The sequence below is a fragment of the Macrotis lagotis genome, chromosome 3, assembly GCF_037893015.1.
Source record: "Macrotis lagotis isolate mMagLag1 chromosome 3, bilby.v1.9.chrom.fasta, whole genome shotgun sequence".
NCBI classification, from domain to species: Eukaryota; Metazoa; Chordata; class Mammalia; order Peramelemorphia; family Peramelidae; genus Macrotis; species Macrotis lagotis.
Genome location: NC_133660.1, coordinates 6,468,925 through 6,613,103, shown reverse-complemented (window position 1 = coordinate 6,613,103; position 144,179 = coordinate 6,468,925). Strand labels below are relative to the sequence as shown.

Below are 144,179 nucleotides of genomic sequence, written 5' to 3'. Positions count from 1 at the left end.
TGGTTATCTATTTTTATTCATGTTGGTCCTCAGTTTTCTTGATATATATTTCTGCTCTCAAATGGATATGTTGAATCTTCCTGGTCTAATTTCTCTGTTAATGTGGTTAATGATAAGGACTTGTTGGTTGGAGACAAGAAAAAGGGAGAAAGAAGCTCTCTCTTTCACTCACAGCCCTAATCTCATCCTGAAGGATAATTCCTCTAGAGGAGTTGGCTCCAACTTTCAACCTGTAATCATCTGAACCATTCCATTCTACAACTGGAATTATTCACCATTTCATCAACATGCTCCTGAAATTACTTAAGCTATTTAAAGCTTCCAGAGGTCTTTTTTCCTTCCTTCCTTAACTTGTTTGGTTAGACAAGCATCTGGTCCTTGGTTCAAAGAAGCACACACATAGAAAGGCAATAGATTACATACATACATTATCTCTCTCTCTCTCTCTCTCTCTCTCTCTCTCTCTCTCTCTCTCATTTGTGTGTATTTGTATGTATATATCCATTTTGATTATTCACAAAACTTACCATTTCCATGCACTAATTAATATGCAGTGTAAAACTTTTATCCCTTACACTAGAAAATTTGGGGACCATCTCAGTAGTGAAAGTTGATATGTTTGACTTGAATGCAGATTCAGAGCCTTTCTTTTTAACTTTGAAGCTCACCTAATGTGTTTATCTCTTTATCTGTTCAGCCTATAAACCCAAATCATTTTTAGGTAGGAGTTCCACAGTAAAGACTCATTTTGCCTTCTCTATTACTGTTACTATGTAAAGATATGGTATCTTCTGATTCTATGCAGGGGTCTCCTTTTGAAGGATGGGTTAGACCAAGAAAGAATTCAGATCATCTTCTTCCCTTATCCTTGCCCTCTTAAGGTTTATGGGTACTTCTTTAGGATAGACATTTCAATATTTTCAATTTTACTAATGTAGCCCCTGTCAGAGCAATTAGGAGGGAGAATGGATAGAGTGCTGGGCCTTGAGTCAAGAAGACTCATCTTCCTGAGTTCAAATCTGTCCTCAGACACTTATTAGCTGAGTGACCTTGGGCAAGTACTTTAACCCTGTTTAAACTAGTTTGAACTAGAATCTTTACCAAGAAAATCTCAATTGGGAACATGAAGAGTCAGACATGATTGAACAACCACAAGAAAATCTCTGTCAATCTTATCTTTTTATATGTTACCTGATAACCTGAAAGATTTCATGCAAATGCCTTAAAAACCTGAAGTAGTAGGAAGACTCATGTTTATGAGTTCAAATCAAGTGTCAAATATCAGTTGTGTGCTCTGGGGAAGTTACTTAACCCTGTTTGCCTCAGTTTCCTTATCTATAAAATTAACTGGAGAAGGGAATGTCAAGCCATTCCAGCATTTCTGCCAAGAAAACCCCCAAACATGAAACAACTGAATGCTCTCAAGACATAAATGTAAAATAAAAGCAGTACAAAAATGAATGCTTTGTAGCAAAATTTGATCTGACTTATGAGCTGACTGTTGCTTTAGCATATTCCAAGAGTCAAAAGTTGCAACCTACTATTCCTACTATTCCCTTTATATTTAATCACAAAGAGAAAACCATGCTACAAATTTAATGACAAATTACAAAGATGGAATATGCATACACTTATTATTACAATCCAATAAAATATGCCCCCAATAGAGTCATATTTAATACTTTGCATAGTTGTTACACACTGAGCACCTGCTTCTAATTAGGATACCTTGTTTTTTTTGTTATAATCAAGCCAAATATTTACAATTCTCTGCCATTGATCCCTCCTCCACTTAAGATTATCTTTTCCTCTGGACTTTTTCTCTGACTGGCCCCTGGATGTCCTGGCTTCTTCCCTGACTTCCTTCAAGTCTCAGTACATTTTACAAGAAACCTTTTCCAATCACTCTTAATTCTAGTGCTTCCCCTCTGTTAATAATTCCACATTTATCCTGTATATGCTTTGTACACATGTGTTTGCTCTTTCATTCCCCCCCATTCAATTACAGGTTCCCTTAGGCTGTGGTTGTCTTTTGCCTTTTTTTTTTTTTGTATCTTTGCATTTAACTCAGAACCTGGAATGTAGTAGACACTTAATAAATGTTAATTAACTGACTTATTTACAGGGGGAACCTGGCAACCTCCAATATTTAAGTAGGACCAGACTATAAAGTCAAAGTAATATTATGGTAAGATGCTAAAATTTATTAAGTTATTAAAATAACTTTAGAAATGGCTTGTATTTAGTAATTAGAGAAAAAGGTTTAAAGGCATATTGACAGTCATTCATACTTAAGTATAAATTATTCAGAAAGGTAAAAGGAGAAAACAGAATTTTAAGAAATAAAATAGTTAAATGAAGCCAAAAGGAGTGAAATTGAGAAGGCAAATGAGTGCCAAAAAGGATCCTGGGAGCAGGAAAGATAAATTTGTTTAACTAAAATTGCTTTTTATCCTAAATGTTTTTTTTCTATTTCAATTTTTTTTTAATTACAGTTATGAAACCAGGTTCCCTTCAAATGATCTTGCTTCTCTGGTCACTACCCCAGTTCCTCTAAATCACTGGTGGCAGAGCTTGAGTAGAAATATTCTCTGTTTTCCATTGCCTTTTCCACACTATTCCATCATTATTCAAAAACCTCATATCCTTAAGGTTAACTCATATTAAATTTCTTACCAAATCAAGTTTCTGGTAATCGGTTATTTACTGACTTCCAGGACATTCTCCCTCCATTCTCAATGACTTTAGTGACTGGGTCACCATCTTTGTCTCCTCCCTTCTTTCTTTTCTAATACTAAGGGATTTCATTATGATTATTGATTATCCCTCAAATAGCCTAAATTCTCAATCTTCTCAGCTCCCATGACCTTCATTGCACTCAGAAATGAGTCATAATGAACTTTATAGCTAAATGCAGAGAAAGACAAAATCTTAATCTTACATCAACTACAACAATTTCATTTTCATGTCCATGAATTCTAAAATTCATTTATTTGATTCTATTAATATCACTTATGTTTTTATCTTTTCCTAATCATGCCCTAATCAATTTTGTCCTCTATACCTTGACTATCTTTTCTTCTCATCCTTTCATCCTCTTCAGCTGCAACCTCCTCCCTTTCTTACTTTGACTACTTGGTCAACCAGTTCCAATAGCCATGAAGGTGGCTGAAGCAGGTGTTGTGGAGTGTTTCAAGTTTGGTTAGAAATTGAAGACACCAAGGTCATACACTGAATCCCAGGTTTTATTCAATAATCTTAAATGATCCTTTGTCTTGCCATGCAGGAAGAGCGAGACTCTCTTTGTGCAATACTAGCTCACTTAAATCCAATTCGTGTTCAATTTAAGACTTTAAAGCATCCTTGATTCCTCACTCACACTCATCCAAGATATCAACTCCATTGACAAATATTTTCATTTTTAACTTCACAATGATTTTCATATATACTCTCATCTCTCCATTCATAGAATACCTATGTACCTTGGTACAGACACTCAATACAATAGCTTTAGTAGCACTTCCACCAGTCTAAGCTCACTCCAGTCCATCCTCCACTCAATTATTAAAGTGATCTTCCATGCTTTTAATAATTACTCCCAAATGCCTCAGGATCAAGAATAAAATCCTTTGTTTGGCATTTATAGCTCTTTCTCTGATCCAATTTTATTACATGGACTCCCCTCCAGCTATTCCACTCAGTGACCTTTTTTGCCTTTCATCAAAGAACAACACAACTAAACTCTTCATTCTGAGCTTTTTAAATTGCTCTCTGCCTTTCCTGCTCTCCTCAACTCCCTGCCCTGATCTCATTCACCAGTAAGCTCCATTCCTATTTTCTGTAGGAGACTTTTCCAGCTCCTCTCCCCATCTCTTCCTGAATTTCCCTTCCAGGTACACAGTATTTATTGCACAAGTATATAGTTTTTGGCAATTGTCTCCTCTGTTATAATGAGAGCTCTTCGAAGACCTTGATTTTACCTTTCTTATCCTCAATACACTTAACAAATATTTATTGATTGATTGACCATGATTTTCATATCTGCTGGAACTGATCAGGTGTGTCTTTTCCCTTGAAGGTAACCATAGGTACAATTTTAAGAATATTCATCACAACAGAAAACTTAGAAGAAAACACAAACCAAATGACAACTAATTTTGAATTTTAAAATTACATTTTCTGCCATGCATATTTTCACTTGAGTATAGAATAATGAAAGGCTAGATTATATTTCTTTGTATAACCACATCTCAGAAAATCTTAGAGAAAATGGACTTTGAAAATGCAGTAAGTGATTAAATAAATTTACTGTATGGATACAATAATTGCTTACAATTTAAATGTCACCAAAACAAAGAAGTTGGTGATTTGATTTTTTAAATTCATTCTTATTGCATAAATCTAATATCTAGAGTTGTAGAAGACATTGAAAACTTTAAATGAATATTTGTATGCTATCTCCCCTCTTGACACTGAGCTCCTTGAAAGCAGGGCCTTTGTTTGTATACTTAACCCTCAGCACAATGCCTGAGAAATAACAACTAAATGCTATGTGATTGAATGATTGACTAAAGTGACTAAATTAGAATCATTGAAGGTTATTGTGTTAATCATAGTTCTGACACCTTTCAAAGTACTTAATTTTTATAGTGTTTTTATTGTATAAATTCTTTTTCTAATTCTTTTCATTTTGTTCATCAGTTTGCAAAAGTAAGCCTTTAAAATTTCATTTTATAATGTTATAGTATGAATTCTTCCTCTCTTTCTTATTTTTTTATCTCTTTTAAATACTCTATTTCCTAATTTCTTACAGTACAATGGCATTCTTTCACACTCATCTTTACTTACTTATTCAGTCATTGCTCAGAAAATTTAGTTTCTCATTTTCTTTCTACCACAAAAATAATTGCAATAAATAATTTATACATATAGGATCTTTTCCATTTCTTTAATCTCTTTTGAGTACCAGTGCCAAAGAAGGGTCAAAAGGCATGAACTACTAAGTAATGTTTTGTGGATAATTCCACATTATTTCTGAGAAATAACTTCTCACATTTACTTCATCCAAAGACAGAGACAGAGAGACAGAGAGACAGGGAGAAACAGAGATTGTAGCCATTCACACTGCATCAACAATTCTTTTTTCTATATCCTTTTCCTGTATTTACTATCTTTGCCAATCCAATGTAAGATATGTCTGGCAAATTTGAGTCCCCTTGTTTAAAAACCTTAGATATGTGAATAAATTCAATTAGAATAGTTCACCCCTTTCCACAAGAGAAAAATATTCCGAAATATTTTTTAAAAAAACCAATAAAATGATCCACTCCTTCCCATTCTAGATTACCAAAACTTTTTTTTTTTTGGAGGGGGGGGCAAGATACAAAGTAAGGCAAATTCCAGAGTTCAATAAACAATAAGTGGAGTTGTTCAGATTTTCAACTTCCCTCAGGCCAGCTCAGTGCCTACACGGGCAATCTGGAACAAATGATGATTCCTATAACCACTTCTACCTGCTCTGCTCAACACATCCTCTTTGGTAGGTGGTGTCTGATGGATAATGTGTTCCTCACTTCCATTATCTCCATCCCATACTCTCATTCTCATCTTATTTTTTTTTTAATTTTCATGACCCTAGATGAATTCTTTCTCCCAATAGTCATGATGAACAGTAAGAATATTTGACCTTGGGCAAAGCGATATACACTAGCTTTATCTATATGTTGATTCAGTCATTTTGGATTAGTGTAAAAATCTGAGGATTTTATATACATAGAAACACATACATAGACCTATTCTAACAGCGTAAAGATCAACCCTTAAGTTTTCTATTTTAGTACCCATTATTTGGAAAGGAAGAATATATGTAGTTATATATTTTGTTTGGCTTTTTTATTTATCCAGCATTTTTCTCTCTCCCACTTTCTCCCACCAAATGGTTTTCAAAATTCTACATAATCTGTCTCCTTCCTACCTTTCTTGTTTTCTTAAACCTTCCTCCCTCCCTCTCTTATATGAGTCCCCAGCAATCTAGCTTTCTCTCCTCCTTATATAGAAGACACTCCATTTCCCAGTTGTACATTTTCATTGGCTGTCCAGCACATATACAATTCTCCCCTTTCTCATCTCCTTCTCCTGACTTCTCTGAATTCCTTCAAACCCAGTTCAGATCCTTCCTTCTCCAATTTTCCATGATGCTGGTACCTTCCTTCTGATAATTACCTCCCTCATTAGACAGTGAACTCCTTGAAAATAAAGAATGTTTATTTTATTCTGTTGAATTCTTCAGCACTTAGGAAAATATTAATAATTGATTGTAGATTTATTGATGCTGAACAAGTCTCTAAGACAACTGTAGGTTGCAGAAAAAAAGTTATTCCTTGGCTTGGGAATATTTTTTTTTGTTTCTTACAATACCTATTCTGTGTTTTGTCATAGTAGGTACATACTCAATAATTATTTGGCTTTTAATTGATAATGTACCTATTCTCTGTCTCTAGCTAGCTTATGTGATTTTCAAGTATTAAGACTTATGTTTTATTTTTCTTAGGAGAATTATTTTATCACAACTAAACCAGTAAGAAAATGTTATTTTCAGAGCTGTTTGGATACTCTAATTATACACTCCAATCCACCTAGTAGATCAAAAGAATCGATTTACCTTTAGGATTATTATTCTGCTTGCTTATTAGCTAATGGACTTAAATTGTTAATATAGCTATTACCAAAAGCCTAAAATTAAGATATATAATAGGATTATGTGCAATAATCTGTCTTAATGCTTACATAGAATGATTATCTAGTGCACAGTATAAGAGTACTATATGATTCTCCTCAGACTATTTAGAACAGAACTAATTATTACCCCCTCCTCCCTTCACCGGTTTCCATATTGTTCATGCTCACTGTTGGTTGAATCAGTCTGCCTAACACTCTTGCAAGAGTTGCTATCAATTAGCTTCTGTTCCTCAGTTCAGTGAAGGGGAAAATATTTTATCACTATCTTATTTTGGGGATTAACAAGTTTGAACATTTAGTTTTGCTTTTTTACTGGTACATTTTCTTTCTGGTTTTGTTTCTCCCCATTTCAAGTTTCCTTTGTTAATGAAATTACACATTTTGTTGCTATCCTTAACCCTCTTCCTCCCCATTTCTCTACTATCCTTATCCTTAATCTTAATTCTATCAAATTAAATAATTAGTATTATCATATTAGTTTGAAAAGCAAGTTAAGTCAATAAGCATTTAAATGATAGAAGTGGACTAAAGGCTGGGTTAAGAAGAGTTTTCACCATAATGAATGGTTATCATAGATACAGAGTGATTCATCGCCAATGGAGGTTTAGGATAAAAATACACTCAAATGTTATCAGAGAATAAAGGGGGAAAAATTCACAATCATGGAGCTCCCTGAAGACCACTGGCAGATTTTCAAGACATTCCTCAAATAAACAATTGAAGTGACAATGTCAGCTGACAAAATACAGTTTTGAGAAATATATCTCTGTTAAGCAGCTTCTGTCGAGTCTATTGTCATCATACACCTAATCCCCTTCTAGCTGTGGCCTGTCTTCTTTACCTTGCTCTGTAAACTTTGAAAACAAATTACCTGAGAGATGAGGCCTTGCACTCAAATATGATATAATGCCAGTACTGTTCCATTTAGAGGTCCCTTGGAACAATTAGAGGTTGAAAAATGCCTCTTGGAGGACATGGTGCTTCTTCATGTGCTTCCCTTGTCTTGAATCCTCGGGCCAGTCAGATAGATATTCATTTGTCTTGCTTGTTGGAAGCATTAATTGTTGTCTGGTATTCTGATTGAAAACCTCAAAAAAATAACAAGCCTTTCTCTGGCAGAATAAATGGGAGAAAGAGAGAGAGAGAGAGAAAGATTTTGGAATGTTTGCTCCAATAGTCCCTCCTCATGTGAGAGTGTAGTGAAGCTTCAAAGAGAGAAAAATATAATGATATAACCAAGCCCCCTGGAATGAACAATGCACCTTTTTTTCCTGCAGTCTCCTGAGTCTGGCAATATGTATGTAACAGAACCTCAATATAAAGACTTTGACATCCTGGTACACATTATCAATGGGGGTTGAAGAATATCCTCGGGAAACTTAAGAAAAGAATAGACAAAAGGTTAGACCACAATCTGTCTGTGCCAGGAGATAGGAGGGTGAATTGAATAACCTTTCAAAATCCCCAATTGTGTGAACTACACCACTTGTCTCTAGGGTGCATCATTGTGAACATTTTCTCTGGGATTAGGGAAAAGTGATTGTTATGAGAAACTCAGCTACCGATTAGTTGACTCCTAAGGTTTTTCTGCTTGTTGAACTTCCTTTTTTCCTCCATTTCAACCTGAGGGATGATTCTTGTTTGAGATCCCCAAGGGAAGTTAGGAGTGGTAGCAGAATACCTTGAGGAAGGCAGCTGGCAGAATGACAACAGGTGACTCTTGCCCAGCTGTGCATCTGTGTCTCATAATGCTTATCCAATAACATATCTGAGGTCAAGGGACCAGGGTTCCACTCCAAGCTCTGATGGTGAATGAGCATTGACAAGGGGTTCAATCTATCTCAAATTGAGCTGACCATATTAACTTCGTTTTATTAGTGTGAGGAAGGTACCTTGCAAACCTTAGACTGCAACATAAGTAGGATTGAATTCTTATTTATTTGTGGACCAGACATGTGTTTTCATTATTAATGGATATTTCCAGTTAGGAAGCTCCCTTTATCAATATGGATTCTGAAGTTTTTGATTTCAGGGTATGCCAGGGGTTCTTGTAGGTGACGAGACTTGGTCAGGACCCCTTAGTCAGCATGAAGGAGAAGCATCACTCAGTCCTTATGGACCTTGTGATCAGCTCTCAGGTCACATTGCCTTTTTCTTCTTTCCATTACTCCAAATTGTCTCAACCCTGATTATGATTCTAATGCAACTAATTCAAGATGCACCAGGAGCAATAGACTTTCTGACATCATTTAGAAATCCTTCAGCTAATTTGGTTTTCACTCTTTGCAGGCTTCCTGTTTCTCTGTATTTAAAAACACATTTAAACCCCCCCAAATGTCCTGGATATGTCAGAGACAGGCCACAATTTCACCTGGATTGAGCTGGAACTTGCCATCAAAAGTAAAGGGTAGGATTTCAACTTGCCTTTCCCATAACCAAAATAATCCCATCTTTCATAAATGATTAGTGTCACTGACTTCAATTTACATCTCAATATAAATGTCACTTTCCTGCTTGCTACTGAATCTTTAGGTTCAGTCCCAGAAAAGACTCTGTCTGTTCGAGTTATTACAAGCTAGATTCCTGACAGCTCTTACATTAATGATACTAGATTTGTTTGCCTTGGTGGCTTCCTTCTTGGCTTTTCTCTGTCATTTCCTTACCCCTCCTCCTTCTGAACTGTTAAACAGAAACAGGTTCTAATGAGATTTAGAGAAATCCTGTTGTTCCAGGTCTGGGAGAGAATGACCTTTATTGCTTTTAGGTTACTGTCTTCCCCCCACCCCCAATTCACTTCAAGAATGATTACCCTATGGCTTCTGTGGAGTTGGTAGGCAGTTGGAAAGTTTTATTTCCCAAACTATGCGTATATATTGAAAGGTAGAGTGAAAAATATTCCACAGGGGACTAAAGCAAAAGCCCTTGGGAGGGATGATTTTCTATTTCCCTCTGGGGAACAACCAACCTGCAGAATGCTTTAAAATTCAAATAAATTCAGCAGGATGATTTCTTACACTTCATTATTACTCCTATTGTTGCTCTAACCAGCCTATTATGAACTCTATTTTTGTGCTAGGCAGCTATTAGGAAGTTGGTAGATAGATCTCAGATTCTGCAGCAATATGTTGATGATGTTCCAAGAGTACCATGCGGATAGCTGAAGAGACATTGAAATTTCTGAAGTTGAGAAGTGGTGGTGTCATCTGAATGGCTTTAATCATCCTGAAAGAATTATACTTTTTGGAAAGGCTATTGTTACTCACCAGAGATAGCATTGAGTAGCTCTTTATTTGTAAGGAGAAAGAGAGAGAAGCAAAAATGATGCCAATTTGTGAAAGAAAAATTAGAAGGATAACAATGAAAAGAGGCATGTTCTAGGAGAAAACTGATTTTAAACCTGCCACTCAATAACTAAAGACATGTTGTAAGAACAAAATGAGATAATACATGTGAAAACGTTTTGAATTCTGAGGGGAAAAAAGAAGTGGATATATCCAAGTCATTATTATATTATTACTATTATTAGGGAAAAGAAGCCCAGTTTTTGCTCTGAAGCTCAAATTGCTATTTTGGCACCTATAATAAGATGGTGGTGAGATAACTTGTGATTATATGAAGAGTAAAAGAAAGGGGAATATGACCACACAGCCTCTTTCCTGTCCTAAATCTATCAAAAAGAAGACCTCATATGACAGAAGCACTCTCCTTGGAACTTGGTTTGATAGTTTCTAAGCACTTTGATGCATCAAAACCCTACAATTTTTAAGGCAAACATACAAATTCTCTCAACTGACTGAGAGCATAGGTATGGCTGATGTCAAAGTGTTGGATGGGTCTCAGAGTGGTTAATTGACTTGTTTTGGCCACTAGTTAGTATGATGTACTGAAACTTAGGTCTCTCCTGACTCCAAATCCAGAACACTACTTGTTAATATTACCTCACTAAGTAAGGAAGCAATCTTCAAGTTATCAGTGCAAATACAACATCAGCAAAATGGATATTATCACTGTTTTTTTTAAAAAAAAGATGAAAATGAAACTCCAAATTAGATATGGGCCTTACCAGATCATAGTATTTTAAGACAAAATGATTCTCTACTGTTGGGAGCCAGGGTCTCTAAGCTGTTTGACACAGTCACGGCAAGAAGACTCAGGGAAGTCACACTGCCTGATGGAACAACATTTCCTTCTTCAATATATATAGGGATTCCATGTATACCCATATTTATAGGTCTATTATTGATTGCAAAACTTACTCATCCTAATAGTGGAATGACTATAAAGGAAGGATTTCAGAGAAATTCCTTGAATAAAACAGATTGTGAACTCTGTCCAAATTTAACAGGACTGCCTCTCCCTGAGACATACAAAAGGCTTCAACATTATGAAATCTTTGGAAGACACAGCACTGGGAGTTCCAGGGAGATGTCAGACTATATATATAGGGAAATCAGATACAAGATGGGTCAGATAGAATTCCAGGGAAATTAACAATTTTGCCCCCTTTATCATACACAGGAATATATGATAAAGATGGTGAGAGAATAGTTAGTATAGGTAACCAATATGTGAACTCTAACAGCCTTAGTTTATTGGCAAAGAATAAAAAGTCATAGAAACCATAGCGTCTACCAACAAGGGCTGAAAGGAAAATTAGTTATTGAAGGAGTCAACGGACAGGTGGACAAACATAACTACCCTCACTATAGGTTGTCAAGGATGCATATCGAAAACATTACATATGCGATACAAAAACATAGAAGCATTCCATTAAACAAATTATATCAAAGATTATTCTAAGGAATGTTCTGTTTAATCAATAACTTTACTATGCAGCAGCAAACTAGGCAACAGGCAGGCTGAGGTCATCACGGTCTGAGCAGGGACAAGAAAATTAACTACATGATTGATAATCACACTTGTGAACACTACATGATCAAACTTGTAACCATATGAACTATGTGATTAATGATGAAAATTGTATACTTTTGTAACCAAGGAAATGATTTTAGTTTGCTTGTTTCATATGATTCTAAGACTATAAAAATCAATCTAAGCAGCTGAAAGTCAATCAACCTGCTCCTGCCTATACCCACTTGTTGACTCAACTCATTTCACCGACTCTATCCCTCCTGTCAAGTTCCAAGGACCCCGTGGAGGCAGGACCCCTGCACTCTACACTACCAATCTCACTACTGATATTCCAAAATGGTAACTAGAATCAAGAATAAAGGGAATATAAAAGTTATCAAAAGTTGACTAGAAAATTTATGCTGCTTCCCTAGAAGTCGTACTAAGATATATGGAGTGATTGACAGAGACATAACACCCATTAAGCAGTAGGTCCAGTGGGAATACTGTGATATCCTCAAAAGAAGAATTTGGTCACCCTACAGCAGCAGAGGGGTGAGTTGTTCACTCAAGGATGTAAGCTCATAAGTGTGATCCTTGAAAATGATTCTTCTGTGTGATCATTGACCCTACATTTTATTTCTTTGAAAACATGCTCCCCATGTTTATTTGGGAAGTTTGAGTGCTCTATGATGAATTTTCTTTTAGTGTAAATATTTTGCTTAGAACTCATTGTGTCTTCCAGTTGTGAAGGAAATATTAATACAAAAATAAGAGCTCAGCGGCTGAGGTTTTTTGAGTGGATATAGACCCACAGAATACACTGAACTATATATTTACCTAGTATCTTGGAAATCTAATCATAAGGGCTGTGACAAGCCTGTCACCCACATGTAGCATGGGAAATTGTTCTGTGGCTCAAGGCTGTTTCCTCTCTTCCTTCCCCTCCCAAGGGGATTTTATTTCTTGCAAGAAATGTGGAGGTTAAAGCTTGGCCACTCCGGCATACCGGGCTAGATGTTCATTTATTTGCTAGACAAGATATTTAGTTATATGTGATATCTAGGCTTCTCTCTTCTCCTTTAAATATTTTTGGTCTAGGAAAAATGATTTTCAGTTTCAAGTTAGACTTCTCCTTATTGTCATTAATGGGGAAAGGTGGACCCGATCTTTATTTACAAGATTTGTCTCTATTCCTACCAAATATTAGCTTCACAATAAACATATATAGTAAATAACCAAAACATCCATTTATCCAAGTCTGCAGCAAAGCCAACCAGAGAAAGTATACATAGGAAAAATGTAGTAACAATACTGAATGACAGGGCTCTCCAATTGGAAATGCGGTAACTCAATCAAAGAGAATCCCATATTTCACCCAAGAGGAAATTCCCTACTATAATTCTCTACTCTCTTCCCTACTGAAGAGAGGAACATGAAGGAAACTACTTGCTTTTTTGTTTTAGCTCCTTCTAAAAATCTTATTTTCCTTTCAGTCACCTTAAAAGAAATTAAAGGGATAGTAGAATAAAAGGGATAGTGCCCACCTTCTCTCTCAAAATTAGCTATCTAAAGTTCTCAAAGAGATTCAATCTAAAGAGACTGAAGAGATTCCAAGAACTTCAGAATCTTCCATAAGAGCTCTCTCTCACACACTATCATGTTGGTATGGGTCATTGGCCATCAAGGAGGAGAGAATCCCATAACAATGAGATTTTGGACTTCAGGTACAGGCTTTAAAATAAAAAGAATGAGCTAATATTACCATATATGTATATTCACCAAAATAGATATAAAGATTAGCTAAAATAAAATTACTTATTCAGTACTTTGAATAGGTTGGAAATGGTGTTGATCAAATTGAAACTCCAGAGATATTTCCTGGACTGGACAAACTAGAGTCATAGTGTAAAACCTTTCTGATACCATCTATAGGGATCTCCAAGCTGATTCTATCATAATATATACATGGATAGTTTTTTTATTCTGTTCTTATTCTTTATATAGACTGCAGATATATATGCTGCAAGTAGATGCTGTCTATTGTCAGTTGGGAAACCTGACCATATTGGAACCTGTGCATATCATTGTCATTGTTACTTAGGGACATTTGATTCCAAGTACAAAGAATCCCAGAAAGATTAGAAGGTGAAGAATTAACTTTTGGGAGTCTCCATCTCCAACCTTAGCTCTTTTGCTTGCTTATTTACTTTGTCTTCCAACTCATAGCCACTAGTACTAATTTTTATTTGGAATGTATGTAGAAACCTCGTTTGCCCATTTCACCTTCAGATATAGTAGAATAAATCTTGGTCTCTCTGACTAAATTCATCTAACACTGCTTTTTTAATGTATTGCATCAGCCTCTAAATCCAAGCTTCCTTGATCTCCAAAGTTACATGTATTGCTTTGAATTCCAAATAGAGAATTTTTTTTAATTTGACCCTGGAGCTGATGAAGAGTAGAGGAATGATTTGGCTAGACTTGAATTTTAGGGAGAGATAAGGCAAACAGACTTGCCAACAGGCTATTGCAATAATCTAAGCATGATATGGTATCAGCACCAAGTGGTAGCATCATCAGAGGAGAGAAGCAGGTATAGTAAGAAGAAGGTGTATAATATAAGGTGAAATTTACTGTCAATGGAAACAGAATGGTTATGGGAGGTGAGACATAATGAAGGGTCAGGAATGCCATATCCAGGTGGCAAATCTGGGGGAATGGGAAGATGGTGAGATGAAGCCCTTGACAGTAATTGGGAAGACAGAAGGAGGGGAGATTTAGGAGGAAATATTACAGGTTCAATTTTAGACATTGTTAGTTTAAGATGTCTACTATACAACTAATTTGAGATGTTTGAAAGGCAGTTAGAGATATGAGACTGGAGATCAGCAGAGAAGTGTAGAGAATCATCAGCATAGAAATGATAATCAAATTGGACAATCATCAGCATAGAGATGATAATTAAATTTAAGAATCATCAGGGAAGAGATGATAATTAAATGGGAATTTATGAGGTCATACAGAAAAATATAGAAAAAGATAAGAGGAAATGGGACAGATGCCTTTGTTTTTCTCAAAGAAAAGCAACCTATCAACCATAACTTTAAAAATACTTCAAATATTCCTCTTAAGAAATGCAAAGAAAACATCTCTAAAGTTATATTTCATAGCCATGTTATTGACAAAGATGACAAAAATGGTGAATAGTTGTAGGGGATGCATGACATCAAGAACCTTAATGTACTATGGGTTCATTCAGTCTTCTGAAAAGAATTTTAGAATTATATTCCCAAAGTAATTAAATTATACAAGCATAACCTTTGATCTAATGTTATAAATTGGAAAATACAGGTTGGTAGCTAACCCAAAATGGTCTGGTAGTTCACATTTGAGAACAGAATGAAATCAAACACTGGTATATGACATGGCAGGATAGCTAGGTTACTCAGTGGGCAGAGTGAGTTCAAAGTGAGTTCAGATCTGATCTCAGACACTCACCAGCTAAGTGACTCCGGGCAAATCACTTAAAAAGATTTTCCTCAGTTTCCTCATACGTAAAATGATCTGAAGAAGAAAAGGGCAGATGATTCCAGTGTCTTGTCAAAAAAAAAAACCCTAAATGAGGTCACAGAGAATCAGATGCAACAGAAATGATTAAACAGCAACAACAGATGAGTTAACTCTTAATGAATTCCAAAAGAACAAAAAAAAACAGGGGGTGACTAAACAATGCAAGGGTTAAAAAGAAGGCTGTATTGGGAGAACAAGAAGGGAGAGGAATAATGAGAAAAAATTTTTCATGTGAAAGAAGTGTGCCAAAAAGACTTTACACAGTAGATGGGATGTGGGACACCGCTTGAAACCCACTTGTCAAAATTGGAGCAGGGAGGGAAAAGTACATACACACACACTCACAAACATACACACAAACATTCACAAACATACATGCACACTCAAAAACACACGCACAAACAGAGTTGGGTATAGAAATCTATCTTACTAAAAAGGAAAATAGGACAGAAAGGGGACAAGAAATAAGGGGATGGATGGGATGATAAAAGGAAGGGCAAATTAAGGAAAGTGGCAAATTAAGTAAACTACAAAACACACTGCTGAGGAGAGACAGAAGAAAGAGACTCAGAGAGACAGAAACAGAGACAGAGATAGAGAGAGGGAGGGAGAGAGAGACAGAGAGAGAGACAGAGAGAGACAAAGAGAGACAGAGAGAGACAGAGAGAGACAGAGAGAGACAGAGACAGAGAGAGAGAGAGAGAGAGAGGCAGAGAGAGACAAAGAGACAGAGAGACAGAGAAAGAGAGAGACAGAAAGACAGACGGGGGGAAGAGGATGGAGGGAAATACACAGTTAACAAGTATAATTGAAATTAGAATATTTTAGAATGGGATGCTTTTATCCATAAAACAGAAGCAGATAGTGAATGGACTAGAATAAAGACTCCAAAAATATTGTGTTTACAAGAGACACACTTGAACCTGAGTTAAAATGAAGGGCTGAAGCAGATTCTATTTTGCTTCACTGAAGTAAAAGAGGCAGAGGTAAGTAATCATGATCCCAGGCAAAGGAAAACTGAAAATAGACCTAATTAAAAGTAATAATCAATGAAACTAAATTTTGCTAAAGTATGCCATAGATAATGAAGTAATTTAAAAAAACAGTAAGATTCTCTGATAAAGGTCTTCTTTCTCAAATATGTAGGAAACTGAGTCAGATTTTATAAGAAACCATTCCCAAATTTAAAAAAAGGTCAACAGATATGAACAGGCAATTTTCAGAAGAAGAAATCAAAGCTATCTTCATATGAAAAATACTCTAGATTATTAATGATTAGAGAACTACAAATTAAATCAAATGTGACATGCTGGAAGGTGTGACTAAAATAGGTACACTAATAAATTGTTGGTGGAGTTGTGACTTGGTCCAGTCATTCAAGCATCAATTTGGAAGTGTGCCCAAATTTGGAGAAATCTGTACATCCCCTTTGACCAAGCAATGCCACTATTAGGTCTGTACATCAAAGAGATCACAGAAAAGGAAAATGACCTCTCTGTATAAAAATATTTAGAGCAGGTATTTTTGTGGTGGCAAAGAATTAGAAACTGAGGACATGCTCATCAACAAGGAATGGATAAAGAAGTAGTGTGATACGATTTTGATGGAGCATTATTGTTTTATATGCAATGATGATTGGGATGGTTTCAGAAAACAAAGCAACGTGGCATTGACTATATGAGCTGATGCAAAGGAAGTAAGAAGAACAAGAAAATCATTGTTCACAGTAATATAAATGTTGTAAGAATGATCACTATGAAACTCTTGACTAGTTTGATCAATATGATGATCCAAGACAGGGCCAAAGAAGTCATGATTAAAAAAATGCTATCCATCTTCAGGGAGAAAATTGAAGAACTCAAGTTTAATATGAATTATAATGCTTGCAATTTTTTTCATTTTTTGTGATAAGATTAATATGGAAATTTGTTTTGCAGTATTTTACATGTATAACTGACATCATTTTGCTTGCTTTCTCAGTCCTTGGCAGAACGTTTGGAGGGAGAGAATTTATTTTTTTTTGTAAGGCAATGGGGTTAAGTGGCTTGCCCAAGGCCACACAGCTAGGTCATTATTAAGTGTCTGGGACCAAATTTTAACCCAGGTACTCCTGACTCCAGGGCCAGTGCTTTATCCACTGTGCCATCTAGCTGCCCCAAGGGAGAGAATTTAGAACTCAAAATGTAAAAAGAAAATATTTTTAAAATAATAAAATTTTAAAAATCTTATGAAATGGAGAATTTATTTAGGCATCATGTGAAAAATTTATTCATCAAGCCTGCAGAATTGATTCAGTTGGGAACGACTTTGCTGACCCCCTAAAATCAGACCAGCATGACAACATCATTTCCATTTGCTTGTTGGTAAGAACCAAATTTAGTGCAGAATCTCTTCTTACTTTCTTCATCTTTTCAAAGTTGAAGTTATTAGGAAGCTGTTAGGAGATTATTTGCCGGGAGAGAGAGAGAGAGAGAGAGAGAGAGAGAGAGAGAGAGAGAGAGAGAGAGAGAGAGAGATTCAATAGATATTTACATTATTGAAATCCCCCAACACTACTATGTCATGCCTCTATACTTGGCTTTTGATGTTTCCCAAATTCCTTATCTATTTCCTTTGTCCAGATGGTCTATATTACAGGCTATAATATTCTCTGATGAAGAAATAACTTCTGTTTCTCCCTCCATTAATCCTCACCCAAATAGTCTCTAAAACGTTTCCCCCCTTTGATTCCTGGATTTTCTAACATTTGCCTATTAAAATGTCTACTTTTATCTATCCATTTCCTTTTCTTGTTTTTTCTTTTTTTTTGTAAGATATACCCATAGTCAATGGTTTTATCCCATCATGTCCCATTAGAACTCATGAGATATTTAGTTCTTTTTTTTTTTTTACTTATAGATTAAATTCAGAGCTATGGGCTGTTCTACTCGATTCTTTCTTGGATTTTGCTGCCATGAATTTTGGGTATATTAAATATTATTAAATATATCTTAAATATTATTTATTATAACTACTCTTTCTGATATCTAGCTTGTTGGATATATTTAAATATTTTTCTCCTTCCTTTCCTCCACTCTTTTTAAAAAATTACTCTAAAGTCCTTTGACTAGGTTAGTTAAGACTCCAGGAAATCATATTGATATCAGCCTTTATATGGTGTACTCTACTGATGTTCAAAAGGCTGTCATAGCTGTATTTAGAGCCATGGTCCAGAAGAACAAATCCTGTTCTCTGACTCAATTTTCTTAGGTAGATATTTACTTCCTAAATTGATTCATTCTGTTTCAATGAATAGCTGTGAGGAAAACATGACCTGTGCCCTAATAGTCTATAGTTTCTCTCCCAGGACTTTTTAATCTTTGACAATGCTTCTTGAGTTTCTTCTGTCATTAACATTTGAGTCCAAGTGAATCAGGAGAAGCAGCAGGTAGTCATCTGTCTGAATCAGTCCTGGGAGGCTCTCCGGTATGTCTTGGATGCATGCCCAAGGATGACAGTGACTGCTCTATTTTTGTTATTAGGTTGACAAATAGCTATCTTAGTACCCTTGAGCAGAGAAATCATCAACCACAACTGTTCTTTGCTTCTTCCCCTGACCCTTACTGGATAAACTCTCACTATCAAGACCCAAGTTTCTCTGGGTCTAGTAAATATTCCAATCCTTAGAGGACATGAAGCTGCTTCTTGGTCAGAGCACCTAGATCCCTCTTCTTCAGCATGGTCCACCAAACTATTTTTTAAAAGGCTAAGTCTACACTGGTCCTTTCCCTTCCCTTCCTCCCCAGTATCACACTCTTCTATTCGCTCACGACCTCACAAACTCCCCTTGCATCTCAGATCTGTTTTTAACCACATTAGTCTCTTATGAAAAAATTACAATGTAAAAACCTGAAACTTATTCCTGGAATATATTGTAAATTATATTAATACACACACACACATACACACACACACACACACACATATTGCTTATTATATTTTATGCAATGTGTTTGTACATTTTTATATCCATATTTAGTCAAATTGTTCCTGATTGTCTCTAGAATTGAATAAAAACCCTTCAGACCTCCATGATCTATTATGATTTCTTTCATTGTTTATTTCTTTCTTCCCCTGTTTCTTCTTCCTTCCTTCATTCCTCTCTCTCTCTCTCTCTCTCTCTCTCTCTCTCTCTCTCAATGTGAGTACCAAATTAGCATTATCACCTTTACATTTCTGAATTCCCAATCTCAACTTGCCCATTTTCAGAAATTACATGTCTGAACCATCAAGCTGACTACCATCTATTTTTCTAATATTATTCTAGAAGGCAATCACTTTTCCTTTTCTCTTAGATTGTGTTGCTACCTAAAAGCCCAGTTCAATTCACTTTGTATTATACAAAGGTTTTTCTGATCATTCCAGTTAGTTACTAATGCCATTTGTCCTCTAGAAACTACCTTGTATGTTTTTTTGTAAAAACATCATTTATTTTCTTCTGTACATATTTAAGCTTTTTATACTTTTTTATACTCCTTGGACAATACTTTGGACTTTGTAAATCCTTAATAATTTTTTCATGTTTTTTCAAATTGAACTGAGCCATAATCAAAATCTGTATTCTGAATCTGGGAAATCTCAAGGTTTGTCTAGGCTCTGGTTGGAGCAGCTAGAAGGAGGTCAGGTTATACTAATAATCACTACAAACAAATATTGAGATAAATATGAGATTATTCCAACAGCTGTCTTTTAAGTTGACAATGATTCTGAAATGCATGGATAGGTTTGGGGCTTGTTTAATAAATGATTGTTTGTTTTAAACATTCCACCTTGTTTTATTTCAAAATTTTTAATGTCTCATATTTCAAATTCCATTTCCCTCTTCATCTGTATCAAGTAATTGAAGTAATTCTTTCCAGAATCCATGATCATAATCTCGAAATTGGCTTTTAAAATGTGATGAACTAAAATAATAATAAAACAAATAATAAATACCAAAAATAATAATGTCTCACAGGGAAAAGGTAATTATTTTTCCATATCATTTTCCATGTTTTTTAACCTTTTGAATTTTTAGCAGTGCCCACTGTATACATTTTATTTTAAGATATTGATTCATGTAATTCTCTCTAGATATTTTTTTTTAGTTTTTTTTGCAAGCCAAATGGGATTAAGTGGCTTGCCCAAGGCCACACAGCTAGGTAATTATTAAGTGTCTGAGACTGGATTTGAACCCAGGTACTCCTGACTCCAAGGCTGGTGCTTTTTCCACTATGCCACCTAGCCGCCCCCTCTAGATATTTTTAATAGGATGGTTTGGGGAGTAGAAAAGAGATTCTATTAGGTTTCTTTTTCACTTTCAATTTCTAGAAAGTTAGACCCTTATTTCTTCTGCTATCTTCAGAAGTCTTTCCTAGCTGATATTTGTTGCTGCTCTGACACTATCTGTCCATCTCATCTTTTGCCATCCCCTTCTCATTTGGCTTCAATCTCTCCAAGTATTAGAATCTTTTCCAGTGATTCCACACTTCTCCTCATGTGGCCAAAATATTAAACTCTTAATGCTACACATATCCCATTATTTGTGACCCAACCCTACTTGTGACTAGCACATTGTGGTGAACACGTGTATATGAAATAAATTTAACCTGGAGGCAATAAAATTATAGAAGGATGTAATTATGTAGGGGGAAAACATCAGTTCTTTTGCTGAAGGCATTTCATCTTGATAGAATAATGGAATTTGGAAAGGGCAGAAGAGAGAGGTCAACAACTCCCAATTTAATAAATATATAGAAGATAAATATGTATATGTAAATTCATGTAATAGCTCACGTCTCAAGAAATTTCTGAACATAGATCCAGGAGGAATGATCAGAAGCACAAAGTTCAATACCCTCACTTTTCAGTTGAGAAGGTCAAGGTTCAGAGAATTTGAGTTTTTACTTGAATTCACATTGCTAAGCTAGTAGGTATCAGTCATGATTGAAATTCAAGGCATCTGTCTCTAAACTCAACAGTTTCCACAACACAATATTCTCTTTTTTTTTCTCAGTATTCTACTCTGTCTTGCTGTAGCATCAACATTCTTAATCCGAAATCTGAATCATAAATCCATTTTCTCTTTGTCTTCAATTAGATATGAGCATGAAAGATATATTGATCATTAAGAGCTACTTTGCTATCTCTACATATGTAACTGTTCTTTCCCTAATGGTCAATACCAGTGTTTGTTGTCACCTTAAAGTTATAAACTCTTTAACAAGGAGGGTGCATCTTTTGTTTAAATTTGTTTTTAGAGTAACTAGCACAGTATGGTGAACATGTGTATATGAAATGAATTCAACCTGGAGGCAATAAAATTATAGAAGGCTAGAATTATGTAGGGGGAAAAAATCAGCTCTTTTGGTGAAGGCATTTCACCTTGGTAGAATAATGGAATTTGAAAAGGGTAAAAGAGAGAGGTCAACAACTCCCAAATTAATAAATATATAGAAGATAAATATGTATATGTAAATTCATGTAATAGCTCACCGAAATCAAACTAACAAAATGCAATTTTCCACTTGCCTAGCTTTTCAATTTGGCCAAGTCCCTGCTTGAACTTCTCCCTTCCCCGGCTGCTTCTGATCTAATTACACCAAGGTAACTACGGAAAGATTTGGAGGAAAGTGATCCCTGCACTTCCAACTTTGCTGCCAGTGTCAACAATAGCAAAAACGTCAGTGAGTTTCTGAGAAGCATATGTCCATCACAATAGACTGATGTTCAAGATGGTGTGATGGAAGGTTAATTCAGAAAGATGGACAAAACCAGTCATCTCTGCTGACATCTGGATTTTTTAACTAGGGGAAAATTAAAAAAGACACTTAAAGGTGCTCAGCATGGTCGTGCAATTCTTTGTAAGAAAGTGTTAAAGTTTATACCAGTATATTCATAGTGAATTCAAAGGTCAACTATCTTTCTCTAGCTTATATTAATTTTAACCTGAATATTATATTAGAGTAACATGCTCAGACAAGGTTTCTGCACAGTAGAGATTAGGTATTGTCTGAGTTGGCCACTTCTACCCCCTCCCCCCATTTATTTTTAGAACATAGCTAGACATAACAGAAATACGATATAGTGGGGGTTGGTTTGGAGTATATCTTTAGGGAAAATACAAAGGACAGGCTTATACAAGTTCATTCTATGCATGCCCTTATTAGAGATATGTTAATAATCTGAACCAGTACTAGGTCCAAAGGAACTGAGGCCAGCTCCTTTTCCATTTAGAGGGTCTTCTCACTAGAGCCAAACACAAGGCTCACATATAATTAAAAGAATTTAGAATTCCCTTTCTCATGATCCTTACTTTGTGAACATCAACCCCCAATCCCTGGTGATGATTTATTTAAAATTTGAATTTTATATCTAATCTATAGGTTTTCTAAAGAGATAATAGAAAGGCAATTTACATCAGTTTCAGAACAACTATTCATTTCCTACTTTCCAGCTCTACTTCTGATTACTATCTTTTTTCCCTCTCCTCCCTCCCTATCTAGTGTATTGTATTTTATCAGCAGTGCAAAACCCAGTGATTGATATTTATTGACTATTGACTGACTAACAAGACTCAGTGAGGCAGCTAAATGTCGCAGTAAGAATGCTATGTGTAGTCAAAAAGAATTGAGTTCAAATCCAACCTCAGTGATTTTGAGCAAGTCACTTTAGCTCTACCTACCTGCCTCAGATTCCTCATCTGCAAAATGTCAATGATATAGCACCTGCAACATTTGTGCAGTTTTGCAAAACTTCATGATATATACATTTTATTTATGATTACTATCATTGTTACTGTTATTATTAAATATACTATAAGAAAAAAGAGTAAAAGTAAGTTAAACAATACTACTTACTGTCATATTTTGCTGGGAAGTAAATATTAAAAATCATCTGACCACAAACTAGGTACTATAGACCTTTTACATTTCACACTGGTTTTACACTATCTCCTTGAAAAGTCAAGTCTTTCTGGACAAGAGTCTAATTCCTTTTCCTCCCAATGGTATCTTTTCAAATCAGGAGGTTCCTCTTTACCTATCAGTCTCACTCAATGAAACTAGGACCTACTGTGAGCTCTCAATGTGGCCTCTAAGCTTGGATATATCCTCCTTTGGATTGATATCCATCCACCTTCTATAAGATTATGCAAAAACAGTCTTAAAAGAAGCAGCCCCAAACTTAGGCACAGGCTCACCTAGGCAGAAGATGTATGTTAGCCACCATGTACTCATTCTTGGAGAAGTACTAGCCCTACCCAACTCCTCCAAATAAGTGGCAGTTATATGATGTCATCTGGAAGGTGAAAGATGAAGACCCATGGGGGGAATCACTAGCTTCTTAAGGTTCCATTGAACTACTGACTTTTACTGCTAAGGAACCATATATCCAGCACAGGGTTTTAATGAAGTCTTTGCTATCTCTGTTTTAGCCACCCATGTGATGTGGGACCGGTTGAAACCCTGGGATTTGCTGCATCGTCCGAAATAGATTACTCTTTCAAGCGTGAGCACATTTTCTTCAACTCAGAGCAACTCTGTCAAAACTCCATGAGACAGTTTCTTTACACCATTCCACATATGTTCCCTGGGGTTTTATCCCAACTCAACCTCTTGTTCTTTCTGAAATCTTTTTTTTTAATCTTTGAAGTTCATTTTAAGTTCAAAACCTAAGAGAATTCCAATATCCTTTTTTGGATTCTGACTGAGATTTTGGAACTAAGGTCCTGATAAAATTATCTTCTGTGGAAAGACCTGTATTGAACATTGGGGAAATCATTACATTATTGCTATGATGTTCCCAGTATACTGGCGCATTGGGAGAATCAGTACATTTTGAACTTTCCCTGTTGTTTGTGCTCTAGTGTAATTAAATTATCTCCAGCTATGGAAAGGAAAAGGCCCAACAATGGCACTGTCACAATGTCAGAATAGATGTCTTTATAATAGCATAATAGCATAATATCTATATTATAACATAATAGTATATAGATTAATATGATATAGTAGTATATAGGGATAGCATTAAAGGGAACTCAAGTTCTCAATGCCTTGGCCAATCTGGCAATGCATGGTGTATAGACTACTAGACTAGATTGAGTTTTTAGATTGTTCTGATTATTAGTCAGAAAAGTTGGGAGAGAATCCACTGTGACTTGGAATAAGATACTAATGGTTCCTCATCCTCAAATTTCTTATCCATAAGTAGGAAAAAAAATGAAGTGTCGTGTGGCTAGGTGGTGTAGTGGATAAAGCACCGGCCCTGGAGCCAGGAGTACCTGGGTTCAAATCTGATCTCAGACACTTAATAATTACCTAGCTGTGTGGCCTTGTGCAAGCCACTTAACCCCATTTACCTTGCAAAAACCTAAAAAAACAGAAGAAGTATCCCAAAAGTTTTAGTGCATTTTAAAATTTATTACAGAAATCTTCACTAAATTTTGGGAATACCTTGTGCTATTATATTATATAAAGAGTTAAATTTATATTGTTTCATATTACATATAAACTTAACATTTTTTGTAGTATCCTCCAAATGACCTGTGATGACAATGGTTGTGATAATGAGATGATTTCTTTTCTTAATATAGAACATCCTATACAGAGACATTCCCTGGGAATTTCTCTGGGGAAATTCTGTCTTGATTGAAATCAAGAGAACTTGATTTCAAATTCTATTTGTGACACTAGCAGTTGTGTCATTTTATTTTTTAAAAGATGACTGAATGACAGTGAAAAGGCAAAGGAAGTGTGTATTATTCTGATGAGGGAAATATATAAAAGAATAAAACCAAGGAGAGAGAGAGAGAGAGAGAGAGAGAGAGAGAGAGAGAGAGAGAGAGAGAATATCCCCAACATCTTAACATATTAGTGTAGTTTTAAGCCTTTTTAGCTAGAGAGTTGCAGTGACTTTTAGAATCTGCATTATAGAGGAATTCTGCTTGGAAGAGGAATGAGATGAAAGATGACCTTCAAATAATGACTTGTTTGTGCTTAAAATATGAAGATTTCAGTTCCTCTTTTGCATCTGAGGTGTTAAAAGAATGAGGATAGAATACTGGATGGGGGGGGGAATCAGGAGTGGAATTTGAGGTGACCATATATGTAGAACAAATGAGCAGCATTGTGAAGATAAACTCTAAGAGGTAAGTGGGAGTATAAGAAGGTACTAGGAACAAATCATTTTTGAGGTGGACAACAGCATGTACAATAGAAGGTGCTGACTCTCACTCTAGTGAGAGAAATGGTTAGATATCTGAGGAAGCGTAACTTAGAATAAGGGCTCATGTATTCAAGGAAGAATAAATTGACAAAGAACAAAACAAGATGGGAGAAGCCAAAGAAAAGGATCAACCATCTCACCACATCCCATGTTCTTATATAGCTGGAACAAACTAAGAGAAAGAGAACACTTTCCACTCTATTCCACTGGGCCCATCTAACCTTCTAGGATTGATAGTCTTGATAAGAAATTCTAGAGAATTTTCAAAAGGGTAAAGAATAAGAATGGGAAACATTTTTTGGTAAAAGGACATTTCAAATTCATTTCCTTGGGAAAGAATAAAAGAGATGACAGTTGGAAGAGAAGGTGAAGAAGACAAGGGATAATGTGAGACAACAGCATTGAAAATAAACCTGAGGAACTACAAATGCAAAAGGGAAATGAGAAGGCAGGAGAATAAGAGTGTGAAGGTTATGTTTAGATATGTATATAAAACAATAAAGGACAGAGTCGGTTTTGGCTTTCTAGAGTTAAATTTTATATGTATATATGCAATACTTTTGTATGCATAATACATATATAATTAACAAATATCCATATATGCATATGTGATATACACACATTTATATCACACAGATAAACATCTCCTTCTTTTAGAGGTGTTGCCATGGAGACTGGATAATATATGCAAAATTTAACTAGAATTCTCCAAATTTTAGGTGTTGTGACCTTGGAAGGAAATTCCCTCTACAAAGAAGGCATAGAGCCACCATGAAGAGAAACTATAAAGAAAGATGCAGGTGAGAAAGAACAACTAACCAAACTTGGCAGTAATTTGGCAATAGAAAGGGAAACAAGTAGAGTTAAGACTTTATAATATGATAGAGCTTTCAGAAAAGTAGAAAACAATGTAACTAGGAAAGTCTACTGGGGTTGACATGAATACTAGAATATAGTTCTCTTAATCTGCCTGGCCATTCCCCTTCCCCTTTCTAACTTACTAGTAAGTAGGGAGAGTCATTACAAAAATAATGTGGATCAATTTGGTATGTCTTGAATGGAATTCCACATTCATTTTGGGGCTAGAAGATTTACCCCACATCCCTCCAAATGATGGATTTGAGTTCTCAGAAAAAAGATTATGCTGCTTTAGCCAAATCTCTGGGTCCTTAGAAATTATCTATTGCCCACTAATGCATTGTTAGTAGAACCGTGAACTCATCCAAGCTTTCTGGAGAACAATTTGGAATTATGCCCAAAGGGCAACAAAAATGTGCATACCCTTTGACCCAGCAATACCACTACTGGGTCTGTACCCTGAAGAGATTATGACAAAGCATAAAAATATCACTTGTACAAAAAAAAATTCATAGCACCCGTTTGTGGTGGAAAAGAACTGGAAATTATGTGAATGTCCTTTAATTGTGGAATAGCTTTACAAACTGTGGTATATGTATGTCATGGAACACTATTGTTCTATTAGAAATCAGGAGGGATGGGAATTCAGGGAAGCATGGAGGGATTTTCATGAACTGATGCTAAGCAAGATGAGCAAAACCAGAAAAATATTGTACAACCTAACAGCAATATAGGGGCAAAGATCAACCTTGTTGGACTTGCTCATTCCATTAGTGCAACAATCAGGGACAATTTCGGGCTATCTGTGATGGAGAATGCCATCTGTATCCAGAGAAAGAATTGTGGTGTTTGAATAAAAACCAAAGACTATTACCTTCAATTTAGGAAAAAAAAACCCACCATCTTATTATGTAATTTTGCTTTTTCTTATACTGTATTTTTCTTAAGAAAATGATGTCTCTTTCCTCACATTCAACTTAGATCAATGTATACCATGGAAACAATGTAAAGACTAAAAGATTGCCTTCTGTGGGGGGAGAGAAGTAAGAATAGGGGAAAATTATAAAACTTAAAATAAAATCATTCTTTAAAAAAAAATTTAGTGGCGGCTAGGTGACACAGTGGATAGAGCACTGGCCCTGGATTCAGGAGTACCTGGGTTCAAATCCACCCTCAGACAATAATTACCTAGCTGTGTGGCCTTGGGCAAGCCACTTAACCCCATTTTCCTTGCAAAAACCTAAAAAAACCCCAGAAATTATCTATTGCCCCTACTCACTACCATAGCTCTGAGATTCCACCAGTATGAATCCTTATTGATGTTCAGTCATTCAGTTGTGTCCAACTTTTCATTACCCCATAGACCATAGCCTACCAGTCCTTTCTGTCCACCACTATTTCTTGAAATTTGTCAACATTTCATGTTTATTATTTCCATGAACTATTTCATGAAATCTTTAGTTCTCTTCTCTTTTTGCCTTCAGTCTTTCCCAACTTCAGTGTCTTTTCCAATGAGTTCTCTCTTTTCATTATGTGAATCTTATTTCACAATAATTTAAGCTAAAACTTCAATATTTGACATTCCAGTGAACAGTCTGAATTAATTTATTTAGGTATTGACTTGACCTCTTTGATGTGCGAATGACTCCCAAAAATGTTCTACAGGACCACAATTCAAAAGTACTTATTCTAGAGTGCTGAGCTTTCCTTATGTTTCAGTTCTCATAATAATACATCGCTACTGGAATAATTATAGCTTTTACTCTATGGACCTTAATAGGCAAAGTGATGTCTCTGAGTTTTAATACATCAGCTAGATTTCCCATAACTTACTATCTAAGGAGCAAGAGTCTTTTATTTTAATGAGTAGAGTTGCTATCTGCAGTGATTTTTGAGACCAATAATGTAAAATCTGACACCGTTTTCATTTCTTCTCCCACTGTTTGTCAGAAAATGATGGGACCATTTGCCAAGATCTTAGATTTATGAGTGATTTTCTTCAAACTAGCATTTACATTCTCCTCTCTCAGCCTCTTCAAGAGGTTTCTTAATTCTTCTTCACTTTCTGCCATTATAGTGGTGTCATCTACATATCTGAGATAGTTGATGTTTCTCCCGCAACTGTAAATCCACCATAATTCAAGTTTTTGGATTGTCAGTCTGTCATTTCACATGATGTATTCTACATATAAGCTAAAAATAAATGATGATCTATACAGCCTTGTCCTACTCCTTTTCCAGTCTTAAAACCATCAGTTGTTCCATGTTCAGATCTAAATACAGTTTCTTTACCTGAATACATGTTCTTCAGAAGACAAGTCTCTCATGTCGTTGAGTATTTGCTACAGTTTATTGTGATCCACACAATCAAAGGTTTGAGAGTAGTCAATGAAGCAGAAGTAGTTGGGTGGTTTTTTTTTCCTGCGGCTTCTTTGCTTTCCCCATAATTCAGCAATGTTGGCTAGTTCTTAAGCTTCTTCAAAACCCAGTCTTCTCTTATAGTAAGTCTTATTTAACTAAAGATTAGCTTGCAAAATTTTAAATATAAACTTCCTGGTGTATGAAATGAGTGCAATTGTTTAGCAATTTGAACATTCCTGGAAATGCCCTTTTTTAGAATTAGGATATAAACTGATCTTTCCCAGTTAAGAGGCCCTTGCTGTGTTTTCCAAATTTGTTGGCATTTTGAGTGAAGTCATCTTTTAGGACTTTAAATAGCTCAGTTGAAATTCCATCATCTCCACTATCCTTACTGTTAGTAATACTTCCTATGGTCTGATTGACTTTATTCTCCATAATATCTGGCTCTAAATCAGTAACCATACCACTGTGGTTATTGGCAATGTTAAAAGATCTTTCTTGTATAGTTCTTTTGTGTATACTTCTATTCTGCTTCTATTAAATCCTTGCCAGTTTGATTTTTATCCTGCCCATTTTTTAATGGAATTTTCCCTTAATGTTTCTAATTTTCTTGAAGAGATCTCTGGTCTTTTACATTACAATGTTTTCTTCTATTTCTTTATATTATTGACTTATGAAAACTTTTTTTTCCTCTCCTGCTATTCTCTGGAATTCTGCATTCATTTGAATGGCTTTCCCTTTCTCTTCTACCATTGGCATTCCTTCTGTCTCCAGCTATTTTTAAAACCTCATCACAGAACCATCTACTTTCTTGCTTTTTCTTTTTCTCTTACTTTATTATTGTTATTGTTGCTGCATACTATATAGGATTGTGAACCTTTGTCAACTGTTCTTTGTGCACTCTATAAGATCAAATCCCTTAAATCTATTCATCACCTCCACTTCATATTCATAAGGGATGTTATTTAGGTCATAACTATATGGTCTGATGCCATTGAACAAGTATAAAATTTAAGTAGAATTATCATTTTTTATTATGTTGACTTGGACTACTCATGAAAAATTAACATTTTTTCAGTTGTTTAGCTGTGACTTTATTTTTGTGAAAAGTGTTTTGTAATTGTACTCATATCATTCCTGAGTTTGTCTTGACAGGTAGACTTCTGAACATTTTCTCTAAACTGCAGTTATTTTAAATGAAATTTGTCTTTCTATCTCAATATCAGACATTTGAAAATTAATAAAACTGCTGATTAGTCATGTGGTTTATTCTTTATTCTGGGCAGTTATTTGGTACAGTGGATAGAATGCTGAGCCTGGAACTGAGTTAAAATCTGTTCTCAGATATTTGCTGCATTAGCCTGGACAAGTCACATAATTCTGATTGCCTCCTGTATAAAATAAGCTGTGATCCTGGCTCCATTCTATCTCATTTGTGTCTTTCTTTCTGTTTGCATTATTTTCTCCTTGACTTGGGAGTCCTAGAATTTGAATATAGTATTTGTAGTTTTCATTGGAGGATCTCTTTCAGAAGGTGATCTGTAGATTCTTTTAATTTCTTTTTTACCTTTTCACTTTAGGATATCGGGATAGTTTTCCTTGATAACTTTTTTTTTTTTTGCAAGGCAATGGGGTTAAGTGGCTTGCCCAAGGCCACACAGCTAGGTAATTATTCAGTGTCTGAGACTGGATTTGAACCCAGATACTCCTGACTCCAAGGCCAGAGCTTTATCCACTACGCCACCTAGCCACCCCTCAGCTAGGTCATTATTAACTGTGTGAGGTTGCATTTGAACTCAGGTACTCCTGACTTCAGGGCCGGTGCTCTATCCACTGCGTAACCTAGCCGCTCCCCTTGATAACTTCTTAAAATATAATGTATAGACCCTTCTATTGATAAAGACCTTTCATGGAGTCCAATAATTCTTAAGTTCTCTCCTCTTGATCCATTTTTCCAATTCAGTTGCTTTTCTAATGAAATATTTCACATTTTCTTTTCTTTTTTCATTCTTTTTACTTTATTCATTTTTCTGGATGTTTCACCGAGACTTTAGCTTCTGCTTGCCCAATTCTGATTTTTAAGTTGCTATATTCATCAACGATTTTAACTCTTTCTTCCACTTGACCAATTTTACTTCTCTTCAGTGGAATATCTTTATCTTTATCTCCTTCTTGTCTTACCATTTGGCAAGTTCTGTTTTTAAAGTCTTCTTATCGCCCCGCGCCGGGTCGCCCCCCAGCCCAGCGCCCCCGGGATTCTCCCCCGTCCTCCTGTCCCCGCTCCGGGCCGGCCGGGGGGCGCCGCTGCCCCGAGGGCCAGGGCGACGCTGTCCAGCTCTCCGGCCGGGCCGCTCCCCAGGGCCGGAGCCGGCGCGGTCATGAAGCACCTGCCCTGCTTGTGCCGGGGAGAGGCAGTGAGGGGCTTCGGCAGGGGCTGCAAGCAGCCGGGCACCCCACAGCCAACGGCCCTGAGCAAGTGTAGATAATCGTCCAGGTGGTTTATCTACTGGGATTTACTATGGTCGGGCCTCTGTAGGAAATGGAGATGTCCATAAAATGGTTTTAAGCACACCACAAGAATACTAAAAATTCTGTGCAAACTCACATTATTACATATACCTTCAAAGAGGATTTCTATGGGGAAGTGCTTAGTATAGTCATCACTGGCTACATCAGACCAGAGGAAAACTTTAGTTCACTTGATGCTCTGATTTCAGCAATTCAGAATGATATTGAAGAAGCTAAGAGACAATTGGATTTACCAGAACAATGGAAACTCAAAGAAGATAATTTCTTCCATATGCCAGAAAGCAAAATAATGAATGGCCTCTGATCAAATGTCATTTATTTACATGCATTTTTCCCATGTATTCCACTACATTTTTTTTTATCATTGCTGCAGCCTTGTATTTGGTTACCATAAGAAAATTTTCTTAATAGCTGTGAATTAGTTTATACAATACAAAGTAGTTGCCATTTTATGCTTAAATTAACGATGTTACATTAAACCCATCATGAAGTAGTACCAAAAGGTTCATTTAAAAATCAAGATTTTTTAATATATATACAGAACCTTCATGAAACACCACAATTAAAGCTGAAAGCATAACAGGATCTTTGAGTTTTTTATGATGAAAATATATGTATATATGAAAACACCAATTGTAAGTCATTTGCTGATGATAAGAGATTGTTCTAGTGGCTAGGGATACTGTATAATGCTTCTGATTTCCAACTGATGCTTCTAGAACTAGATGCCACGGAGAAGTAAAATGTGTGTTGTGTAAAGCCTTGGCAGTTTAATACTCTGAAAGGAAGAAATGGTAGAATTTGTGTTTGAATATGTAGTATATATTTTGGTAAACTTGTGATTTTTTTTGAAACTTCATTTTATTTAAGATTATTTATTAAAAAGAAATTTATTAGGGTCATATTAATGCTCTGTTTTCCATTTTATATTTATTTTCATGCCCTGAATTTTTAGGGGTTTTGAATTTGAAAAAAAAAAGTTCAGAACCATCCATATCTTTCAAATTTCCATGCTTTTTTCCTGTTGTTTCATCATAAATGATAGTTTATATTTGAAACTTTGAACCTTTTCTTAGAGCTCCTTATATACTTGTTTCTTTCTATTCATAATATTCTTTCACATTTATGATTTTTTATGTATAATTTGTATAGTATATAGTCCTTTCTATTACCATTAACTCTGAATGATAATAGATGTGCAAAGGTCATTCATTGGATTCCATTTTAGAAAAGCAAAACTTTAAACATTGCAACAACCTCAGTTTTTAAAGTAACTCATTAAATGGGGAGGTGGGGTCAGAATTAAGCAGTTAGATAGAAAAAGCCAAAGTTAAGTTAATTTTTCCCAGAGGGAAAACATTTGAAGGGCCAATTGAATTATAGGATATATTTTTAAAGTTATTTAACTTATTTTATATTTTATTTATAATTATGTATGTTAAACATGAGCCCTTGCTGTAGTTGTGTAAATGCCAGTCTGACTGATACTTATAACTTGAAAAAAATTTTAGATGGTTTACAAGTTAAAAACTTAAGAAAAATATTATTACAAGCATTTTTTTTAGGAAAATGTACTTGGAAATAGTTTGTTTTCAGCCCTCAAATAACAGATTAGTTCTAGTTTATAGATCAAAATAGAAAAGAGTTTAGAAGAGATCTTGAGCCATCCCTAAATCACTTCCATTAACTTGTTTTAAAGGGAACTTCATTGTGTAGTGCCTTAAAAGATCAAACTGTTCAGGAGTAGACATTCTAAGAGTGTTAAAAAGAAAAGCAAAAGTTCAGGCTTAATAAACAATGATATTCCTTGAGGAAAATTTGCTGTTTAAAAAAAAAGGCAAAAACTAATGGCAGTGGACTGGATGACTCACTTAAATTGTTTAATTACTTTGTAAAGGACTTGTTTTAAATAAGCAGTTCACGGGATTGCTTTTTTCCCATTTTAATATTTAACAACATTTAATCAGCAACCTCATAATTTGTCTAATGATAAAATGTTAGTGACTTTGCAAATTAAAGATTAAAAGCAATTATTAAAAACATGAATTCAAAAAAATAAAGTCTTATTATCCTCAGTATTTTTATGATCCTTTTATAGAAGTGTTGACTCTCTTAATTTTTCTGTATCACAATTTTCCCCTCTACTCTTATTTGATTTTTGGAGTTCTTTCAGTTATTTTTTTTGAATTTGTCTCCAATTCACTTTTTTTTTCCTTTGAGGTTTTGTCTGTTGCTCTTTTGACATAGTTGTCATATGTTTGTGTTTTGATATTTTTGTCACTTTAGTAGCTTAGGATCAGATAATTTTCTTGGTTTTTTCCCTCATTTTTCCAATCTATTTTTTTACTTTTAACTTTATGATAAAGTTTTGTTCTGTCCCTGAGGTAGAGGAAAACTTTCCTAAGCTTCAGCTTTTTCTTCCTGCTGCTTTCAGAGCTAATTCTAGTATTCCATAGGATTTCCACTTTTCCAAGGTGGTATGACCTAAGGAGAAGTGTGATTTACTAGCCTGTGCTCTCGTCTTTACAATCTTTTCCCTGTATCTTCAAGCATACTCCTCTTGGCCTTGAGACTTCAACCAGGTTCTCCTGCAAACCCATTTGCTAGTACCGCTTTTTGTCTTAGGACTGAGATTTTTGTGACTGACTACATACACTCTCTCCATATTATAAGTGTGACCAGGGTCCCTACTCCCCTATGACTTCTCCTCTTTAACCTTTAACTGTGACTCAGAACTGCATTGAATCCAGAACAGTAAGAGGTCCCCTCCAATCTCTTTCTGATCCAACCCTCTTACCAACTACTGGTTCCCGCTGTCACTGCCCCTTTCCTTTCAAGATCTATTGATGTCATTGCAATAGGACTGCATTCTCTGCTGGCCATCACTCAATGAAATAGACATTTCCTGATAACCTCCCAAAGTTGTCCAGAGTTGGAAAATTGCTTCCTCTTGATCTTTTGCTGACTCTGTCACTCCAGAATTTGATTTGAGATGTTGATTTAATGTTCTTTGGAGAGGAATTTGAGAGAGTTCAGGTCAGTTCCTCCTCATTTTGGTTCCACCATTAAATACTTTTTAAAATCCCCATTTTGAAAGTTGAGGAAAATGAGACAGGCAAGGGTTAAGAAATTTTCTCGGAATTATATACCTAGTCCAGGTCTGTGACCAGATTTCAACTTAGAATTGCTCTCTCCAGGTCTAACATGCTACCATACTACCTAGCTAAATATTGGTTCACAATAGTAAAGTTCTGTCATGCCTTTAGGTCAGATTGACAATGGCTTGCATTCCAAACCTATTTTCTAATACTCGAGTCTCTTAGGCATCATATAAATATATATTCATATGTACATTTGTATTTGTGTGTACAAACATACATTCATATGTATTTAGCCTTTAAACATGCTATTTATATTATACAATATGCATATATACATTATGTACAATTTAGAAGACATTTGTATTGATAATGTATAGAACTATATATATACACAAACATGTCTTTATGCCATTCTATATACTCTCATTTAACGTCTCTCCTCATCTATCCATCATTCATCTACCTAGCTAGCTAGTTTTATGCCATTCAGTCTATTCTCAAGCACATTCCCATGAGCTTGATCTTCCTGCTTATTCAACCCTTGATAGTCAAAGTTACTTCTAATCATACTTAAAGCACTATTCAGGTTTTTCTGATCAACCAGAAATCTTTAATTTTCACTCCCCTTGTTTATCTACAAGGTCACTTCTGTTTCCTCCTAATCACGTGAACTAATTTTACAATTTCCTACACGGTACAGTGAATATTGTTCATCCATGGACAATGTATAAATTCTATTAATAGTCCTTGTAAATCTTTCATTGTTCTTAACTATTGGAATCATTCATATCTTTCTTTCAGGGTATTCATCAAAGACCTAGAAATATAGATTATACATTATACATTATATATATACACATATATTTAGATATAGACACATGGATGAATAAACATATCTACATCTATCTATCTATATCTATATATGTATATCTATATCTATATATATATATATAAAGAGAGAGAAACAGAGAGAGAGACAGAGACAGAGAGAGAGAGAGAGAGAGAGAGAGAGAGAGAGAGAGAGAGAGAGGCAGGCAGTCAGACAGACCCATAAATGCTTATTTAATAAATATAGGATAATATAAGTTTCCACAATTAGTTGAATACTCCTATTCATTTTTAAAACTGTGGATAAAGCATCTGAGATCCAGAGAGATTGAAAAATCTATCATATGTCACATAGTAATTGTAAGGCAAGATTTGTACCCAGATCTTTTCCTTGCAATTCTAGTGCTTTTTCTGTTTTATGGAGTCTCTCTCTGAACTTGACTAGAAATGTCTTCAGGGCGCAGCTACACAACCTGTTACTAGATCTTTTCTTTTTCTGCAAGGTAATCAAAGTTAAATGACTTGCCCAGACTCTCACAGCTATTAAGTGACAATTGTCTGAGGTCAGATTTAAATTCAGGTCCCCTTAACTGAACAGGAATGTTGGTGCAGTAGGTAGAACACTGGCCCTAAAGTCAGCAAGACTTGAGTTTCAGTCTCAGACACTTATTAGCTATGTGACTTTGTGCAAATCACTTCACCCTCTTACCTAGAGCTAACTCCTGTTGTCCTAATTTGCATCTGACCACTGCACCCAGAAGGCTCTGGAGGAGACAGTGAGATTGGTGATTTAGAGCAGAGCCCCTCACTCAAATCCAATTTATGTACATGTCATTGCATCACCTCTCTGACATCATGGTCTCCTTTGAGAATGAAGGACAAACAACATCATTGTCATCATCATCACTGAATCTAATCCTTTGGGTTGTGGGGCCTCCTAAGGCACTGTTGTTTTATTTCTTTCCCTCTGTACCATGATTATACATAGACATAGGCATACAATAATATTGACATTTACTCTCATCCACCATAGTTCCCATCTTTAAGAATCAGTAAGGATCAATCAATCACAAGAAATAATTAGCAACCCTAAACAGTGAATTATAAGCCATGTTTTTTGTTGAAAATAACTAGATATGTCATCTTTTTTCTTATTACTCCATGAATTTCTTTTAAAATCATGCAAAATACAGTAGGATTTATACAAATTTGCATACATTTCATCACTCATAATATATTAGAATGGTTCTGGGTCAACTTATAAATGAATATTAATGGATAATTTGAATCTTTAAGAAGTAAGCAACCGGGGGCAGCTAGGTGGCATAGTGGATAAAGCACCGGCCCTGGAGTCAGGAGTACCTGGGTTCAAATCCGGCCTCAGACACTTAATAATTACCTAGCTGTGTGGCCTTGGGCAAGCCATTTAACCCCATTTTCCTTACAAAAAAAACTAAAAAAAAAGAAGTAAGCAACCACATTTGTTGGCCTTTTTTTTTCTTAACACACTATCAATACTAGTGGGGGGGGATAACAAAGTTGGTACAGTTGATTTGTTGATTTTTAGAGGGATCTTTGCTGCCTCTTTTCTGTTCATAATGGCAAGAAAGGGATGGGATGGTGAGTTGAAGGCTGCCTTCTGCCCATTGGCCAGTCCTGTTCCTTTCTACCTGTTCTGCCTTCTGCCCATTGGCCAGTCCTCTTCCTTTTTACCTGTTCTGCCTTCTGCCCATTGGCCAGTCCTGTTCCTTTCTACCTGTTCTGTGAGCATGGTAGTCACCATTCCAGTTGCTGTTGGAAGATCCAATTCAGTTAAACCTGTTGGGAGGTGAATATCTCTTAATTTTTTCTCTATCAGCCCATTATAATTTAGTTAATTCTATGATTCAACCCCTCTGTATTTCCCTGGTAATCGTAATTTAATCCACAAAAATGGGAAATGAATTTCATATATAGACAGGTCTTTGGTCTTCTTTGAAATGGCCCTTCCTTAGGTCTTGTCAATACATGTCTAATCATTGGGTATGTTTCCTTTGGTCCATGGCTCACAGTAAAAGTGTTTCCATTTAAGTGTATCACTTTAGATTTCCCAAAGAGAAAGCCAACTTTTAATATAGTTAGCACATAAATCTCAATTTGTTGCCTTTTTATAAGTTCAGGCAAAGAATTAAATGGTAAACCATTTTTGTGGCTAAATAGTTAGGAAAGGAATATCCTTAGTGATAATTAGTTAGGTATACATAGAAACCTATTTAATGAAGACATGTTAAGCACCAGGTGTTACATGTGTCAAGTTGAAATGCATCAATGAATCATATAATGGTGATTTTAAATGCCTAATGAAGGGGAAACCTGCTAAGAGTTCATGCTGCCTACTTCACTAAGTGCTGCTGAGAAGTGGAGCTGGTGAAAAGGAAGAGATCTATTAAAGTGTGCTGAGTATCTATTAAAAAATAGCAATGAATTGCTCTGCAAACCTTTTAGCTCTCTGCTTAAAGGAATAAAGTTTGTTAAAATAACACAGTTAGGGGGCACTTTATTTTTAGCTTTTAAAGCCTATGTCAAATAGCTCTCATGGACTGTGGAGAGCAATATGATTAAAATGAAAAATGTTCCTCTACTTCAAAGGTATACTTTAGTAAGGACAGCATATTGGGGTATATATTATTTTGATCCCCCCTATAACTTCCATTAATTGAGATGAATGTTATATGTGCCTATTATGGAGGAATAGAACCGTTGTGATTTTGAATGGATTGATAAAGGTATCATATTTTTATTGCTTGCACATGAAAAAATACAGATTCACTCAACTTTCATCTTGTTTTTTAAGAACAGACTCACATTTAAGAGTTTCCTCTATGGAAACTGTTTTTGGTGAGACCTCTCTGTCACATTGCTTGCTTTAGAAGGGGAAAGGGCATTTGTTCTCTGATATTATTTTATCATATGCTAGTTTCTTTCATATAGTAGGTATTCAATATATGTTTTATGATGACATCAGTGTATCAGGTGCTACATATATATTTCATGATGACATTAGTGTATTAGGACTCGGGAAATAAATATTTCCAATAGGGATATATATATATATATAGGGTTAAGGAAAAAGAAGAGGATTAGGAATGATTTAAGTTATATAATAATAAAAATAGTATAACACTTTAAAGTTTGCAAAATGTTTAACAAACATCTCATCTGGGTTTCACAAAAGTCTTGGATGTAGATAATACTATTAACTTCATACTATAGTTTATGAAGCAGAGGCAGGTAGAAATTAAGTGACTTGCTCAAGGTCATAATATTTAAGCTCAGGTCTTCCTGCATCTAGGTTTACTGTTCTATTTACTATGTCACCAGATGCATATACATACATATATATATATATATATATATATAATTATGTATGCATTATATGCACCAGTATGTATATAAGTATCAATGCATCTTTAAAGATGCATGATATACATGTGTGTATAAATATACATATAAATGTCAACAGATCTGTATAGATGCATTGTCTGTATCTGTTGTGTATAGATGTAGTCATACATAGACACAGACATGGACATGGATATGGATATGCTTACAGAAAGAGTAGAGATAGAGATAGAGACAGAGACAGAGACAGAGACAGATAGAGATAGAGATACAGAATAAATATGGATTTATATAAAGGTTTCACGAAAAAAATAAAAAAAGGAGAAAAGCAGGAAAAGGGAGCAAAGAGGCTAAGATTTGAATTATTGTTTCCCCTCAGCTATAAACACTGACTTGACTGTTAATACTCTAAAAGTGAGGCTCCTGTTCAACAACCAGTGAATGTTCAGACTAGTAAAGAAACACAACCAAATTAATCTCTACATTCTTTATAAAAAGGAAATAATAAGAAAAAGGGTAAGTTATAGGTAAATGAAGGACAGCTCATGAGTTCTGGGAGAACTTATTTCATCATGATTCTCTAAGCAAAAAGAATATGACAATTTGTTTTAGGGGATATTAGGAATTTTATTTCCTCTTACTAATGATAAATATTTGAGGAAAAGACCACTATGAACTCTATGTCTGCATATAACAAGTACCAAGAAAATGTTTTTAATGTTAAATTTAATTGAATGAAAATAATTACAGCTTAAACATCATCTTGAGAATGAAGTAGAGAAAATTTTTAAGAATTCAAGTCTTTTTAAATTAATTTAACTATTTGGTAAGATACAAATCAGAGGTTATAGCAAAAACAAAAAAATGTAGAAATCTTGATTCACATCCAAGAAATGAGACCAAAGGCTGATAAACTGAAGAGACACCTCACATCTATATCATAAATAATTTCTTCCAGAAGAAAATTGCTATACATGGAAGAAGGAAGACACCGAACAAAAATCAACACCGAATATATTATAATAGTAAATGATTGGTTACAAAGATGGGAATCATTTCCTAATTATCTATTGTTGGTCAGATTATTGGCCTGTTCTCGGAAAAAGAAATCCATCATCCTTTAGAATAAAGATAAAAATGAAAAGAAAAGGTTATATAATTGTGTCACTGTAATATGGTCTATTGATCAAAATCTCTAATGTAAATGGAAATATTATTAATATGACAATATATTATAATTTCAATTTGCAGAAATAATATCTCAAAGAAGAAACCCCAAAGAAACTAGCAATTTCACATAAAACAAAAATTTTCCTTCCCCCCCCCCCTTGATTAATTGATATAACTTCCATGGATAATATCAAGCTCACTCATCTGTTAAAAACTTAAGAAATACTTTCCAAAGGATTGCACTGGGAGATAGGGAAAGGAGAGGTAAAATGGAGTTAAGTTATTTCACAAAAAAGAAAAACATTTTGCAATGGAGTGGAAGAAGGGAAGGGTAATGGGGAGCGAGTGAACCTTTACTCTCATCGCAAGTGACTCAGAGGGGCAGCTAGTGGATAGAGCACCAGCCTTGGAGTCAGGAGTACCTGAATTCAAATCCAGCTCCAGACATTTAATAATTATCTAGCTGTGTGGCCTTTGGCAAGCCACTTGACCCCATTGCCTTGCAAAAAAACTTAAAAAAAGTGACTCAGAGAGGAAATAATATATAAATTCAAAGGGATATGGAAATCTATCTTACCCTAGAGAATAATAAGAGAGGAAAGGGGTGGGAGAAAGGGGACATGGGGAAGGGAGGAGATTATAGGGGGTAGTAGAGAGGGAAGATCATGGGAGAACATAGTCAGATATAACACACTTTTGAAGAAATACAAGGTGAAAGGAGAATGAGAATGGGATAAATGGGGGTGGGGATAGGATGGAGAAAATACAGCTAGCATTAGAAACTGTGGGAAAAACATTGAAGTGATTTTTCTGATCGATTTATGATAAAGAATGCTATTCCACCCCAAAGAAAAGGTTAATGGTATCTGAATACTGACTGAAGAATATTCCCTTTTTCCCCTCACTTTATTTTTCTTGAGGTTTCTCAGAAAGATTGTAAAGGAGATAGGGAAAGGAGAGGTAAAATCGAGTTAAGTCATTTTACGTAAAAGAAATACATTTTGTGTGTGGGGGGAATTATGTTTACTTTTATAACATGAGTATTGTAGTAATGTATTTCATGGCTCCGTGTTTTTAGCCTACACTAAAAAAGGGCTTCCTCAGTTGGGTAGGAGGAAGGAAAATAATTTGGAACTCAAGGTAAAGTTTGAGAATTGCTTTAGCATGTAGCATTAATTAAAAAAAACATAAAATAAATCTTTTATAGAAACATGAAAGAATAAAGGACATAGCTGAGGATAGCTCCTACTACTTTCACATTGATAATCCTCCCAAAATGAACCAATTATTTGAAAACTACAGAGAGGAAAAATAAAATTAAAGAGGAGATGAAGAAGAAGAAGAAGAAGAAGAAGAAGAAGAAGAAGAAGAAGAAGGAGAAGGAGAAGGAGAAGGAGAAGGAGAAGGAGAAGAAGAAAGAGGTGGAATAAGAGGTAGGTGAAGAAGAGGTAGAAGAAATGGAAAGGAGGTGAAGGAATAGGAGGAGGAAGAGGAAAATGGAAAGAGGAACAGAAGAAATGGGAGAAGGAAAGGGAGAAGATCTTTTGTATGAGAGGAGGAAAAAAGCAGCATTGGGTGAAGAGAAAACCAGCAGTGCAGTGCTATCAGTTTTGAAAATGACACCAAGTGAATAGTTAACTACAAGTCCAAGAAGATTAGTTTTCACCTCAAAATCACACAATCTATAAAGTGATACTCAATCATCATTGAAAGAATATTGACTTATAGCAAAGCGTTTCTCCTTTTAGAGGTGTTCCTTCAAAAGAAACCAAAATAAAGTCAAGTAATGTAGCTACATTAATCAAAAGTATCGTTGGAAAAATAAACAAATATGTTTATAAAATAAACAATGACATTGATATGTTCTCCCTTCTATTTCATATTTATCTTTCTTTTAAATTAGAGAATCATTACAACAACAAACATAATATTTGGGAGAAAATGCAATTTAATGCTTAAAAAAGAATCAGGAAGAAGTAAGAGTAACTGATTGACTATTTTTTTTGGTCTAGAGTCATGTTCCTAATCAGAAAACCTACTTCTTTGTTGAGGAGGAGGAGGAATTACGAAGGAAGGTATTTTGGATAGGAGGAAGAGAGAGAGAGAAAAAAGGAAAGGAGGAATCCAGAAATACATTTCTCCTATATATTCAAAGAGTAAGAGGATGACTTTTTAGCATCCCATCTACTTGTAGGGCTTTCAGAGGCTCAAGAAATTATACCTGGGTCAAAGAACAGCATTCAGAGGGAACACAGATTTATTTCATCCCAGTTCCTGAACCACCTCACACACAATAATAGTAAAAACCTGATTATTTAGAACAAAGACTGATAAAAGGAAGTAGCTGTTGACAAAGGGAATTAACTTTAAAGGAATGCCCTTGGTGTCTGGATCAGCAAATGGTAAGTAAAAGAACCTTGGTTCTTTTTGCTTGGCAGTGAAGTGGATAGAGTACCAGATTTAGATTCAAGATGACATGAATTCAAATCTAGTATCAGAACTTTACCAGCTGTGTGACCCTATTAATGATTTGTCTCATTTTCTTCTGTAAAATGGGGATTAGGATCATACCTTCCTCCCAAGGATATTGTAATGACAAAGTAAGAAACTATGTGTAAAGCTCTTTTATCAGGGACTTTATAAACCCCGTCTCCACTTTACCTCTCCATGGAGATCATAAATAGCTCAAAGTTATTTGAAGGATTGATCAAATGACAATACAAACCTTAAAGGCACTATACAGATGTGATGAATAATGATGATAATTGAAAAAATTGAATGAATTTATTTCTATCATCATCCTCATTTGATTTAAAAGGGAGCATCAGATCATCGAAAGCCCCTAATTTTTAGGAGAGGAAAATGAGATTAAAGGAAGCTTAGTCACTTTCCAAAATTTACATTAAATAAGCAATTGGTAAATGCTTGTTGACTGATTGGTTGAAAGAAAGAATGAATAAAAGAATAAATGAATGGATGTCATATCTTGACTAATCTAGAGAAAGGTTTCCTAACTGGCATCTATGAACAATAATAATAATAATAATCATAAATGTATATATGTATAAAATTATTGCAATATCATTTGTTTCCTTTATAATACTGTTTTATTTTACACATTTAAAAGCATTCTTCTCAGAAGACATTTGTAGCTTTCATTAGCCCAAATCTAGAGATTCAGTAATCCTGTTCTGACCTATAAAGAGAAGATTGCATTAAAAAAATTCTTGAATAATTCCTTAGAGGGTCTCCACTTCAGTATGTAAAGTCAGGCTGCTGGGATAAGTAAAGGGAATATTGAGACTGGAAGAGAAAATAGGTTAATATGAAATATTTAGTACCCTAAAGTTTATTGGATCTTCACCTTAAGTCTTTGAGGCCAAACTTTCGCAGGGGGGAAGGTAGTTCTCTATTACTGGAAGTTCTGGCCTCATCAGTTTTTGCTGTTTTAAATTAAGTTCTTGGTGTTTCAGACAACTTCAAGGACTAGGCAATAGAGACAGTGTGATAAGTCAGTAGAGACTATTTGAAATGTGGTAAAGTTCAAAACATGGGTGATGAAAGAAACTGTATTAGTTTTTTGGTAGAATAGAGGGACAATTTCATAAGCTTTTATATATCATAATTACAATTCTGCTCAAAGCCATTGCCTGAGTCTGTTCGCTCCAGACTACTAACCTTTGCCAACTATGACCTTGTGAGAGCTTTTAATGCTCCTTTGAACTCTGCCTTTAGGTTCACAATTTCTTAATAGCTGAATGCACCATATCTAGTCCATTGTGTAAAGAAGACACTAGCTGTTCTTCACATCTTATTACTCAACCAGATATCTTACTGACGTCTACCCTACTGCCACAATCATATGACTTTTCTTTTCTGTGCCTTCCCCCACCCAATCCATCTCCCCACCACTTCCTGTTTCTGGAATTGCAATGAAATCCTAACTGTCATTTTCACTGGAACATTCACTCAAATATTTTATGACTCGACACCATGCCTAGGACATTCTAAATCAAAACATTCTTTCCTAGACACCATATATATATATATATATATATATATATATATATATATATATATATATATATACATACATATATATAGATATATATTTATATATTTATATTTATATATGTGTGTGTCTATGTATATTGCCCTTTTTGAGGTCAGAGTTTCTCTCCTTTTTTGCAACATTTTGCACAGTGCTCAACATTATAAGCATTTATTATATGTTTTTTAGTTCATCTCTTTATCTGATGTAGGAGAAAGAACTATTCTCCTGCTGTCTCAGACTTATGTCTCAGACTTTTTTCATCATGGTGGTAGATTGCTTTTGTGCTCCTAAATTAGGACTCTCAGTCTTTATATGTAAACTAGCAGCATCCACAATGAGGATTTGCATATTTTTAAAAAAGATACAGGATCCTCAATTTGCTTCAGACAGCTTTCTCAGATAAAAATTTTGCTTTTCGAAGAACATTGAAAGGGACTAGATACTTTCAATAAAGAAATTAACTTAAAAAAACAAAAAAATCATTTTCCCTAAAGAACATGAACTAACCAAATATCTATCAAAAATTGAGGCTGTTTCATTTTTTAATAGTTAAATTGCCCTTTGAAAAATTCATATTCAATTCCTCAAATTTATTTGTTTTCTGAGTCTGTATGTCCATAACACTTTGAGCATGTCTAGATAAACACAAAATTTTGTTAAGAAATGCCACCTTCCTTCATATACCTTACAAAATAATGAGGGAATATATTTCTAGGTAACCTTTATACAGAATCACGAGGGATCAGGTAGGTTGCAAAAAAGGAGAGCAAACCACACTGTGAGACTCTGGACAAGTTATTTACCTCAGTTTCTTCTTCTGTAAATTGGATATAAAAATAATAGCATCATGTCCCACAGCTGTTTTGAGTATAAAATGAAGCAATAACTATAAATTAATTGTAAAACTTTGAGGATTATATGAATATTATTAATAATGCTGCTGTTGTTACATTATCATTATTGCCAACACCATCATCATTATCCTTAAGTGTGTTTGAAAGACTTGAAAACTTAATAGGTTCTAAAAGCATACTATTCTGTAACATTTCATGACTGGTATCCCTTTTAAAGGGACAACTTGTTATTTTCTGGGGGTAAATTAATTGTTTAAATGAAATTACAGTCCAGAATTCTTTATTCTTGTCTTTGTCATCAAAATTATGGAAACATGCAAAATATGTAGGGAATTCTAAGTCAATTGTACAAGAAAAGGTACAAGAAACAGGTTTTACATGAGATAAAGAATTTGCCTCTTGAACAGTAAATATCCATCTAGGTGATTTGACATGTTGACTCAATGGGTTTTTGTTCAATTATGCAATACTTTTTTACTTTTATTGATAAGACATTTACTCAGGAAACACAAGACTGAGATAAAATAGGTTTTGGATACTGGCAGGTATTTTCAAATTCTTCAAATCTACACAAGGTTTCAGTGCTTAGTACTATGTGTTATAGACTCAAACTCATAAAAATATATGAAAAACAGAATAATCATCTTATTATCTTTCTGTGATAAGTAATTATACAAGTCATTTAAGCTAAGTTACCTCATCTATAAAATGAGAGAATTGAATTCAATGGACCCCAAAGTCATTATATATATATATATATATATATATATATATACATACATATATATATATATGTGTATATATATATACACATATATATATATGTATAGCTTTAGATATGTCATTCTTTAATACAACACAGTTTTTATATTCAGCAGAAAGGGGAGTGGATAATGTTAGGAGGCTGTGTTGACATAACCTTTTTTCCTACCCTCATATTAGAGATCAGAATTTAGGTGTTCTATTTTTGTTTGTGATCAAACATAATTTTTCAAAAATTTCAATTAAAAAAATTCTAGATCTATGATTTCGTTGGTTTAAGGAACTCAGATTAATGATCAGCCCTGTAACTTTTCATCTCAGTGAGTTACCTGGAGTACTTTGAGAGTCACACAGACTGTTGAAAATCACTCAACCAAAATATTTCAAAGACAGTCTTCTTGACTCCAATAATCACATTACTATCCTTTGACCATGCTGCTTCTACAATGAAATGGTGAGGAAGAACTGAGCATTAACCTAACAAAAACTAGTATTGCAGCAAACCTGTTTATCTACAGGATATTGGAATGCATTATACTACTAAAGGGATTCCAATCCCTACTCACATGGACTTGGGTAAATCCTCAGGCAGAATATTCTTTAAAGAGAGGAGTCAAAATTTTTTCAACTCTTTTTCTCTGGTGTTTCATGTTCTCATCATGGAACTCCAGGGAAAATCAGATTTTACTGATATTTGGGATCTCTTCACAAACCATTCATAGATTTCCTTCTAGGGAAGTACTCAATGTATAAAAGATATTTATTTTCTCCACCACAAAAAATACCTGCATTGACAAAGACTTGAAACATGAAACAATAAATAGACTATAGAATTTTTTAAAACATGAAATAATCTATGGAACTGTCAAATTGACACTTCAGCTTTTCTTTAGCTCTGTAGTTTCTGAGCAGCAACCTCAGAATCTCTATCTTCAGACAACAAAGAGCATGGCTTGGGTTTTTCTTCCAATTGGTGGTTATCCTTTCTTCTGAAAAGTATTGTAGTAGATTCAAGGAGAATGGAACTTAAGATTAGCTAGCAGCGACCAAGAAAACCAAACTCATTGGTATCAGAAAAACAAAAACAAAAACAACTGTCTCTCAGGTTTGCTTTATTTTTGTTCTGAAGAAAGAAACAACAGAAGAGGCAACCAATGCTACTCTAAGACACCTCTAAACAATACTTGTATTCTTTGTTAGGTACAATCATTATCCCTATATCTTAAGAGAAGGAGGGAGAGGCCTAGAGTATCAACACCTTAGCCAGATGAAAAGAGAGACTGCCAAGTTAGATTCATTCCCTTTCAATACTACTGTGTAGACCATATTTACAATTTCAGTGGAAAGTCTGCTTTAATGCATAGTGCAATTTTCAAATTAAATGTAATATTTTATCATTCCAGAGTTCTTTACCACTAGTCCCCAGAAGTGGTCAGAGGTGTTCAACCCCAAAGACAAACCAGAAACGATAAGGGTAGTGTTGGGGAGGGGGGTTCCCAATTATACCTAATTAGACCAGATAGTTGATCTTTAAAGTAAGAAAATGTAAAAATTAGAGAAGAATGAAATTGAAAGTTTTAAAGTATTTCTCTGACATGGACAAAAAGTGTTGTTTGAATAGGGAGGAAATATTTTGGTAGCTAGTTAATGGTCCAGCTCAGAATAGAAATAGCTCTATTTAAAGGTCTTAAGGAGTTGACTGGTAATTTTTTTAAAGCAACAAATGAAATGGATTGGTATCTCTAAGTTATAGTTTAGAGTAAATTATTTAAAGAGTAAAAGAGATAAAATAAGGTGATGGGTAAGCATTTGACCTGGAATGAGAATCAGATGACTTAGAGAAGGTTTGGATAAAAATAATAATGAAAGAATAATGGTGGTGGTGGTGATGGTGATGGTGATGATGATAATTTAAGATGTCTCTGGCTTAGACACAGATAGCTTGTTGAGAGGAACCACACTCAACACATCCTGTGTCCATGATCTTCTGGGTCACCTCCCCATGGTCTTTGATTTGCATTTGAAAACTGACATCAATAACAAAGAAAACATAAGTTTAATAGTTAACTTATTCACAGAATGTGGTGTGAGGAGCTAAAGATAATGTGTTGAGATCATAATTCAAATCTTTTAGTATTAGTTTTCGGTTTAGGGAATATTTCCCCACCTTTAACCTTTCCCAACATTCAAACTCCCCTCACCCAGTTATAGGAGCCCTGCATTTTCCCAGGTATGCTGCCTCTAAGCTTTCTGACGGTTTGCTAATTTGCAGAGGAACATCTCTGGAGCACCCATAGATTTGGGAGAGAATTTAAGTTGGTAAAGATATTTTTTCCCTTTCTATAGAGAAATGCAGCAAGTTTATCTATCAATCAACTCCATGATCTATATGTGGCTATGGAAGTGGGTTGACAATTATCTGCTGCTCCCAGCCCTACTCTCTTCTTCCCTGAGGACTTCAGATTGAGGTGAAAAGAAACCAGGAAATCTATGGTGTTTGATATCAATCTGTATAGTTTCAGAACAGAGAACTGCTGGAAGGGAAAGATTGTGGTTCTGCTGAGTTTATCTGACCTTTTCCCTTTGGAGGAAAATTTTAAAGGATAGTCACGACTGAAAGAAGACCAGAGATGTGTCAAAGTAAAGACAAAAAGGCCTTAGTATATGGAGAACAATTAAAATGTGAAAGTATTACAACTGGACTCTAAAGTTCTATGCCTCTTCTGGTTTAGAATTCTTTCCCATTATTATTACTCTTACCTTTTAAGTAATCATGAATCATAGAGTAGGAAAGGATTCTAGAAATCATATAGCTTAATGTCCTCATTTTGCTGTTGTTTAGTTATTATCAATCATGTTGTATTCTTTGTAACCCCATTTTGGGACTTTCTTGGTTGAGAATAGTTTGCCATGTTTTCTTTGGCTAACTTGACTTGCCCAGGGTCTGAGACCAGGTTTAAACTCAATTCTTTCCCACTTCAGGCCAGGCACTCTACCTATTGTGTCACCTAGCTGACCCCATTTTTAAAGATCAGCAAATTGAGGACTACTGAGGTTAACTGATTTCTCTTAATTCTGACTTTAAAAAAAAGTTAATATGTACCTGGATTGTATTTGAAAATGTATGCTCTAGGGGAGGCTAGGTGGCTAAGTGGATAGAGCACTGGCCCTGGAATCAGTAGTACTTGAGTTCAAATCGGGCCTCAGACACTTATAATTACCTAGCCATGTGGCCTTGAACAAGTCACTTAACCCTGTTTGCCTTGCAAAAAAAACCTAAAAAAAAAGAGAATGTATGCTCCTTGAGGATGAGTCCATCATCCACATCCATATCTCTATATGGTGCTCAGTATAGACCTGTTTACAATAGGGCATAAATCCATCTCCTTTCTATTTTCAAATTCCAGTACCCCCACATCTCACCTGGGCTTAAGTAATTTCTATACTCTACATAAATGACAAAATAATTTTCCTAAAGCATAGACATATCCATCTTACCTGTTAAAAAGTAAAATTTCAGTGCTTTTTCTAAAATATCTAGAAGAAAATACAAATTCCTCATTCCTTTACTTAAGCCTTTCCATGGTCTGACTCTCCTCCCCCTTTCCATTCTTACTTCATTTTTTAAGGTTTTTACAAGGCAAATGGGGGTTAAGTGGCTTGACCAAGGCCACACAGCTAGATAATTATTAATTGTCTGAGACTGGATTTGAGCCCAGGTACTCCTGACTCCTGACTCCAGGGCTTCACCTAGCCATCCCCCATTCTTACTTCATATTTCTACTCTTCAATCATTGTGCCCCAACCAAATTGGAATGGTGCTTATTTTCTATATCCAACAACACTACCCCTGTAGCTTCAACATATAGCCCTCCTTCTAGGCTTGCTTCCCCAACTTGAATTTAAATCCATAGGGCAGAATATTAGAGGGGTAACTACTCCCGTAGCTCTTCAGTCCAAATTGATGTGCCTCTCAAAAACCAAACAGCCAGCAGCCTCAACTAGCCCTTTGAATATTTATCCAAAATGAAAATCTCTGGAGGATGGAGATTTGAATAGAATACTACACCTGAAGGCATTTACTAGTTCTGTGATCCTGGGCAAGTCAAACTTTACCTACTTCAGTTTCCTCATCTGTAAAATGGGATGAGGTTAATAATAGTCCCTACTTTCCAAAAATATGAAAGAATAAAAATAATATTTGTAGAGTACAAATCTAAAAGAAGTCAGTCAGTGATAAAATTTATTATGGGTCAGGTACCATAGCAGTTTAAGACAAAAGCAGAAAGAATGACAGTCCATCCCTACAATGAGAGGACATAATACCTAAAAGAATTTGTGGCATGAAGTGTGAAATGAAGATGCCTGTCTTAGGGAACTTGTAGAAAAAATCAGGGAGGAGAGTCATGAATGCAGCCTATAGACAAAAGGGACATGGTGGGACTGAAACTCCTCTTTGAAATGGAGATTCTGGGAAGAACTTCCCATTAGGTGGAGAGCCCAAGAAGCAGGAGAGTATTTCCAATATGAAAATTTCAGGATTGGAATGTGCTTCCTGGCTGGAGCTGTTTCTTGGAGGAAAGGAGCTGGAGAAGTATCCTCTCCAAGTCCTCCTCCTTCAGTCAGGTGCCCTCAATGAGAGTAACTATCCTAAGTTACTCTCGCTGAGGCACATGCAAAGTGAGTGACTATAGGCAAAGGTGTTGGGGCAGTGTAGATACCTTGAGCCATTTTTAAGGTATTTTCATACAGAATCGAGTTGCTTAATGCTCCAGAATCCTTTCCAAATGTAGAATATGCATGTACATTTTAAAGGGCCTCACACTTACATGTGACTGTCTTTGCATAGCCCCACCTCATTCATACCAGAATAGCCTTAAATATGGAAGTCATTTTCCTCTAATTTCCATCATTTTGCTATTTTCACATTCCTTCTGGGTTCAGTTACCACTTCCTCAGAAAATCCTTCCCTGTGCCTCCCTTGCTTCAGCTCCTTTAAGTTTTCTCCTTCAATTTGCCTATAATATGATTTTTTTATCTATTCCCTTTCTCCTTCACACACTAACTTATTTAATACTTATTTGGGTATTAGTAGACTTTAAACTCCTTAATTTCAGGGACTGCTTCATTTATTACTTTGCAGTCACAAAGTAGATTAAATATATGATGAACTAAATCTGATTTGACTACTTGTCTTGCATATATCATGTCTGCCTGTGTGAGCCCATTAGGATTTTCTTGGCAAATATACTGGAGTAGTTTGCCATTCCTTCTGCAGCTCATCTTGCATTGAGGAACCTGAGTCAAATAGGGGTAAGTGATTTGCCTAGGGTCATCCAGCAAGGAAAGGTCTGAGGGCAGATTTGAACTCTGGAAGATGAGTCTTCCTGACTAGGACCAGCACACTATGCACTATGGCCCTGGTTAACTGTCCTCAGGAAAGCAGCACCATTGCATCAAATAATCTATAATTAATTGGGTTTGACCCTATCATTGGACATGGGGCATGAATAAGCTACTCTAGACTTTCTGAAAGACTAAAACAATTGCTGAGATCAGAAAGGATAAAGGACAGTAGCAATTTGAGCAGGTGCCGAATTACCATCATCCTACCAAGCCCTAACTCAACATGCCTTCAAATTTGGACTGTTCCATATTCTCGTCCAAGCTCCAGGCTCTCCTAAGCACCATCAAAAAAAAAGCTAATAACATGATGAGGCAGCTCTGATTACATAGAGGCCATGTTCTTCAGAGAGTCAATTTCCAAGCTTATATGTAGTGAAAGGTTGCATTGACTGCAATTGTGAACAGAATATAATTGTGGATAGGAGAATTAACTGTACTTGTGGGCAGCTGGGTGGGTGGAACATTTCATTCCTGCCTCATCTCTAATAACTAGCATGCTGCTATATTTTTTCTTTCCTGTTTGCGTGACTAAGATGCCTTGAATCCTGTTAAGGATAATTGAGTTAAACTAGTTTCCTTTCCAAATGGTATTAAAGGAACGATATATGGGACTAACAAAATGAAACTACTTTGCGACCCTGTAGTTTTAACCCTGGAAAATATCACTCTGCAATTGATTTCTCCCTGTTTTCACTGTGGGTCCGAAAAATGAAGCTATATTTATATTTTTTTTTGCAAAGGAGTGCATTTTTTTCCCTTTAGCTCATATCTATCATCTTCTCAGTGGCAAAGGGGCCCTGGCCACTACTTGTTCTAAAATGTTTGAACTCATCCTCAGGGTGGTAATCCTGTCACAAAGCCAATCACCCAAGCAGTCACAATGGTCCTTTTAATGCACTTTGAAAGTATTTGCAATTAAAAGCTTCATCAAAGAGCAAAATTGAATTGTCCACAGAACTTTGACTTTCAGTCCCCTCAGCAGGCAGGGCTACTTATAATCAAGTTTTTAGTTTTATCTTTAATGTCCTGTATTATCATTGTTGATTTCCTAATGAAATATTTTCTTTTCCTCATCTTTAAAATTAGTTGCTGTTGAAGCCAGGTAGATTTCATTCAGTTGCATTCCTTTTCCTCTGTTACTTGTCTGAATTTATTTTCAAGAGAGGCACAGTACAAAATGTCAGGTCATAACATTGATTTTTAAATGAAACTTATGTACTAATTTTATTTATCTGCCTTTTTTGCCTCCAACCTGGCCAGCATTATTCTGTTATACTGCCCAACATGTCTAATCAAGTAAATCTGCTTGCTGTTTCTCATACCTAACTTTATTCACTTTTTCACATAAAAAATGTTTATTGAGTATCTACTGTGTTCAAAGTGAGATAGTGTAGAAAACATATGAGGGATCTTTGATTCTCCTTAACTTCTTGTACTTCTGCAAAAGAGAAAATGGGCAACATTTACAGGATATACTCTAGAAGGAGAATAAAAATTCCATTTCATAGAATGCTCGGAGTCAAGGCTATACAGAAAGAAGTAGCAAGGAAAGAAAGCTGGGAAATGGAGGCCACAGAAAGGATGGATAAATAGGAAGAATTTTAAATACAGTAAGAAGTCTCCCTGATCAAATATAGAATCCTATTTGGTTCCAAAGTCCTTCACGTCCTATCCAGTCTTCTTTGCCCAAGATTCTCCATCTGCAGGTTTGATGTATTTTCACTATCCTCCATGCCTGGAACACCCCCCCCCCTTCTGTTCTCTGTTTCTAATCTTTTCTGATTTCTTTCAAGTACCAGATAAAATTCCACTTTCTACAAGGAAGAATGATTTCCTGTCACTCTTAGTGCAAGAGACTTCCCTCTGTTGCTTAACTCCACTGAATATATTTTGTTGACATGTAGTTGTTTATATGCAAGTTCCTCCATTAAGCTGGTTAGGATGGATATTGTTCTGTTTTGTTCTTTTATTTTTTAATATCTTTGGTATTTTGCATGATGTCTGAGACCTAGTGATAGTAGCAAATAGGTAGTGATTCTGAGTGGAAGCCAAGGCTAAGAGAGGAGTAGCCAGAAGTTTCTGTAGTAAAGAGAAGAGCTGAAATTATGGATGAACAAGAGATTCCTTGTTATGGGAGCAATAAGCAGCAAGTAAGGGGAGGGGAGACAAGAAAGTCATGGGCAGACAGAGGTCCATAGATCATACAGTGAACTCCAAAGCACATGGACTACTTCAAGAATTTTTACCCTTTTTTGTATCAAGGATTTATCCCCTTGGCACTCAAGGGAAACTTGTGAATTCCTTCTCAAAATACTATTTTAAAATGCAAAAAAAAAATAATTGTAAATAAAAGAAATGATATTTAAGTTATTAATTTATTTATTCATATAACTATACAAGTTCACAGATCTCAGTTTTAAAAACCCTAGCCTCAACTTTCCCCTAACCTTCCTTTGCTGATATAGATTTACTGAGAATTGAGCCAGAATCACATTAGGGAGAATGGAGTAATAAATGGTTTGGGTATTAAAATTTTCCAGCCTAAAATAAAGAGACAAAGACAGTTCTGAGTCAATGGTACCAGGTCCCTGGTCTCCTCTCATGAAGGGGACCTCAGTTCTTCCTCATGATCTGAGATACCTCCTTCTTCCAGGGCCTTATTTTTATAAGGCTTGATACAGAATTGAGACCTGAACATTCTAAAGGGGCTACATAAAATAATCTACTGTTGATTGACTTTGGTTAGAGAGCTAAAAATGCATATCAACAGAAGGGATCACAGGCTGGTGAAGCATGGGATATCTCTCTGAATAAGTAGTCACAAGATGGTCATCTGTTCATGTTGGACAAGTGAGAGTGGTCTCTGGGTACAAAAATAAATTGGAGGACTTTTTAAAGCATCAAGGCATCCCACTCATACTATGTTTGAATATGGAATTTGAGCATAATAGAATAGAGATGGCTATATATGCATTCTTTTGGTTAAGCAGGTGAGTCTCATAATGTGGTAAGTAGTGATCTAATCTATACTTCTAGGATTTATGTAAAATATCAAACTGATCAAATTGATTGATAGAGTAAAGATCAAAATGAATTATTTCTCATAATGGCACTCAATACACCGGTAAAACAATGATTTTTAATTGATATTTTATTTTTCCAAATATGTTATGAAAGTTTTTTCAATATTCATCCCTATGAATATGTATATTTTTAAGTTAAAGAATTTTCTTCTACTCTCCCTTCCCATCCCTCTCCCCTCAGAGGCAAACAGCCAGGTTAACATTGTACATACATATTTTTGATAAACGTGTTTACAGATTAGTCATTTTTGGAATGAAGAACAGTAACATTTCTTGTTACAGGACTAGAACTCTATCCCCATTCTCTATTCTTTATTGCCCTAAATAAATATTCTACATTTAGACAGTAATTTTTATCTTTTTTCTTATGGGTGTGGCATTAAACTGATCTTTGGGGAGAACTATAAAGAATCAGCTTTTTATATTTCCCAGAGATACAGTGGATGGCTGCAACCAAAAATAGTTAATCTTCTCAGAATTTGAGGCACCACAGAACTTGAGGTGATCATTTTGTCCATTCCTATCAAAAAGTAATAACCATTGTAACATACCAAACACATGATCATCCAGTCTCTGATTATAGAGTTTCTTATTGGAGAAGCCTTGGAGTAGTCCTTCCTATTGATGGAAGTAATTTAATTTGTTGGGATGTTGGATTTTCTGCCCCTAATATCAAGTCTACATTTGTCTAGTTGCAATTTCCACCCATTGCTCCAGGGTCAAACAGGGTCAAACTCTGCAAATATATTGTTCTCATTGTTTAGTCATTTGAGTCATGTCTTACTGCTCTTGGACCCAATTGGGGTTTTCTTGGCAAAGATACTGGAGTGGTTTGCCATTTACTCCTCCCTTTCATTTGTAGATGAGGGATATGAGGCAAAAAGGGTTACGTGACTTTTCTAAGGTCATACTACTAGTAAGTGTCCAGGGCTGAATTTGCAGTCGGGAAGATTTGAATTCTTCCTGATTCCAATTTGGGCACTTTATTCACAGGGCCATCCAACAGCCCACTCAAATATGTAGACAGCCATTTTATCTACCCAGTATTTTCTATAATCCTACTAAACATCTTCAGTTTCTTCTACTGATACAAATAAGACTGGTACCAAGACTCTGGATGTGCTTGGATCAGGGCAACATACAAGAAAAAGCATTTTCTCTTTCTTTCAAGAAGTCAGGTATCTCTATATAGAGTAAAATCACATTAATTATTGACCTGTCACATCTTACTACTGGTTTATGTTGAGCTTACAATACACTAAAACCCCAGATCTATTTTTTAATAGTAACGTCTGCCTAACTACACTCATAGCTTCTATCTTGTACTTGTTTTGTTGAATTTTTTTGAAATAATGATTCAGTGCAATATTCAAGGGTTTTTAATTTTTTGTATGTCATATACCTATATGGTGTTTTGGTGAAACATACGAATTCCTTCTCAAAATAATGTGTTTCAATGCATAAAATAAAATATATAAAATTACAAAGGAAAATAATTCTGTTGAAAGTTAATGATTTTTTTAAAGTTCATACATCTCAGTTTGAAAACTCTGCTCTATTTGAATTCTAACTAATTCAATTAAATATAATTCAACATGATTAAAAGTCAAGGATTGATAGGAGCAATGGAAATTTAGAAAGTCATATATCAGAATTAACTGGGGAAGGTTTCATGGATATTGTGGTACTGAAATTGATTTAAGAATAGGTAGAATGTGAAGAGGGGTATAGAAAAAAGGGAGAAAATTATTTCTAGAATGTTAATCAGTATAACAAAGTATAGCAGGGTAATATGAATAACATTTTTGGAGGAAAAAGAAGAATGAATGTAAGCAATTTAGTTCATTCAGAATGAAAGGGTAAAAATTCACGGTTCTTTTTTTTTTGAAGTCTACCTCATATCCTTTCTTACCCACCTGATATCATATGGACAAATGCTTCAACTCACCATTTAATTAATATATATATATATATATATATATATATATATAAACACACGTACATATATGTATGTATATATATATGAATATAATATATTATGGGAGCTACTTCTAAATGGAAACTGAGGGAAGAAATAATTTAATGAGAAGGGGGGAAAGGGGTTAAATTTTCACCAAAATCTAATTTTTCCTTTTCCTTTTATTTCAATTCTGTTAAGTCAATAGCTCAATGACAAACTTCCTCCTTTAACTGTGACACATGGTAACCTATCGGCAAAGTCACTTACAGCTCCAGTCGTTACTCTGTGGGCTGTCACCTTTAATGTTGGGCCAGAAGCCATAGTGGTAGGCACTAATGCCCTTTTGTCTATTATAGCCATGAAGTTAACTGTCCTGAACTTCAAATCTGTTCTTTTCATGATTCTGTTGCTGGCAGTAACTCTCTGCTCACTTATTAAAGGAGCAGTTGAAAGTAAGGACTCTGCACCTGAGAGAGGCCTACTTTATAGGTGGCATGACACCTACTCATGAGATTTCTGTTCCTTTAAAAGATAATGATCAATCCATGGATCAGTCAGCATTCTTTAAACATTTCCCATGGAGAAACAAAGGTAAAAATGAATTCATTTTCACCTTTAACAAACTGTCATTCTATTGGAAGAGACAACATTTGTTGTAAAAAAAAAAGTTACACAAATATGAAGTTCAAATGTTGAACTTAAAAGTCTATGTAAAATAAATAGGAGCTAACTTATCAAGAGAAAATATACTCAGTGTAAAGAGGGACAAGGGGTAGTTCAGAGAAACCTTCAAGTGGAATGTGATATTTGAACTAAGATTTGAAGGAAATTAGGCATTCTGAGAGGTAGGCAGGAGAAGGAAATGCATTTTAGTCATATGATAAGGTTTAAGAGTTTAGAATTTTTTATTTTCTATTTATTTATGATTTTTTAAAAAACTCGGGACAATTAACTTTTTTGTCTTGTCCTGTTTTTATTTATGATTCCTTGAACTATAACGGAAAAAAGAGGCTTTGAAAAATACCATTGAGATTCAAATAGTTACTTGACTCTTTAATTTGACCCAAATTACTCCCAACTTTCAACAAATGACTAATAATAGGTCCCAGTCCAAGTCTCTCTTGTTCTTGCTTTCTGTTCTGATCAGAAACTCGAGGGTCTTTCCCTCCTTGTTTGATTCTTTTGTGATAGCAAACTTTTGTCTCAATTTTTACTCAGACCTCAATCACTGAAGTATTGCCTTGGACAAACTGAGACCTAGGAATGACCTTAATTTAAAAAGGTCAAGGTCAACAATTGATTCCTGGGTCATCACCAGTCATCTTGACTTTTGCCTTAACACTGGAATCAGATCTTTCTGGAGGAATCTCGAAGTTGGTGACTTTGCACAACTCTGCCTTACTTAAGTCCAATTCACTCATAAGTCAAAGCATCACTTTCCTAAGGCCATTGTTCCTTATTAAGAATGAAGTATGAACAAAAGCAACAACAATAGGAACAGTGATAGGGCAATAATTGTAGTAGTAGTAGTAGTAGTAGTAGTAGTAGTAGTAGTAGTAGTAGTAGTAGTAGTAGTAGTAGTAGTAGCAGTGATAACACATAGTAATTAATTATGTAAAATTTACAAAACAGTTTACTTACATTATCTCATTTGATCCACATATCAAATATGTAATTTAGGAATCATTATTATTCCCATATGATATTCTTATCTGTAAGATGTGGATAACAATACCATGAACCTCCCAAGTGTACTGGGAGGATAAAATGAGATAATAATTACAAAGTGCTCTCTCTCTCTCTCTCTCTCTCTCTCTCTCTCTCTCTCTCTTTTTAAATATATATATATATATATAAACACTGGAGAAATATAGTGAGGATAGTGAAATTCAGAGTTGTGACTTTCTCAGGGACACACAGTCAGTAAAAAACTGAAGAACGAATTCAATTCTTTTCTTTCTGACTTCAACTCCAAATCTTGTCCTCTATCTCATCTGTCTCAGGAGAATTTCTAAGCATTAGATGATCATTCTCAAAATAGCTAGACAGTCAGTCAGTTTGACTGCGTATTGAAAATAATGTATATCAGGGCTGGAAAAGTAGACTGAGTTTAGGTTGTAAAATTAGGAAACAGGATTTTATATTTGATTCTGGATGCCACTAAAATTTATAACTCATGAGCATAACATGGTTAGATTAAATTTTGAGAAAATTACTTCAGTAACTTTGTGGAGCATGAGTTTTATGATATTTTTGAAGAGGGGGGATGAAAAATAGAAGGACAAGGAAGAGAAAGTGGTGATGATGATGGTGGTCGTGGTAGTGGTGGCATAAACATTCTTATTAAAAATGGGAAAGAGTCTACTTCTGCTTAGTTTATCTTATTCTAGTACCAAAAGCCAAGAGAATTAAGAGTTAACTGAGAATGGTCGAGGTAGGTCAGTAGTTATATTGTAAATAGGTGAATTGGAAGTATGGAAGAAGTTAGAATGTTGGTACAAGAAAAGTAGCAGGAACAGATGTTGGGAATGCCAAACAGAAGGTGTTAACAGGAAGAGATATTGTGAATGCCAAAACAGGTATGTTTTGTCATAAACAGGGTGTTTATGACAAGAGAGTAGGGTCAAGGACTCAATAAATGCAAGTAGAGTTAAGAAAGTAGACAGATTGTTACAAATAGCACATTGTCTCTGTGTGTATTTCTTTCAAATTTCATTTGGAAGATGATAACCATGAACTCTGTTACTTTCTAAAGACGATGGTTTGCAGAGAAAATAACCTTTCAAAAAAGGAAAGGGAAGAAAGAATGAAAACTATAGGCCAACGATCTTGAATTTTGCTCTTGAGAAAATTTTAAAATAGATCATTTAAAGAGATAGTTGGGTGGCTATTTAGAAAGGAAAAATGGTAATTACAAACAGCAAGTATGGTTTCACCAAGAACAGATCCTACAGACCACCCTAATTTATTTATTTTTAATTTTGTTTTCCCTTTCCTAGGTTGGAAGTGCAATTAATCAGCACAGAGGCTTTGGTTTGCTCCTTTTCTGATTAAGGTTGCTTTGAAGGTTGGGGCTTCCCACTCCCATTCCCTTCATTCTTGGCAACTCATCATAATTGCGTCAGACAAAGTATGGAAACTAAGCTGAGTGTATTGTAGTTCCACAGTTCAAGTGATTCAGCATCCTCCTCCTCTCACAGTATCAGAGAATAAAGGAGTTCATTATCACACCAACCACCATATTATTTTTTTTGGGGGGGGGCGAAGGTTTACTAAACTAGTAAAATGTGATAATAATATTTAGTTAGATTTTTAGTATGTTTTTGTTAAAAATACTAGTCTTATGGGGAGAATGGAGAGAGATATGGATGAAATGATAATATAATCAGAAGGGTTTATTACAACAAGTCAGCCAAAGTCAAACAATAGTTATTCATGGTTCAATATCAAGGAGAATGGAGTTCTCAAGCAAAATATCACAGATGTTACAATATCCTAGAATCAGAAATCTAGTGCAGAAAATCTTCAAACCCTCATGTTGCAAGTGAAGAAACCAATGCCTAGAGAGATTAAATGATTTTTGCCCTAGGTCAAATAGCTAGTCATTGCCACAGAAAAGATTTGAACTCAAATCCTATAATTTTCAAGTTTGTTTTTGTTTTTTTACCATATGTGAAATGACTTTTATATTCCCTGCCTTTATTGTTTGTTTTTTTGCCTTTTTTAATATAATTTTTATTAGTGACTTGGATAAAGGCAAATATTAGTCTTCTGGATGACTCAAAGTTGGGAAGAATGGCTAACATGGTGGATGGAAGAATTAAAATCCAAAAGCATATCCAAAGACTAAATTGGGTTGAATTTAGGAGGATAAATTCAGCATTAACAAATAAGAGATCTATTCTAAGGTACCAAAAAACAACAACCACCACCAAAAATTCAATTTCACAAGTGTGTTAGGGAGATATGGTTAGAAAGAAGTTGTCCCAACAAAGCATCTGGGAATTTAAGGGGACTATCATATGAATATGAATCAATAGTATAAGGAAGCCCCAAAAGTTCTAATGAAAATTGAACTGCATTAAGAGAGGGTTAGCTTCTCATAATAGAGGAGTTCTGTGCTTTTCAGACCTTCTGAGGGATATAATGTTCTATTTTAGGCCCCAGGATTTGGAAGGTCTTTGGTAATGAGAAAGCTGTTCAAGGGAGGAAGATAACTAGAAGAAGGAAGAAGAAGGAAGAACCTTCAGATCACATCCAGCGATGGCCTGGGAATAAAAATGGCATGTTCAAATTGGAGAAGAAAAGACCTACAGTTGACATGGTTATCACCCATCTTTGAGGGACTTCCATTTCGAGAAGGAAAGTAGCCTGGTAAGATGGATTCAAAACCTGATTTCTAAATTAGGAAGGCATGTTTAAATCCCACCTCCAATTTATACTGACCCCTGAGCAAGGGCCATCTCTCAGAGCTCTACACAATTTAGATTATAAATTGAAGTTCTTCACACATGGTCTCATGGGTAACATTTCACTCCTTGTCTCTATCTCTATTAATATAGAGAAGAAATTATATTTGTTCTCCTTGACACCAGAGACGGAAATGATAGAAGTTGTTATAGGACAAATTTAGACTTGATAGCAGAAGAACACATTTTAAATAATCCAAATAATTCACACTGTCCAAAAGTTGAATGGAGCCCTATGGATTAAAGAGATGCCCCTCATAGGAATATTTTATTTGGACATAGATGACCACTTGTTGGATTCTTCAGATTAGGAATTCTTTGTGTATGGATTGGATGAAGTTCCTTCAAACTCTCAAATTCTATAAATTTGCAAAGTCTTGAAAAGCTTTATGCATGCTTGTATGATTAGAGAGGGACTATAAAATTATAGAAATACTACCCATGGTAGAGGTGATAGTAGGGGAAAGTGTAATGGGGATATTTACTTGATACATGTTTTGTTTTTGAGAAGAAGAATACTGTAGAGAGTACAACCCATGCCTGAAAGACCTAAGTTTAAATTGGGAAACAAAGAATCTGCCTCAGCATCAGGACGATAAGGAAGAATCTAGACCTGCCTTTGACCCTTATTTAGGCTATATGACTTTAGGATTATCACTTAATCTCTCATCTACATTGGTAGAAGTTTTTCATCAGAGGAAGTTCACTATATCTATGAAAATACTGTTCTGTTTTTAAAGGCAGCTATTTTTTTAAGTTTTTGCAAGGCAAATGGGGTTAAGTGGCTTGCCCAAGGCCACACAGCTAGGTCATTATTAAGTGTCTGAGGCCGGATTTGAACTCAGGTACTCCTGACTCCAGGGCTAGTGCTCCGTCCACTATACCACCTAGCTGCCCCTAAAGGCAGTTACTTTCAAAAGCAATTTCCTTCCTCATCCCCATGCATAGAATGTAAACTCTTTAAAATATGCATTCTTTCATTTTTGATTCTGTATCCCTAGCTCCTTGCACAGTTTCTGATACAGAACATTCTAAAATGCTTATTGATTGGTTGATTGATTATCTCTATGTGTGATGATTTTTTTTCAAACTTAAGACTAATAATACAAAAGTAGCACAATATATGACCAACTGTGCACAATGGCAGGATATTATTAAGGGATGACCAGAGAATCAAAACAAAATATAATTCAAGTTCAGTTATGCATAGTTAAAGGGCTTTATTCACCACCATGGTCTTCCTAAAAATAAAGAGGACAACATGACTAAAGCAAATTTTTATTATTCCTATCATCTTCAGCTCATACCAAGCATTTAAGATTTTATAAGTATGACTCTGCTTTTGGTGTCATTTGTACTGGATATATATTAATCTAATTTGTTGATCTAATGACCCTATAAAACATGAATATAAATGGTCATGCTGTAATGGGGATATAAAATGTGGAGCCAAAGCTTGCTATTTCATCACAAAAATGTCATCCTACCATACTCTCTCAATAAAATAAACCGTATCATCTGTCAATATCCTACATATACCAACAATTCTCAATTATAACGGTATTATTATTATACAGAATGAGCAGGTGTCTAGGAAATTTATTCCTATTGAACATCTTACTTTTCAAGCTGTTGCTGTTTTTTAGGACAGATTAGTCACACCTATTTGAATCTCTCTAGAATGAATCAATGTACAGGATTTTGTTTCCCATCATGGAGAGATTTGATGCCCTTTTTATTTTTTTGTTTGCTTTATTTTTAAGAGATGTGTGGTATTGGTTTATATTGTCTGAAATGAAACCCTGGAGAATCAAGGAAGGACTAATTTTGAACTTTGCTCAACAGAACTCTATAGAAATCAGCATAGAACTGTAAGCTATTTCATAATTATTGAAATCAACTTTTCTCAATTTGAAATTTTCAACTGTTTTCTAAAAGATTTTTCTGATCTTTCCCCCCCTTCTTTCCTTTTTTTAAAAATCTGTGGCTCTATTGTTTTCCTAAAACATTGAGCTTCTTCACTTCCATTTCTTTACTACTGTCAAAAATGTCCACATCTCTCCCATTCTTTAAAAAGTTCAATAGATCATACAATCCCATGAAACTATTTTCCTGCAACTTTTCTACCTTTCTCAGCCAGATTCCTTATTATCAATAATCACTTTTTGGCTTATGACATTATTTCTCAGCTGAAAACTCTCTCCAAAGTTGCTAAGTATCTCTTGTCCTATTTGATTGTCTTTTCTCAGTCATAACCCTTGTTAATGGATCTGCTGCTTTTGAAACTTTTTGACTAGCCTCTCAACTGGATGATTTCTTCTTCATAGGTTTTTGTAAAACTACTCTTTTCTTTCTACCCTTTCTGTATGACCAACAAACTTTTGCTGACTCATAATCCATGTCATTTCCCTAAATTATAGATGTCCCTCAATGATCTATCATAGGACTTCTTTATTTTTCTTCAAAATATTCTCTTGGTAACTTAAATTAGCCCCCAAGATTTTATCTATTCTCTCCTTGAATGCAAAATAAGAAACAAAACATATATTCAAACACATGTATATTTAGCTATCCTATGATTTTATCCATTCTTCCTTTCACTATTTCACACACATAATCTCACACACATTTTTTCTAATCCTGTCTCTCCATCTATTTATATTTCTATCCATCTGTCCATCCTTCTATCCATCCACCCATCCAATCCACCCAACCATCCATCCATCCAATTTCAAAACCATGTTGACTGAGCATTTTACAGATGTATGTTATTTTGACTAATATGCAAAACTGTTTAATATGATTGTGTATGTATAACTTACACAAGATTGATTGATGTCTTAGAGATGTAGGAGGAAAGGGAAAGAGGAAAATAATTTGGAACTCAATGCTTTTTATTATGTAAATATGTGTTTTCCAATTACATACATAAGTAGTTTTTAACCTATCTTTTTTTGCAAGATTTTGAGTTTTACAATTTTTCTTCCTCCTCCTTTCCCTTACCCCTCCCCTTCGATAGGAGGCAATCTGATATAGACATTGCATTTGCATCTATGATAAGCATTGATCAAAATTGAACTTGTGAGAGAAGAATCAGATTCAAATGAAGAAAACATTAGATATAGCAAAATTACATAATACATAAGACAACTTTTAAAACTTGAAGATAATGAACTTTGGTCTTAGTTTAAACTCCACAGTTCCTTCTCTGGATACAGATGATATTCTTCATCACAAATACTCTAAAATTGACCCTGATTATTGCACTGATTGAATGAGCAAATCCATCAAGGTTGATCATCACTCCATGTTACTGTTAGTATGTATAATGTTTTTTGGAACTGAAAATTTTCCACAAATGAATACTAAAACTATCTTTGCATATAATTGGAAAAAATAAAATATTATTAAAATAAAAACAAAAGAAATGCATGTTATCCAACTTGAAAAAAGCTCTTTTTTATCCTTCCTCAATCCCTTTTCTATGCTCCACAATTCTAAACCTTATTTCTATCTTTATCCCTATTTATCTATCTTTGACTCCATAATCTCCCTAGATCTTCAATACTGCTTTAACAATTAACTCTTGAACATTTCAAACTGACTATCCAAGAAATATCTTGAACTTGATTAACATATATACAAATATGTATACATATATGCATACATATGCACAAATATGTGTGTGTATATATATATATATATATATACACACTGAACTCAATGTCTTTTCTCCATAACTTTACTCTTTTCCCAACTTCCTAATTTCTTTTTTAAAAAAATATTATAAATTTTTTCCAATTGCATGGAAAGGGAGTTTTCTTTGATTTTTTAAACTTTTGTATTTCTTTTTTTTTTATTTTTAGGCAATGGGGTCAAACAGCTAGGTAATTATTAAGTGTCTGAGTTTAGATTTGAACTCCAGTACTCCTGACTCCAGGGCCAGGGCTCTAGCCACTGTGCCACCTAGCTGCCACTTGAAAGGGAATTTTCAATGTTCATTTTTTGTAAAGATTTTGAGTTACTTATTTCTCCTCTGCCTCTCTTCTCACCCCCTCCCCGTTACAGCTAGTAATCTGATATCGCTATAGTAATCACATTAAATAGATTTCCATATTAGCCATGTTTGAAAAGAATCAGAACAAAAAGGGGAAAAACCATTAGAAAGAAAAACCATACAACAAATTTTAAAAAGTGAAAATAGAATGCTTTGAATTGCATTCAGTCTCCATAGTTCTTTCTCTGAAATGTGAATGGTGTTTTTCATCCTAAGTCTTTTAGAATTGTCTTTGATCACTGTTTTGCTGAGAAGAGCTAAATCTATCACAGCTGATTATGACATAATGTTGCTCTTATGGTGTGCAATGCTTTCCTGGTTCAGCTGACTTCACTCCTTATCAGTTCATGTAAATCTTTCCAGGTTTTTCTGATGTCTGCCTGTTCATGATTTCTTATAGAACAATAGTATTCTATCACAGGCATATACCACAATTTATTAGCCATTCACCAATTGATGAAAATTTTTCCAATTCCAAAATGAACTGCTATAAATATTTTTGTACATATGAGTCCATCTCCCTTAATAGAGATCTCTTTGGGATACAGACCTCCATAGTGGTATTGTTGTATCAAAAATTATACACAGTTTACTGCCCTTTGGGAAAGTTGGACAAATTGCTTTCTAAAATGGTTGGATCAATTAGTAACTCCACCATCAACGTCCCAGTTTTCCCACATTGATCATTATCCTTTTTTTGCCATATTAGCCAATCTGATTGATGTGATGCGATACCTTAGAGTTTTTTTTTTATTTCACATTTCTCTAATCAATTATGATTTAGGGCATCTTTTGACTATTTATGGGGAATGAGTTGTATTCTATTAAATTTGACTTGGATCTTTATATATTTTAAAAATGAGTCCTTTATTGGCTTTACAAATTGCTTCCCAACTTTCTTCATTCCTTCTGTTCTTGATTGTATTGGTTTTCTTTGTGAAAAAAACCTTTAATCAAAATTATTCATTTATATTAGATATTGCTCTCTATCTCTTAGATTTCTATCTCTATATCTGTCTCTTGTTTGATCATAAACTCTAACCTCTCCTTATATCTGACATATATTCCTTATTTTCCTATCTGCTTTATGTTTATACTGTCTTTTATGCCTAAATCCTGTAACCATTTCAAACATTTCTTGGTATAGCGTGTAGACATGTTGGTATATACTGTTTTTGCCATATTACTTTCCAGTTTTCCCAGTAGTTTTTGCCATATTTCTTATCCTAGAAACTTAAGTCTTTGGGGTTTTTTTGTTTTTTTAGTTTTTTGCAAGGCAAACGGGTTTAAGTGGCTTGCCCAAGGCCATCCAGCTAGGTAATTATTAAGTGTCTGAGACCGGATTTGAACCTAGGTACTCCTGACTCCAGGGCCCTTGCTTTATCCACTATGACACCTAGCCGCCCCAGTCTTTGCGTTTATCAAACCATAGATTACCATAGTAATTTAGGATTGTTTCTCTTGTAATTAACTGTTAACCTACTGGTTCATTATTCTCCCTCTTAATCAGTAGCAGGAAGTTTTGATGATTGCCACTTTATAAGTTTTGAACTAGTCACCTTTCTTTGCATTTTTTCATCAGATCCCTTTATATTCTTGATCTTTATTGATTCAGTTGAATTTGGTATTATATTTTGTAGGACTATAAAATAATCTTTTGGTAGCTTGATTGGTATAATAATAAATAAGTAGATTAATTTGGTAGAGTTGCAATTGAAATTATATTAGCTTCCCCTACCCATGATTAATTGATATTTTCCCAATTATATAGATCTGACTCTATTTATGTGAAAAGTCTTCTGTAATTGTGTTCATATAGTTCCTGAGTTTGTATTGGCAGTTATATTCCCAAGTATTTTATGTTGTCTCTAGTTCACCTTAAATAGAATTTATTTTTCTCTTTTGGTGCTGAGCTTTGTTGGTAACATGAAAAAGGCTTTTTGAATTATGTGTATTTATTTTATATTGTAGAATAAAAACTTGTAGAAGTTTGGTAAATTTTAATTATTTCAAGATTTTTAGTTGATTTTTTAGGGCTTTCGAGTACACCATTATATCAGCTGTAAAGAGAGTTTTTACTTTCTTATTCCCAATTATAATTCCTTCAATTTCTTTTTCTTTTCTTATTGCTAAATCTAATATTTCTCATACATTATTGAATAATACTGAAGATAATGGAAATGCTGTTTTGTGGGCCTACAGATCCTGGACCCAGGGGACTTGGGTGTTGATCTTTGCTACATCTGAGGTTCTCCCTCTTGCTTCCCCTATATCCTGCTTACTCTTGCTTCACAAGAATGAGACAAAGACTTTCTGTAGTGCTCTAAAGATATCTTAAGTTGTGATTTTGTGATTTTTTTGTGATTTTGTGATTTTGACTCTCCAGATGCCATTTAGAGGTTTGAATAATATTGTTCCTGAGGAAAACAGAAGATCTCATGGAAGTTCCTGGACTCTTTGTGCCATCTTGGTTCCACCCCCTTCCCTATTACTTTTGAAGGCATTACACTATCCTACTTTTCAGGGTTCATAGCTTTCCTTTGATTCTTCACATATTCAAACAGTTGCCAAATCTTCACATTTCTATCATTCCAATACTCCTCAATCTAACCTTTTCTCCACTCATAGAGTAACCACCATAGTTTAGACTGGGGTAGGAAACCTCTGACTCAAGGACCATACAAGGACAGCATACAACTCAAAATTCAGTAAATTCAGTAGCTTTTTTAGTGGTCAAGTAAATGTTTGACCAAATCCAGCAGCCAAATAATGTTTAAATATCAAAAGGACCCTTGGCAGAAAAGGGGTTCTCTACCCTTAGTTTAGGCTCTTATCATTCCTTTGTACATATTCTCATTATATTTATCCTGGTTATGCTTCTTCATAGTCACATTCTCTTTTCCAATAGAATATAAGTTTCTTGAAGACAAAGACTGTTTAATTTTCTTTTTGTATTTCTTGTGACTAGGACAATGTCTGGCTGGTGGTAGATAAATACTTTTTGATTTATAGATTGAAAGGGAAAAAGCTATACAACCAATAATATGGGATAGTTTTTCAGAGTGCTTTATAAGTATTATTACATTTTTCCTTCACACTAAACCTAGGTAGTGTATATATATATAACCATAATTATATCTGTTTTTACAGATAAGGAACTTGAGACTGAAACACAGAACAAGGAAGTCAGGATTTGAATTCATGTCCTCCTAATTTCAGATCCTGTACTCTTTCAAGTATACCTTCTCCCTGCCTTGTTGTTTATATGTCTTCCCTTTACAAAAAAAAAATGACTTTCTAAAAATATGGATGAAATTAGGAATAACCAGGCCTTGTGTATTTCATTGTAAAGTTACCTGTTGGAATTCAACTAAATTGATAGTGACTGCAAGTCAATACCATAAGATAATTGCACATATTCACAGGCAGTTGGTAAATGAAGATTGTTCTTTTTTATTAGCAAACTTCCATGAACCCTTTGGGATTAGGGTTTTGTTATACTTAACCTCATCTGATTTGCAATTATTCATGGTCTGTTGAGATTTACTGATTTCACATTCCTTTACAGAAACTCCAAGTGAATTCAGTGCTAATCTAATGATTTTATAGTAAATAACTATATACCATCCATTAAAAACTGATGGAAAGGCAGTATGGAAAAATAATTAGAAAGAAGCTTCCTTTGATAGATCTTGGACAATTTATCCACCACCCAACACTAAGACAATTTCTTCAAATAAAAAGTGAAGATGATTATAATTACCCTACATTTTTTACAGGGATATACAGATATCATGTTTCAACTTCAAAGGCCTATAGAAATATGAAAAATATAATAAAATATATATATAATATAATATATATAATATATATAATATAATAATATAATAAATATAATAAATATAATAAAAATATAAAAAACTGAATATCTAGCACTTTTATTTGTAAAATGTAATAATTTAGATTTATTTTCCTCCTATATTCCCTAGAGTGCTAGAATTACTTTTGAATGAATAATCTTATATATTGGCAGGTCATTGTTCATTCAAATTATCAAGAATAATGCTAAATTCTGGTTCCTATTTTCTGAATATATTTTCTTAGCCCCCATTTTAAGCCAAATAATATTTTCTAGTTTAAGGAATTTTCTGGCTTAAGGAATCCTTTAATATTCTTTTTTAAGAGTTGAATCCATTTTCGGGGCAGATAGGCAGCAGGAGTACCTTAGTTTAAATCTGACCTCAGGCACTTAATAATTACCTAGCTATTTGACCTTGGGCAAGTCACTTAATCCCATTTCCTTGGAAAACCAAAAAACCCATTGAATCAATGTTCAAAATAATTTTTATTATTTGTTTGATTTTTGTTTCAGGTAAAAGAGGGCAGCTGCCCTCCTACTGCCCACATATTGAGAGCAATTCTACTTCCTCATATTTCGGTATTTAACAAATGAATGAGCTACTTTATGAAATACAAATTATGGGAATGCCATGCTTGAACAACATGACAACTGCTTATTATTCAAAGGTATTCATATATAAAATATATTGAAAATGTAAAATATTCATGTATAAATTAAGACTCCATCAAGACGCATCTATAAAGCACCTAATCTGTACCACGTACTGTTCTAGAACCTGGGGATACTAATAGATAGGTGTATTCATTAGTATAACATCTTCTTTTCTGTACACTTACAGAAGATAAGATATAGACCTAAAGCCAACCTATTTGGATTCTGAAGCATCTCAAGTAGCACCTGTGACACCTACAAAAGAAATATTTTACTTGCATTCACCATGATATTAACAAGAAAGTTAAAGAAATCTTAGGTCACCTTCATGGTATAGCAACTAATAGTAACCAGAGTAATGAGAAAAAGTATATAAAATTATTGTGCTCTCCCCTGGTCCAACTTCTATGGGGATATTGCATTGATATGCTCAAGAGCACTCTAAGGAAGGCAACCAAGATGGTGAAGGGCTTCCCATGAAGATTAATATAGGAACTGGTAGTATTTATCCTAGAGAAGAAAAGATTCAGAGAAAATATGAGAGCTATCTTGGAATATTTTGTTTAGTTATGAGATTTATTTAGTTTGGTGCCAGGAGATCTAACCAGGAGAAATGGACTATAACTTGGAAATTACAAAAAGGACAAATTTAAGCTTTGCATCAAAAAAGAGAACAAAAATAAACAAAACCTTCTAATAACTGGAACTACCGCAAAGTAGAATTGGCTGCTGTTGTTAGCCATAGGTTCTCCCCTTCAAGAGGGATCTTCAGGGAAGATTCAGATAATCATTTGAAAATGTAGTTCAAGGAATTATTTTTTTGATATGGATGGAACTATTGTCACCTGATTTCTTTTCTAGATAGAATTACATAATTTCTGAGTTTTGTAATAATAGGGAATGAATCAAGCAAATACTAAGTATTGAAATCCAATGCCAGAGGACTTTCTGGAGTAGGTGATGCCAGAAAATAAGAAGAAATTAATGAGGGAAGAATTGGAGCAATATTATTGTTATTGCTGTTACTGTTATTGCTATAATTAATAATTTGGAGTTAGCTGAAGAACTTAATCAAGTTTTAGTAGAAGCAAAAATAGAGTAATCCAAGACACACTAGAGAGTATAATATATATCATGACAGTAGCTGGTCCTTTTGCAAGTAAATTAGAATGGAATGCCCATGATTTATCAGCTTGGGAACTATTGAATATGTACAATATGGATATCATAAAATCTGACTAGAAAGGTTGGCTTCTAATCAATAAGCCTTGAGCTTAGGAACCATTTTGATAATTATTCTATTTGTTGATCAGAAAGAGGTCCTTTAACTATCTACATTTTTAGCATAGGGAAAAAAAACTAATGAGAGAAAGGTACCCTAAAAACCTTGTATTCATTTTAAATCAGGTAAAAATAATAATGGAAGTCAAAATAAAATAGAGGAAAATAAGCCAAATGTTAGTGCATTTTTATTCAAAGGAATAAGATACAGAAAATTTGGTATCTTTCTTTTAGTTAGTATAATCTTCAGGATAGAGTACCCTGGAGCCTAATATATTCATTTTTCCTGTTTGATAGTACAATGCAATATTAACCCCAGCAGACATCCAAACTATTCTGCTTGTGATATGGAACCTGTACATGTTAATTAGGGCTATAATCAAATCTAAATGGTCTATATATCTAGATCTATTTATGCACACATACACACACATAAGATACAGGTTTACATAAAGTATAGCACCTTTCTCTTTATAAAGACAAAGTTTTGCAAGAGGCAGCTTTGAGAGAGGACCGTGAATTTTATGTCCAGGATATACTCATCAAATTCAGGGTTTTAGCTATTGATGAAGATGATGTTTGTCCTGCTAGAGAGTAATAAGCAAAATATTAAAGTGTTTAGAAGAAGATGCAGAAGATTGCAAAGAAGAAGAAAATCAAGAATTGTTTGCCTCAGTTTCCTTATTTATAAAATGACCTGAGCAAGAAAATAGCATACCACTCTATTGTTTTTGTCAAGAAAACACTGAATAGGGCAACAGTAGAAAATGAGTGAATGAAAAACACATTGTCAAGTAAATACTTTACTTCATGATTTCTATATTGTTGCTTTTATTTTTAGCACCCATGATTTGTCACGCTATCCTTTTTTGATTAAAAAAATCACAGGATTTTAGGGTTGGAAGAAGTCTCACGGTCTAGCTCATCCAAAACATGACTGGGTGAAAATATTCCTTCTACATTAAATATGATAAGCATTCAGCATTTGCTTAAGAGTTAAAGTAAGGGTTCATCCACAGACTACTGAGGCAACCTTAAACATCTGAAGAGAGCAAATGTTTAGGAAGATATTAATAAATGCTATTGCACTTCCTAATCCACCCTAGTAGAAAAAATATTCTTTGGATTTTAAGTACCATTTCTGTTTGTTTGTTTTGTCATGGTATACTGCCTTGAAAGTTGTTGGCATTAACCCATGTTTGCTGAATTAAATCATGTCCAGCATTCATGGTCCTGTGATCTTGATTTTAATCCCTGGAAAGATTATAGGATATATAATTAAAGGAAGAGTTTGTAAAATGAAGTGAAGATCAATAAAGACTGCATTGTTTATGTCAAAAACAGATCATTCCAGACTCACCATAATTTATTTGTTTTTGACAAGGCAACTAGAGTGACAGATCTGAGGAATGTTGTAGATATACTTAGATTTTATTAACTATGCAGGTACGAAAATTTCTCAAATTATGCCTGTGAATACAATGAACAAATATGGGTTAGATGACAATATAGTTAAGTGATTTTGGAACTGGTAAAAATATTCATCTAAATAATGATAATTAATGAATCTATATCAGCTTGGCAGAATGTTTAACATATCTCTATATATTAGATAATAGAGATATAGATGTAATAATTACTAACATTTATATAGTGTTTTATGGTTTCCAAAATGCTATATAAATGTCATATTCATATAAAATTAAAGCTATATCTAAATAAAAGTGCTTATATTTATGTGTATAAATTTATATATATATTAATATAATGATTTCATATGTCTATAACATATGAAAATATATATAATATATATATAAATATTTCAATTTGAAAACCTTAAATGACTATAAAATTGCTAATTACTTCCACTAGTTACTACTGCTACTAATTTTTTCTCATTCAGCCCATATAACAATGTCTATTATTTTCCTTGGGTGAGCAGAAAACAAGAACAGGCAATTCTAAAAGCAAAACACATTGCAAAATAATTACCTCAGTACATAATCTTAAGTAGAACTGTGATCTAACTAATATGGATACTTTTTTATTAGGGTTGATTGTAGCTCATCCATATATTCTTATCTTTTTTTCATTCTTGTGCATATTCTCCCATTAGCCTCCACAGAAAATCTACTCATTAGATCTTCCTTTTGAATTCTTTGATATTCATTAAGTTCCAGTGGAATAGTTAATTGTTTAACTACTAATTGATCCAAGCTCTTGCTATAGGACCAGCTCACCTTTTCTCAGGATATATTTCTTCACAGGAGAAAGGATGAAGGTTCCTTATCTCTCTATTCTTATGGGATATCATGAAATATTTTTAATGATTAAACAATTAGTGATTTGGGGGGTGGAAATCTCCATGTTTTCAACATGACTTTTCATCTAGAGATGCAATTGATGGTATGGAGTAATTAAAGTTAAAGACTACTCAAAGGGAAATAGGGAAGGGTGAGTACACTACAGCCCATACCATTGAAGAATTGTGATTGATTTGATAAAAAGAATGTTATCAAAGAGATGCATGTCAGGAAAAGGAAAAAAAAGTAACATGAAAAGTAGATGATAGATACATAGATATATGATAGTTTTAAACTTAGCTCTCTACATGTTTATTTAATATATCCCTATCCTTATTTCTTCTCTTATCCAATTTGAAGTATGCTCCTTATCTCTTAAGAGAGAAGTGATAATCAGGGTGCAGATCGACTCATTGAAAGTGAGATCATTTTTTGCACATGGACAATGTGGGAATCTGTTTTGTTTGACCATATGTGCTTGTCACAATGATCTTTCTTCTTTTTTTCCCTAATGGATTTTTGCTCATTGAAATATATTAAATTAAAATATACCAATTAATATGAACTAGGTATTGTTGGAAAGTTATTTCTAATCTATCAATTTCTTAATTTTTGATTGTTATAGAAATCAATATGTTTCATAAAATGCTTGCATGTCACACAGCTGGGTGATTGTTGGGTGTATGGGCCAGGATATGGGCTCGGGTGCTCCTGGCTCCAGGCTCTGGTCCACTGTGCCAGCTGGCCATACCTACAATTATTACTATTATTTTTTTTATTTTAATTTTAATTTTTTCTCTCCCCTTTATCACTCAAGCAAGTATATATATTTTTGGGGGAGAGGGGGTATTTTGTTTACTCTTAAACAAGAATATTTTATTAATGTATAAAAACATTATTTGTACAAAATGAGAATAAATATTAAATTGAAATTAAAAAAAGAAGTGATGGGAGGGCAGCTAGGTGGCACAAGTTGATAGATCACCGGCCCTGGAGTCAGGAGTACCTGAGTTCAAATCCGTTCTCAGACATTTAATAATTACCTAGCTGTGTGACCTTGGCCAAACCACTTACCTCCATTGCCTTGTAAAAAAAAAAAAACCTTAAAAAAAAGTAATGATCATTTTAAGACTCTTAGTCTCAGACATTTTTCTTTTGGTTTTTCCTGGTTCACAATGACTGCTGATTAACTATTATATCAGCAGGTAAATCAGACTGCAAACAGTTAGAAGCTTCTGTTATGTAGTTTCTCATATAAACATGCCTTTTGAATTTAAGTCATACCACAGCACAAGGCTTGTTTTTCTAGACAATGCTTTATCCACCACTTCAATACATTAGTGAATCTTAATACAGAAAAATCACACATGACCTCTCTTTGTTTCATGCTAGCAAATCTCCTTTGTGTTCACCATCTTCTGTTGTTTTGCTCCCTTTGGAGAATATCAAGGGGAGAAAGTGTGTTTTTTAAGCCCCCCTTGTTAATCTTTTGTTTGGGTCTCAATGAATCAAGCAGTTCAGAAGAAAGAATCATGCCTGCACTTGATTTTATAATTCCTCAGCTGAAGTTTGGCCTTGTCATTTAGAAATATATCTCTTCTCATCAGTTGTTTCACACTGATTGAAAAGATGAGTAAGTCACTTCAGTTAAAAAGATTTCAAAGGAAAATATATTTTGTAACACCTAGGAAGAACTTGAAAGCACACAAACTTTACAAAACATAGTTCTTCCTATTAATAATCAAAAAGTAAAAAATAAATGAGATTTATGGAATGATATATACTTTAAATTTCATGTTGTTAAATAGAATTTGAAGACCTGATTCCCAAAGGTAGAAAAGTGTGTGACAGATTTCCCAAGCTTTTTGCTAATGAGGATGAGTATTTACCAATGAGAAATTACTGAGTGTTCATAATGGCCCTAGAGAAAAATACATAGGAAAACAACATATTATTAGTTTATTTAAATCTTATGCTCCTTAATATTCCTTTGGATATTAAATCTGGTATTTGGTTACGGAATAACTTTCCCCCACCCCTTCCATTAGACTTCAAAACCACCTTGGATAGCCAAAAAGAAGGGATTATCAGGATTATAGAAAACACTGGACTCCTTGGCCCTACTCATTTTAAAGATACTTCAAGGTTTGACAGGAAGGCTTCTGATCACTTAGTTGGTGAACCTATTCAGATCTAACAGTTTTGGCTCCTGTAGTTATTCATTGGTGGCAGAGAAGGGAAGACCAAGGAAAAGGGACTAGGCAAAATGAGGCAAACCTTGGAGGAAGCAGAACGGGGCCTTCCTTCTATCTGGAAGGTTCCGTTTTAATAGTGTGGTCAATAAGGTATTAAGCCCAGGGCAAGTTCTATGACTTCAAAATTTTGGTACCATAAAGAAAAACTCCAATCATTCCTATCCTAGTTATAGTCTAAAAATACAAAGAGAACAGATATTTTATTGCCTTAATCCAATAGTTAAATTGAGTTCTTCCATCAGGACTGTTTAACTGGTTATTTATGAATTTGGCGATTCCATATATTTGGACGGGGGAAAAAGATTATTTTTATTAACCTCTTCTGCTAAAGATTCCATTGAGTTTACTGGATAAAGGGATCCATAACATTAAAAAAAATTAGGGACCTATTCCCTAACTGAATATATGCTGGGTCCTTCATTACTGGAACTGATAGAATAAATATCAAAGGTTTAGTTTGTTTATATTTTGTTAAACTTTATAAATGAAAGTAAAGAAAGCATTTAGGAAAAAAAATTACAAAGCAGAGATAGTTTCTTCCTTAAAGGACCTTGTAAGTCACTGAGGAAGCAATACATATAGTACTGTTATGTTTATCCATGTAGTGGGATTATTTATTTTTTCTACATAAAAATATTTGTGTATACACATACACTATATATGTGTGTCACAGCCATATGTTATTGAGTGGAAAATAAACAATAAATTTAAATACACATATTAGAATCAAGCTATACAGCACTCCAAATAAGTGAAGAAAGCCATCAGAAACATCCTTTGATAAATGTTGTTGCACAGATGAACTATCCTGTAAATGATATTTAAAATCAAATGAGGTAGTATAAAAACATGGTTGGTGAAACTCTTAAATTCCAACCCAGTGTTGTATTACTAGGAAATCACATCCCAAACAAGAAACAAGAGATCTGGAAAGCTATTTAACACCCTCACTCTCCAGTGTTATCACAGTGCATCAACACAAAAGAATGGTCCAGGTGTTTCAATAATGGTGATACATTGGTTAAATTCACAGCTCAGTGACCCTCAAAGTCCCATTTCCATATGTGAGGTGATTTACTACTATTAGAGCGTGTAGTAAAATAATGGATGAACTTTAACTATGTCAGGCAAAGAGAGTTAAAGCCTATAAGTTTTGAATGGTTTTTAGGTAGGTTTTAATTTAGTAATGGAAACATTTCTGAAAATTGGAAAATGTTTTTGTTTAAGCTTTGAGATAATGCTTTCTACAATCTAGTCAAATGAAATGAAGCATGGAAGCAAGGGAGGAATAGCAAAGAGAATGGAAGAATGCGTGGACTATTGTCCAAAAGAGATTAATGAGTGTGTGATTGTGTATGTAAGAGCAAGCGAAATGAGAAGAGGAAGGAACATATTTACCAAACAATAGTACAGTTTTCAGGAACCTTTTTTTCCTGTATTTTTCTTCCTTAAGATTCTTAGAGCTCACTAAAAATTAGGAAAAGAAAAAAATCTTGAATAATAGAAAGTTATGCAAATAATCTTGTATTTTTTAGGAGGGGGAAGTGAACCTGATATTGAATGTGGAGTTATTTTCAGAATATGTTATTTTAAATGAATCTATAAAACATTGAATATTAGTAACTAGTAAATTAGTAAATTAATAAAATTAGTAAATTTGCAATTTTGCATTGATCTTAAAGCCTAGGATAGAAATGTAGAGAAAGGTTGAGGAGGTGAAGGGAAATAGGGATGCTTTTGAAATAGTCCCTTGCAATCCTAGACTCATTGATAACTGAAACACCTTCTTTTCATTAGGATTTTGGACTCAGAGTTTAAAGTGATTTCAGTTAAAGATTTTCTAGTCTGCAGTCTTTTTTAGGTGTAGGTCTGATACCCACATCCTGCTAATTTAGAGTTTATGTAGCCCCACTATAGACATTTGCAAGTGATTGAACAGTTAACAAAAGCTGACTTACTTTACTTTGAGCAACAAGGATTTGCAACAAAATATAGTTCCACAAGATACAGTTCAGCTTCTACAGACACTTCCTCTCATCTCCAAAATGGAAATGTGATCATTTGCAGGGCTGTTTAAAGCTACTTCACAGATATATGCCCAATTAAAATGTCTTTGATCCCACATACCATTAGACAAGCCAGGAATTTGGATCTAGGGAGGTCAAGTAATCAATAAGGCCTAGTAACAATTTTGTGGCTTTTTAGCTAAAATAACTTCCTGTTGTAGGGAAATAACTGGTTCTAGCGTATAATTCATTTCTACAAATTGGGAAACTGGGAACCTGAAGGTCAGAGTCAGTAACTTTTAAGTCTAGTCCATTTTTCCCCAAACTACACTCCTTCCATGTTTGGTTACATAGAAAATTCATCAAATAATTTAGATTTTCAAGTAATGAACAGAAGTTGGAAACTAGAAAAGTAAACAGAAGAATACAAAAGATGGCTTGTATCATAAGAAATATCAAGCATATTAAAGCTAAATAGAGTTGAAAATAAAGGTAATAAAACTGGGTTTTTCATATCTGTACAAAAAAGGAAATCAAGAAAGAAAGTGTTGGTTGGGATAGATGATAAATGACAATAGCGCTATTGAATAGTGCTATTTTGTTTCACTTTTTTCTGTTGAAAGGAATAATTTGGTCATTGGAAAGATGAAGTAAAATGGCTAAGAAAAGAATTAAGTAAAGAGACATATAACTAGTCATGGATGAATTCATACCACTTACTCCAGATGAACTGCACCTTGAGTATTCAAAGAACTGTAACCTTTGATGACTAAATGTGACAGCTATGCGTCTAAAGAGGATGCAAGAACTAGAGTAGTGTTGGAGAAGAGAAACCAACATCTGAAATTTTTAAAGGGAAGAGTTTGCAAAAACAGGACAACAAATTGGGATTAAATTCCTATAAAAACATAGAACATATTATTGGAAGGATGCCTGGAAAACAACTAAAAATAGAAGATAACCCAAAATTGAATATAATTTCATCTAGAGCAGTTCATAGAGATACAATTATTTCTTTCTTGACAGGTCACTAAACTGTGAACTGGATGGGGGGACTGTTACAGTTACAGTGTATATAATGAATGGTATACTATTTTTGTGAGAAAGATGAATTCATGAGGGTTAGATGATTGATGAATTTAATGCATGATTCACAGTCAGCAAAGGCCCAATGCTAAATCAAAAAGAAAGGAAATTCCTAGTGGAGCTTCTCAAGGACTTGAATTGTTAACAACATAAGCGATGATTTGGAAAATGATATAGATTCATATTGTGAAATTATCACTTGTAAAATTCCCAGATAATTCTAAATTGAAAAAAATAGCCAATACTTTGAATTTTAAGATGGAAAAAAGATTTTGACAGGCTAGAAGATTGAGCTGAATCTACTAAAATGAAATGTATTTTTTGATCCATACATTCTTTTTTATTTTGAATTTTTTACAATTTTCCCCCTACTCTTTCCCCCACCTCCCACAGAAAGCAGTCTGTTAGTCTTTACATTGCTTCCATGGTATATACATTGATCTAAGTTGAATGTGATGGGAGAGAAATTATATCCTTAAGGAAGAAAAATAAAGTATTGTGCCTGCTTGTTGCGCTAATGGAATGAGCAATTCCTTCAAGGTTGGTCATCACCCCTTTGTTGCTGCTAGGATGCACAAGTGTTCCTCTGGTTCTGCTCATCTCATTCAGCATCAGTTCATGCAAATCTTTCTGGGCTTCCCTGAATTCCCATCCCTCCTGGCTTCTAATAGAACAATAGTGTTCCATCACATACATATACCACATTTTGTTAAGCCATTCCCCAATTGAAAGACATTTAGTTAATTTCTAATTCTTTGCCACAATGAATAGAGCTGCTATGAATATTTTTGTACAAGTGATTTTTTTAATACATTACTAAAATATTATTGTTTAAGAATAAACATAATACCCCTCCCCCCCCAAACATATAGACCCACATGAAAAATAAAGTAAAGGAAAGAGAAAAAAAAATGTGGTTTAGTCTGTGTTCTGATATTATCAGTTCTGTCTCGGGTGGATCACAATCTTTATGATAAGTCCATTATAAACGTTACTTCTATATTTTTCCACTGTTACTGTTGCTGATTGTAAGTCCCTCCATCCATTCCTCCCCACTACCATATATAATATTTTCTCTCTTCTTTCACTCTGTCCCTTTCCTAAAATGTGCTGTAGGGTAGCTGAATGGCACAGTAGACTGATCAATGGCCCTGGGGCCAAGAGGCCTCAAGCCCACATACCACCCCTGAGACCCAGCAACCACTTGAGCTCATGGTCCTGGATATGCCATCCAGGAGTAAAAAAGAAAATGTGTTATACCTTACTATTCTCTCCTATGATCTGCCCTCTCCTCTATCACCAACATCCCCCCTTTCCCTCTTTCCCACTTCTTTCCTTTTTTTATTCTAGATGTCTATAGCCTATTGAGTGTGTATGTTGTTCCTTCTCTGAGCCGTTTCTGATGAGAGTGAAGGTTCCTTCATTCCCCTTCGTCTTCCCCTTTTCATATCATCGCAAAAGCTTATTGTAAATAAATAATATATATATATATATATATATATATGTAGTTTTAAAAATCTTTTATACTAAATATCTTAGTCTATCCCATCTCTCCTTTCTCTTACACCCAGTGCATTTCCCTTTTAGCCATTGACTCCATGTTTACAATATATCTTCAAATTCAGCTCTCTCCTGTACTTCATCTACAAAAGTTCCTTCTTCCTGATCTATTAAATGAGTAGTTTTCTATGAGTATTATCAGTAACATTTTTCTATATGGGAATACACGTAGTTCATCTTCATTAAGTCCCTCATATTTTACCCTTCTCCTCCACTCTCTATGCTTCACCTGAGTCCTGTATTTGAAGGTCAAACTTTCTATTCAGCTCTGGTCATTTCAACAGGAACATTTGAAATTCCCATTTCAATGAAAGTTCAGTTTTGCTGGATAGTTGATTCTCAGGTGCATTCCAAGCTCTTTTGCCTTCTGGAATATTATATTCCAAGACCTATGAGCCCTTAATGTAGCTGCTGCTAAGTCCTTTGTGCTAAGTCCTGACTGCAGCTCCACAATATATGAATTTTGTTTTTCTGCCTGCTTATAATATTTTCTCTTTGACTTAGAGTGCTGAAACTTGGCAATAACATTCCTGGGGATTGTTTGCTTGGTTCTCTTTCCAGGGAAGATTGGTGGATTCTCTCAATTTCTATTTTGCCTTCTGCTTCTAGGATATCAGGTCAATTTTCCTGTAGGAATTCTTTAAAAATGAGTTCAAGGCTCTTTTCCTGATCATGACTTTCACATATCCCAATAATTTTTAAATTATCTTTCCTGAATCTGTTTTTCAGATCAATTGTTTTTTTCAATGAGATATTTCACATTTTCTTCTAATTTTTCTTTTGGTGCTGAAGTATTGTGTCTTGACTTCTCATAAAGTCACCAGCTTCCTTATCTCCTTTTCCATCTGACCAGTTCTGTTTTTTAAAGAAATTATCTCCTCAATAACTTTTTGAACTCTTTTATCCATTTGACCTATGCTGGTTTTTTAACATGGTATTTTTTTCAGCATTTTTTTTGGATCTCCTTGATTAAGCTGCTGACTTCTTTTTCATGTTTTTTTCCTGCATCTCTCTCATTTCTTTCCCCATTTTTTCTTCTATCTCCCTTACTTGAATTTCAAAATCTTTTTTGAGCCCTGTCATAGCCTGAGCCCAATTTTCGTTTCTCTTGGAGTCTTTAGAAGGAGGAGCTTGTACTTCTCATCTTCACAATGAGTATTTTGATCCTTCTTGGGATCATAGACAAAGAATTTCTCAATGGTGTTCCTATTTTTCTCTATTTACTCATTTCTCCAGCCTGTGTCTGGTTTGGGGGTGCTTCCTGAGTTTTTGAGTATTATTGGGACACAACCCACTGGAACCTTTATTCCTCCAAGGACTTATGTTCTCTTGACTATGCTTTGATATGTAGATGACCACAGGCACTCCCCTCTGCCCTATAGTTGTGAGGAGGAATCCTGCTATCTTAGTATGGAAGGCCAAACTGCAACCTGTATCTGAGTGTAGGCAAAAAGCAGAGTCTTGCCCCAGGGAGAGCAGAGAGATTTTTGTAGTCTCCCCTGACCCCTTTACCATCTGTGGGCTGTGCTCTTGAGGTACAGCCTGGTTTCCCCAGATTCCAGTTGCAGGTTCTTGCCGCAGGGCTGCTCTGTGGTCAGTGCTCTTCACTCCACACTCATTCTGGTGCAGCAGTGTTCTCTCACCTCCCCTTCAAGCTGTTCCCTGTGATACTTGGACTGGGCTGAGCTGTGGCTGGGGCTATTTTCCGATCCCCAGTCCTGGTGAAGCATACCTTTCCCACAGAGCTTCTCAGTTATCTTGGATTGGGAAAATGTGGGTTGTGTGGGTTCTTCCCCTCTAAATTTTGGCTACAGTCATAATTTGATGGCTTTTAGAGTGTTTTGGGGAAGGAGTTACTGGGAAACATTGCTTTCATGCTGTCATCATCTTGGCTCCACCCCCCATACATTCTGAAATGTAATTTTTTTTATTTTCAGATTTATACTTTCTCTAATATAAGAAGAAAGAAAATGTTTCTCAAGGTAGATCAGTAATTATTTAACTATTCTTCACACAATTTTTATTATTAGGAGCAGTGGCCAGGGAAGTGGTTATGGTGATGATGATAGTAGTAGTAGTAGTAGTAATAATAATAATAATAATAATAATAATAGTAGTAGTAGTAGTAGTAGTAGTAGTAGTAGTAGTAGTAGTGGTACTAGTAGTTAATGTTTGCATAACAGTTTAAGATTTGCAAATGGTCTATTTCACTGGAACCTCACAATAATCCTGTGAGATTTGCTTAAGTAATTAGAGAATCACACAGATTGGTGTCACAATTGGAACTTGAACCTGCTTTGAAAATGCTAACCTACAGAACCTCTAATAGATCAAAAGAAATAATAACAAATGCAACTGTGTTCAAAAAAATCTATTTCACAAGCAACAAATGGAAAGGAACATTTTATTTTTAGTGTACAATAATTCTGTATTAGTTATACTTTCAGATGGCTACCAAAAAAGCTAATTAAATCTTTCTCTGCATGAAGAGAGGGAAATAGTTTCCAGGAAAAAAAAAGACTTGATCATCTTATTAAATTCTTCAAACTATTTGTTCTATTGCTTTCAATCCTCAGAACTGGAATATAGTAAAGATATTGATAAGCTAGGAACCATTCACAGGTGGTCAAGTAAAATGATGAAGTGCCCTGAAATCCATGTCATATGAAAATTGCTAGCTTGAAGAAGACTCAGGGGGAAGAAGATAGCCTTTGACATGTTTGAAGAGTGGTTATAAGATTAGACTTCTTCCATTTACCCCCAGAGGGAAGAACTAGAAGTAGTGGTTGGAAGCTACAAAGAGACAAATTTAGGCTTGATGTCAGGGAAAAAAATCCTCATATTTAGAGCTGAATTGACTGACTCAAGAAATGATGAATTCCATCTGAGCAGAGAATTTCAATTTCAGGATATTCTCATAGAAAGAATTCTTTTTTTAAAAAAATGGTCAGATTAGATGGTCACTGTGGTCCTTTTTTCTCCTCTGAGGTCTGTGACTCTGACTCTTAAGATTCTCATAATCCTTTTTATTATTTCAAAAAGCATTTCTTACATGTTTGGAATTCTTCCACAACCAAGCATCAAACAGAAAAAAACAACAATTCCAGGCCAAATATACTTCCATTCCCTCTAAAAAAAATGAACTCAAATACATACAATTTCCCCTTTTCTTCATTCTTTTGTTCTTCCCCAAGGATTTGTTAAGGCAGCTCCTCTACTGTTTCCTACCCTTTGTCCGCTGGAATCACATCACAGGAATTGAGATTCTCTGAGAAATTCTAAATACTAAGGATATGAAATTTAAAATATGAAGTTATATACCTAAGCTGGCTCCACCAGATAGAAATAATAGAAAATGTTTCTTTTGACCTCATTATCCCTTCAGACTGCCATTAACAGCAATTGCTGAATTGAGGCTCAGAAAAAGATTAAAAGCAGAGACTATCATGTTGCTTATATTTCTTTTCTCTATGCTTACCCCAATGCATGGCCAATATGAAGCCTCTTATTTCAACAAGAAGATTAGAGTCACTTTCATGAGCATTATCAATAGTTAACTAGTCCAAATTATCTCCACTATAACATTTTCATATTTTTATTTTTCCCCAAATACATATAAAAACAAGTGTTAACATTTTTTAAACATTAAGTTTTGAATTGTCTTCTTTCTTTCCTACCTATTTGCCCTCATTGAGAATGTAAGTTATTTGATGTAGGTTAAGGATCTTTAATCATGCAAAACATGACTATAATAGTCATGTTGTGAAAGTAAACATAGTCTCCCTTCAAAAAAAAGTGGAAACTCAAGAAAAATAAAGTAAGTAAAGTTTGTTTTAATCTGTATTTAGACACTATCTGCTCTGTCTTTGAGGATGGATAGTATTCTTTTTCAGAGTTGTGTTAGGTCATAGCATTGTTAAGAAGCCATTCACAGCTCTTCATCATGCAATACTGATATTACTTTGTATATAGTATGTTATTCATCACCTCTGCTTAGGTATGTCTTTTCCAGGTTTTACTGAGTGCATACTGTTCATCATTTCTTATAGCAGCCATTCCCCAACTGATGGGCATCACCTCCAATTCCTTGGCACTAGAAAAGTAGTGCTATAAATATCTATATCTATATATCTATCTATATTTATATCTATCTCTATCTCTATCTCTATCTCTATCTCTATCTCTATCTCTATCTCTATCTCTATCTCTATATCTATATATCTCTATCTCTATCTCTATCTATATATCTATATTTATATCTCTATCTCTATCTCTATCTCTATCTCTATCTCTATATCTATATCTGTCTATGTCTATGTCTATGTCTATGTCTTATGTCTATGTCTATGTCTATGTCTATGTCTATGTCTATGTCTATGTCTATATTTCTATCTATATATCTCTATCTCTATCTCTATATCTCTATCTCTATCTCTATCTATCCATATCTATATCTATATCTATATCATCTATATCATGTATATCTATATCATGTATATCTATATCTATATCTATATCTATATCTATATCTATATCTATCTACCTTTTTCCTTCCTGTTTCTCATCTCTTTTGGAATCTTGACCTTGTATTGGCAAAAGTTAGGTCAAAAGGTAGGTATGATTTTATAGCCGCTTTAGGCATTGTTTCAAATTGTTCTCCAGAATTGTTGAACCATTTCAAAACTCTTCCACCATTGCATTAATGTTTTAATTTCTCTATATTCTCCCCAACATTTGTCATCTCCTCTTTCTGTCCCATTAGCCAATGCAATATTTATAATATAGTACCTCAGAATTTTGCCAACTCACATTTCTCCTGACAATAGGTAGGATATTTTTTAAAAATGATTTATATAGTTAGCATTAACAATATTATCTGAAAACTGTTCATATCTCTTGACCATTTATCAGTGGGGAATATCTGTTATTTTTTGTGATTTTTGGCTCAGTTCTATATGTTGGAGAAATGAGGTCTCTCACAGAATCTTGCATTAATATTTTTCCCACAGATACTACTGCTAATAGTATTTCCCTCCATCCTATTCTCCCTACCCCCCATTTATTCTTTTCTTTCCTTCCTTTCACCCTATCTTTGCTCAAAAGGGTTTTGCATTTAACTACTACCTCCCCAATCTTCCCTTCTATCACCTCTTTCCCCCTATCACCCCTTCCCCTCCTACTTTTCTCTGGGGTAAGATAGATTTTTGTATACAATTGAATGCTATATTATTCTCTCTGAATCAATTTCGATGAGAGTAAAACTTATTCACTCTTGCTTAGTTCTCCCCTCTCTCACTCGACTGAAATTTTTTTCTTACCTCTTTTATGTGAAATAACTCCATTCTACCTTCCCCTTTCCCTTTCTTCCAGTACATGACTGTCACCACTTAAATCCATCTAAAAAGATATATTATACCTTCATATTCAACTTTCACAGTGACTTGTCTATATATGCTCCTTCTAATTGCCCTAATAAATGAGAAAGGTCATATGAGTTATCAGTATCATCTTCCCATGCAGGAATACAAGCACTTCAACATCATTAAGACCCTTATGATGTGACATTAATGTTTACCCTTTTGGGCTTCACTTGAGACTCATATTTGAAGATCAGATTTTCCGTTCATCTCTAGTCTTTTCATCAGGAAAATTTGAAAGTCTTGTGATTTCAGTAAGAACCCATCTTTCCCTGAAAGAATATATTCAGTTTTACTGAGTAGTTGATTCTTCTTTGCAATCCAAGCCTTTTTGCCTTCCATAATATAATATTCCAAGATGTTTATGTTATTAATGTAGAAGCTGCTAACTCTGTTATTCTGATTGTGGTTCCATAATAATTGAATTGTTTCTTGCTGGCAGCTTGAAATATTTTTTCTTGACCTTGGATCTCTGACATTTGGCTATAATATTTATGGCAGTTTTCATTTTAGGATCTCTTTCAAGCAGTGATTGGTGTTTTTTTTTCAGTTTCTATTTTACCCTCTGTTTATAGAATATCAGAGTACTTTTCCTTGATGATTTCTAGAAAAATGATATCAAAGCACTGTTTCGATTGTGGTTTTCAAGTAGTACAATATTTTTAAAATTATTTCTTCTGGATCTAATTTCCAGGTCAGTTGTTTTTCTAATGAGATTATTTCTCATTTTATTCTAGTTTTTCATGCTGTTGGTTTTGTTTTATTCTTTCTTCATTTCAGCTTACTTTTGCTCCAGTCTATAGTTTAAGGAATCATTTTAAACCGTGAGCTTTCGAAACTCTTTTCCCAATTGGTCAATTATATTTTTAAAATATTCTTTTCCTCATTGGCTTTTTGAACCTCTATTTCCACTTGGCCCTCTCTGATTATTAGATCCTATTTTCTTCAGTTTTGTCTATCCACTATGCTATTGACTTAGTTTCTATTATTTTCCCACATCGGTCTCATTTCTCTTCCCAATTTTTCCTCTGCCTCACTTGATTTTCAAAGTCCTTCCTTTGAGCTCTTCTGTGGTAGAGATCAATTCATATTTTTCTTGGTGGCTTTGTATGTAGAAGTTTTGAATTAAATTTTCTTTTGAGTATGTATTTTGATCTTATCATCATGGTAATTATCTATGGTCAGATTTTTTCCCTTCTATTGTTGGCTCATTCCTCCTACCTACTATGACTTGATTTTAACTCTTTGTTTAAAGTAGGCCTCTACTTCCAGGTGCAGCCCCCCAAGCTTTTGAGGATTTTTTGCTTCTGTTTTCAGATATACTGATAGGGATCTGCAAGTTTGCAATTATTCAAAGGACTTATGATTTAAGGAGAGGTTTGAACCACTCTTCTGGCCTGTCCTCTGATCTGTGGGTAACCACAAGTAGCACTCCTTTCTATCCTGGAACTGTGAGGAAGGTCCTGCTCCACTGTGGCAGTTAGCTCTGGTATGCTTCTGATTCTTTTTCTGGAACTGGGACCCATGATTGAATATGGCCAAAGCAACAAAGTCCTGCCTTAGTGATTGCAGTCTCCTTCAAACCCCCTTACTGTCCATGGGCTGAGAGCTTCTGATGTCTTTCCTGGTCAGCTGGGGTTGGTTCAACACTGCCGAGGTGTGTGCTGGACTGTCCTCCACTCTCACCTGGGTGCAGCAGACTTTTACTTCTGACTTTCCAGGTTGTCCTTGACAATCTCTGGGCTGAGAGGTCCAGAACCCACCAATTGACCCAGTCACCTATTGAACTTCATTCTCACCCTAGTTAGTAGACCCTTCACTTGGATCTTCCAAATTGTCTCATGTTAGAAAATTTTTTCACTCAGTCTTTTTATAGGTTCTGTCACTCTAGAATTTGTTTAGTGTCACTATTTAAAGTTATTTAGAGTGGTTTGGGGGAGAGCTTGGGCAAATTTTTATCTTCACTCTACCATCGTGGTTCTGCCCAACCTCCACTACAAGATTTATAGCAATTTAATCATCCAATTTCTTGCTGATGTGTCTAATAAACAGAATCCCTCTGCAGTTTATGGCAGCTTCATTCTACTTTTGGTGTCTCTAATTGTTAGGGTGTATCTTGTCATTAGTCCTAAATCGTATCAAACTTCTCCAGAGCCGAGCCATTTGGCCTTCCAAAATCCCCACTCTCTTTTTCCACTCTCTCAGTGTGAAATAGTTTCCTCAGATTCATACATTTGGTAAATATCTGAGATTGGATTTGAACTCAGGTCTTCCTGACTACAGGGATAATTTTCTATTCACTGCACCAACTTATCTGCACCTTCTCCATGAAAAAAAAAATAGTTTCTTCTGCTGATTCTCAAATGACCTGAATTTTTACTTACCCTAACGCTGTATTCTAGCTGTTTTAGCTCATCAATACTTTTCTTAAAGTATGGTTCCAAGCATACAAATTGTATGAAGTCTTTGATAAAGGCATAATACAGAAGAATATTATTCCTGTAAGTTTTGCTTCTGCATTGAAGATTACAGATATTGGCTTTTTGTTTGTTTTTTTCTTTGCTTTTGTCTTTTTGATTTTTAACAGTAATATTCATTTGACTAATATTGAGATTTTGGTGGATTAAAACCCCCAGATCTTTTTCGAAACTACAGTCTAACCATACTTCAACTGTTCTCATACTAGTATATTCATTTTTTCTTAAACTGGCAGGTAAAACTTTATAATTATCCTATTTAATTTTACCTTCTAAATTCAAACCAGCATTCAAGTCTATTCAGATCTAGTTGGAGGCTGACTGTTTATTCAGTCACTTTTTTATCCCTTCTAGCTTTGTTACACCTGGAAAAATTTCGCTAAAAAAATGTTAAGCACCACAGCGTCAATCAGATATCTTTGGGATGTTGTAATGGAATCCCCCTGCTATTTTGACACAGAACTACTACTTTTTGATTCCTAATCCAATGAAATTTATTATCATGTATTACCCATCCACACATCTTTACTAAAGGAATAATGATATACTTTTGCATAAAAGGCCAAATTTGTCTTTGACATCCTCTTGAAGCTACTGCCTTGTAAAGCCTTTCAAAAAAGGGAAGCAAAATAATATGCTATTATGATTCTTTTTTTTAATGAAACCATATTGACTTTTTTTCCATGTTGCTTTCTACATGTTCACTACCCTTTTCTTTAATAATTAACTCTTAGGTTTTTTTCCTAGGCATAAAAATCTAGGTCACTAGTCTGCAGTCTACAGACTGTTCTCTCTTTTGAAACTCAGGATATTTTGCAGGACACTGTCCAGATTTCAATACCTCCTCCTGTTTTCCACAGTGTTTCATATATCCCAGAGTGTTTTTCAATACTTTTTTCTATGAACTTAGTTCAGAATTCAACTGACTTGTAATGGGTTAATTTTAGAAATTTAACTCTCTGATTTATTTTTGCCTCAAGGAACTTAACTGATCTTGAGCATGTGTAGGAACCTAAAGGGAACTGGACCTAATATTTCTGTAATGCTAAATTGTCTATCAAGGATGTTTTGTTTTCTGTTCAAAAGTCTGGGCTACTATGCAGCACCTGGACCCAAACAATGAGTGCTTTTTGGCATCATTAGGGAAGGGGTGGGGGAAGGGTGGGGCCTTTCTTTGTTAACCCTTATTTCCACACTTTCAACCAATTGTTTTTGTTTCTTGAACCTCAACTTTGTTATCATTCATGTGGTCACCCATACCAGGATATAATCTATCCTGTTCTGTTCTTTGTTATTTACTCCCCAGAATTTATAAAAGGGAACTATCCTTTTGTTCTGCATCTTTGGCATAAATAGAGGTATGCCACTGATCCCTTTAATGACAGACAGAATATCTCTAATAGTAAATGTTATCTTGCTCAAAGATGTGCTTCAGTTTACCTTTATGTTAAATTTAAATCACAATAAATGTATTAGAAAGGGCATGCCCACATATTAAGATTATAAGAAACAGAGAAGCTTTACAGGGATATTTTTCCCATATTTTTTTTTTTCATTTAGAAAAGAGGGGAAATAAGCCATACTAATGCTGGGGTTGGTAAGGTTAAAAAAAAGATATATGAGGACTTTACGTATATATATTTAAGAATGTTTTCAATACTGATGCTGTCTAAACTGATATACAGACTAAAGGAATTCAGTAGCAGAGGATTTATTTGGTAGCAATCTCTGCTAACATTTTTGTTATATCATTGTCAGAGCAGGTCGTTCTCCTTCATAAAGAAAATAATAAGTAAATAAGATTTGAATCACTTTCTTTGAGTTATCAGTGATAATATTTTATTCTACCTCATGCCCAAGAAAAAGGACCATGAATTCTTTTGTCTTGCTCATGTCCCAAGCAAAAACAAAAACATAAAAAGATTTTGTTGTCCTTAGCTTCACCAGTCTCAGTTTAATCCTCATAATGTTGTGATAGTATCATATTAAAATCTTAATATATCTAGTTTCTTTATCTTCTCCAGGCTTTTCAGGATCTAAGTTAGATGGCAATTTCTTTTTTTTTTTTAGGGTTTTTTTTTGGCAAGGCAAATGGGGTTAAGTGGCTTGCCCAAGGCCACACAGCTAGGTAATTATTAAATGTCTGAGACCGGATTTGAACCCAGGTACTCCTGACTCCAGGGCCTGTGCTTTATCCACTATGCCACCTAGTCACCTCCAGATGGCAATTTCAATATTGTCCTTTATGATCCATGGAAACCTTAACCTCTATATAGCATAATTTCTACAATGAGAGGTCTAGATTATACAATGTCCAAGAATTCTCCTAGCCCCAGATTCTATGATGTGTGATCCCAAGTTGCATAGTTTCCTTGCCATCTACTTATCTTTTTTCAAGTGAATCTAGTATTTTTCTTGATCATTGAAATCATTTTCCTTTGTTTCTTCATAATTTCATTTTCAAAAGTCTCTGGCCATCCTTACGTGATTTCCATTGAAGAACTTTTGTCCATGGGATCCCATCCTTGGAGTGAATACTTTGAAATTTGCTATCCCAAATCCTAGTTCACATTGTCCGGAAATACCCAGTTTTCTCTTTCTTTTCTATGCCAAACTCACCAAAGGGGTAGTCACTTTCCCAAAATATTTCCATCATTTCTATATCCAGCAGAGAATATCTTCTCTATTAATAAGAATCAGACCCAGCATAGAATTATCCCTCAATCATTTCTCAATTTTTTGAAAGATACAATTGTTATTAAGGGAAGTGAAGATGTCATCATTCCTGCTTTCAGAGAGAGATTATCAATACATGCTTGGATAATTAAAGATTCCCACCACTCCTGCATCATGCCTCTATTTCAGGTATATGATTTTTTTCCTGGATCCCTAAACTATTTTACTTTTCTAACTGATCCATAATATATTGTGATGGGAAAAAAAAACAACAAAAATATTCTATCCCCACCCCCCCCCCATTGGTCATCATCCAAATTCTTGCTACTATATTTCTACCATCTGTAATCCAGAGAACATAAAAGAAGATGAAAGATTCAACTTTTTAAAAAATCTCTTTGGACTTCAGATCATTTCTTCTAAAGTAAATATATCATGTTTTGCTGTTAGAGCAGTCAATATTTTACACTAGTTGGTTTTTTTTTCCCTCATTCATACTTGGTCATCAATGATCACTATTCATACCTCAATTTTACCCATGAACATATTCAAACTGTCTTTATCCCTATGTCCTGATGTACCATATTACTTCTCTTTCAAATCTTTGAGACCTAGCCAAACTGATTTTTATATATGATACTCAATCTCTTGCTATGTTTTTGCCTAGGATTTTCAATACCTGAAATATCCTTCTTCCTCAATTCTCATTCCTTTAAGACATATCTCAAATGTCACCTTCTGCTTATAGCCCCAAATCATAGTACTTTCCTCCTGAAAATACAATGTATTGAACTAGTCTGCGTATTTTAATTTATTCATTTTAATTTATTCTAAATATGTTTATGATGAATTTATTCTCTTTCCTATTAGAAGGTAAGTTCCTTATAAATATAGATTGTTTCATTCTCTCTGTTTATTTCTCCAGGGCCTGGCAGAATGCAACAGGCACAAAGTTAAATGCTTGATAAATGGTGATTGTTTGATTGCTTATTCTTATTTTGCATATGAAAAGATATTAAGGTTACAATGATAAAAGAAATTGCTGGTAATCACATAACCAGATCTTTAAGGCAAAACTTAAAGTGAAGTTTCATTTGATTTCATGGTTGTCTCATATTCTACACTATTTTACTGTTTTGTGAAAGGTGTTGGATAACATGTAGACATAAAGATGACAAATCATGGCCATGTCCTTGAACTCAAGAAGTTAAAAGTGAAAGCAATTGAGGTAGAAATAAAAATTGCATTCTAGGGGTCAAAGTTTAGGAATTAATATTATTTTCAGATATATATTCTTGACCCATATCTGTGGTATATTTTTGATTGACCTCATGAGAATAGCAGGTTGCTATTAACCCTAATATCCCCTTGTAATTTTTTGTTTGTTCTTCTATAGTGATCATATTTAGGTCAGCAATTTACACATATAAATTTCTTTGTATCCCCAATGCCTAGCAGAGTTCCTGGCATGATAGCCATTCTATAAGTGTGAATTTGTATATAATTAATACATTTATATAATATAAATATAAAAGATCATAAAATATATACTCTAATTATCATATGAAATATGAATTGAAATATAAAATAAGTATGAAATATAATATTAAAATAAAATATAAATAATACAAGAATAAATTTTTGTATTGTATATGGGTTTACTAGTAATATCCTATCTACAATTTTTAAACAAATATGCTCTTGTTTTTAATACCAAGAACTTTACTTAATGCAGAATCCTAAAGGCAATCTAATGGAGACCCAGTTTTTCTTAAGTCTTCCCTGTAGTTGCTGTTATTTCTATCATAATAAGCAGGCAGTCTTTTGCATACCTAAAAGGCAGAATTGTGGATTACGCATAAAAGCCTCCAAAATGTTAAGAATATTTATGTTTATAGCTTGTAGACCCTAAGGAGGAAATAAATAAAAAATACCCCATTTTGAACTGACAGTTTTCACAACTGTGGCAAGAGATGTTGATGCCTTTCTTCTAAAATTAAATCTCAAAGCAGTGGAGTTCAAAAAGAAAGGAAACAAAAATTAGTGTAGGCATCATTTCTTCAGAGCTAGCATTAAGTATGTCCCCCATTTAGCTAACTTTTCCATCTTGAAAAAAAAATCAACCTTCAACTGAACACTATTTCACTCTCTATTAATAATCCCTGTTACAATAGCTACAACTCAGGATGCAGCATTTCCATTTCTACCAAGTACCAGCTCATCCCTCTTTACACCCATTGAATAGTTGTCCACAACCAGTGCAAGTGTGCATAGGAATTCAAATATCTAGGTTTGGTATGCAATCAGGCCTGCTTAGATCATCTCTTCTTTATCTGCTCCTCTTCATGCTTGGCAAACTGGGGAACCTTGTAGCTGCTGATTTTGACCACTACCAGAGGGTGCTTCCAAATTGTCTCTCTGCTTCAGTAATGTCCAGTCATATAAATAGTCATATTGATAGTTCATAGACTTGAAGAGAGTCCGGAATAACTGTCTTAGATAAAAATAATCTGGGGCTTCTTCGAAGCGGAGTCCCCTACAATAGGTTAGATATGTTGCAAATTCAGCAGGAAATCCGCTACATAAAGCCTCCACAGGAGTAGACATCTTTTTTTCTATAATTTTTTCGTACTTTTGCTTCCTAGTTGCAGCTTTTAGTCCTTGCCAAGGCAGGCTGGTCTTGTTAAAATACATCAATACATAGCCTAAAGATTCCATATCATCCCCTCGACTCTGTTCAATGCCAAGGTGGGCATTGATGCTGGCATAACGGGCAGTGCCAGTAAGATTTTTATCTTTTCGGTATGGTATGTGTTCCTTTGTTTTGCTGTCTCTATACTTTTTGGCTAAACCAAAGTCAATAATGAATAATTTGTTAGAGTGACGACCAGTGCCAATAAGGAAGTTATCTGGTTTAATATCTCTATGTATATAATTCTTTGCATGCATGTATTGGAGTCTATTGATCATCTGGTCAGCTAACATAAGTACTGTTTTCATTGTGAATTTGCGGGAACACGTATTAAACAATTCTTCAAGACTGGGTCCCAGAAGGTCCATGACTAGCACATTATGACCCTTTTCCCGTCCATACCATCGCACGTGGGCAATGCCCGATCCCCCTTGAAGAATCTTATACAATTTGGCTTCAGCAAACAGTTGAGGATGCTTAGATGTCTGTGATTCAAGCTTCACAGCTACTTCCTCACCATTGTTGATGTTAACTGCTAGGAAGACGTCCCCGAAGGAGCCATTTCCGATCTTCCGTACTAGTTTATATTTTCCTGCAAAAATTAATTGGGTCTCGGAGCTTTTGTTGATATTCATTCTGGAAATGGGAGAAGAGAGAGATGCCTCAGGGCTGTGGAAAGCTGGGGGCTGCTTGCACCAGGGTTCGCTCACAAGAGGCATGAGTATTTGAGGAGGGATACTTGAAGACGGGAAACTGATTTTTTTTTTTAAGGAACTCTTTCACCAAGTTACTAGTACAAGAAGGAAGACTCTCCATATGTCCCACTTTTTTAAACCCAAACAATAAACAGCTTTTGCCAGTATCCCAGTCAGGAGCCACAGTTGCCCCTGCCACCTCCAAGGACAATATCCTAAACTAAAAAGAAACCTAGTAATGGGGGTTGGGGCAAGAGTTGGGGGAGGGAGATGTGGTGCTCTTCTGCCATAGCCTGGGGCCACCACCCACCCACCAAGGTCACTGTGCCAATATCTCACCACCCCCTTACCAGGTTTCCTTAACACTTCTTCCCCCAATCCAGACCCCCCAGGTCGGGTCTTCTGCCATGACTAGAATGACCGTGCATCACAATAAAACTTAAACCAAATCACAATGAGGACCTGCGGTTTTGAACAATCTGACTGGGAGGAATCATTACAGTGCTTCTCGAGGTTCTCTGACCTTTTATTCCTGATACTTTTTAAGGTCTAGCCAAGCTTCTTACTCCCAGGGAACCGAATTATTTGCTTTGGAGAGAAAGAGAGCTAAGGGGAAGGGAGAGACCAAGCTAATCGCCCTAGGAGGGCAATAAGGTACAGAGGGAAGAAAGCTCATTGACTCTGGAGTTAAATCTGAGGTTCAAATCCCACTTCTGGTAAAATGTAGACTTTTGTGCTAGTCTATTTAGCCCTGGGAGGTTTTGTGAAATGGGGTGGGAATGGATGAGTCTTGACAGTCTTTTCAGTTCTAGTTCTGTGAACTATTCCCACCCTTATGAAACTGACCTTCACAATGAATTTACATTTGATGGAATCCGACTACTAAACTTCCCCCCAGATATTAGAGGACAAATACATTTTCATTTCCCTTCCTTCTGTTGTTCTGTCCTTCTTGGAGCTATAGAGAAGACAAAACGGATCAAAGAATCAGTACTATCAGTTATCTTCTTCATAGTTTCAATCCCACCCCAGTTCTTGAACTTCTCCCCCACCTCCTTCAAACTCTTTTTTTTCAGTTTACCTTCAACAATACCGTGGGGGAGGACTTAACATATTTCCTTAACATATTTCCAGGTAGTTCTCCTGTTTGGTGTTATATCACAGCATAATTTTGTGAAAGAAGGGTTGTTTTTGGAGGAGAACCTCCTGGGTATGATTACTGCCTCTGACACTTCATAGCTGTGTGAGTCACTTAAAGCACCCTTAGAATCATTTTCCTCATAATTAAAAATGAGGCAGCTGGACTCAATCACTTCTAAGGACAATTTCAAATGATAAATGTATGATTCTTTCTTTAAATGATTCTCAATAACTTGTGCCCATATGATGTTCTCATGTCTTCCGCTTCTTGTATCCCTTGGCTTTTCTCAACTGTAGTTTCTCAATATCTTTGGCAATTGCTATTTAATCTCAAGTCTTAGGGGGAGCAGCATTCCTTCTCATCATATAACACATACAGGTAGACTCATTTCATTTTCACATTTTACATTGGTAAAAGTTGAAATTGCAGTTATAAATTGTTTATACATGTAATTGGGAAAAATATTTTCCTAAAAAATGAAAATTAAAAAAAAAGAAATTGAGATTAGAGCAAAGGAAGACAACTGACCTTATAGGCCATTGTATGAACTTTGATGTCTGAGTATATCAAAATATTCTTTAAAACTATAAATTATGCAACTGTGAATTACCACCTCATACCATCAGATTGGCTAGGATGACAAAAAATAAAAATGACATACTAGAGGGAAAAGAAATACACTAATGAATTACTGTTGGAGCAGTGAACTAGTACAACCATTTTGAAAAGCAATTTGGAATTATGCCCAACAGTATACTAAATGTTGTATACCTTTCGACTTACTACCGAATTTATACACCAAAGAGATCAAAAGAAGAAGAAAAGGACCCTTGTGTGTATACAATTAAACATATGCAACATGTATGATGCATACAAATACACATTACATATATTGTATAAATATATCTATCTAAATATAGATACTATATTTAGATAGAAAGATAGATCGAGAGAGAGAGAGCTTTTTGTGAGGACAAAGAATCGAAAATTTAGATATTTATCAATTGGGGAATGAATGATTGACCAATTTGTGGACTAGGAATGTGATGAAATGCTATTGTGCTGTCAGAAACAAAGGGCATGGTTTTATAAAAACCTGGGAAGACATTTATGCACTGATGTAAAGTGAATTGAGTAAATCCACCAGAACAATCCACATAGTAACAGTAATATTGTAAAACTAATCAATTTTAGAAGACAGTAATTGATCAACACAGTGACTCACCACAATCCCAAAGGATCCATAAGACATGGTGTCCAACTCAAGAGAAATGATGCACTCTGAATGCAGACTGAAGCAGATTTTTTTCTTCATTTCTTTCTTTCTCTTTCTCTTTCCTTCCCTCCCTCCATTCCTTCATTTCTTTCTTTATCCTTTCCTTTTTGTCTCTTACTTTCTTAAACATGGGTAATATAGAAATGTATATTGTAATACTATATATATATATATATATATACATGTCTTTTCAATGTTCTTGTCTTCTCAATGAATGAAATAGAAATAGAGCTAAAAAATTAGAAATTCTCTGCTTTAAAAATAAATCATTTAAAAAAAACAATAAGAAGACTGTAAGTTATAAAAGCAGGGCTAATTCACAATGGTAGAGGGAGTTTCACCAACTAATTTATGGGTGAAGAAAAAAGAGAAAGCAAGAAAGGGAGGGAAGGAGAAACAAAGAGGAAAACAAGATGGAAAAATAGAAAAAAACAATTTTCTGATTTTAATTTTAGTAATCTTTCTGCTATGCAATGCCTCTCCTTATTCTTTTATAAAAAGGATAAAAATAAGTGTATAGTATAGCTGTAATAATATGACTTTAGTATATAAAATCATATTCGAATATTCTAGTACTCCATTGGATTTGCAATCTCAACAATTTGGCTACCCACCCTTTTAGTGACACAGATCATAACCCATCCATAACCCTGCATTAACCTTCTTATATGTTTACCTTAGGTAATCTAATGCAATATTTGGTGAGACATTTTTTGGATATTGAATTGAAGCCCATCTTTTTCTCTCATCAGACATTCTTTTGATGACATCCTTTACAGTCTTTTTTTTTACATAATAAAGAGGAACTATCTATTTATGACCTCCAGATGCTTCTTTTTACAGATGACTTTGTACTAATTGCTTCAAGTCCCAAGCATTGAATTGAGATCTGTAATTACTCAAAGAGCCCAACAGTCTCAACAGGAAAACAAAACAAGTAAAAAAAAATTGAATGCCTTTTGATAAAGTTATGGCTTATAGATGGATGCATCTTGAGAGAGTGAGCTCAAGCAAAGAGCTTTCTAACTTCTGGAAATTCTCTAAACTGCCAACATGAGGGCAGTTTAAGTGAATAAGCTAGACCAAATTAAAAAAAAAAACAGAAGAGATCAGGTCAAGTGACCACAGTGTAGTACAGAATCATAATGTAGTATAGTTTTGATTATTTTATTCATGTCTTTTTAAATTGCCGTCATGTTCTAATATAACCCCACCTCCCTTTCAAATTCTTAATGAAAAAGAGAGAGAAAAGAGGAAATTTTTAGCAAAATTATTCTATATATAAATGCATCATTATAGTTCTTGTTTCACATACATACTTCATTAATATCTGCAAAAAAGGGAGCAAGTTACATTACATTTTTCATTTCTCTTTTAGGAAGCCAAGTTTTGGACATTATCATTTATGAACATTCAATTTCATTTTGGTGATAATATATACACACATATTTTATATACATATGCATGTGTGTACAGGTATAAATGCACATGTATGTGCACAGATGTCTATGTTTGCACACATGTATGTATACACACATATCTCAATGCTTCTTTGTATTTAACATGCTGATATTTTTTTACAATGCACTATCATTCTATTCGATTAATTTACAATGAAGTAGCAACTTCCCAAAAGCTAGGCATGAAGATATTTTGTAATAGGATATTGATTTGTTAATCAAAAAGATTTAAGTATCTTTCTCAACAATTTCAATGATTGTAATACAATAATATTTATCTTTCTCTAACTTCCCTAAAATTATTTCAAACTTTTTCATCTTTTAAAATTGCTGGATTTGAGGTGAGACTTCAGAGTTATTTTAACTGGGGTTTTAGTATTGTGATTTGGAACAATCTTTCATAAGATAACTTATTATCTTCATTCTACTTGTTCATATTTTTAGTCATATTAGTTATCAAAATTGAATCATTTTTATTCTTACATATAGTGGTTCACTATATGTCTTGGACAGCAAATCCTTGTCAGAAATATTTGATGCCCACAATTTTTTTTCTAATCAAATGCTTCTCTTCAAGCAGTTGCATTGATTTTGTTCCTGAAAATGATTTTTTAAATTATTTGTAATTGAAATAACCTCTTCTATGATTTGTGAACAATCTTCCTCATTTGCTTAAGAATTCTATCCTTAGACATGGCTCTGAAGTTATTTGATTTGGTTCTCTCTCTCTCTCTCTCTCTCTCTCTCTCACATATTCATGTTACATATCCACTTAGTGCTTATTATGATATATATTACAATTAGCTCAAATGTTCTAAACCAGTTTTTTTCCAGTCAAACAGCAGAACTTTGTAAGTTTAAAGTTTTTCCAATAATTTTTGTATATAGGAAGCTATTCCCCAATAATTATGTTCTTAAGTTCATTGAGTTCCACTATTTTCTATTTCTTCTTTATCTAGCCTGATGTATTGACCCAGGATTTTGTTTTTTATTAGTAACAAATATTTTTGATGATTACTGCTATATATAGCATTAATAGCGTTAGTTACTTCTACACATGGAGATGTTACTCTCCCAATGGCTAAGAAGAGACAGAGAACTTTAAGCTATATAGGACTTTAAGAGAGATAGGGAGGAATAAAAATAAACAAAGCAAAGGCAGGAACAAAAGAGATTTGCCTATAAGAATAAATGAGAACGCTGGGAAAAATCTGAAGGCTGGAGAAGGGAAGGCAGGAGATGGAAGAAAAAGGAAAATCCACATCCCAAAATCTAAAGCAAACCAACTGTGCCTGCAGTTTGTTTTTCTGAAAGAGAAGAAACCATATGAGGATTGTCTTAATTTCCATTTTTCTCCAAGACTTCAAGTCAACAAAAAGCAAAAAAACAGGAAACAAAAAAATTGAGCTAAGCTAAAACCCACTTTGTGTTTTGGTCTAAGGAGAGAGATGAAGGAAAGCGTATGCAAGCTGTGTTTTGGTTCATATTAATGAAGCAGCTTCCTGTGCAAAAGAACTCAAGCCTGGTTCAGAAGAGGCATATCCCCTCACTTTTGTGAATTCTAGAAAGAGTAGTTGATGGAAGAAATGTCTAGGTACCAAACCAATACTGAAAAGTGTCCACAGATGGGAATGACTCAGATCCTGAACCTGATGCTGGTTCTGGAGAGAAAGAGTAGCAATGAAGAAAGGTATTGACTTGGTTAGTGCTTGCAGCATCATTGTAGGAAACATTGGCTCAGGTATTTTTGTCTGAAGAATACAGGCTCTGTGGATCTTGCTTTGATTGTATAGATTTCAGTGGGGCTCGCCACAGCTATGGTGCACTGTGTTGTGCTGAACTTGGAGTAGAGACTATCCCTAAATCACATCTCCACATCTTTTTTTATAATTAATTTATTTTCTCAACTACATGCAAAAGTATTTTTGAACAATAATTTTTGTAAGGTCTGGAGTTTCACATTTTCTCTCTTCCTCTAATCTGACAGAAAGCAATCTTTGATAAACATATTTTTGTGTTACTCCTATTGTGATAGAAGAATCAGAACAAAAAGAAGAAAAATCAGAAGAGGGGAAAAACCATAAAACATAAAGCAAAAAACCCGAAAATAGTAAGCTTTGGTCTACTTAATTCTCCACAGTTCCTTTTCTAAACATGGATGGTATTTTCCATCACAAGAATTAGAATTGTTGATTTTTATACTGCTGAGATAAGCAAGTCCATCATATTTGATCGCACAATGTTCCTGTTAATGTGTACAATGTTCTTCTGTTCTACTCACTTTATTCAGCATCAGTTCATGCAAGCCTTTTTAGGCTTTTGTGAAATCTTGACCCTCCTGATTTCTTATAGAATAGTAAAACTCCATTGCATCTATGTATCACAATTTGTTCAGCCATTCCCAATTTATCAATTATTAATGGGCATCCTATTGATTTCTCTTTCTTTGCCACCTGCAATAAAATAACCCTTCAGAATCTGATGAAAACATTATAAAAATTTTCTCTTATTATCTCTTTCCCTTAATCCTAATTCCTCATACTGAAAATGACTAATATGGAAACATATTTATCAAAAATATGTATGATGCTAACTGCTGGTGGGATGGGGTGGGAAGGGAGGGTGGAAAGAAGTTTCATAACTAAAAAAATATACCTGTGCATATGGATGAAAAAATAAATAATAAAACATATAAAAAAGAATTGCTATAAATATTGTGGTATAAGTGGGATTTTTACCCTTATTATCTCCTTGGGATACACATCTATTAGTGGTAGTGATGGATCAAAGAATAGGCACAGTTCCATTGCCTTAATAGTTCCAAATTGCTCTCCAGAAAGGTTGACTCAAATCATAACTCCACCAATAATGCAGTGATGACTCAGTTTTCCCACATTCCCATCAACATTGATCATTTCATTGTCTGTCATATTAGGCAATCTGATAGATGAGGTGCTACCTCAGAGTTGTTTTAACTTGTATTTCTCTAATCAATAATGATTTAGACTATTTTATATGATAATTGATCACTTTAATTTGTTCATCTGTGAACTACCTGTTCACATGACTTATATTCTTATCAATTTGACCCAACTCTCTATATATTTTATAAATGATTCTTTTAGCAGAAACATTAGTTGCAAATATTGTTCCCCAACTTACTGAATCCCTTTGCACTGGATTTATTTGTACAAAAGCTTTTCAATTTAATGTAATCAAAATTATCCATCTTGCATTTTATAATTTTCTCTGTCTCTTCTTTGGTCATAAATTCCTTCCATTTCCAAATTATTTCTTGTTCTTCTAACTGTTATGTCTAAATTGGGATCCATTTCTACTTTATCTTGGTATAGGGTTGTGATGTTGATCTATGCCTAGTTCCTGGATTATTTTTTTTTCCAGTTTTCCCAGCAGTTTTTATTAAAAAGTGGGTTCTTATCCCAGAAGTTGGAGTATTTGGGTTTATCAAGCAGCAGAGTACTATACTCATTTACTACTATTTCTTTTGCACATACTCTATTCCACTGATCTATCATTCTATTTCTTAGCCTGTACCAAACAGTTTTATTGCCGGCTACACCTTTATAATATACTTTTAGCTCTGGCACAACCAGACCCCCTTCTTTTACATTTTTTCCCATTAATTTCCTTGATCTTTTGTTCCTCCATAGGAATTTTGTTACTATTTTTCTAGCTCTGTAAAATAGTGTTTTTGGTAGTTTGAGTGATACGGCACTGAATAACTAATTTAATTAGGTAGAATTGTCATTTTTATTACATTAGATCAGCCTACCTGTCCAATTATTTAGATATGATTTTATTTGTGTGAAAAAGTGTTTTATAATTGTTTTCATGTAGATTCTAGGTCTTGGTAGATAGAAACTTTCAAGTATTTGATATTGTCCTTGGTTACATTAGATGGAATTTCTCTTTCTATCTCTTGCTGCTGGACTTTGTGATAATATATATATATATATATATATATATATATATATGTATATATATATGCTTATGATTTATATGGGTTTATTTTATATCCTGCAACTTTACTAAAGTTACTAATTGTTTCAATTTGTTTTCTTGGTTGATTTTCTAGGATTTTCTAAGTAAACCATCCTATCTTCTGCAAAGACTGACATTTTTGTTTCCCCATTACCTATTCTAATTCCTTCAATATCTTATTCATCTAAGTGCTAAAACTAACATTTCTACTATCATATTGAATTCTAATAGTGATAATGGGCATCTTGTTTCACCTCTTATCTTATTGGGACTGCTTCCAGCTTATCCATATTATATATAATGCTTACTAGTATTTTAGATAGATACTGCTTATTATTTTAAGGAAAACTGTATTTTTTTCATATATTCTCTAGAGTTTTTAAAAAGAAATGGGTGCTTGTATTTTAACAAAATTTTTTTAGAGTCTATTGAAATAATATGATTTCTGATAGTTTTGTTATTGATATGGTCAATGATGCTGATCATTTCCCTAATATTGAACCAACCTTACATTCCTGCTTTAAATCCTAAATGATCATGGTGTATTTTCCTAATCATAATGGCTGTAATTACTTTCTTTAAATTTCATTAAAATTTTTCTATCATTATTTGTATTAAGGAGATTAGTCTATAATTTTTTTGTCCATTTTGGCTCTTCCTGGTTTAGGAATCACCATATTGATGTCAGAAGGAATTTAGCAGACCTCTTTCACCTATTTTTTCAAATAGTTTATATAGAATTGGAATTAATTGTTCTTTAAATATAGGTAAAATTTACTTTTGAATCCAACTGACCATGGAGACTTTTTTCTTAGGAAGTTCATTGATGACTTTTTCAATTATTTTTTTCTGAAATGGCATTAAGTATTTAATTTTCTTCTCTGTCAATCTGGCAATTGATATTTTTCTAAACAGTTATCTATTTTACTTAGATTACTAAATTTATTTTTACAATTGGACAAAATAGCTTCAAATTATTACTTTAATTTCTTTTGCATTAGTGATGAATTCACCCTTTTTCACTTTTGAAACTGGCAATTTAGTTTTCTTTTGTAAATCATATTGATAAAGATTTATCCATTTTTTCATAAAATCAACTTTTATTTTTATTTGTTAATTCAATAGTTTTCTTACTTTTGATTTTATTAATTTCTCCCTTGATTTTCAGAATTTCCAATTTGGCATTTAATTGGGAATTTATAATTTGTTTTTTAACTAGTTTGTTTTTTAGTTGGATGCTCAATTCATTGTTATCTTCCTTCTGTTTTATTCATATAAACATTTAAAACTTTAGAAATCTCCCTAATAGTCACTTTCGTTGTACCCCACAAGTTTTGGTATGTTGTCTCATTATTGTCATTGACTTAAGCAAAATTATTAATTATTTCTTTGATTTGTTGTTTGAGGTACTCATTATTTAAAATTTTAGTTTCCAATTTTTTTTTAGTTTATCTTCCCATGACCCTTTATTACATGAGATTTTTATTGTATCTTGATCTGAAAATGATGCATTTAATATTTGTCTTTCAGATCTTGATTGTAAGGTTTTTATGCTCTAATACATCAAAGACATCTTAGATAACCTGGCTGCGGAAGTCTGTGCCCTAAATCAGGCTGTCATTATTCTCACCTTTTCCAATTAGGAGATGCAGTCACTCTTACTCACCTGTTTTTCTCCAGAGTCCAGTCGAAGATTCCTGGCTGGAGTCTGCTTATTGTTTCTCCAAGTGTGGGTTGGGCTACCTGAGGACAGCACATTGTCATAGCTGTAAAGCTCTCGACCTTCAGTCATGGATATAGTCCAAAGGAAAGTACTTCTGGCTTGAGTCCCAAAATATACTTGAAAATTTCCAAAAGTTGGTTATTGACCTCATCACACTGGCTTTCCTTCAAGTTTCCTTTGCCTTTGGAGACTGGAACTTCCTTAATTATGCAACAGTGGAACTGGGTGATTCCTAAAAGAACCTTCCTCAGACGATTTTCATCTCCATCCCACTTGACAAAATTGCTTATTGTCATTGCCGTATCCCCCCAGGAACTGCTGATCTTTAATGCTTTTGCTGTCATCTTTGGAGAGTACCTTCTAAGGGTCATTGCCTGAATCATGCCTTTTCTTCTGTCAGTGGCTTCCTCTTCACATCCTCCAGACTATTCTTTGCTGCAGCCCAAGAGGGCCACTTTCCCAGCCTGCTAGCTGTGATCCATGTAAAGACTCATACTCCAATCCCTGCTCTTCTCTTCATGTGTAACTCCACGCTGCTGATGCTGGTGATCAGTGACATATCATGCCTTTCATGCTGACAGGTGCCCCAGTCTACGTTCTTGGGGTGTACTGATCACATAAGCTCCAATGTCACACAAACCTCAATGTTTCAGTGACTTCATAGCATCTCTGACTTTGATGAGTTTGAAGCTGTATGTGGTTCTGTATCCCCAGAGGGATGAGAGCCCATCAAAAAAAACAAAAAAGACAATCCACCTATAAATCCACTGCCCCAGGCTGACTAGACTCAAGTAACCCATCCAACCTCTGATTCTGAGCTTTGTGCTTTCTTTGTACTTCTCTGGCCTTTGTTTCCACTTCCAATTCACACTTCACTCAACCTTCTTCTTTACCTTCACCCCAAAACTGTTCTTCTCAGGAAGGAATAGTCAGAAGTAGGGAAAGAAATGATAAAGATGCTGTAATTTGTATCTAAAGAACCAGTCACAGATCATTAGGATCTATGTAGGAATACATAGGAAGGGAATCTCCTACTCATTTATTAAGGGAGAAGGAGTCCAGCCAAGGGAAACCTAAACATAAAACTTTTAGGATTGAGGGTCATATGGGGATGTTATCCTTAGGAAATCCTGTTGCCAGCAAAGATGTGAAAACTCCTCAAGTTTCATACTCAGGAATCTAATGACATTTGGTATTGCCCTCTCTTTTCCCTTTCCAAGTCTAAGGAACAGAGGCCAAATTGGGGAAGGAGAAACAACTCAGTCATGGAAGCCAAAAGTCTCTGAGGGAAGGGGAATTTATGGCATTGGCAGTTTGTGAGCCTTTCAGGGGAGTACAGGAGTCTCAGAAAAGAAAGAAGACAGCTGTTTCCCCCCACACACAGTTGGGTTTGTTGCCTCACTTGTGGCTCCTTAGCAGTCACATAAAATTCCCTAAAATGTTAGGGACCAAGAAAGGATGAGCACTTTTTTCTTCTACTTCTTCCCCCATCACCACAAACATTTAATTAAACACACAGTTGGGAAGACTCATATTTTAGGAACTCCATATTATTCCTTGTATCCTGTCCCCAGTTCAATGTAAAAGCTTTCTGGGGTGGGAGAAACTTGTTTCCTAATTGGTTTCACAGAGGTAGCAATTTCTTAGCATCAGGGTTTAGCAGCTCTTCTCATCACCTTGGGGTTGCCCTTAATGGAAAGATGATGTTTGCTAATCATCACTGGACTTCAGCCTCCTCTGTCCTCAATTTTCCTTCTCAAATCTCCCCCACCCAGCTCTCAGCGCTACCATTTTTCAGAATTATACTATCTCTTTCTTTCCTAGGCCTCTCTCTCTGAAGAGACTGTGGGCTTCCCATTTTCAACTCAGAATCAGGGTTGGGTTAAGGGCATGACATTTTCCTTTTCCTCTTTTAGCACAGCCTTCTTTCCCTGATGGAGCTATCCATTTCTTATGGGCGATCTCACCTAAGGTGAAGGTCAGTGCATTTTACCTACTGGATGTCTCCTTTCTTTCCAAGCAAACCTCTAGATTCCTGTCCCCAATAAATATACTCCAGACAGTACTATTCTCACTGTCCCTTCAGGACTTATTTCCAATGATAGGGCATACCATTAATTCAGACATAAATAAGACTTTCCTGAGGGATGATGGAAGCCAGTTTATAGAGAGATACCTCAGAAAAGCCTATCTAAATGACCATCTACTTAATTCTTCCTCACTAGAGAAGAAAGTTGACCACCCATGGAAGAGTGACAGATAAAACTAACATCTCTTAGTTGGTTTTCTTTCTTTTGTTTTTTGAACCTTTGGCACTTATGCCATTCTTTTATAAAAAAAAAAGTAATTAATTTTTTCATCCATATGCACATGTATATTTTTAAGTTAAAGAATTCCCTTCCAGCCTCCATTTTCCCCCTCCCCTCAGCAGTGAACATCAAGTTTAGAATTATACATATATATTTTTGATAAATATGTTTACAGATAGAATTAGGATTAAGGGAAAGAGATACATAAGAGATAATTTTTAAAAAGTATTCATTAGATTATAGAGGGATTTTGTTTTTGGTTTTGTTTCTTTTTCCTCTGGATGGGGATAACATTGTCCATAGCCAGTCTTCTTAGTTGATTTTCTATGTGTTTCATAAAAATATATTGTTGCCACTTGCATCCATTATCTGCCTGTGATAAATCACAAGTCAGAGACTCTGGAATACAGGTGTGGAAAGAAAATAGAGATGTATTAAAAGAAGTTACAACACAAAAGAAAGTGATAGAAAGGTTAAGAAGGTTTTAAGGAAAAAGAAAAAAAAAGGCCAAGTGGATTGCTAATTGAATTTGGAAGACCCACTGCCAAGGATTAACAAGAGTTTGGAAGGTAAAAAAGAGAGCAAGCCCCTTCTCAGATCTCCTTAATTCTCCCTCAGGGTCCATGGGAGGGGTGGTGAACTTGGAGTGACCCAAATCCTGCATTGGAGATCTTGCCTTTTGGGGAGGGATCTATGATGTGTAGTCTTAGACATAATTTCCAGAGCCTGCACTCCCAATGCAATCTAGATCAGTTTGAAGGTCAGGCCCTCCTGCAGCGGCCTAAATTAGATGCTAAAGGAAGAAGGAAGATTCCTTTAATAGTGCAAAAAAAAAAAGATTTATAAAGTGATCTCAACACTCCCTATGCCCATTGTTCTCTGTATCAATATAATGTTCCTTTGTAATAAGTCTACTATCATTAATCATACCTGTGGGGTTGGAGATGGTGTATTGGAGAAATTATATCCTCACAAAACTAATTCCATCCTTGCTCTCGAGACTTTCTCCCTTACCACCCATCCCCACATACATCTGGAGCTAGGAAATCTTCCTTTTCCAAATATCCCTAATGGTAACATTTTGCTCTCTTGGGACAAATGGAATAGTTCCATTCCTCCCCCCCCCAACCTCCCCCTTTTAACACCCAGCCTGGGTTAGATTTCCTTATCTACCCCCACTGCTTCATAAGATAAATTGATCAAGAATCAGTTTGTGATAAAAGCAAGAAGCCAAGTTATAGGGGAGGTCATCAAATCATTCCTATTTATCCTCCTTTTTTCATTTCTTCAAAATCCCTTCTTCTATTTGCATTATCTTGTTTTGTAAAGAGTATGATATTTTATTTAAATGGGTTTTGAAACTAGCACTTCTATTTCTTTTGTTTTTTTTAAATTGTTTTCAGATTTTTTCTGGGTTAGACAAAAAACCTGGGTTCTGATCTTTTTGTATCATTTAGTTGGTTTGGATTTGAGATTTGGTTGTATTTATTTTCAATGTAATAAATGTTTAGAATGGAAAATGTGCTAGCCATTCCTGCTTCAATGCTCATTCTTTCCACAGTTCCCTTTAAGAATCTGAAACTGTTGTTTCTCCAAAAATTTTATTTCTGTATACAGTGAAGATTCAAGATATCATGGGACTTAAGACTGAGGAAACAAGTTTATCTGTAGAAATCAGTGATGCCTTGAAATATGAAGAAAGGGGTTAGAATGAGGAAAAATACAAGGTGTACTGAAATCCTTGATAGATGTAGAAGCATGCCATTGGGTTAGGAAAGTGATATCAAGCAGAATAAAATGGATGGAGTGAACCTTAAAGCAGGAAAATAGTCTATTACACTACCTTTGGTTATTCAGCAGAATCCAAGTGGGAATGTTTCCTTTTACAAGGTATCTTCAAAAAAGACTTGCGTGTTTTTGTAGAGATTCCCTTTTGTGGATGTAGGTTGGATAGCTGTTAATTGAGGTTCCTTCTAAATCTGAAATTTTGCCATTCTGGGAACTTGAGAAGAGAAATCCATGGCTGGTATTTTAACAAGATATGAAAGTTAACAAAAGATGACAATATTCAGGAATAGAGGATAGTATAAAGTTGAACTAGTTTCCAAAAAATGTCAAGATTTCCAAGGGAGAATAATGAGATGGAGGCAGAGGTAATGGAATATAAAAGCAGGAAAAAATATTGACAAGAGAATAACATGAGAATTAAAGTCAGTTTCAGGAGAAGTGAAATAGTGATATAGATGGAAAGAGAAGAAATTATGGTCAAAAAGGAGAATTTCAGAGTTATGAATCAGAGAGTTTCAAGGGTTCTTGTGAACTATGAGAGCAAGACTTCGCTCATCCCTAAATGTGCCTGAGGTAGAAACCCTGGATCTTGAAAGTTAAGGATGGTGATGAAACCATGAACATTTATTAATGAAATTAATTTATTAACATTTATTAAGGAAACCAGGACATTTAAAGGAGGGCAATCAATACACAAATGAAGTCCTTCAATAGGAGAGCCAGGCAGGGTGAAAAGCATGCTATAACTCTTAACTAAATAAGGAGAATGATCTGAGTCTAACCATGCTCTAGGTAGTCAAATGTCTCCCCTAGATAAGTCTTTCAGAGCACTTTGATAAATCAGACTTTTGATACATTCTTCTAGACCCTTTAAAGCCCAAATAGAGGAAGAGAAGAAAAGCAAAAGTGGTACTAAATCTACCACAAAGAATTCCAGTATCATAGCTGTTATGTATTCCTCCCATTGGAGGAGGCTTGAGTGTTGTCTGGTGGTGATATTCAGCTCTTTGTGACTCCTTGTTTTGTTTTGTTTTGTTTTGTTTTGTTTTTTGGAAGGGTGGTAGTGGTTCTGGATATGGGAGTAGTTTACCATTTGCTTTCCCAACTCATTTTACATATGAGGAAATGAAGCAGATGAGGCTAGGAATTTCCCAGGCACATAACTAGAATCTGAGACTGGGTTTAAACTCAGATCCTCCTACTTATAAGATCCAGAACTCTATCGCTGAGTCATCAAGTTCCCTAAAGTGGATGTAGTTTCTTTCAGTTAAATGACAATGACAACAGGAAGAAAACATTTTTAGGTACTTTTCTGAAATGTTTTAAAATATAAGGCACAAGTAAAATTATTAACTAGTCTTGTAAGAAATCACATAACTCATTTGCCAGAGTCTAACTGCAGAACACCTCTGGGATCTGTTGTTTCACTAATACAGCCTAATTTAGGCCCTTCCTCTTTAACTCTTCTGTGACTTACTGAAAAAGTGTCTAATTGACCAACTAGATCTTTCCTTCCACGCTTTCTACTCTCAAAGAAGAGGTGGAAAAACATTTTTGTGGCGAGAGTCATTTGGATATTTATTTTTAATTTTTTTTGTTTTTTAGGTATTTTGCAAGGCAAATGGGGTTAAGTGGCTTGCCCAAGGCCACATTAGCTAGGTAATTTTTAAGGGTCTGAGACCGGATTTGAACCCAGGTACTCCTGACTCCAGGGCTGGTGCTTTATCCACTGCGCCACCTAGCCGCCCCTGGATATTTATAATATCCTTCAAGAGCTTTATTTATTCAAACATTTAATTAATTTACCCATTAAAAATCTCATAGATTTTTTTTGAATTTTAAGTTCCATCAGGGATTGCCTTGGCAATGCCACGTGATATAGTCTGCAGGCTAGGAGGTTCCTTGCATCTAATGGACCCTCGACCAATATGCTAAAATAATATTTCTGAGTTTTAGATTTGACTGTAATGCCTCCTTGCTGAAAAAGCTCCACAATGGGAAAGACTATTTAGGACAATTTTTAAAAAGGATTTTAGGACAATTGGAGTCAGACCACCTGTTCAAATACTGTTTTACACTCTTAGGAGTTCAGTAGGTCATTTAACCTGTCCAGGCCAAATAATCCTGTAGAGAGATGCATTCAGTTTCCAGCTCTAAAAATCTTAATTCCCTTCTATCTTGGGTAAAATGGGGTCAATCAAATAATAACTAACCTTATCTATTAACAAACAGTGATTTCAATCCTGCTCCTTTTTTCCCTAGACCACTTTAAGGTAGTTTTTTTTTTTTTATTTTGTCATTACTGTTTCCATATTACAAAACATGAAATAAAGCATTTAAGCAGGATAAGTGAATAATTCATGGCCTTACTGAAAGTCAATAGTTGATGTGAAATTAGGGGTTAAGCATGAACGGGTCTGAGTTTGGAGACAGTAACGGTTAGTTGGGTGTCTCTTGTTCACCCGCACAACTCCTTTGGTCTGACATTTAGATTGTTCTAGTTTACATCAAAAAGGAGAAAAGATCAGAAAGGTCTCAGATAGCATAGCACCAAAGAGAAAAAAAAGTATATGAATCTTGAGGGAAATGTAAGATGGGAGTGATGGTTAGAAACCTGACACTAGAATCCAGAAAAGGGGGGGATTCTGCTCCTAATTCTGCAAGCATCAGGTGTGTCCATAGGTGAGTCATTTCACCTCTCAAGGGCCCACACACACATTTAGGAAATTTATATTGGACAAAGAAGTCACTACAACAGTGTTGTTGCAGTTCAGCATCTAGTATCCAATGTAAACAATATAAAATTGGGATTATTGAGTGATGAAAGAAGATCATAGAACAAATGAAAACACAACAGTCATAAAAAGCTTTGCTAAACATTTATGAGGAAGCAGAGAGATCTACCAATAGTGCTTGTTGCCTTTGCGAAATGATCCTGGCTTTTCACTAGCTGAGCAAATGAAATGGTCTTGGTAGAGGGGAAACAACTAGAAATAATCAAACAAAAAGGCAGGGGGGACTTATAAATGTTTTTGGGGAGGATGTTGCCCTGGGCCATAAATCGCAGTGTTTCTCCCTGCTTTAAACATTTCCCATTCCAGCCCAGCCTTTATTCAGTTATCAAAGTGAACTTCCTGAAAAGGAAGACTAAACAACATCTCTTCCCCTTCCTCAGATCACCAAACTTCCTTGCTCCCTATTATCCCCAGGATCAAATATTGGATCTTCTGTTCAGGTTTTGAAGTTCTTCATAACTGAACTCATTCCTACCATTCCAGGCTTCTTCCACCTCCCTCCCTCCCCATACCTTGAAATCCAATGACACTGGCCTCTTTGCTGTTTCTGGGGCTGAGGTTTCACTAGCTGCCCCCCCCAAACTCTCCCTCCTCATTTTTACTTCCTAATTTCCTTCAAGGCTCCTCAAAAAGTCTGACTTTTTTGCTAGACGTCTTTCTCAGTCCTCTTTAGTGCTTCCTTAGCTGATCATCTCTCATTTATCATTTTTGTTCATATTTGTGACATGATCTCCACTTTCCCAATAGATTGTCAGCTTCCTGGGTGAAGAGACCAATTTTGAAACCTTTCTTTCTATCCCCAGAGTTTGGCACAATGCCTCACACACAAATTCCTCTGGTTGACTAACGAATGATCCAACCCTATGTCTTAACAAATAGGCTTTGAGCAGAAGAAGAAAGAAAAGAATGAAGAGGAATTGAATCCTCAGAGATTTGTGAAGAAGACCAAATGGCACCTTGAATACTGGAACCCTATAGCAGTTGGAGACTAGTTTGAGATGTCTCCTTTGCTTCAGCCTTAGCCAGGTGAGAGTGAGCAAGGACCACTTTAAGCTGAGGATGCTTTCCTTGTGCTAACAATAACCAGTAGGGGAAATGAGTTCAAAGTGAGATTTAGAAAATATAATAAAACAAACAACCAAAAAAATCCCAAAAACACAACTGGGAGAACTTGAAGGGAAAGCAGTTTAGCATCAGTAGTTTTGAACCAGAATCACCTGTCCTTACTTAGAGCAAGGTCAGCTGTAACACTTTGACCTTTCATTAGAAGAAATAGGGAAATTAACTGAACCAGTTAACCATACAAAGGCCATTGGCAGGAAGAAGGGGCAGAGAAAATTCTACATTGCCTGAAAATGCAGTCAATGTCTCAGCATTTTGAATAACTGTAATGTTGCCCTTATAGTTTGACAATCCTCAGGAATACTGCCTTTGATCTTGGTTATCTCTCAGTAATATCTATATATTTGACTGTTCCCTTGAACTAGACTCTGTCCTCAGGATGAAACCTGGATAGTTTAAGTGAGTCCTCTGCCAATACGTGGGACTATCTTTTCTGGTCATCCTGTGGGATATATGGCTTTTGTTTTTGCTTTTTGCTAAGCTAGTACTTGAGACTGCTATGATTTAGAATGAATTTGAGTCTTTCATTTGGTCTTCTGATCTTAACCAGCATTCCCAGGTAATAATACCACTAAGCTTGCATTCACCTTGAGAGGATACCTACCAGCAGTCTGCTCATAAACTCTTCTGCTCCTTTTACAGACACAAGGATCTGGAAAACAAACAGCTGACAGCTGTCTTTGACCTTGCCAGGATTTCACCAGAGGGATAGAACAGATAGTAAAGGACAACTTCCTAAATTACATTTAAGTTCAAATGTGTGAACCTCATGATCTTCCCAACTTTTTCAGTTTTAGCATTAAGCTGAAAAATAGTAGTTTGGAAAACAATAAATTAATAAAGGGAGAAACAAAATTCCTCAATTCAACAACTCCATATGTATTTATCCAATATCTACTCTATGTAAGAGATAAACAAGACATTGGAAAGAAAAAGGCAAAAGAAAAAGATAAAAATAGTTACTGCCCTCCAAAAACTTGCATTTGCCAAAATATAATAAGTAAATACAATATATTTTGAGTTGGGAATGGAATAAAAAGTAGATAATAAGACTTTCTAAGTCTCAGGTGGCACCTGAGAGCAGTCTCAAAGAAATCTAAAAGTTCAAAAAGCTGGAAGTTCATTACAGACATAGAAAGGAGATGCTCTGTGTAAACAAAGATTGGCAATGAATTACAGAGTCTGGGGCACAATTAGGAAGTCAGTTTGGAATGAAGAGTGTGATGTAGAATAATGTAAAATAAGCTCATGAGGCTTTAAGAGGAATGGGAAAGGGTTTTAAATATCAATTATATTTCCTCCTTGAAGTAATGAGGAGTTATTGATGATTCTTTAGCAGAAGAATAATATGGTCAAATTTATGCTTAAGGAAAATGATTTTGTCAACTTTGCTTATAGATCAGAGAGGAGTGGGAGAAGTGACATCAGTTAGGAATAAATATTAATTAGGAAATCCAGGTAAAATTTTCTTAATGAGAATAGTATTTTTATTAATGTTTAGAACAGGAAGGATAAACCAGACTTGGTGGAAAAAGGATCAATTGGATTTGTCCAATATTTGGATGGGGTAAGGCACAGGTAAAAATAAATAGATCCTTTAGAGATTATTAATCTGACTAACTAGAAGGATGTAGTATTTGTCCCACAAAGAAGAATGTAAAGTTTAGTGGGGAAGGTAATAATTCTGCTTTAGATATAACCATCGAGGCAGGTGTTAATATAGGATTAGGATACAGTCGAAGATGTAAATTTCGATGTGGGAGTCATCTGTTGAGAATGAAGAATGAAAGCCCTGGAAAGAGAAAGAAGGAAAGGGCCTAGGACAAAGTCTTGAGAATCACTGGGATTGGGGACAGAGAATTAGGAGATCAGAGTCATAAACGCCAGAGGAGAAAAGGGGGAGTTGAGTTGTGTTACAAGCTGCAAATAGGTCAAAAAAGATGGATCTCAGAAAAGGATCTCGGTAGCAATAAGATCATTGATCATCCTAGAGTAATGTAATGGGATAAGATTATGAAAGTGAGTAGGAGATGAATAAAGGGAGGAAATACAGGTAGACTATTTTTTCCCCAAGACTTTAGTAGTGAAAGGATGAAAAGCGATATAATAACATGAGGAAGGAAGGTCAAATGAAGGATTTTTACAGTGGAGGCTTGAAAACATTTTAGAGGAAGAAGAAGTTTAGGGATTTGGGAGGAATGAGAAGTTAATGGGAAATAAGAGCTGGAGAAGAAGAGAATTTTACTTTTAAAACTAGAACTGCTGAATCACAGAAATTTGAAGTGGAAGTAAAAGCTTGCTATAGAAAGGACAGGGAAGAATCTTTTTATGGAATTCTCACCCTTCAGGGTCCTCTGATGCCTGTAAGTCACATCAATTTATTATTACCTATTAAACAGTGGGGAAGAAAAGAAATGAATCTCTGTTTCTGTCAGTTAATATAGATTAGCGGTAGAGGTTCCCAGTGGCTGAACTGGAGATATCTTACACATGAAACAGCCCCTTTTGGGCAATTCTTATAAATAGCAAAGAAGGTTCTGACTTACACTGCTAAGGTGAGTTTCCTCATTCTGCTATTTCTTAATATCAATGAAATCACTGGTTCACTCCCTATGGATATATATGTTCTTTTATTGCACATTTATGAGTTTAGAAGCTTAGATAAACCCAAGGATGTTGCATAATAAGAATTTACCTAGACCACAGTATATTCATGACATTATATTTATTTTTGTTTTATTGATCAGAAATAGATTCTTGCCTTATTGTGGCATGAATCTGGACACCTTTATTAAGAATTTTATTGATACAGAAAAAAAAACTGAAGACCTAGAAAACTTGAATAATCTACTCTAAATACTAAAATTATTTTGAGCCCCACCTAATTGTTGAGATGTGGGAAGGGTTCTGAGTTCCTTTTAAAGATAGCCAGTCCTAGTAAGGGATGAATATAGACCTCTTTTTGGATTAACTATTTTAGTTGGGGGTCTTAGTGTGTTGTTGGATCACAGAGGAATCTCAAATCCCAAGCTCTATGAATTCAGAGCTATGGAATTTTCTAGTGGGAATAGAGAGTGGGGAATGAATACCCCCAGCATCACCCATGAGTCTTTGATGGGTCTGAAAATTTGGAGGGGCATAATTTACAGTTAATCTCAGGTTTCTGAACTCTGTATAGCTAGTTTGTGGAATGCTTTAGGGATCAGATTTTCCCTCTGTATAGGGACAGTTATTATAATTTCTCCATATATATATATATATATATATATATATATATATATATATATATATATATACCTATAGGCATTGGAGTTATGCTCAGCCAGATTAAGTAGCTTTAACAAGACATAAACATGTTTCTTATTTATATTCTTCACTTCCCAACAATTCTTAAATTTGTGTTCACTCTTTTGTTGCTATCTCTGGGCAAGTGTCCCCAAGATTTATGAGGGACAATATGTTGTAACTATATCATTTATTACTATAAGCTACAAAATAGTATTTGTACTATTTCTTTTTAAAGAACCAAAGATGTCTTCTGAGGGTTTCTAGAGCACAATGGATAGAATGCTTGGCTCAGAGTCAGAAGGAACCAAGTTCATATGTGGCTTCAGACACTTACTAGCTATGTGATCCTGGGTAAGTCCTCATCTGTAAAGTGAGGGGGAGAAGGAAATGTCAAAGCACTCAAGTATCTTTTTTCAGATTAAACAGCAAATGAAGTCATGAAGAATCAGACACAAGGAAATAGTTGAACAACAACAAATGTTTGTTAATTGATAGTAGGAAGCATACTAGTGATGCTTAAAATGTATAATAGAAGGGATCTGAAATTATAGGGTATCCTTAGAACCCAAAGTAGTAAGGACCCAAGGGGGATGTAACACTCAAATATAAGTGAGAGTTTCAGTATCCCAAAGTAGATGCTAGATACAAATTCCAGAGAGGCTGGAATGTATAAACCCAAGCATATGGTATAATTAGGATGCTTTTGACTATCAATTTATCTAGATCACAGTATATTCATGGTATCATATTTGTTTTTTGTTTTCTTGAACAGAAATAGATTCTTGACTTATTGTGGCATGAGTGTGGACACCTTTATCAAAAATTTTATTGGTAAAGAAAAAAAATTTACCTGAAGACCTAGAAACCCAATGTATATGAAATGTATATGTATATGGCAGTCTTGTAAAGGTAGTCTAATCCCATAGCCAATAGGTTAACTGCTCAGGTTTTTGATTATTGGTGACATATTGTCATTTCTGTAGAATTTCAATGATTTCAAATATTTATAGAATACTCAAAATTTATTTAGAATGAATAAATACCAAAAAGATGAAAATAAGGACATGTAGACTATAGGTTTAAAAATGGGGAAACGATTACTGAGTGTTCAAAAATGAGTTGAAAAATTGAAATAGTATAGCAAATGATTGTCTGACCGATTAGAAATAGTTCTGAGAGGGTAGAGTTTTTCTGGCTAGTCTGAAGTGACAGTCTTTGAGAAGAAACTGCTTGCCAATTGAAAACATTATGAGTAGTCTAAGGGATAGATAAGCACCAATTCACTAGTTTCTTTATTAATTAGTCGTGACATCCCCAAGTGATAAATGGTCAAAGGATATAAACTGTTTTCCTATGAAAAAATCAAAAAAAATTATAGTTATATGAAAAATAATGCTTAATCATTGATTACAGAAATGTGAATCGAAACAACCTTTTGTAATCACTCTATGGCTATTAAATTGACTAAAATGATTGAAGAGGAAAGTGTCAAATATTGGAAGGAATGTAGAAAAATTGGGATACTAATTTACTGTTGGTAAAACTATGAATTAATCCAACTATTTCAGAGAGAAAACTGGAATTCTACCCAATGAGCTATTAAACTCTCTTTGACCCAGCAATATTCTACTAGATCTGTTTCGAAAGGTGATTAAGCAAAAATGAAAAGAAACTTGTGTTCTCAAATGTTTATAAGAGCTCTCTTTGTGGTGGCAAAGAACTGGAAATTGCAGTAATTTCTGTCAATTGGAGAATGGCTAAACAAATTTTGTTATATGATTGTGGTGGAATTCTAGGATGGTGGAAGAAATGATGAAGTAAGTGATCTTAGAAAAACATGGAAAGACATGAAATAGTCAAAAACAAAATGAAAAGAACTAAAAGAATATTGTATGTAGTAATAACAATATTGTTTTAAAAATACCTTTGATGGAATAAAACATTTTGACTATAATAAATACCCAAATTAATTATGCACATCTATATGTGTTTGTATGGATTTATATGTAGGTAGGTATAAATATAAATATAAATATATATATTCATGAGATACTATTAATCAAATATTAAAAATTTTGAGGTACATAATTTCCATATGTAAATTGTTTTGAATTATAAGAAAAATCAGTCTATTTGTTTTGGTTTTTTGGTTATAGTTTTTTCTTTTTTTTAGGTTTTTGCAGAGCAAATGGGGTTAAGTGGCTTGCCTAAGGCCACACAGCTAGGTAATTATTAAGTGTCTGAGACCAGATTTGAACCCAGGTACTCCTGACTCTAGGGCCAGTGCTTTATTCACTGTGCACCTAGCCACCCCAGTTATAGTTCTTTTATTAGGCTTGGTTTTTTCTTTTAAAACAATGAAACCAAAAATATGACTTTTTTTGAAAAAAGTCCTGACAATGTAAAAGCTTGTAACTTTGTAAAGTTAATTAATTAGAAGAATTTCTATATTAGATATAGTAATCACACAATTAAGAATAGATTCAGGTTCTTATAAATGGGCAGCTAGGTGGGCATTGGATAGAGCCCTGTCCTTGGAGTCAGGAGGATAGGAGTCTGAATCTGGCCTCAAAAACTTCCTAGCTGTGTAACCTTGGGCAAGTCACTTAACTTTGATTGCTTTGAATCCAGGACCATCTCCAATAGTCCTGATTTATATCTGGCCGCCGCACCCAAATGATTCCGGAAGTGAAAGTGAGGCTGGTGACTTAAGGTGGCACCTCCTCATTCAAATCCAGTTCATGTGCTTGTCATGGCATTACTTCCCTGTTGTCATGGTCTTCTTTCAGAATGAAGGACAAAAATCAATTAGTAATCTCTTTTCCTTTTTGTGTATTCTACAAATATTTGAAATCATTAAAATTGTTCAAAAATGACAATATTTCACCAAAATCAAAAACCTTAGCAGTTCCCTATTGGCTATAGGATTAGACTACCTTTACAAGACTGTCATACATCATGATTCTCTTTGGGGAAATGTTCTCATTTTTCTGTCAGATCTGGAAAAAATGGGAAAATTCCTGGCTTATTCCATTCCATATACAAATATCAACTGCATTTGCCACTTTTCAGTTCATGATGTTACTAAAAGATGGAAATGTCAATATAAATTGCCCTGATTAATTGGAGAGGAATAAAATACTTAATCCTATCTTAGAGAAAAAGAAGATGAGTAAACTATAAATCAACATGCTAAGAAAAAATACCCAGGACCTGATGTATGTACAGTTAAATTCTACCAAACTTTTAAGTAACAATCCCAATACTAAATAAACTATTTGAAAAATAAAAATTTATCAGATTTTTATGACATACATATCAATTTTATTCTTAATCCAGGGAGAGTAAAAAAAAAACAGAGAAAGAGAACTTTAGAGCAATTTCCTTAAGGTATATTAGTGTAAAACTTTAAAATATAACACTAGTCAGGAGATTATATCAATATACCCCAAAGATAAGATGTATACTATGAAGGCAGAACTGATTCAGCATTAGGAAAACTATAAGCAAATATCAATGGATGTAGAAAGCTTTTGAGAAAGCAACAGATTATTCCCATCAAATACTAGCAATCATAGGAATAAATGATGCTTTTATTAAAATAAAAAAGTAACTATCTAAAATCAAGGTCAAGTATTATCAGTAAGGAAGATAAACTAGAAACCTTTCCAGTGAGATCAAGGATGAAGCAAGGATGTCTATCATAAAACACTAGGATTCAGTATAGTATTAGAAATGCTAACCATAGCAATAAGATAAAAATATATTGAAGGAATAAAAATATACAATAATGAAACAAAACTACCACTTAGCAAATAATATTGTGGTATAACTAGAGAATCCTAGAGAATCAAATAAAAGAGGAGTTGAAATAATTAAAAAATGCAGCAAATTTGCTGCATATAAAATAAACTTGCACAAATCATCAGAATTTCTATACATTACTAATAAAACCCAACAGGAGATAGAAAAATAAATCCCATTTAAAATAATTACAGATACTATAAAATGCTTGGGTGTCAGCCTGCCAAGAGAAACCCAAGGAATCTATGAACACAATTCAGAGAAAACAAGATCTAAGCAACTAGAGAAAGAAAATGCTCACAATTAGGCTGAGCCAATATGATAAAAATGGCAGTTCTACCTAATTTATTTATTCAGTGATATACAAATCAAACTAATCAAAAATATCAAGAATTATTTTATAGAACCAGAAAAGGAATTCATCTCAAAGCACAAAGAGGTCAATATCCGGGAAATTAATGGAAAAAACTGTGAAAAAGGGTTAGAATTTCCTGATTTTTAAACTATATTACAAAATTGTCATCACCAAAACAATCTGGTACTGGTTAAGAAATAGAGGGATGGATCACGAGACTAGATTAGGTATACAATACATATTTGTAAATCACTATGGTAATGTATATTTGAAAAATACAAAGATTCTTTTGAGTCAAGAACTTCTTTGTCAAGTTCTTGCTGAGAAACCTGGAAACTAATTTGGTAGGAACTAGGCATAAATCACTATTTCACAATGTATTCTATGATGAGATCAAAATGGGTACATGATTTGGAAATAAAAAAAAAATGATCAAATAGCCTAATTGCTGAATAAGGGAAGTGTTTGTGACTAAATGAAGAGACAAAGCAGATCCTAGAGAACTTAAAGGATAATTTTGATTACATGAAAATAAAAATAACTTTTGCAAAGTAAAACTTTTGTAATCAAAAAATAGGAGAAAATCAGGAAACTGGAAAAGAATTTTTGTAGCAATTTTATTATTGGGGTTTCATTTCTTATAATTTTAGGAAACTGAGTCAAAGTTTTAAAAATAAAAGCCTTTCTTCAATTGATAAATATTCTAAAATGTGAACAGAGAATTTTCAAAAGAAGTAATCAATGCTATCTATTGTCTTAAGAAGAAATGTTCTAAATCATTATTGATTAAAGAAATCCAAAATACACTTAGAGATACTATCTCATTTCTAACAGACTGGCTAATTTGATAGAAAAAAATGATAAATATTGGATGGGTTGTGGAAAAATTTACAGTGGTTCTTTTATGATGACAAAGAATTAGAAAATGCAAGCATAACCATCATTGGGTAATGGCTGAACAAGTTATGGCACATGACTGTGATGCAATACTATTGCTGTCTAAGAAATGATTAAGGAATAGCTTCAGAAAAACCTGGGAAGACTTGTATGGACTGATACAAAATAAGTGAACAGAACTACGTAAACATTGTAGATGGTAATAATGTGATGACAATCAACTGTGAAAGACTTAACTATTTAACTTGGATAAAGACAATTCTATGGGTCATTACCCATGATGAAAAATAGCATTTATCTCCAGGAACAGAAATAATGAATTCAGAATATGAATTGAGGCATATTCTTTTCCATTTTCTTTTTCATGCTTTTAAAAAAAACCACATGTTTTGCATGACTTCACATGTATAATGGCTATCATATTGTTTACTCAATGAGAGTGAGGGGTAGGGGCGTGAAGGATAGAGAACATTTGGAATTCAATTTTTTAAAATATTAAAATAAATTTTTGAAAATTTAAAGAAATGATAAAACTTTTATTAAAAAGGGGAATGTAAAGCAGAAACGCTTTTAAAATAAAAGAGAAATTTTCAAATGAACAATACTTTTCTAAGTCTTAGTAACTTTCAGTCCTGGCCATGGGACTTCTATTCCTATTGAGATTCTTAGCAAGAGATGCGTGCTTGTAGCCCTTTTAGTGTCACAACACATGTTGTGAATCCCTTTTTTATTCTCTGTCATTTCTCAAAAATTCCTTTATGAAAAGTTTTCACTATTGTTTACTATAAAATATTTCTGATAGTTAGTCCTACTATTAGTTTCCATTGCAAAAAGCTGATGTCATGAACTGATGATGTCCGTTCTGCTGTTTCCAGTAATGGGTTCAGTGTCTCTTTTTTCAGCTTTTTCTTCCTCCAAATCAACACACACACACAAACACACAACTTTATTATTGGAATTATTTTCCATCAAAAGGAAAGGAAAAGAACCTTCAGATGTTATTGGTGAAATTTCTGATTAAAATTTTGACACAAAAGGTTGTAGATAAATCCAATTTCTTCCACAAGAAGAATTTCAAATAGAATCCTATGGGGGAAAAATATGAACAAAAAGTATTTCCATGAAGGCAATGCCCAAATACATTTAAAAAAAGACAAAACAATTAAGAACCACATTTCTGACCCAATGTAATAGATATTTCCATTCTGAGGCAAGAAAGAAAGGAGGAGGACATATTCTTTTGTATTCATTCCTATGCTTGTTCTAGGCAAGTGAGAAGAAAGTGTTTTACCCAGGAATGTTCATATGAGTATACATAGCATCTAGGAACTCATAGATAGAGCTCTGAGAAATTGCATCAGCAGGGTTTGCCACATGTCCAGCTCCACAGAGATTGAAAACTCTGAATAGCTGGCAGCAGTGTTCTATTTTTTTTTAGGTTTTTTGCAAGGCAAATGGGGTTAATTGGCTTGCCCAAGGCCACACAGCTAGGTAATTATTGTCTGAGGTCGAATTTGAACTCAGGAACTCCTGACTCCAGGGCTGGTGCTCTATCCGCTGCACCACCTAGCTTCCCCCCAGTGTTCTATTTCTGCCCTAGAACTTGGCCTAAAAGATTGGAATGACATTATTCAAATAATTGTAGAGAAAAGAGTTCAGGTGAAACAGCAAGATGTCTCCTCTCTTTGAGTGTGTGTGTGTGTGTGTGTGTGTGTGTGTGTGTGTGTGTGTTTTTGTGTGTGTGAATGTGTGTGTGTGTCTTCATGGAAAAGGAGGTAAGATTCACCAGTCATTACTAATTGGGGGGGGGGGGGAGAGGGAGAGAAGAAAGAAGAGGAAAAAATATTAGAAATGCTACAAATTTCTTAATTGTATGAATTCTATGTGATAAGAGAATTATAATATAAACTTCTGAAAAAGAAAATGACCCAGTAATAATTGCAAACATTTCATTAGAAAAAAACAATAGATTGTACAGAAGGACAAAATAATAAATTTCATCTGGAAGAATAAAATGTCAATAATCTCAATGAAGAAAAAAGTTATGAATAGTAAACTACATATCATTAGTTTGAAAGCCCCTAAATCTCTTTAAAAAAATCCCAGCTACCTCTTCACCTCCCTCAAACACCTTCAGGGAGATTTATTCCATTCACTCAAGGCTGACCACAATTACTAGTTATCCAAGCAATCTAAAGTGGGCCTGAGCTTCTAACCTTTCTCAGACAAGCCCATCCTCAGGCTCAACCCATTCTCCCCAGACATCTCAGCTGAGCAATAGGACTGTGAAAATATTCAGTGAAACCAGGCAAGTGCATACACTCTTTCACCTCTGTTATTGACTCTTCCTATCCCATTGCTTTGAAATTTTCTCTCTGTGGTCCTTCATTTACTGAAATATAACCTGTTTCTTAAAGTCCCAAATCACACCTCACCCATAAAATGTTCTCCAATTACCTCATCTTCAAAGTGATCCTGTCTAACAAAGATTCCCAGAAATTGTGTGTATTTTGTTTCTTTATGATTATTCGTGCAGTTTCATTTTTGCTACTAGCATCCAAGCACCTGAGGCTAATGACTGTATCTTAGTTATTTTTTTCTTAGCATTTAATAAGGAACCATGGACATAATAAGTAATAGTCAATCTGTCAATCAATAAATTTTCTTACTATGTACAGTACTAAAGGATTGAATTACAAAAAAAGACAAAAATAGTTTTGTTGTCCTCAACTTTGATTCTAATGTGGAAAAGGCAACTAATTATAATGCATATAATATATGAAGTACAATGTGTAGGTCTATGTATTGTAAGCAATAAGTAAACTTTTAATTATTTGCTTTATTTTTGATTAGAGATATTTAGATTCGATCCTGCCAGAGAAAGGAGAAAAACAAAAATCAAAACAAATAGAAACTGACAAACATACATCCTACTCATTTATGATTGCACATAAAAAGAGGATGTAGAAAAGCCTACTTCAAGTCTTTTATCTTGTTAAAGAAACAGACTGAAGTGGTAAACCTGAAAAAAAAAGAAGCCCACAGGGAAGAAATCATCATAAAGCAATTCAGAACTATCACTTCTGCTCCAGATGCCAGCAGGAAATCGAGAATGCAGGAGTTATTATCTTTTATGGTTGGGAAGTTCAGAAAGCATTAACAAGGGCAGTTCTTTCTTTATACCAGTACTGACAACTGGATACAACAGGTTGCCCAAGACAGAGCAAGCTTAATTCAAACTATATATATATATATATATATATATATATATATATATATATATATATATATAATATATATATTATATATATATATATATGTATATATAATTTAGGAGAGTTTTTCTATCGATTCATACCAAAGAGAAAAGAGGGGAGAGATATTATTAACAGAAAATGAATTAGTAGATCAAGACATATTTTATTTTTCTGTTTTTTAGAATTGTGGTAAGCTTTTTGAGTCTTTCATTCTCTAAAGTTTTGAAAGTATAAAAATACAAAGCCCTATCTACACATTAATTTCTTGTATTTCTCAAAATTTTTCAGTCATGTTATAACTGCTCAATAGGAAAATTAATATATTAATACATGCCATCCAATAGGGCACTCTTAAAACCAATCTATCCCTTATTTATTCTGGTGGGTTTCCTTCTCCTCAAAGTCATAAGTCACTATTTATGTAGTCTTCTTTAATAGTTAAGAGGATGCAATTAGTTTGAAATTGCATGGTAAGAAAAATACAAGGTCAAAAATCACAGTTATCAGTTAGGAGAGCTCTGTACTTTAAGGCATAGAAGAAGGAATACCCTCTATAACATATCTAAGACGATGTCCAGTCTTCACTTGAAAACCTCCAAGTAAAAAGAAGTTATCAGTTCTTTCTTTAGACGTTCATTCAATTTTTTGACATCTCTCATTGTTAAAGTTTCCTCTTAGAAATTTCTAACCATTACTCTTGCTTCTTCCCTTTGCATTCAAATACAACAAAGACAATGCTTCTTCCAAATGAGGACCCTTCAACAACTTAAAAGCTGTTGTCATGTTCCGAATATTCATTTCTCCAGGTTAAACATACCCAGTTCCTTCAACTGAAGGAACCCCCTCCTTGGAATGTTTTTAATCCTATCCATATTCCTCTTAAAATGTAGTGCCCATAAATCCAATTCTTCAGAAGCCAAAACATATTGTGATTAATTCCTCCCTATTCCTGGAAGCTAGGTTTACCTTAAGGTAGCTCACAACTGCAGAAGGTTTTGGGGATGTCACATCATTTTGTTGATCAATTTTCTACTTGTAACCTATTAACATCTCCAGATTCTTCTGAAAAATTGAATCTCTTCATGCCTCCTAATTTTATATTACATTTTTTTGCAACTAAGTAAAGAATTTATATTGATTTCTTTTGATTCTCATCATCTTAAATTCAACCCATGTTCTAGCAAGATCTTTTTCTAAACTGATTTTTCTTTCATGTACTGTAGTAGGGTTCCCTCCCAGGTTTGTGGTGACTAAAATTTGATAAACAAATCATCTGGAGATTTATTAAGATAATTGATAAAAATGTTAAGCAACAGAGGACCAAGGTTATAATCTTTTGTCTTTTGTGCTTGAAGAGAATGAAAAAGGCATCAAAATATCAGTGTAAAAGTACAATGTGTCTGACTGTGACTTATAAGACCAATAAAATCTCAAAAGTTCTACCACAGATCAGTCACAGCTGGTCCATATAAATATTTAGGAGAGTGATTTCTCTAAATTTTCATATCTTAGGTTTCTTTTGAGCAACTACAATTCTGCTTTGTGTGTAGATCACAGGACTTTCTTAGAGACAGACATACGATGCTAGATGGTGCTGTGCCAGTGTCTCCCATGCCTCACAACTGATCCCAAAATTCTTTAAAGAGATTTTGAGTGTCCTCGTATTGCTTCTTCTGACCACCTTGTGAACACTTGCCTTTTGTGAATTTTCAGTAAATTGTTTTTTTAGACGAATGTATACTCGACATTTAAACAATGTAACCAGTCTAGCATCTGTATTCTTTGCAGTAGAGTCTGAGTGTTTGCCAGCTCACCTTATGAAGGACACCTTGCCTTGCCAGGTGATCTTCAGAATCTTCTAAGACAATCTAAATGTATTCAGTTTCCTGGCTTGGTCAGATATTCTGTCCGGGTTCCACAGCCATACAAAATTGACATCAACACAACTTTCCCTTCACTTTAATCATGACTGTTAGGCTTTTCAAGCCACATAATTTACCATCAGTGTTGTAGCTGACCTTGAGGGCATTTTTGTACTTGATGAAGATGTTTGACAACATCACTGAAAACATTGTGCTAAAAAGCATGGGAACCCTGAGAAAGTGAAAGAGCATCATCCATTATGCAGAACCCATGCAAGCACGGTCATAGAAACTGACTTTCCCTTAGGAGAATGGAAAAATTTCAAAAGATGAGTTCCTCCCAATGTCTATAGAAGTGACTGAAGCAGCTGATGTGGTTGGACAGATAGCAAAGATTCCAAGGTCATTCACTGCATCCTAGACTATTGCCAGTTGTCCTAAGTTTGGTTTAGCCACTGGACTTTGATGATTCAGAAAGAAAGAGTGACAATTTTTGCAACTCTGCCTCTCTCCAATTTACATACAAATTAAGATATTGCCCATGATGTCATTGATCATTTTAGAAAAACCATAGGAGTTGTGTTTAGGTAAATTAAATAGTGTTGCAATGAGAATCCAGTCATGAGATTCTCAAGTCTTCAGTAGTAAGTAACAGTTGTTTCTGGTTCTGACTCCATTGCTCCCAAGGACTCACTGTCTATCTTTGCTTATTCTGAAGCTAAGCCAAACTTTTTCGTTTTTTGACAAATTGATGATGTAAGTCTCCAGATCCCTGTAAAATTTATCTTTGACCTCAGCAAGGTTTATCACTGGTAAAAGTATTCACACTAATGATGGTGCCATGGAGCTTTTTTGCAAGTCACAATGACATTGTCTTGAGCTTAGCATTCACTCCTTTTTGGAGACTTACATGGTTGTTGAATAAATTAGTCTTGATTACAAAACCTATGTCTTTCGAGTTTATTGGATTTCATGTTGTCCAAAAATGTGTAGCTGCACTTTCCACATGCCAATACTAAGTAGAATCATCTTTGCAAAAAATTTTTGTACATTTATCTTCATTTCAACTGCATGGTAGGATCCCTGTCTATTGCAATAATAGGCAGGATAGAATTAGGTTCTGCTAATTTATATATTTTTATATTAAATGTCAATAAGCATTGTGACCCACATGTATCTTTACCTCATCTTCTGCCCACTGTCAGAGAATTATTCTCTTCCTCTAAACTTTTCTCCTAGATTTTCCTGGATCCTACAATTTTTCTTTTTGCTATTGACTTCTTATGTTTATTCATATTTCCACCTTTACTTCACCAATTGGAACATCTTATTAGGGTCAAACTTTAGCTCTATCTTTGAAAAAGAATAATTGTATTTGATTCAAGAAATTGATGGGAATTCCAATAGAACTGAAGAATAAAAACAGACTTAAAAATAAATTACTGGAAGGTGTAAATAAAGCCAGGGACCCCAAGATCAGACCTATTAGGAGACTGGAGGAATGGTGTAGCAAGGATATAGAAAAACCCTCCCTAAGCCTTATAATTGCCTTCTGACTGGTCTGTATGATATTAATAGAAAACTGGTATTGGTAATTGGTAATAGATGACTTCCATATTGGTAATGAGATCAACCCTGATCTTTCTCATTGGGTATATATCACCATTTTTTTTCTTTTCTCTGGAAGAGAACAAGTTACTTGTTCAGACAGAAGCAATGTCAGAGAATAAGAGCAGATGTAATACTAGACTGGGAGATGGTTAAACCTGAACCCTAATACCTGAGCTATGGGAAAGAACAGATCCAAGATGAAGGAGTGCTTAGATATATAGAATTGTATGATCCTTTTGCTTCTGAGAATAAGACCTATTTCTTCAGAAGAATGTGGGATTAAGGTGCACACTTGACTGTCAATGGATGAAACTCTGCTCCTAACGGCTACGTAGTCTAGCAACAAAGGAGTTTAAATTTCTACTGTTTTGGGGAATCACATCAAGATCAGAACTCCAGAACAAGCAACAGCAACTAGCAGCAAATTTTAGATTTCTGCTGTCTTTGGACATCACATAAGCTCCAATTCTAAGAATCAGTAGCTCTTGCCACATTGCCCATTTATTGTTCCAGACATTTAGGAACCATAGGGTAGAGAGATGAGCCCAAATGGACTAAAAGCTAGTATAACTTCCAAAATTCACAGTGGTAAATGAGAAGAGAGGAGACTGTTCCAAATTCCTAGAATATCTCCTTAGGTTTTCTCTGTTTTCAATATTTAGAGACCCCTTTCCTTGAGACTAATTTACAGGCACCCTAGAGAAGAGGGATTGTAAACAGGATTAGTTTTGCAGCCAGTTAGGCGAAGCACTCTTTAATAGCGTGACAAAGAATTTCTTTGGAATTTTACATTTCTATACTTAATAAATATAACCATGATGACTGCAGAAATGTGTACCTGTGAATTGTAAATAAGAGAGAATCCCTGAGGAGTGTGTGATTTTTGTGTGTGAGAGTCATAAAGACCAGTGCTATATTTCATAATATCCCTCAGCAATATTGGCTCCTTTGGAAGGTCACTTCATTTTTACTTTTTATTTAACCTTCTTGACTTTTGGACTCCCCAGTTTATTTCATTTGGACAATATTTCCATTGATATTAACCCTAAAAATTTGTGAAGATGACAGGGACCAGGTCATCATCAAATTCTGTATTTCTCACAATTCCTAACAGTACTCCATAGACATAAAAATGTGAACATCTATAGATGTCTGTTGAATTGAAATGAATTTTAATTTTTTAAATACATACTCTTTATCCTTTTATTTTTTTAAAAACACCAGACCTGACCTCTCCTGGGTCTTCAATGTAGTGTTATGAAAAAATGTAAAATCCCTTGATTTATGTAGGAGAGAGGTATTATGAATTATGTGCTAAAAATATTGCTAGAAAAAAATGGAAAAGCCTTGTTAGAGTTTTATTTTTATGAAGTAAAGAAATTTAGTAACATTTCATAAGGTTTTCCCTGAAGCAAATCATGTGCCAGTATTTACATACTAATCTAGGCTTCACTTTTATGATACCATAAAACTACATTTATATGCATGTGTATGTGTATGTGGATACATAAATATACATTATCAACTGAATAGAAGTGGCCTCATACCTGTGGATGTCTGGAACTAAACAGAACAGGAAACAGGAGAGTCAGGAATCAAACAGAAGTTTGATTTCAAAGTGAGGAAAACAGTTTTCAATAAAGGAGGGGGATTAGACACATGTGTTGGGGCCCTGATACTAGTGGGAGATTCAAGGCAGTGTGGGGAGATCTCAGTATTAATACCAATGGCCCTACAGTAAGCTGTAGCTCTAACAATGGGGGGTAACAACAACAATTAGAGAAAAGTTTGACTCATAGCGGGACTTCATGACCGGAACACGGGTACTTGTGCAGTGCTTGTCCAAGTTCAGAGAATATTTTGTGCAGGTCAAAGCAATGCAATGATTATGTAATTTTGCCAAAGGATGAGATCATCCAGAGGTTAAGTACAAAGGATTGCTTTTTTGCCAGCTCATAGCTGGTATAGTTTACTTGCTGGAAAACAGAGTGTCTTTTAATATCTGGAAAATATGTGTATATATATATATATATATATATATATATATATATATATATATATACACACACACACACATATATATATTTAGCTATAGACACATTGAAAATATATAAAACACTGAACAAATTGATATTAGATGCTCAGATTTATTTGTGTTTAGGATATCAAAATAATAGGAAGTATCCTTCCCACTCCTAATCTGTCTTGTCTATAAGTGAATGGAGTTTGAATGCTTGCCAGTTATGCTTAAAAAAGGACCTCAGTATCTGCTACCTTATCTTGAAAGGGGATGTTTATAATCATCCTAAGAAATTCAAAAAACATTGTTGGTAGACTGTCCAGGTTTCACAGGCATACAACAATGAGAGCATAGCAGAGCTGTAGACCTTCAGTTTGACAGTCTAATGCTTCTTTTCTCCCACTCATTGCTTTGAAATTCTGCAAATAACTAGGCTAGCTCTAGCAATCAATGTCATCATATATGGTATATCCCTGGAAACATACTGACAAGCTAAGGGAACTTATCCATAGTATCCAAAGTTTCTTCATTTGCTATAAATTATAGATGGAGTGGTTCTGACTGGTCAGAAACCTATTTGCTTATTGTTAATTGTTAGGCTGAAATTAGCATGGGAAGCAGAGAATCAATCTGTAATAATCTGTAACTCAAGGATGTAACTGAAGTTGTCATTCAGCTTCGGAAACTGCATTGTATATATAATAATCTGAAAATTTCTACCAATCATTTTTGTAAGGTTTTGAATTTTACAATTTTTTACCCCACCCTCTCTTTCCTCCCTCCTCTCCCCCATAGAAGGCAATCTGATAATCTTTACATTGTTTCCATGATATGCATTGATCAAAACTGAATGTGTTGAGAGTAAAATAAAACATGTCCTTGAGGACAAAATAAAATATTAGAGATAGCAAAATTAGGCAATACATAAGACAACTTTTTAAAAAATTGAAGGTTAATAATCTTTGGTATTTGTTTAAACTTCACGGTTCTTTCTCTGGATACAGATGGTATACTTCATCACAGATCCCCTAAAATTGTCCCTTATTATGGCATTGATGCAATGAGCAAGTCCATCAGGGTTGATCATCACCCCAGGTTATTATTCTGGTTCTGCTCATCTCATTCAATATCAGTTCATGCTAGTCTTTCCAGGTTTCTCTGAAATCTCATTCCTCTTGGTTGCTAATAGAACAATTATGTTCCATAACACAAATATACCACAATATGTTTAGGCATTCCCCAACTGATGGGCATCCCCTCAATTTCCAATTCTTTGCCATGAATATTTTTTGTACAAGTAATGTTTTTACCCTTCTTGATGGTCTCTTCAGGATATAGACCCTGTAGAGCTATTGCTGGTTCAAAGGGCACATTTTTATTGCCCTTTAGGCATAATTCCAAATTGCTCTCCAAAAAGGTTAGATCAGTTCACAGCTCCACCAACAATGCATTAGTGTTCTAGATTTCCCAAACCTCCACCAATACTGATCACTGTCTTTTCTGGTCATACTGTTCAATCTGAGAGGTGTGAGGTGGTACCTCAGAGATGCTTTAATTTGCATTTCTCTTATCAGTAATTATTTAGAGAAATTTTTTCATATGACTAGACAGCTTTGATTTTCTCATATACATATTGTGTTTGCATATCCTTTGACCATTTTCTATTGGGGAATGGCTTGGTTTTTTTTTTTTTTTTGTTTGCTTGCTTTTTATAAATTTGACTCAGTTCTCTATGTATTTTAGAAATGAGTCCTTTGTCAGAAACACTGGTTGTAAAAATTGTTTTCCAATTGCCTACATTTCTTTTGCTTTTGATTGGAATGGTTTTGTTTGTGCCAAAGCTTTTTAATGTAATCACAATTATCCAGTTTGTTTTTTATGATGTTCTCTATCTCTTCCTTGGTCACAAACGACTCCCCTTTCCATAGATCTGACAAGCAAACTATTTCTTGTTCCCTTAATTTGCTTATAATATTGTCTTTTATGTCTTAATCCTTCACGCATTTTGTTCTTATCCTGGTATAGGGTATGAGATGTTTGTCTAATTCCAGTTTGTGGCATACTGTTTTCCAGTTTTCTCAGCAGTTTTTTGTCTAAGATTGAGTACTTATTCCAGAAAATGGTTTTATCAATTAGCAGATTACTATAATCATTTCCTGCTGTCTCTTTTGCAACTGATTCCGCTGATCCACTACTTTATTTTTTAGCCAATACTAGACAGTTTGGATGAATGATGTTTAATAGTATAATTTTAGATCTGGTAGGACTAAGCCACTTTCATTTACACTTTTTTTTGCATTAAATCCCTTGATATTCTTGATTTTTTGTTTCTCCATATGAAGTTAGTTACATTTTTTTTCTAGTTCACTAAAGTAATTTTTTGGAAGTTTGATTAGTATGGCACTGAATAAGTAGTTTAATTTAGGTAGAATTGTCATTTCTATTTTATTAGCTCGGCCTATCCATGAGCAGTTGATATTTGCCCAGTTATTTAAATCTGATTTTATTGTGTGAAAAGTGTTTGGTGGTTGTTTTCATAGAATATCTGAAACTGCCTTGGCAGGTAGACTCACAAGTATTTTTTGTTGCCTGAAGTGATTTTAATTGGGATTTCTTTTTCTAGCTCTTGCTGCTGTATTTTGGTAGTTATATATAGAAATGCTGAGGATTTACATGGGTTTAGTATATATCCTGTGAATTTGCTGAAGTTGTGAATTGTTTCCAGTAGTTTTTAGATGACTTTTAGAATATTTTAAAATTGTTTTGAAAGCTTATGTATTTCAAAAATAGAATAGAAAGTATGTATATGTGTGTATATATACAAACTATATATCTCAACATTTTGTAGATTTTTTTGATTTTTCTCCTAAAAAAATCAAACAAGTTTAAAAAGACTTAAATGTACAATTGAATAAGTAATCAAGATAGAATTAAGAGGAGTGAGAGAAGAGAAAAAGGAGTAGGCCCTGTACAGAAAACAAACCTAAAGGAATAAGTGAAAAGAAAGAAAGTGAAGAATGAAAGAAGTTAGAGCATTAGAAACCAGCCAGATCATAGCCCTTATGTTAAAACTTGATTTATCAAGATAACCTAGCAAGCACTCTTCCATGGTAATAATTTTAATTCCTAATAAAATAATAAATCATGGAAGGTGACCTGCTATGTTTATATGGAGTGTCATGAATATTCTCTCTAATAGATCATGGACCATTCACAAAAGCATGGTTGGCCAGGGTTTTGAGTTCATTAGAATAGCCTATATGTGTATATATATATATATATATATATATATATATATATATATATATATATATATATATATGGAGAGAGAGAGAGAGAGTTTGCTATGCAGAAACAAACCAGTCATCTATGATTGAGAAATATCAGTTTAATGAGTTAAGTATGTCCCTTACAGAACTCTAAATAGACACTTAGGAAAAAAAAAAGAAAGCTTTATTTAATTCTAATATTACAGAAAAGAAATAGCTCCCTGGACATATTAATATTTGGAAATGAAGATTTGGTGACATTGTTGCAGATGTGTAATTATCTGTGGAATTCAGAAGTATAAAATTTGAGAAAGAAATATGCAGTTCTAGGCTTTCTATTCTGACTTATTCTGACAGGGCAGATGGCAGTGTTGTGTAAATCGCCCTGAATAAGTATGTAGATCATATGCTTTTGGATACACGAGACCAAACAGATGCTATGTCAAAGACAAATTGCACTCAATCTATGTAGTTTATGCTACCACTATGTATTGCTTGTGGCGGACTCTTACATTATTTGGCCTTAAATTATTTTGCTTAAGCAAATTTTCATTGAAACATGTCCAGATATATCAACAGTCTGTTTCTATGTGAGGAAAGAACTGAATAACTAAGGGACAAAAGAATAGTGGATAAGGGATCCTAATGACAAGTGAGCATAATAAATGACTTAATCATTTCTACATGATGAAGGAAAGGTTTTAATAAAAGTCAAGTTGAGGAATACTTTGCTGTAACTTACTTACTGGAGTCTAACTTGGCTCAATGGCCTCTAAGGTCTCTTTTAGTTCTAAATTAAATGGTCCTAAAGTCCATATATTAGACAAATAGAAAAAAGGGGCTAGAATACATGCATGATATATAATATTGGAAAGAAAGAAGGAAATAAGGAAAAAAGAAAATATGGAAGGAAACAAGAACAGAAGAGGTCAATTAAAGTAAAATAAAATAAAATGCAGTTTAATTGAAACTTGTTATTGACAGTACTGTAAATAGTGCAAATGGAAGCACGTTCTACTGAAGATAATGAAAGAATTTGAGTGGGATAAAGTCTGAGGTTTCTTCAGTAGGATATTATAGATTAGAAAATTTTTGAACTATGTGCCCTTCCTCCCTTGACAAGCAACTTCTGGGATATTGAAGAGTCAACTGATCCCTTCTTATCTGTTGAAGTCCTGAAGACCATTCAATTCCTGGGGCTGAAGGCATAATCCTGTTTCAGTTTGAATTATATGCTTTTTTCCTTTGATTAATTTAAGCATTTAGATTGTGAAGACCACATTCCTCATTAATGAGGATGTGTCAGTAGTGGAGGGATCCCATTAGGATAAACATGATGCTTGGGGTCGTTTCCCTTTGCCTCAGTCTCTGTAATTGAGTGGGGCCAGTCCATGAGAAAGGAATAATGCTAACTTTCTTTTCATATCTTTAGAAATCTCCAAAATTCATTTAAGTGGCCTTCGTCCAACCCAAGTTGATCTCAAATGTATAATTGATACAAAGAAATAAAAAAGAAAGAGAAAAGGAAAGCAGAAAATGGTGAATAAACATCAGAACAGAAAATATTAAAATAATAATAATAAAAATATCATGAACTATTTTCTCCAAATATGAACCTAAAAATAAACATTAATTCAATAAATGATGGAAACTAAAAAAAAAGGAAAAGAGGGAAACAAGATACTAGGTATACAAAATGGTAGATCAATATAAGAGTCTAACAAAGAAAAATAACATTCTGTGCAGAGTACAAAAAAGGGTTATGATGTACATAAATATCAAATACTTAGATCAAGAAATTAACAAATATATCACTTAAATTGATCAGTCTTAGGAAAAATTAAACAAGTCCTTAAATATATACATGTAAAAATGATCTAAGATCAGATTGACCCATCAGCTACAATCTTTTATCAGACTTTAAAAATATTAATTCATATTCCATATGGATTATTTTTAAATGACCATGTCTCCCTACTGGGAAAGGTGGTTAGTTAGGCAATTCCTTCTATGATGCAAATACAGTTTTTATTCCCAAAAAGAATAGAGGAAAGTTTGTAAAAAATACATGTCAATATATTTAATAACTATAACTATCCAAAATGAAATAGAGTTGAACACTACATTCAGACTTTTCTGTTTGGTCTATTTGGGAAACTTGAATTCAACATGATTTTCATACTAGCAAAAAAGAGCAATTTAAGACATCACAGGCAGCATTGGACAGTAAATTGAGAGTTGACTTTGGAGTCAAGAAGACCTTGAACATTCCCACTTCCTGTGACCCTGAGAATATAACTAATCCTCTAAGTATTGTTGAGTGTTGGGTGCACAAGTACCAGACTTCATGGATAAGAAATGATTATCTCACTAAGAATTTTCTATCCAAAGAAAACACATCTAGTCCTAAAGAGTTCTAATCACCTGGAATAAATCTTGTAAAATATAAAGAGCTGGAAGTTATTTTGGAAGCCACGTATTCTAATTTAAAGCTGAACAAGACTTCTGTTAACATATAACATGGTGGATTTCAATCCATTTTCTACACAAAGATCTCTACTGCTATGAAGTCTATGAATTTCTTTAGCTGTTCTTTCCACCTTTCAACAGTTCTAATGTTATTTTTTTGGACATCAAATCTGTTTTTTTTTTTAATTTTGTTGTAGTTACCCTCTGAGAATTAAGAGAATAAATATACTCAGCCATTTATTTCAAATGTTTGTCCACAGATATTATTCCTCCTGGTTTATCTTTATTAGGTTCAATATCATCCATTCTTTCAAATGAGATCTTTGGTATCTTGATTATCTCCCTGCAATTGTTCTCTAACTTGTAATACACTTACCATTGTGATACCTAGAACTGAACTGAACTCAATATTAGAGATTCTTATTGGTACCAACTATAACAGGACCAGAAACACTCTCTTTTTTAAAATTTTTGTTTCTTTTCGTCGTCTGTCTCCATCTGTGATCATTATTGAAACTTTCTAATGTGTAAGTCCATATTCACTCTACTCTGCTTATGGTGACAAGAAATTAATTTATAATTTCTGTTATTGACCAGGATATTGAGAAGTTAAGTGACTTGTTCACTCCCTCATGGCTAATTTTTTGTCAGATCATCCTGACTGCAAGGCCATTCTAGGTACTATGTCACAATCTGTCTTTATCTAGATATCATACTTTTCAATGAAAACTAAGAACTCATGAGCTTTTTTATTAAACAGTATTTTATCTTATTTTTTGCCAATTTTACATAAATAGTTTGTAACATTCTTTTTGGTAAGCTTTTGAGTTGCAAATTTTTCTCCCTCCCTTCTCCTAAAGACAAATAACTCGAGATAGTTTGTACATGTATAATGATGTTATACATCTCATTAGCTTTCATATCTAATCACAGTGTTAAAATCAGATTGAGTTTACAGATCAGTAAAATATTCAGCATTTTTTTGTAAATTTAAATTACTCATATTGAGGAATTAAAAGAATAGACACATTACTCCATACTATTTTTTTAGGTTTGACTGTCCTAGCAGTTTTGAATGCATTAAAGGTGCTCTTTTCTAATACAGAACTTTCCATCTTTTCGAGGAAAATAACAATAACAATTTTGTAAAACGTGTTGTTAAAAATCCAGGGAAACTGTAATTCTAGTACTTTTGTTTAGATTTTTTTTTTTTTTTGCAAGGCAAAGGGAGTTAAGTGGCTTGCCCAAGGCCACACAGCTAGGTAATTATTAAATGTCTGAGACTGGATTTGAACCTAGGTACTCCTGATTCCAGGGTCGATGCTTTATCCACTGCGCCACCTAGCTGCCCCCCCCAGTACTCTCTTTTTATAAAAAAAAAAGTGAATTTAATCTAGCACTGCTAGTTCTTGATATAGCCATACTCATAATCCCTTGAAAATTCATCCCAGAATTTGACTTGAAAGGGAGGATAAGCTTTTTAGCAAACTCTACTTACTTTCATTTTTTTCAAAATCTGGTTTTCTGTCTTTTTTCAATCCTGTGCTACCTGTGGTACCTGTGGTGCCAATTCACTTTGATCTTTCACATGACGTAATACAGTAGCCCAGCAATCACATATTTAGTTCTTTCAGTGCCTTCAGATGTAGTTTATTTAGGACAGCTGTCTTGAACTCATCCTAAATCCCTTTGTCCAGAAAGTCCCTTGTCCCTCATGCTATGAAGAGAGTGACATCTTTCATCATCCATGTTCAGGGACTTTATCTATCCAACCCCATATACGTATTACTTATTTTTGTTAGTTTATTCTAATCTAGAGAACATTCTCCAAGGCAGAAAAAATGGGAACAAAATAAGTTCTCTGAGTGTCTTTATCTGTTTTCTCTGTCATTATCACCTTCATCATGCTACCTTTATCAACAGTCTCACTGCTTCTTTTGTCCTGATCATTTCCCCATAATAGGAAATATAAACTATACAAATTGAACAAGATGGGAAAAAAAATGGAAAAAGTTAATGTCGGAGTGTTTGGGGGAAGACAGGTACAATGTTGGATTATAAGGAAAGTTATGAGTCATCCCAACATTTTTTTATTTTAATTTGGAACTCTTTCAGAAAAGTGGTGAAATTATATAATTATATAATTTTGGTTGTCCAAAGTCTAGAAACAAACTGTGTACTCATCAATTAAGAAATGCTTTAGGAAAACAAAAAGTTTAGTGAATCAATGTAGTGGAATATTATTGTGAAATGAGAAAAATTCTGTAAAAAAAAGAGAAGATTCACATATAGAATGAATTAAATTGAAGCAAGAAAAATATATGCTATGATTATAAAAGGGCAGATGAAAAGATCACTAAGAGAATGTTAAATTTTGAGTAAAGGGGGAAAAATGTGAAGTTCCTGGAGGAGAAATAATGAAACATACTTACTTTTTATGGGAAGGAAAGGAACATGTCTATTAGGATAGGATACTGTGTGCATTGTCAAATAAGGTCTCTATATCAAATCTTTTTGCTTAATCATTTCTTCAGCTCGTACAGTAAGGTTCGTTATGGAGTTAGGCAAGACATAATAGCATATCTGATATAAATAATCTATGATATTACAATTCTATAGGTATATGTAAATGCTTTTATGTATATATATATGAATTCATATGTCTCATATCTAAGTATCTAATCCTGTATTTGAACTATTATCTTTCATGTTGCATAACAAATGTTTATTTATTCATTGACAAATACGCTAATAAGACAATTCATATTAAAAAAGTAAAAAGTGTAGAATATCAATTAAAATAATGGTAGAGGGGAATCCTGTTGAATTCTGGTATTGTATCTTTTTTACTTTTCCTAATGATCCTCTTCAGATTCTATACTCTTTTTAAAAAATGAATTTTATTATTAGTCTGATTCTATCAATGAATCAATAAATAAGCATTTATTAAGTGTTGATTATATAGCAGACACTGCACTAAGGTTTAAATATTTTGATAATGTATTTCTTTAGCAGTTTGCTGCTATAATGCTAAATTTGTAAATTAATTTTGATCACTTTGACAATCTTATTATATTGACACAAGCCAAATATACATAATCAATAACGCTCAGATTATTTGTTTTCTCCCTTTATTTCCCTAAATATTATCAAATGCTTAGGAAAATGTCAGGCACATAGCAGGCATTTATTGTTATCATTATTATTATCATTACTTTTGAATATGTTCTCCCATAGTTCAAATATGGCCTCAGATACTAGGTCTATGAATCTGAGCAAGTCTCTTAAGGGTTTGCCTTTGCTTCCTCAATTCTGAAATGAATTGGAGAAAAAATGGCAAACTAATCCAGTCTCTTGCCAAATTTAGTTAAAAAAAACAAGGCACGAATAACTGAATAACAACAACAATAATATCAATCTTATTTAGAAAGATAAGGATATCTCCATGTACTTAATTTGTTGCAACCAGTTAATACAAAAGAAGTAATGTCGTCAAGAATGAACTGTATGCAAAAACATTTTATATGTGCGTAATTTTAAAAAAATTGTCACAATATATACATGGTGTAGGTATTGTCCTATGTTTCACTGAAAGAAATCAAGGTTAATTGTTTTTCCTAAATTGACATGGTTCGTTTATCAGTATTAATATCTGCATAGTTAGTACAAGAGACTGCGGTTTTAAGACTATTAGTCTTCCTTTAAAATAAAAATGTGTTTTCCTAGGCTTAAAAATTGTTTACAGTCTCCCACTAGCTCATAATTTATAGTTAACAAAAGTCTGAATTACCCTACCAAATGGCATGTGCTTAGATGAGTCATAGCTTATGATATACTTTATTCAGTTATGTCTCAGTAATTTAAGTTAATTGAGTCAAATAACAATATGTCACAGGACCTTGGTGTAGAAGATTTCAGGTTCTGCCTTGGCTGTCTCCTTTCAATTATCAAATCACACTAATCACCATTACTGTCAAAGTTGACATGAGAGTCTACTAGAGTATTTATCTTACTTCCAGGACCCAGTCCAATAATCTAATTTACATTTTTATTCAATTTTCATGAATTACTTTTATTCTTATTTTGGATCTCTCTGACTGTGACATGCCGTTTACCCATCCTGAATATTCTGTGAAGATTTGCTCTCTTCCCTTTTCAGTATTGACCCTGTCCCCCCCCACCACCCCCCCCACCAAAACTTCTTGATTTTGATTCTTAATATTTTAAGTGTTCTCTAATTTAATAAAAAAAAAAGAGATTGGGCATAGATTTCCTGTAATTTTTCTGGTAAAGGGTATTCCTTAGGCAGGGAATTATTCCTACCAGGATGAGCAGCAACTTAATGGAAAAGTAGGATTAGAGAATCACCTACAGTATTGAGAGTGTGAATGATTTTCCAAGTCATGTTGTGTCAGAGCTGGGACTGGAATCTGTATCTTTCTGATGCTGAGACTAGATTGCTCTTTAGCTTGAAATTTGAAATATTTCCTTGAATATGTCATTTTCCTAAAACATAATGATATAGAAAAATGTCTAAGATCAAAACGATTTCTTCTTTTTTTGATTTTCCAAGAGGATTGCTAGTAATTATATGCATGAAAATCTCCTTGGAATCATGACCTTCTTCATTATGCTCTAGATAAAGTGTGTCCCCAAAGTCCCTATTTAAACATAGGTTAGTGTAAAATTTTATTTATTTATTCAAACATTTTATAGTAAAGTTTTAATATTGAAAAACAGTTCTAAACAAATCAACTCATTAACTATTTCCTAAGACAGAAACACTTATTTAAAATATTTCATTGTTTCCCAATGCTGAATGTCTTCAGATTTGATAGTATGACAGAGAAGTAGATTACCTTTTTTTATTGCTATTATTACTTTTTTAGGTTTTTGCAAGGCAAATGGGGTTAAGTGGCTTGCCCAAGGCCACACAGCTAGGTAATTATTAAGTGTCTGAGACCAGATTTGAACCCAGGTACTCCTCACTCCAGGGCCGGTGCTTTATCCACTGTGCCACCTAGCTGCCCCCAGACTACATTTTTTAACTGTATTAATTACCTCATCTGTTTTTCGCACTCCCTTCTAAAAACTCATTTCCTCCCCACCTCTATTTGCCTTCATCGTTTCCTCTTGTCTACTTTTAGAAGAAATTCTATTCTTAAAATGCTCCTGCAAAATCAGAATTGAGGAGTAGCATTAGATATTTCAGGACTAGGAGAAGAACTAGAGATGCAGAAGGAGAAACAAGAGGACACCATTAGAAAAGTTGAGGGAGGGACAGCTAGATGGTACAGTGGATAGAGCACTAGTCCTGCAATCAAATGTTCAAATCCAGCCTCTGACACTTAAAAATTTCTATAGATCTATGACCTTATACTAGTCACTTAACCCTATTGCTTCGCAAAAACCAACCAGGAAAAAAGAGGAAGAAAGAAAAGTCAAGGGAAGAAAGACTAACAGTTGATATTGTTGGAATCTGCCAAAACTGAGAAAAAATAAACAAAAAACATTGGATTTATTAGTTAAGAAACTGTTATTTTGAGGGCAGATGGTAGTGATGTAATGGATGGAAGCTTGACCCTGGAGTCATTAAGACCTGAATTCAAATGCAGCCTAGGTAAGTAACTTTAAAAAAAATTAAGAGAAATTGTTATTATTCTTGCAGAGAGTGATTTCAGTAGATTGGCATGGTTGGTCTCTTTATTGACTCAAAGCAAGGTCATATGTATGCATATAGATATATGTCGAAAATACCTAGCTCATTGAAGGATTGTCATGATCAAAGTAGATAATACATACATAGTACCGTGCAGAGGCATACAGTGTCCCCAAATTTTGGCTGTGATCACTTTTGAAATTTTTCTTTTATTATATTATATTACTTTTTTTCTCATCATTTATATTATTCCCATTCTTTGTGGTTATATCTAATCTATAGATGTATATAGACATTGTTTTAATTTTATATATGAGGAAACTGGTTCAGAGAGGTCAATCAATTTACTCTCCACCACATAAGCACAAAGCATCAAGAGTTAGGATTCAAACTTCTGTCACTCCAACATTCAGATCAGGTTATTTTCATTGTAGCTTCCTGCCTCTCAGAAAGCAGCACAACTCTTTTCTTTTTTCCCTAACCACGTTAACAAGGAAACTTAAGACCTGAGTCCAAGATAAATTATTTGCTCACACTAAACAAGGAAGCAGCTAGGTATGGGAAAGAATAGAGTTCTTGGGTCTAGAGGTAGGAAGACATGAATTCAAATCCAGTCTCAGACACTTACTGCTTGTGTGACCCTGGGTAAGTCACTTAACCTTGATTTACCTTGATCCAATAGAGAAAGAAACCACTCCAAACCTCTTTGCCAAGAAAACTCCCTAGATAGAATTGGAGTGCTATGACCCATAGGGTCATGAAAGTTTGAATATGACTGAACAACAGACATAATTTTAAACAGATCATATGACTCCATGTCCATCACACTAGACACTGACATTCTGCTCTCCAGTAATTTTACCATATCTTTCATTACCAAGAAAATAAATAATCAAACAAGTTCTGTCCAAACTTTTCGTTTAGGAAAGCTTAAGCCAACTGTGAAGTAGAATGATTTTCATTTTTGAAGTATTTAGTCACCATTCTCTTAGCACCTATATCTCATGTTTTCCTCTAAATAAACACTTTCTTTATATTGTCTAATTTGACAAAGTTTTAGCTGCTTCTTCTCCAAATTATTCTTTTATCTGATGCTACTCCTCTGATTCCCTTAGCTCTCTAATTACATCTACTGTAGCTGTCACAAAGAAAAAAAAAGTCTGGTAAGCAAACTCAACAAAGATATGCGATGATAATGATAATGATTATAATGATGATGATGATAATACTAATATGAATAATAATGATAATAACAATAGCTAGAATTTATATATTGCTTGAAGGTCTGCAAAGTACATTATAAATGCCATCATCTTTTATCCTCAATTTAACCCTGGGAGATCGAGTTATTTATCTTACAGTAAAGGAAACGGACTGAGGTAAAATGACTTTTCCAGGATCAAACAGCTACATAAGCTATGCACCATAAGTTTCTAAGTAAACCTATGCTATTTTGGATGCTGTTGCTTAGAAACGAGTCAAATTAGTGGAGAGAATATTGCTACAAATCTGTGTCTTTTTTTGAAGGTCTCAATTCATTCAAGATCTTTGGGATGGAGAGACTTTGTATTTTGAAAAGACAGGGTGATTCCAGATATTCTCTAGGAGACATTTTAAGTACATGGAGAGCATGAGAGACTTTAGAAGTTCTAGATAGGTAGAGGAAGCTGTCTCAATCCATTCCTAACTTCCAGTCGATCTAGAGCAGGTGTATCCAAACTGCTACCCACCTGGCTCACCGAGTTCATTTATTCCTGCCTGAGTCATATTTACAGTTGTGCTTTTTGGTGGTATGGGTTCTATTGTGTTCATGATTGGCTATTGAATTCTGTATGTGGCCCTTGATGGCATTTTGTTGGGCCAAATGGTCCATAAGAGCTAGAACCTTTGAGAAAATTCGCCTTTGGGGATGTTGCTTTGGTTGAGTTCAGATCCCTTCTTACTCCTACCTAAAGACTACATTCACTATATTCACTTCTATATATCTTCACTAATTTCTGTGCCCCATCTGACTTGGTCAAAGGACCTGAGTTCAAATCCATGCTCTTTCACTTTCTGCCTGTGTGATCTTGGCAAGCCCCTTAACTTTGTAGGGCATCAGATTTCTGCAGACTTCAAAAGAGATGTTTGTGGGGTGCAGTGGATAGAGCACCGACCCTGGAGTCAGGAGTACCTGGGTTCACATCCAGACTCAGACACTTAATAATTAATTACCTAGCTGTGTAACCTGGGGCAAGCCTCTTAACCCCATTGCCTTGCAAGATCCTAAACAAAAAAGTTTGTACTAGAAAACTTCATTGGTTCTTTGCAGGTCAAACTTTTTTATTGATATTTTATTATTCCAAATACATGCTATGAAAGTTTTGCAACATTCATTCCCTCCCTTCCCATTTCCTCTCCCCTCAACAGTGAACAGACAGGTTAATATTGTACATGTACGTTTGGGTTGCACATGTGAACAGATTAGTCATTTTCCATGTGAGGAATTAGGATTGAGGGAAAGAAATACAAAAAGATATTTTTTAAAAAGTGAATGTAGAGTTGATCAGATTCTGAAGGGTTTTTGTTTGTTTGGTTGGTTTGTTTTGTTTTTCTTCCTCTGGATGGGGATAGCTTTGTCCATAGTCAGTCTATTAGGGTTGTCCGAGCTCTCTGAACTGTTGAGAGGAGCTGCTTCCATCAAGTCTGGTCATCTCACGATGTTGGTGCTAATGTGGACATCGTTCTCATGGTTTTGCTCCCTTTTGCTCAGCATCAATTCTCATTATTCATTCCATGCTTCTCTAGAGTCTGACCATCCATGCTTTCTTCTAGAAAAATAGCATTCCATAACATTCATATACTATAACTTGTGGGCATTCCCTCAACAGGTCAAAATTTCTGATGCTGAGAAAGAGAGGATGCTTCAAGTATTAAAATAGAATGTTTACATGTTAGCTGTGTGGTCAGATCACATGAAAAGAGATGGCTCTTTTTGCCACAGGATTACATATGATGAAGTCTGGTGAAGTCATACTGCTTTCTCTTGAGCTGATATCCTCTGGTTACTGTTAGACTTCCACACTGAAGACTATAGTTCCATTATTTCAAATTCTTGCTTTCTCCTGAACTTCTCTTCTCTTTGGTGGTACATCATTCTGGTCTTCTTCGGGTCATAGCTAGACAATGCTTCATGATTCTAGCTCACAAACTTCATTTTCTCAACTTCCTGCCACCCATCTCAGTTTATCCTTTAGAGTATAGTGACTGGAAAACATTTCCTAAGGAAATGCTTTTTAATGCTTATTTATTTATTTTTCCAACTACATGTAAGAGTAATTTTCAACATTTTTTACTTTTTTTCTCTATACCTCCTTTCCCTTCCCCCTTCCCCTTTCCTTGATAGAAAGCAATGTAATAGAGCCTCTACATCTAGAACCATGCATATTATTCATGTCGTGAAAGAACCAAATGGAAGAGAGAAAAACATTAGAGAATAAAATGACAATTCATTATAACTTTTTTTTTCCCTTAAAAAATTGAAGATAGTAAACTTTGGTCTGCATTTAAAATCCACAATTCCTTCTCTGGATATGGATGGTATTCTCCATCACAATTCTTTTAGTATTGTCTGATTATTGTACTGCAAAAATGATCAAGTCCATCTTAGCTGATCATCACTTCATGTTACTATTAGTATGTATATATGTTCTTCTGGTTCTGCTCATTTCATTGAGTAGCAGTTTGTGCAAATTTTTTCCAGCTTATTCTGAAGTCCCATCCCTCATGATTTCTTGGAGAAAAATAGCGTTCCATTACATTTATATCCACAATTTGTTCAGTCATTCCTCAATTGATGGGTATTCCTTCAATTTCCAATTCTTTACCACCACGAAAAGAACTGCTGTAAATATTTTTAGTATATGTTGGTCTTTTTTTCACTCTTACATGAACTCTTCAGAATACAGTTCTAGTAGTGGTATAGATGGTACAGGGTAGGAAATTTTTATCGCTCTTTGAGAATAATTCCAAATTGCTCTCCAGGAAGATTGGATCAGTTTGCAACTCTACCAAAAATACATTGATGTCCCAGGTTTCCCACATTCCCTACAACATTAATCATTTTCCTTTTTAGTCATATTGATCGATCTGATAGGTGAGGTGGTATTTCAGAATGGGTTTAATTTGCATTTCTCTAATCAATAAAGATGTAGGTAATTTTTCATATGACTAAAGATAATTTTAATTTCTTCATCTGAGAATTGCCTTTTCATATCCTTTGACCATCTTTATTATATTATCTTGGCCTACCCATGAGAAGTTAATATTTGCTTAATTATTTAAATCTGATGTTATTTGTGTGAAGTGTTTTATAGTTTTCATATATTTTCTGAATCTGCCTTAGAAGGTAAACTCCCAAGTATTTCAAATTGTCTTCTTAAATTTCACATTCTAACTCTTAACTTCTGTGTCATATTAGTAATATATGTGTGTGTGTATGTGTGTGTATAAAGAGAGAGAGAAATGTTGAGTATGTGCTTTTACTGACTATTTTACAACATTGTTAATGTTGCTAATTGCTATATGGAGCTTTTTTAGATGAGTTTCTATGGTTCTCTGGGTATACCATCATAACTTCTGCAAAGAATGAAAGTTTTGTTTCTTCATTACCTGTTCTAATTCCTTCAATTCTTTTTCTTCTTTTATTCCTAAAGTTAGCATTTTTAATGCAATATTAAATAATAGTAGTGATAACAGGCGTCCTTGTTTCACCCCTGATCTTACTGAGGGGTAGGGAGGAGAGGAAAGGGAGAAGAGGAGGAGGGAGGAGGGGAGGGGAGGGGAGGAGGGGAGG

General features: G+C 34.5%; 2 long non-coding RNA genes and 3 pseudogenes across 2 annotated transcripts; 3 read left to right on the top strand and 2 right to left on the bottom strand.

Annotated features, from left to right (window-relative positions):
* Positions 1–31,001: 31,001 nt before the first annotated feature.
* On the top strand, positions 31,002–31,456 carry LOC141517210 (riboflavin kinase pseudogene; annotated as a pseudogene).
* A 5,105-nt stretch (positions 31,457–36,561) lies between these two features.
* LOC141517239 (uncharacterized) lies at positions 36,562–54,514 on the bottom strand. The gene is made up of 2 exons (XR_012476812.1): positions 54,343–54,514; positions 36,562–36,899 (listed from the first exon to the last, which is right to left on the bottom strand). It is a non-coding gene; the product is annotated as an uncharacterized LOC141517239 (long non-coding RNA).
* LOC141517240 (uncharacterized) lies at positions 36,729–111,814 on the top strand. The gene is made up of 5 exons (XR_012476813.1): positions 36,729–36,909; positions 59,912–60,125; positions 68,650–68,804; positions 110,612–110,758; positions 111,497–111,814. It is a non-coding gene; the product is annotated as an uncharacterized LOC141517240 (long non-coding RNA).
* LOC141517238 (casein kinase I pseudogene) lies at positions 91,511–95,719 on the bottom strand (annotated as a pseudogene).
* On the top strand, positions 98,796–103,418 carry LOC141517113 (large neutral amino acids transporter small subunit 2-like; annotated as a pseudogene).
* Positions 111,815–144,179: the final 32,365 nt, after the last annotated feature.